This window comes from Eublepharis macularius, chromosome 2, assembly GCF_028583425.1.
Source record: "Eublepharis macularius isolate TG4126 chromosome 2, MPM_Emac_v1.0, whole genome shotgun sequence".
NCBI classification, from domain to species: domain Eukaryota; kingdom Metazoa; phylum Chordata; class Lepidosauria; order Squamata; family Eublepharidae; genus Eublepharis; species Eublepharis macularius.
In genome coordinates, this window is record NC_072791.1 from 4903492 (window position 1) to 5045395 (window position 141904).

General features: G+C 45.5%; 5 protein-coding genes across 7 annotated transcripts in view; 2 read left to right on the forward strand and 3 right to left on the reverse strand.

The window, feature by feature from the left end:
* Nucleotides 1–626: 626 nt before the first annotated feature.
* On the reverse strand, nucleotides 627–16602 carry DNAAF2 (dynein axonemal assembly factor 2). Its single transcript, XM_054971669.1, has 3 exons — nucleotides 13983–16602; nucleotides 4703–4849; nucleotides 627–1514 (listed from the first exon to the last, which is right to left on the reverse strand). The coding sequence occupies exons 1-3, from the start codon at nucleotides 16173–16175 to the stop codon at nucleotides 996–998; spliced, it is 2859 nt and encodes a 952-aa protein (XP_054827644.1). The 5' UTR covers nucleotides 16176–16602; the 3' UTR covers nucleotides 627–995.
* Nucleotides 16603–19706: 3104 nt separating this feature from the next.
* On the reverse strand, nucleotides 19707–50056 carry POLE2 (DNA polymerase epsilon 2, accessory subunit). 2 transcript variants are annotated; one of them, XM_054971734.1, is made up of 19 exons: nucleotides 49957–50056; nucleotides 46918–47018; nucleotides 43285–43360; nucleotides 41382–41459; nucleotides 40422–40515; nucleotides 39550–39624; nucleotides 39237–39320; nucleotides 38995–39051; nucleotides 34719–34767; nucleotides 31735–31807; nucleotides 31284–31456; nucleotides 30040–30129; nucleotides 28967–29021; nucleotides 27906–27965; nucleotides 27733–27810; nucleotides 25850–25958; nucleotides 23667–23843; nucleotides 21308–21375; nucleotides 19707–19845 (listed from the first exon to the last, which is right to left on the reverse strand). In XM_054971734.1, exons 1-19 carry the CDS (start codon nucleotides 50022–50024, stop codon nucleotides 19827–19829), a joined length of 1584 nt encoding a protein of 527 aa, XP_054827709.1. In that variant the 5' UTR covers nucleotides 50025–50056; the 3' UTR covers nucleotides 19707–19826. The 2 variants fall into 2 exon arrangements, with proteins under 2 accessions (XP_054827709.1, XP_054827711.1); XM_054971736.1 differs by lacking the exon at nucleotides 27906–27965.
* A 3301-nt stretch (nucleotides 50057–53357) lies between these two features.
* On the forward strand, nucleotides 53358–84747 carry KLHDC1 (kelch domain containing 1). The gene is made up of 13 exons (XM_054972606.1): nucleotides 53358–53660; nucleotides 57439–57509; nucleotides 61839–61956; nucleotides 63449–63567; nucleotides 64201–64279; nucleotides 64398–64481; nucleotides 64638–64721; nucleotides 65781–65839; nucleotides 71025–71137; nucleotides 72799–72871; nucleotides 76737–76821; nucleotides 80659–80711; nucleotides 82221–84747. The coding sequence occupies exons 1-13, from the start codon at nucleotides 53538–53540 to the stop codon at nucleotides 82393–82395; spliced, it is 1236 nt and encodes a 411-aa protein (XP_054828581.1). The 5' UTR covers nucleotides 53358–53537; the 3' UTR covers nucleotides 82396–84747.
* A 5525-nt stretch (nucleotides 84748–90272) lies between these two features.
* Nucleotides 90273–106143, forward strand: KLHDC2 (kelch domain containing 2). 2 transcript variants are annotated; one of them, XM_054972693.1, is made up of 14 exons: nucleotides 90273–90317; nucleotides 95644–95813; nucleotides 97120–97199; nucleotides 98152–98269; nucleotides 99207–99322; nucleotides 100010–100091; nucleotides 101024–101107; nucleotides 101660–101740; nucleotides 101826–101884; nucleotides 102258–102367; nucleotides 102953–103025; nucleotides 104190–104277; nucleotides 105114–105166; nucleotides 105780–106143. In XM_054972693.1, exons 2-14 carry the CDS (start codon nucleotides 95664–95666, stop codon nucleotides 105901–105903), a joined length of 1218 nt encoding a protein of 405 aa, XP_054828668.1. In that variant the 5' UTR covers nucleotides 90273–90317; nucleotides 95644–95663; the 3' UTR covers nucleotides 105904–106143. The 2 variants fall into 2 exon arrangements, with proteins under 2 accessions (XP_054828668.1, XP_054828669.1); XM_054972694.1 differs by having other exon boundaries at nucleotides 90286–90317; nucleotides 95649–95813.
* A 940-nt stretch (nucleotides 106144–107083) lies between these two features.
* Nucleotides 107084–141904, reverse strand: part of NEMF (nuclear export mediator factor) — a 40210-nt gene continuing 5389 nt past the window's right edge. The window contains exons 4-33 of the mRNA XM_054971908.1: nucleotides 141225–141350; nucleotides 139796–139944; nucleotides 138721–138788; nucleotides 137034–137117; nucleotides 136605–136678; nucleotides 135340–135410; nucleotides 135185–135260; nucleotides 133842–133904; nucleotides 133558–133635; nucleotides 132245–132453; nucleotides 128320–128505; nucleotides 125808–125871; nucleotides 125168–125256; nucleotides 123798–123901; nucleotides 120843–120905; nucleotides 120097–120209; nucleotides 118598–118655; nucleotides 118337–118395; nucleotides 117038–117158; nucleotides 115719–115995; nucleotides 113058–113100; nucleotides 112927–112976; nucleotides 112626–112773; nucleotides 111868–111945; nucleotides 111561–111743; nucleotides 111127–111159; nucleotides 109639–109745; nucleotides 109504–109547; nucleotides 108189–108268; nucleotides 107084–107266 (exon numbers count right to left, since the gene is read on the reverse strand). Of these exons, the coding sequence (XP_054827883.1) occupies nucleotides 107189–107266; nucleotides 108189–108268; nucleotides 109504–109547; nucleotides 109639–109745; nucleotides 111127–111159; nucleotides 111561–111743; nucleotides 111868–111945; nucleotides 112626–112773; nucleotides 112927–112976; nucleotides 113058–113100; nucleotides 115719–115995; nucleotides 117038–117158; nucleotides 118337–118395; nucleotides 118598–118655; nucleotides 120097–120209; nucleotides 120843–120905; nucleotides 123798–123901; nucleotides 125168–125256; nucleotides 125808–125871; nucleotides 128320–128505; nucleotides 132245–132453; nucleotides 133558–133635; nucleotides 133842–133904; nucleotides 135185–135260; nucleotides 135340–135410; nucleotides 136605–136678; nucleotides 137034–137117; nucleotides 138721–138788; nucleotides 139796–139944; nucleotides 141225–141350 (2976 nt within the window). The 3' untranslated portion in view covers nucleotides 107084–107188. The remainder of the gene's footprint in view (nucleotides 107267–108188; nucleotides 108269–109503; nucleotides 109548–109638; nucleotides 109746–111126; nucleotides 111160–111560; nucleotides 111744–111867; nucleotides 111946–112625; nucleotides 112774–112926; nucleotides 112977–113057; nucleotides 113101–115718; nucleotides 115996–117037; nucleotides 117159–118336; nucleotides 118396–118597; nucleotides 118656–120096; nucleotides 120210–120842; nucleotides 120906–123797; nucleotides 123902–125167; nucleotides 125257–125807; nucleotides 125872–128319; nucleotides 128506–132244; nucleotides 132454–133557; nucleotides 133636–133841; nucleotides 133905–135184; nucleotides 135261–135339; nucleotides 135411–136604; nucleotides 136679–137033; nucleotides 137118–138720; nucleotides 138789–139795; nucleotides 139945–141224; nucleotides 141351–141904) is intronic.

Below are 141904 nucleotides of genomic sequence, written 5' to 3' on the forward strand. Positions count from 1 at the left end.
ACCCCTTTTTGCCTCCGCCATGTCTTACAGTGTGCTATTGAGTAGTGGCGTCCTTGAGAAGTAAACGAGTATAGCCGAAACAGACCCATTCATCTGGCCGCTCTGTGCTCTGCTGTTGGGACTGGCTGGGCTGTTGGGGACCACCTGTGTGCCTGAGCCTCAGATTGCCACAGTCAGTCCTGCTGGAGCAGACGGGCCTTGCTTCCAAATAACCCCAATTTACAATGTTGAGTTGGGCACCTCCAATCCTACTTATTTACATGTAACAAGGAAGGTCACGGCCCTAGAGAACAGAACACCCCAAGGAATATCCCACAATTGTCTCAGCTCAGCACAGGCCACGAGAGCTGAGCTGGCTTTGGCTTGCTGTGTTACACAGGTTGGCAGAGGTATGTTTGTCTCCTGCCTATCCGTTGGAGAGTGCTAGAGGGGGAAAAGAAAAACATGACGTGGCTTCCCAAGGCCGCAGTGCTAAGTATTACAAAGTATGTTTGCCAGCTGGAAGAGGGGGACTGAAGGGAAGCGAAGGGAGGCACCACATAGGCAACCAGCACAAGCCTCGCGTACAGACGTGGCTTGCACAACAGCACGTTCTTGGGAAAGTCCCCATTTGTTTCTGGAGGGGCTGTCACAAGAAATGCTCCGGCTGGTTCCTGCCTATGGTCCAAAAAGAGCAGTTACTCAATAGTCTCCTGGTTACCCAGCTAAACCAGATTTTGCATTTGGAGGGAAACCAGCTCACTTAACTGCAAAATCTGCCAGACTTTAATGAGCTGAATTTCCCCCCCGCCCCCAACAAACAGACCACCTCTCCATCTCTGAAATCCCTCCAAATCACAGCCAAATGTTTTCATTCCAATCAGTTCTTTGTTACTTAATCATGTCTCTCCGCAGTCTTCCATTTGCTTAAGGAGACAAATAACCAGGAATTGGGCGGGGGGGGGGGGGGCACCTGCAATAGAAATAATCTCAATTAATAGCCCAACAGCACCTAGTTAATCTAGTTCATATAGCAAAGGATTCTGAAAGGTGACGGCGCACTGTGTTGTGTGATGGGTAATAAACTGTGTGCTTCCATCCCTCATGTCAGTTTCCTTTAAGACCGGGGCCGCCAGCCTGCTGCTCTCTGCAGAGTCCGAGCACTCGTCCTCTTCTGTTCTGGCACACTCACCCCCATGCAGCTGCGCTTGCTTTGTGGATGCGGCTCTCGTCGGGTCTGTGGGGAAAGCGAGTTCTGACTCCTGTGACTTCATTATCTGCAACTTCCCCGGAAGAGCCGAGCTGGAGTCTGCAGGGTCAAGCTCCAAACAATGGTGCGTTCCCCGCCCAGCACGTTCCTTTGTTTCCACAGCTGTGAGCGAGTCCGCGGCCTTTTCGGTTTGCCTGGCGTGCTCTCCTCTTGGGCCAGGAATAAGAGGGCGGTTTTCTGCACTGCATGGGTGTTTGCTGTCCTCTCTCCTGGGACTGATCTTCTCTTCTGCTTTGCCAAGTTCAAGGCTGTTAAGCTCCTGTGCCTATTGAGGAGGAGAGGAGAACAAACATGGTGACTGTTGGAGGCTGAAGGTGGAGAACTAAGCCGGAAACAGGCTTATTCCCCAAACAGGAACAACTTGGTCTCCTGTGCGGGTGTGTGGCTACATTTCCTGTATGCAGAGGTGGAGAGTTTCATAAGCCTGATAGGAAGCAGGCCCTGCCTTACCAAATGAGTAAAGCCGATGAAGCATTTCGACATAAACTGAAACCACGCCCTAGTGCTTGGCTTAGGGTTCTGGCTGCCCTATAGGGGGTTTTGTGTGCCCCTGAAAGAGCTGAGGTTCTAGCTTACAAGACAGTTGACGAGGCTATCTGTTCAGGCTATCTACAGTACACTAAATTGGCCCTTTGTTGATATCTGTTTTTAAGTATCTACTGAATATTTGGTAGACTAAGTAGAGCAACAGTCTCAGAGGAGCTTTGTTTTATTTATACCTCCACCTTTCTGCCCAATAGGAATCCAAAATTCACATCAGTCTCCTCCATTTTATCCTCACAACAACTCTGCAAGGTAGGTTAGGCTGAGAAAGTGTGACCGGCCTAGTCGCTTCCACTGAGGCTCACTGAGCTTCCATGGCAGAGGGGGGATTCGAACCTGGGCCTCCCAGATCATAGAGTCTGACACTCTAACCACGGTGCTGCACTTGGAGTCTCGGCACTGCTGCCGAGATGTGGAGAAACACACGGGGATTTGATTTGCAGTCCTGGCGGTCCAGCGTCCTCCATTCCCTGCCAATATCACAGGCCCAAACCCCGTCCTCACCCGTCCTCCAAAGCAGCAACTACACGCAGCCCAGGCAAAGTTCTGGGCGACACGGAAGACTGCCAAGCTGATCTCATTTTCCTAGCCAAACAAGCAGTACCTATAACCCACTCGCTCTTGTAAAGCCCAGAAACTGGCCACCCCTGGCTGCCCACCTCATCGGCTGTCTTGGGCTACTGCAATCCCAAGACACAAGCAGTGACTGCACCATCTGCTGCCTGTCACTGCACACGCTGCAAAAGAGCAGCGTGTGCAGTGTGTGCAAAAGAGCAGTGTGCTGCTTTTCATTCCTACTGCCAACCAACAACCCATACAGCCTTCAGCAGTATCACTTTGCACTGAACGGTCTGCTTTGCGGGTTCCTTGAAGAGGAGCACAATCACTCTGGTAAATATGTAGGAAGATACACAGATAATGGGGAAACGGAGACCTTGTCCAAGCCTTTTTATTGCAAATGGTGCCATTAAAATAAGAAGTGCTGATGAAACTAGTATCCGAGTCAAGAGGCGGGCCACTGTCACCTGCTATTCAGGCTGTCACGCCTCAGCTTGATGGGCTCAAACAGGGTTTGATGTTATTTGTGCCACATAATAGTTAGAAGGGACCCATTTTCCATCTGGCCAGGTATGCTCATATCCATGTTGCAATCCAAGCCACAGTGTGCTACACCAAACAGATGCATTACAGAATGTGTCTGCTGGACAAACAGATCCGGATGACTCAAACAAGCAAGCCAATTTACAATCCTACAGGAAGGGCTAAACCTCCCCAGCCTCACTAGGCAATCTGGGCTGGGAGAAAAATTCTTCCCACCCCCAAATATGCTCATCTGTCAAGCATTCAGCAGTGAGCAAACCCCATCTGCCGAGTCACTGGGGGCAGGGGAGATACCAGCTATTGACAGTCATTCCAACTATCAGGTTTTCAGTAGCAAACAGATGACAGAAACCAGAGCAAGGTCAAATCTGAGAGAAGATACAGCTTCATATGGAATCGAGAACACAACCATGAAACCCTGTTTTAAGACCTAGTTGCAGAATTAAAATGACTTGCAAAGTGGGTGTTTTTTTTTGCCATTCAATTCCTTTCCTTAATGTGGGCAATTGGCGCAAGTACTCCACCCGTCTAACAAGTAGAGAAGTTCAGCAGCTAGCCCTGAACTTCAGTGGCTTGCGAAATGCCTGTTGGGGCTCCGTCACAGGGTTAGGGACAGGGTATGGCTTCAGTAAACATTTACAAATGCAATATTTGGTGCGAGGCTGCCATGCAGATAAACCCAGATCATTTCATTATCGCTCCTCTGGCATTTTAAAAATTTTAAGTTCAATCTGTACACCCTCTGTTTTGGGGTGAGGTGAGGTAGTCATTTAAGAAACAGTTCCTTGGGATCCAAGAATAGGTCCTTAGGAACCTGCCATGGTTGCTGTGTGCCAAGAGTTCAGTCGAGCTGATGGAACTGAACCCTTAGCTGTGTCAGATCATGTTCAAAGCAGCTGCCAAAAGCCCTCTGCGTGGGGTTGGGTCATTCTTCTCTGCAGGCCTCTGAAAATGAGGCAGCAGTCTAGCCGAATCTTATGTGGCTGTATCTGTTGTTGTCCTTTTTACTTCTTGCTGTTGTGTAGAGGGTGACACACAAAGCCCTTAATGAGCATCCAAACCACAGCAGTCAAAGAGGCCCACAGATAGATCAAAGCCCAGCACCAGATGTGTGCTTCCCAAATGTTTCTGGGATTACTTAAAATATTTGTACTTTTTCGCTCCATATAAATATTTGAAACTCCAGTTATGTTCAAGTAGCAAACAGAGGTAAGTACAGTTAGGAACATTCTTTATTTTTCATGCTTCACTGTAGCCTCCCTCCCAAAAGCTTAGGCCCAGGGCTTCCATAAATTGAAATCGAATGTTATTATTATTCTTGTCCTGAACTCAACCGAAGTCACACTTGAGCCCTGGTTATGCTTGTCCCCTGCTGCTGACGGCCCCAGGGGGTAGATTGTTCAAGGTTGACTAGGCTCTGTGTAGTAAAGTAGATACACTAAGACTGGGGAGGCCTGCGTTCAAATCCAAGCTCAACTATGAAGCTTGCTTGCTGAGCTTGGCCAGTCACGCTCAGCCTAGCCTACTTCACAGGGTTGTTGTGGGGATAAAGTGCAGGAGAGAACCATGTATGCTGTTCTGAGTTCCTTGCGGGAAGCGTTGGATGAAATGTACTAAACAGATAATGCACACCTAGTAGCACTCTACAGAGCTGCTAAGAAGACTTTGATCACTGGTGTGTGGGTAGCGGTGGCAGGAAAAGGTTGCAGGAGGCTTCTTCAAACAAGACGTGTTGCAAACATTGTGCCGGGGGGGGGGGGGGGCTGGAGGGCAATCGGCTGCTCCTGTGCGAGGGTACAAATCCCTTACCTTTAATCGGATCTGACTTTGGCCCTCAGAAATGCTGAGCACTTCAATTAATGGCTGATGTTCCACCTCAGGCTGGCTAGGGGAGGAAGTTCTTTGGAGGCTGCCCAGAAACTCAGCAACGTTGTCTTCAGTAACAAACCACATTTCCTAAAGGGGTGAGAGAAGCACAATTATTTAGGGTGTCTGGTCTGTTTTAAACAGCTTTTACTATTGGCTACTAAAGATGGGACTTAAAACGCTTACACTGCGCCCTGCCTTGTACAGTACTGCCTGTACCGTAATGAACAACAGGACATTCAGGGAATTCAGAAAAATTTTAAACAAACATAAGGCCCAGCACAGAAATGAAATCTATCTGAAACAAAGCATATCCAATAGCATAGGGTTTAGTCCCCGTACTTGCCAAGACAGCTCTCTGAGCTATTTCTTATGACATAGTGCTATAATGTGGGCAGAAAGCCCTTCAGAATAATTCAGTCTTTCATACTTTGTGAAAAACCAGGCGAGTGGGAGCTTTCCTGACCACCTCAGCCAGGCCATTCCATAAGGTGGGGGTTACCACAGAGAAACCACGTGTTCAGGTAGGTGACTGCTGATTCTGCCCAACTGCAGGGCGGTATCTGCAGAAGGCCCTGACCAGATGACATCGCTGTCTCCCAGTTAAATGCAGAACTTCAGAACCAGGAATGGGGAGACCACAGTTCATATCCTGCCACTCTGCTCAGGGCAGCCTTCCTCCAATGCAAACATGTTCACATACAGACATGAGAAGATGACAAAGGGCGATCTCCACAACACGAACTGCTTCACCTACTGACTTCTACTAATCACACTGCGACTACACAAGAGGCACTCCAGGCTGCGTTTTTCAAAGTCAGTTGGCAACTCTGGTTGTGATATAACGCCAATTCCATTTTAGGTGATATTGACAGAGAAATCTGTACACCAGTATGCAGAAATACTGGTCTACTCAGAACCATAAGAACTTAGCAAACACTTTTTTTTAAAGTGGAAAACTATGCCCATAAAAGATTTGTCATTTTTTCCTCTGGCATGGCTTCTGTGCATTTTAGATTCATGACAAAGAAAAATTAATCAAGTGAAACGTTTGCATATATAATCCCAGATTTGTTCCCTGGCGAGCTAGGAAAAGCTTTGTGTGTTGAATTTGTGCTGTGTTTAAGGCACAGCAGCCCTTGGATTGTAAGATATGTGACTTGATTAAGGCCATCTTGCATATCCAGCAGAATTGGGTTCTCTTTGTGTACCAACATGCAGGAGGAAAAAGGATGTCCAGGGTGGTTTGAGGTTCATTGCCCCATCACTGGAAATACACAAACACTGCACAAGCCTCTAACTGTAGCCGAGTCTGGTATTCTGAAGCTTTCACAATGAAATTCCTTATCAGATCTATAAAATAAACTGGTAGGAACTGAGGGCTGGTAAAAAATGCTGAAAGGTGTGGAAATGCAGCCTGCCAGATGGAAAGGAAAAGCAAGCCAAGGGCGTGGGTTTGTCTTGAGGGCTGTTAACTTAAAAGTAGATTGTGCTGCAAAAACAAATTGTTACAGCTCTTATTAATGCAACCTGCTGCACACAGTCATAAAAGAGAAAGAAGAAACAACCTGGAGCCATCTATGGTTTAATAAAGGCAGGCAACACTTTATCCTTTGGAATAAACACATCAGATATTACTCCTATTTTGTAAATGGAAGGAGATGCATATTTTCCACTAAGATTTACAGCAACCAGCTCTTTTAGAGATCCCCTTGCCTGGTTTCCACGGAGTTTTGTGTACAGTATAAAGATGATTTTTGCCAGTTGTGTGAGCACAACAAAGGGTTCACAACCACCAGTGCCGGAGCAACAGAAGCTTTATAGCTTATTAATCAGCATGCCAATTATCAGAACTGCAGATTTTCAGTTACTCTGCAGAAAAGTTGCAGATTTTCAGTTACTCAAATGGGCTTTCTTATTCTGGCTCTTGGTTGATCTCTTGCTCTGAATTTTGATGTAGTTTGGCTCCTAATTATAAAAGAGTCCTTACCCCTTTAACCTGTTTTAGCCTGTACCTTAATGTTAGGTAAAAGATTTCTGACTTAGGGACTTGCTTGAATGAAAAATACTTTACTATCCATGCAATATTTTAAGGATCTTTAGTTTCTTTTCATCAAACAACAAGAAGAAATTATTTACTGATTGTACAATCAATAAGAATGTAATGTCCGATTCTGGTCTATCTGCAGACGCCAGCCAGACCACACGGTCTCTTATCCTAGTATTTCTGAATTCAATTAATAATAATTTAATAATGTATTCGATTTCTAGCCCTCCCTCCCTACGAGCAGGCTCAGGGCAGGTTACAACCGTGTCATAAAACAGATGAATCATTTAAATACATTAAAATTAAAGTCAGCAATAAGTACATATAAATTCCCAAGATGGCGGCTCTCTCTGCATCATCCCAGCCAATATAAGGAAGGGAGGAGGGAGTACGAGCAGGTGTCATACTGTGACTTCGTATATAGGGGGGGGGGGCAGATGTTATGTAGCCCCTCCTTATAGGAGACTGGTTGGGAGGCATTTCTAACACAACTAAGACTGGCTTCAACCAGTCACACCCAGTATCGGAGCCCACCAAATACCATTAACTGGCCGCAGCAACACTGTTTTGCTGGAAATCTGCTAGTTTATAATTAATTTGCTAGTTTATAATTTGTTAGTTTGTAATGAATTTTGATCATATTGAATAGCTGGGAGTATAACGATTTTTAAAAAGGGAGTCATATGGTACTTTAAAGACTACCATGTTTTTATTCTAACCATCTTTGGTGGTTCATGAAATGGGACATGAAAATTTAAGGCTAGAATAAGAACTTGGGAGTCTTTAAAGTGCTACCTGGCGCCTGTTTATTTTTGCTGAAACAGACTAACACCACTTGACCTCCGGAATAAAATCATACTAATTCTTGCCGTCTCAATGCGTCACCCTATGTTTTCTGAATTATAGATTCAGGTGGACAGTGAAACAAAATTCAAGTTCAGTAGCAACTTAAAGACCATTATAATTTTCCAGGCATAAGCTTTTGTAGCCAAAGCTCACTTCCTCAGGTACAAATGAGAATGAAGATCCATCAAATCCTTCTTTGTGACACCTCTCCCACTTATTGACCTGGATATAAGGGCTGATGGATCTTCATTCTTATTTGTATCTGACAAAGAGAGCTTTGACTTGCAAAAGCTCATACCCTGGAAAACAGGTTTCTGAACTATAGGTTACATGCTGAAGCCAGCTGGGTGACCTTGGGCCAGTCACGGCTCTCTGGAGCTCTCTCAGCCCCACCCACCTCACAGGGTGATTGTTGTGGGGATAATCATAATATACTTTGTAAACCACTCTGAGTGGGCGTTAAGTCATCCTGAAGGGCAGTATATAAATCAAATATTATTATGATTATGCATTCTTTGGTGTAGGTCTGGAGAGCCACAAGGCTTCTGAGCCCACACACACCCCTTTCAGGCTACAGTCCCTGTCCGTTCCAAACGACACTGGAAATTCAGGGGGCCTTTGGGGTCAGCCCCCGGTGCCAGGCAGAGAGCAGCAGAGCCAGGGAAGTTCAGTGCACATTCCAAAATGCACCTCAAGGCTTCGGCGGACCCTGCCCTTTAAATAAAAGTCTGTGCTGGCTGAAAAGGCAGATGGCACAAAAGTGATTCTCTTTTTTTAAAATATTTTTTTTATTTTTAATTACTAACATCAAAAACTACAAAAAGGGAAAAAGGGAACAGGGGGAAAGGGAAGAAACAACATATGAAAAACACACACTACATCTATAAGTATTGCATTCCCTTCATAATACAATTATTTAAAGTTAAACTTTCTAATATGCTATTAGATTGGTAGATCTTATAAAATATGAACTACAGTCAGGATCAGATCTTCTTCCCCCACCCTGCGTCTCGGTCGCAGCTCTCTCTGAACAGCTACAGTGGCTGCGCTCACTCCCTCCTCCCCACTCCCTCCTTCAGATTCTAAATCCTCTCCTTGCTGGAACTCTTGATGATTAAACACAAAGTCCCTCAGCTGTACTTCCGATGTTATCTTGTAGGGTTGGTCTTTACAACTGGACCAAATACCTTCTGGAAATAACCATTTGTATTTTATTTCACGCTTCCTCAGAAGAGCTGCAAACCTTTTATATTTGAATCTTCTTTTCCGAGCTAAAAATGGAACGTCCTTCAATATCTTAACCTTGTTACCCAGAAAGTCCAAGTCCACATTGTACAAATTATATAAGATGGTGTCCCGAGTCTTTTTAGATGAAAAATCGATAATAATCTCGCGAGGCAGCTGACACTTCATTGCATATTTTGAAGATGTCTGGCGGACTTCCAGAATATCGCTTTTTAACTCTTCTTTAGTTGCCTTTGCGGATGACGCCAAAAGTTCCGACACCAAATCCTTTAAATTTTCACTTTCCTCCTCCTTCACATTCTGAAGACGCAATACCGTCTGAGCACAATCCACTTGTAACCCTATCAATTGATTCTCCAAAAGCTTTACTTCTTTGTTTGTTGCATTCATGAGTACTGCGTTTTCCCGAGCAGACTGCTCTGCCCCAGACGCTACGTCTTTAATGGTTTTCACTTCGTTCTCAACTGAGCCAACCCTTTGACCGATTTCATTTAGCTTATCAGCAAAGGGCTTCATAGCTTCAACGACCGACCGTTTAACCACTTCTTCAAGAGACTCTCCTTTCCCCTGAAAAGCAGCCGAAACAGATTTGCCCACAGCAGATTTGCCCACAGGTTGAGGCCTCTGTGTTGCCACTGGTAAAGTCTGCATGCGTACGCACTCACTCTCTCACCTGTTATTTTGAACATTTCCATTATAATGAATACATTGTCTTCTATCTGATATATAGGAAACTAGGGAAAATGTATTTTGTTGTTATTTTTTCAGCTCCGAACCATACATCACAATTTTTTCATATGGCTCACAGAGCTCTTTGAGCATCACTCCCCATTTTAAATCATACAGAGTTTTTGTGACCGAAAAACGAGCAAGACCAATCTAGTGCTTTTACCACTAACGATCAGTGTCAATTAGGACTGAAAGCATCTCTCAAGGAGACTGCAGGCATTTTAAAATAGGTCATCTGCTAGAGCTACATTATGTAAAGGCCCCTCTACTGTGCAATTCAGACAGCAAGTTCAAAAGAAACTTAGATCTGCAGGTCTCAGAGCCTCTCGGGCTTTTATCATTCATACCCAGCGCAGAGGAGATCAGCTAGTCTGAATCTCAACAGCAGCACAAGATGAAAGCCTCGGTGTTGGGGTGGAGTGCAGGACAGCATTCTATGAGGTATTTGCAATGGCAGGCATTAAAACAGCTCCAAAAAGGCTTCCAGCAGCTTGATCGGCAGGTTAATAACTTTTCTGACTTAAACTTCCTTTACAAGAAAGATGGAACATTCTACTATTAATGGCTGCTCAAAAATGAGGTTGTTTTTCACCCGTAGTTAAATCAGCCTCAATTTTCACAGACAGAGAGATTCTCAAAAGTGACAAATGAAGAACACATTTTAGATTCTCTGCCCTGCCACCATGATCAAATACCTTGAAGCTTTGACGACAGGATCCAAATTATTCATTAAGCAAACCTAGCATTCCTATTCTAACAGCATCATAACTTAATCCCACTTTAGTCCCATGCTTAGAAAAACATACTAGGCTGCCAACCCTCCTCTGCAACAGCAACAGCTGACAAAAGGAGTTAACAGTTTCAGCAAACCACGGTGTTAATGACCTTTCTGCGGCGTGTGATAAAAATGCCACAGTCGTTTTCTGCCTCTCAGACGTCAATGATCCATAGTGAATGAGATAATAAAATTTCAAAAAATTAAACTCAAACCGACATTTGATCTACCAAATCTTCAATTAGCAGGCTGGTGACCTTTAAGCAGACCTTGAATGGAAGGTCAGATTGCCTCTTTAAATGACACAACCCTCTTAGGAACAAGAGCAAGGAGACTCCACAGTTCCCTTTCACAGTTGACCAAACAAGAGACCTCTATCATCATCACAGCGTGGGAAGAGACTAGTATGGGCCTGGTATGGGCTTTCGGGGACCACAGTTCTCTTTGTCAGATGCATCTGGCAGGGAGAGCTGTGGTTATCGAAGGCTTATACTACATAGGAATTGGATGCTTATACTGCTGCAAACTAACACGGCAAACTGACTCCACACCAAAAGGAGATGTTTTCATTTACTAGCAAAGGAATGTTTTGGTTGCCTTCCCGCTAATTGCATCTTGTCCCCTTCTGATATATGTCCCCTTCTCTCCCCTCTCCCTCCTCCTCTTCTGTATTTGACCAGTTTGTATCATGCATCTGACGAAGAGAACTTGATTCTCGAAAGCTTATGCTACAATAAAATTGGTTAGTCTTAAAGGTGCTACTGGACTCTTTTGGAAGAGACTAGAAGACCACTCAATCCAGCACTCCACCACAAGACAGGATTTCTCCACACATCAAACATCCAGATGATGGTGAACAAAATTCCAAAATATGAATGAAGTGTGTGTGGGGGGGGGAGGGGATTAGACAGCAAAATTCAAAGAAACTAAGATGTCTGCAATTAGTAGGAAAAGTATATGACAAGACACAGCCTCAGCATCAAGATGGGATACGGCTCTGTCAAAGCAGAGCCATAAAGCGGTCTTGTGGGTGAACTGTGTGCTTCTGAACTCTTCTCTCCTGTCTCTTCTGCCGGCATGCTGTAAGATTTACAACAGCAGCTTGCTGCCATCAGTTCTCTTTCATCTCAACCAAAACAAGTGTTACCGTACAGTTTGGGTTGCTTGAAGAAATTTTAAAAATACATGTACAAATTAAAAGTGTGAATATAGCAAAACATGACGAACTCACTGATGGCAATACGCTCATTTTTGCAATTAGGGAACAAATAACAACAACAGGGGTGGTAGCAAGGAGGAGGAATCTCTTCCCCTGGAATTTTAACAAAAGCCTAAAGTCAGGCCCCATGGGGATAATACTGAACAAACCTGAGATGAATAGATTAAGCTGCTTTGACAAGGACAGTAGAGTGGTTAGAGAGCCACGGTACGGCTGGGGAGAGCTGGGTTTAAATCCCAACTTGGCCATGAAGTTCACTGAATGATCTTGGGCTACTCGCTCTCTCTCAACCCATTTGGGACAAAACACAGGGAAAACAGAAGCAGTGCTCAGATTCACAGACACTAAGTTAGACCTGTGGCCCATCCAGCTCTTCAGAGACTCAGCCAGAAGACCAGCTTCCCTGATTATGTAGTTATGTTTTTGTGTTACATGTCTGAGTTTATTATGAAAACAACTTTTAAACAATGCCAGCCAGGAGCACCTGCCAAGTGCTGCCAGTAAAGATGCTGACGAAAATACTGCCTTTGAGGAGCAGAAGTTGAAACCGAACTCACTTGAAAGTCAAAACAAGCAAGTAGCACCTCCTATTTTGCCCCAAACACAGCAACGACATCCTAAACCATCACACCTGTTTGTTCACCGGGTGGGTGGCCTTGGCACCTGTCCAGGGCCTGCAGTTTAATCAGATTTTCCCTCAAGAAGCCCCAAAATGATGCCGCAACCAGGACCAAGTAAAGCCACAGCAATAAGTGCAGCTTCTAAGTCAGACTTCTTATGACCATGGTGAAAGGCGTTCTCTGGTGACAAACTCATGAGAATAAAGCACACCCAGGGCCAAGCTGCTCCGGAACATGGAGCGATGTGCTCCGGTACAGCTCTAAGAATCACTTCCGTGTGGATAACAAAAACTACTGTTCCGACTGAAATACTTCCAAAAGCCTCTCCCATTATAGCTATCCATTAATTGCCACCTCTTCTCCAGTCCCCCAGCTTTCTCTAAGGAGTTGCTCAACTGTAAATCAGACAAGTCCATCTAGCTCACTACACTCAGTATCTTCAATCATGAATAATAACAATGTCCTTATATACTGCCATTCCGGACAAATTAGCGCACTTTCAGAGCGATTAACAAAGTCAGTGTTATTATTATCCCCACAATACAGCTGGGGAGCTGCAGCTGAGAGAAGTGGCTGACCCTTCAGAGCTCAGTAGCGGGAGTTGAACCAACAGAGTGCTGATTCACAGCCCAACCACTTAATCGCTGTGCTACAGCAGGTTGCCGAACTCTGGGATGCAGACTGGGGTGAGGTGGTAGGCGTTCTTTGGGAAGTGGAGATAGTTGGGTGGGGCTGTATTCCTCCCTGGCCCTATGAGCTGGAAGCTCAAAACAATCAATGGGTGATAATCAGTAGAAAGAACCAGGTATCCCCCTCCCAAAAAAGATGGGGCTCTTGAACAATGCTGCACATCCAACGTCACCTTGCTCTCTGGTTTTTCTCCTGAACTGCTTTCTACATACTCTAGTTATATATATATATAAAACACCCACAAATCATATTTGTTGTTTGTTCTGTATGTAAACAAATTTAAAAAAATAAAGACGTTTTCGAGCTCCTCTAGAGAGATCAGAGACAAAAGTTCAGTCTTCACTTAGAGAAGGAAGACAAAGGAAGACAACGGTAAGAGAGTCGGATGAAGACCAGGGACACCCAGGTTCAACTCTCTGTTCATTCCTGCAGTTCATGGGGGTGCCTCTGGGCTAATCATCGCCCTCAGACTAATGTATCCCAAGGGATTATTATGGGGGTGCACCACTCTGAGTAACTTGGAAGAAGGGCAAAATATTAAATGAGTGATACTCGTTCAGTGGTTTGGGAGCTGCACGTGGCTCTTGTGGCACTTCTGAACACTGTTCCCCAATGTAGCATCTGCTCTTTTTTAGCAAAATCAAAAAGAGTCCAGTAGCACCTTTAAGACTAACCAATTTTATTTTAGCATAAGCTTTCGAGAATCAAGTTCTCTTCGTCAGAGGTGCTACTGGACTCTTTTTGATTTTGCTACCACAGACTAACACGGCTAACTTCTCTGCTTCTCTGCTCTTTTTTAGGAAAGCAGGCAAGGTCATTGCCCAACGGGGATGGTGACTGGCAGGTGCAATAGTTCCTGGCAGAGGAAACAAGCCTCATGTAGGCCTCATACCAGGGATGGAAATGAATGTGGCTCTTTTGGCTGATTGCAACTGCAAATGTGGCACCCCATGAGCCACAGAGTACCCCTGCAAGAATTAACAGCCCCTGTTATATCCAAATTACTAAGATCCTGCAGTAACCCATGACCAAGTCACTTTAAAGGTAATTACCTGCAAGGTATCTTCATTTAGGCCAAAGTACAGCTTTGTCCAAAGTCCTGTGGTCTCAGCAGCCTTCCTCAGGTGAATGACAGCATTATTGAATGACACATTGATGCTAGCTTCTGGAGAAGTCAATTTATTTTCAGGGGAAAGCCGTAAGAGGAGAATGTAGGGAACTGAGTGTTCCTTGGCAAAGCTCACCCTGTAGTGATTTGTGCCCACCTCTCCTTTAAGGCTCTGGGGAACAATGCCTGGCACCTGTAAGAGCAGCACCAAGGCCTCTTCATCCTGAGTACACTGAAAAGGGGGACACAGAGGGGGAGCTGGGCTGCTGGGAGAGGTCAGGGCAGCCTCTGGGTCAACACCAAGGTCTGTCCTGGAGAGCAGAGGGGAGTCTGGAGGTGTGTTTGTAGCACTGAGGGCAGTCACAGAAAGATCCGCAGAAGGAGTGGTATGGAGGCCGGCTGCCGCCTCGGGACTGCTTCTAGGGGTCCAGGAGACACCCGTACTGGTACAGATTTCCATATTCTGACCTAGATCGGAGAGGTGGTGGTATTCAGAGGTCACAGGGGACTCAGAGGTGATACCGCAGAGGTCTGCAGAAGGGATCGTGGCATCACCAAGGTCTGACGAGGGCATGGCATTGGTGACCTCGGGGCATTTCTCCGTATCAGTCCCAAGCTCCACTTGAGTTACAGGTGAAGAGGGGCCGGTTATGCTGCCGCCCGCAGGAAGCTCCAGAGCATTGCCAACACACCCCTCGGGGCCAGAGCCAGGCTCGAGGCCTTGGCAGTCGCTGGCACGCGTGGAATCGGGGCTGCTGTCGGAGGCGGGGGCAGTCAGGTCGCCGATCTCGGGGCAGCCGGGGGGCTCCGCGATGCAGCCCACGTGGACATCGGCAGGGGCCGGGCAAGCAGCAGCAGCGCCCCGACCGTGGCTCGTTCCCGCAGAAGTCCCAACTGCGGCCGGAGCGCTTTCTTCGGCGCACACCGGAAGCTCCACGTGGTTTGCCCCCACGTGGCTAACTGGACCGGCCTGCGAGCTGACGCTGCCATCCTGGGGGAGGTCGCCGCCGTCTTCGTCAGCCGGGGCGGCGCACGACACCTTCGGTGACTCCTGCTCCTCCTCCGGCGGGTCTTCCTTGCCTTGCCCAAGGAAGCCGGGCTTGGGGCGGACGGGCAGGGTGACCACCAGCCGCCTCCTGCTTTTGTCGAAGGTGGCCCGCCCGCGGTCCTCGTCCACCGGGTAGGGCAGGCGCAGACGCAGGCGGTAGGCGGCGGGGCGCTGCGAGTCGAGCTGCAGCTCCTGCCCGCGGATCTCCAGCTGGGCCTGGGCGGCGGCGGTGAGCAGGGGCAGCTCGACCGTCACCTCCAGCTCGCGGGGCACCGGGCTGGGCGCCGAGTCCCGGCTGCAGCGGTAGTCCTGCCAATCCACGTAGGAGCGCTGCCGCAGGGTCCAGCGCGGGGTGGCGGCGGCCGGGGCCGGCTCGGGCGGAGGGCTGCGCGGCGCTCGGGGCTGGGGCGGCGGGTAGGCGTAGGGGCTGGGCGGCAGCGGCGGGTCTCCCGCGCCGCCCTCCTCCGCCTCTGCTGGCGGCGGGGCGCCCCCGGGGAGAGGCGTGCGGAGCAGGCTGGCCTGCGGGACTCCCTTGTACTTGGTGCCGCGCAGGGGGACGGCGTTGGCGCGGTCCAGGCCCGGCTCGAAGTGCCTCTCCACCGCCTCCAGGGCGGTCTCGTCGACCAGGCGGCGGAAGCGGGCCGAGCGGGCGGCCAGGCGGAGGGTGTCCGGGTGGAAGAGCACGTCGTAGAGCAGGCGGCGCGGCGCGCCGGGGCGGCGGCCCAGCTCCTCGCGGCCGGGCGAGAGGCAGTGCGGCAGGGCCCAGCGGCTGCCCCCCGGCTCCCGCCGCGCCTCGGGCCGCCCCACCAGCGCGTTGCTGCAGACGTTGAGGTAGCAGCGGCGGGTGCCGGCCTGGCTGGTCCGCAGCACCCAGGCCGGGGTGGGGTGCAGGAAGCGGGCCTCGACGCCGCGCTGGCGCTCCAGGGCCACCACCTCCGCCTCGTAGGTGGCCCGCTGGGCCGGGTCCGCCAGCTCCGCCGCGTACTCGGCCAGGAGGCTGCGGAAGCGCTCGTCGCGGAAGGCCTGGCGCAGCCGCTCCACCTCCTCGCCCGTCAGCTCCAAGTCCTCCAGCTTGGAGCGGCCCGCCATGGCCTCGCCGCTCCGAGGGAAGCGGGAAGGTCCGTTGGGAAGGCCGACGGGGCCGGTCGCCGTGGAGACCGAGCCAAACAAAATGGCGGCCGGCGGGGGTCGTTATGGAAACGAGGCCCGCTTCAGAGTGGGTTACTATGGAGACCAGCGAGCAGAGCCAAGGCCTTAGTTTGGGGTTGTTAGTGGGAGAATTTGCATTGCTCTCCAGTCATAACATGAAATTACTTACAGTCACCCCCCAACCCCAGTTCATTACAATAGTGGTTGATAATAGGGTTTCCAGCCTGAATGACAGCTCCTCAGGATGCAGTGAAGCCTCCCTCCATTATCATTCCACACCCTGGGAAGCTCTTACAGGATGACTCAGCCCAAACCCACCTTCCTGAGTAGATATAAATGACCTGCCAACATCTTCTCCACACTGTGACACTGAGAGATCTCTGTCTTTTGGTGCTACACCTCTGAAGATGCCATCCACAGCTGCTGGCGAAACGTCAGGAACTACAATGCCAAGACCATGGCATAGCCGGAAAAATCCGCAACAACCATCGTGAATGACAGCTGATCTCCAGCTGACCGAAATCAATTCCCTTGGAGAAAATAGCTCCTTCGGAGGATGGACTCTAGGGCATTATACACTGCTGAGGCTCCTCAGCTCCCAAATTGCACCTACTCCAAGCTCCACCCCCAAAATCTCCAGGAATTTCCTAACCTGGAGCTGGCAACCCAACCAGGATAAGTGTGCTTGCCAACCTCCAGGCTGTGGCTGGAGAACAACTGGTCTCCAGGCTGTAGAGTGTTTTCCTGGAGAAAATGGCATCTTTTGAAAGGAGGGACTCTCTGGCATTGTAACCTGCTGAGACCCCCAAACCCCACCCTCCCTAGGCTCTACCTTCCAGGAATTCTCAGCCTGGAATTGGCAACCCAAGTGGATAGCCTTGCATGAAAGTCATAGAGCCAAATTCTGTTATACTGACGCAGCAGGCACTAACGCTGTTTCTCCCTAATATTTAAAACATTTCTGACTCCCAAAGCCATCTTGATCCAAATTGCATCCAGAGGTGGTAGCCACAAAGGAACCCGGGGGCAAAAGAATAGTCGACATATGCCCTAAAACTCCCCTCCCCAGCTTTTACCTCCACTTGTGCTCCTCACAAATAGGTTTAAATACCAGTGGGAAAGGTTAGACACGTCCCAGCATCACCACCAGCAGTTTTGTGGCTGCCGAGCCCCTCTGTTCATGCGCAGTGTACAAGAGAAGGTGCTGTTGGGCTGCAAATGGGAATGCATTAACACGTTTGGGTACATATTGTGAAATACTTGGGGGAAAGGACTAGTCAGTTTCTATTATGTATCTGAGAAGGCCATGGCTGAAAGTGATTGTGTAGATTTTTGACTAGTCAGATGGAGTTACCAAACCATAATAGTTCCACCTATGAGAGAAGCTCAGCTCTAAGAAGGGAATTCTGTGAGGCCTGTGGAAAGAGTCTTATGTGGATTGAAAAGAGCACTTTGATATGGGCCCTTCTTATGTGGCTCTTAAGTAAACTTGTATACACTAGTGAAATCTGGGCAGTCTGTAGGTTCATTTTCACACTTTGCCTGAAATCTTGTATGCCATTATTTTGAACAAAGTTGTAATTCTCAATAAATATACTTAAGCAGTCAGCATCTTAAGTTTTTCATTGATTAGTGACAACCTTTATTTTCTAAAGGCTCGCTTTCCTTACTATCTGGATTCAAATAATGCCAGCATTCCAGCACGGTGTGTTTTGCGTGCTGTGTATGGCAGCTCATAGCCTGGATGATGGCCAGTTACACCGAACAGAAGACTGGAGTAGAAGCTTCAGTCCCATTTGTCTGTCCATAAGTGCCCAGCAAGGCACACTTACTGGAGCTGTAGTCTGTCTAGGTATCATTATAAACTATTGTCATCATTAGGCATTATATCAGAGGCAGCGTGGGATTGTTGTAACCTGGAAGTTGCACTGAATACAAAAAGCCGGGAATCCACCAGTTAACCAAATATTAAATATAAGTGCAAAGTGCAGGTGCAAACAGTGTAAACAGTGTACATTGTGAGAATACAGTGGAGGACATTTATGCCACCTTGAGCTTTTGGGGGGAAATGTGGAGTAAAACATAGTACTGTAAAAGTGTTAATATATTAGCAAGAAACATTCACGTGTTGTTTTCCTAACCTTTGGTCGTCAGCATTTTAAGAACATTCACATTCCTACTTCCCTGCTTCCTAAAAGTTAGCCTGATACCCCCAAAGCTTTCAGTAGTTCAGAACTAGTGAAGAATGTGAGGTAGTTTGAAAGCACACTCTTTTTGCCAGTGGGTAGTTTCATTCAGCAACAGCAGGAGCTAAGCCAAGTCATAAGGAATTTGCTACCTGTTACAAGGTTCTCAATTCACAAGAGAAGCGGCTTCTCTCTCCTCATTTCATCAGCAGACAGACTTTGCCCTGATTAACACAACTGATTATGCTGGAAAATAGCTGCAGCTTACTTCTAGGTATTACAATGTACGCATACTTCAGCTGCAGTCTATTATTTGGAAGAGACAGATTTTCAGTCAACATAATCAGCCCGAGTCTTTATATAGAAAAAGTCATTATAAGAAAAAGTCTTTGTAAGAAATAGTTTTTATAAGTAAGACAATTAATACACTCTGGACCAATTAATGTTTCAAATGGTGACTTTTTCATGATGCTGGTGAGGGGAGGGCGGAATAAAAATTGAAACAAACAAAATGTTGAACTCAGATTTTTTTAGTTACACCCAGTGAAATGTATTGTTCAACTCTCCCATCTGCTGAAGTTGTGCAAAATGTCAGTAACACTCCCTACGAGCCTGCTTCCTTCTGCTACAGAACTCTTTTTCAGTTGCCATCCTAAGCAGGTCTGTTCAGTGGGTTTTACTCACTGAACGCAGTGAGTAAAGTATTTTTAGAATTGCAACCTAAGCTGGAAAGCCACTGTTGACTGTCCTGTTTGCCTTTTCATTCATTACTGCCTTGTTTTGGTGAGGCAGCTTTGTAACCCGATCCCCCTAAGGCCATATGCAATCCGATCAGTGGTCCCTGTTTAAACTTGTAGCTTCTTTCTTTTAACAGGCATGACGAGGAATGTACTAAGTTTTGCTTTGCCTTGGAACACCTTACGTTTGACCTTGCAAATATGGTAGCTGTTAAAAGACATGGGTTGGGAGGAAAAAAGGCAAATAAGTCTTTCAGAATGTGCACTGTTTTGAAGGTGTAAACCACTGTGACAACATTAAGACTGTCAGTTGTATAAACAAACATTTTGGGGATTATTGGGTGTGTGTGTATACATGTCACACCTAGGAGGAGTATGTAGCAGGGGTTGTATATTTAGCTGGAGAAAGCAATTCTCTCTTTGCCAGGTGGGAACTTAACATCTTCATTGACTCCACATTCTGTCCATCACCCAACTATCTGTTTCAGGCATCACCTTTAAGACTTAATGCTAGATGTGTAACACACTTTCTCACGTGAAGATTTATTTACAAAAAAATTTATTTACAAAAAGTCTATATTCATCTTAAATATGAAATAAAAATCCATGAATCTGGAGATCCACAGGGCTACGGCCAGACTGTCTGATCTGCTCTTCTTGACTGAACTTCAAAGACTTTGGAGTTTGCTAAAAACAAGAAAAGCACTTTTAACTTACATAAATGCATCTGTGTTTCCTGAAATGAACTTGCTGTGATCTTTCCTTAATGCTCCATGACTGAATAGTTTACTCTTTAAAAACAGCTATAAAAGACTTCAATGAATTTACCACATTGAGATACACGTTCCTATGGTTACACAGAATTAAGCCAACATTTGATTATGTGAATATTTTAGATCTGGGTGCTTGATAAAGACCCCAAAGGCCTGTATCACACAAATCTGTGATGCTTTGTCCCATGTACTGAGGGATTAAGTTCTGTTCAATGCAACATAAAAGGAATTATTTGTACTTTGCACAAGTCCACTGAGATTGCCTCGTACCACTAAATGCCTGCAGATTTAATTCCCTTAAAATTGTGCTTGGTTGTTTTCCAGATGGCTGGGGTCGCCTCGAGTTTATTAACTTGAGATTTAAAAGCAAGAGGAAAGCTTTTAGGAAATCCTGGATCTGAAACTCACAAATATGCCCAAGTAAAAAATTACAGTCGTTTGAAACTGCAGCTACACAGCAAGGCTGTAAGACTGGGTTATAAACTCAATTGGGGGACGATAATGGAGACAGAAGGGTTAGTCCATCGGATACAGCAGACTCTCTAGGGGTTGCTTTTCTTTCAGAATTGTTCTTGTGCAAATAAAACAGCCTATCGCTATGGCAAACTGCAGGATTCCCATCACTCTTTTTTCCTAGGTGCTTCTGCACAGTGCCAAAAAAAAAAATGCCACTGAAAAAAATTTCAAGAAAACTTCACCACCATTTGTATCACTGCCTATCTTCAGAAAATATCTTAAGTACGAAGCATTGTCACGCTGTTCCCAAAGGGCAAGAGATTCAAAACTGATATGGTGATCCATTTATTGGGTTAATTTCAGTCAGTATAAGAATATGCAAGTTTCAGGTTTACAGAGGTCTGCTTAATCAGCACACTAGTGGTTTGAATCCCGCTACTGCCATGAGCTCAGCAGGTGGCCTCGGGTCAGCCACTCCTCTCAGCCCCCCAGTTGTATTGTGGGGATAATAATACTAACTTGTTCACGGCACTGGGTGAGGCACTAATCTGTCTAGAAGTGTGGTATATAAGCGCCGTTATCATCATAATTAACCCTCCTCTTGAAAATATTTTAAGACCTCTCCATTCCAGTGGCTATCCATCTCTGTAAGTCTCCTAAATATGTGGCACTGTGTATCAGGAATTTATATATATATATGATTATGATTTCCCCCCGATTATATCCTATGCTGATAATTTGCATGTGATTGAGACAAAAACTGAAAACACACTCTTCTGTTTGCTTGACAAAGAGTTGTGTCAGGAGTGTGCTTAGCCCTTATCAACAGGCAGCCACCCAATAAATGGCATCACCATCCTCATTTTATGTTCTGGAGCATGGCCACACTTCCTGCAAGATAATGAAATATGAGTTCTTACCTGTCCTCAACTGTTTTGTTAGAAGGATAGAACACTTTGAATGCAAAGCCACTTCTTGGAAAAGATCCCTAGGATGAAGAGGGGAAAAAATACTCGAGTAAGGGCCACTTTTACACCATTTTTCTGAGCAGATACCCAGCACCCGCCCCCCTCCCCATAATTATTTGGTATATCACCCTACCTGGAAGCTCTAATTTCAACAGTAGAATTGGCTGTACTTTAATTACCAAATGGGTACAGTTATCAGCATTGCTAAAAAAACATTAACCAACTCAACAAAGTTATCTAATTCTGAAACTAGGGAAATGGTAGAGGTGTACGCTTAATTATTTTGTTTCCACTGTACTGGAGTAGAACATACAGAAAATAAATGAGACGGAGCATATACTTTTTACTGGGTGGGATCCTAGTTCTCTGCTTGGCTAAGGGCGAAGCCTTCCTTGGGGGAAAATGCTCTTCTTTCAGAGGCAGGCTCTGTACTCAAAAACACGCAGAGGGATTCAGAAGCAAAATGTGCGGGACAGAGTTGATTATAAAGGGAATAAGATGGCACTAAAAAAAAAGGAAATGTTCAGAAAACAGAAGTGTTCAAGAGGCCTCTTTTCATAAAAGGAATGGGAATGTAGCTTCAGTGTCTAAAACAGACCCAGAGGAATTAGCCATTTTAGTCTGTCGTCGCAAAATAGTAAAGAGTCCAGTAGCACCTTTAAGACTAAGAGGAAGTTGGTTAGTCTTAAAAATAAACAGATACATTCAGCAAGGTCCAAACTATAGGGAATACCAAAGCATCAGATGATACTGTGGATTGTATCCATGGTTCAAAAGGAGCGAAGCGTACACGGATCTGGTAAGCACTGCTGTAGCAGGAATGAGTGTGCTGCTTCTGCCACATCCAGTGTGAAGAGTTCCTGCCCTCTGGCTGGGTTCCAAAGAGCTTCTCCATGTCTGCCCAACATCATGTCCAGATGTCAGATCCCTTCTCAGTGGCACATCCCCCTGACAAATACCCCATATTAACCAATACTTTGCAAGATTTTCTCCGTTTCTGAGGAGGTGTGCTATGCACTATCTGAGCGGGGGTGGGGGGAAAGATCTTGGGCATGCTGAACTAGCTGGATCACTCTCTGGATCTCAGAAATTGGACTAGATTGCTTACTGCTTTAACCTAGAGAATCACTCTGCTGAGCTTCACGTGTACCAACCCACTTTCTTTAAGTTCTGTGGAAGAGCAACTGCTCGGCGTGCAGAAGGTCCCAAGTTCAACCCAGGCATCTCCAGTGAAAACGATCAAGGCAGTAGGTGATGTGAAAGACCTCCATGTGAGACCCTAGAAAGCCGCTGCCAGTCTGAGGAGACTATACTGACTTTGATAGACAAAGGGCCTGATACAGTATATGGCAGTTTCATGCCTGTTCATGTGTATACATGGTAAAATCCTATTTGCATTTAGAAGCAAACACAAATCCCCACATTCCACAAAGAAAACGACGATGGCTTGGATCCTTTAGATCCATTCCATTAATGATGCCGCCTTCTCCTGATGCACAAGATTTTCGTGCCAGCAAAAAATAAAGCCTCCGTTGGGCAAGGCTCCTGTTAGCAGAACAAAAACATGGGATTTACTGTCCCATGTCTTGATTCTCCTCCAGGGGTTCGAAACACACAAGTTCTCATGCAGTTTTCCAGCACTAGTCAACTGGGTAAAGCTACGCTAGATTCAAGAGCAAATTATTCAGAAGATTATAGCACAGTAGGGTTTGAGGTACAGAGGACAAAAAGACTGTCAAAATAAACTATGCATTCCAATTTTGCCATGGAAGTAAAATATATATATCTGCAAAGTGAAAACAGTGGTATAACTAATTCAGAATTGCTCCAATTTAACAGCTCATTTCTGGGAAAGATTAAACTTGTCACCACCTTTTGAAAACATCTTGAGATTTCATATGAAAATGAAACTATATAGATACGTGCAAGAATGAATTTTCAAAGGCAGGTTATGAACAGCTGTACAAGTGTATACTGAAATCAAAAAGAGTCCAGTAGCACCTTTAAGACTAACCAATTTTATTGTAGCATAAGCTTTCGAGAATCAAGTTCTCTTCGTCAGATGCATGATACAGAGACTGACGAAGAGAACTTGATTCTCGAAAGCTTATGCTACAATAAAATTGGTTAGTCTTAAAGGTGCTACTGGACTCTTTTTGATTTTGCTACCAGAGACTAACACGGCTGACTCCTCTGCAAGTGTATACTGAAACACTCGAAACAGGATCAGTTACATTTCATACGCACAGTGCATTTATTTTGCTCATTTGGAAAAGGGATTTCATTACGCGTTTTAAAAAAACAGTCTTACAGGATTTATGCAGATGCAATCGGTGTTGGTTACGGTGAACGGGTCGTATTTGTCAGCAAATACAATCATGTCTGGCAGAGGGTACGTTCTCAGGGTGTAGTCATACGCCCAGTACACAGGGCTGACGTAAAGGGGGAGTGGAGACAGGTGACCTTGTGATAAGATAGTCTTTACAAACTGCAAGATGGAAAATAAAGAAATACAATTACAGTCATTTCCCAGAATACAAAGCACCAGGCCTTACACGTGCATATGTTACAGGTGAGTAGCTGTGTTGTTCTGCAGTCAAATAACAACAATGCATTTATATACCACTCTTCTAGACAGATTAGTGCCCCTCTCAGAGCGGTGAACAAAGTGTCATCATAATCCCCACAATACAGCTGGGGAGCTGAGGCTGAGCGGAGCAGCTTACCTGCGGAGCTCATGGAAGTGGCGGGATTCAAACCAACAGAGTGCTGACTCACAGCCCAACCACTTAACCACTATGCTACAGCAAGATCCAGGTCCAATAGCACCTTAAAAGACTCGCAAGATTTCCAAAGTATGAGTTTTCAAGAACCAAAGCTCCCAGGGATGCTCAAAAGCTCGTATCTTGCGAATCTATTTGGTTTTTAAGGTGCTATTGGACCTGGAACAAGCGCAGATGGAAATCAATGAATGATTTTGTTCCAGGTTGTTGCACGGGTTAACAAAAAGCACCCAATATGGATATACTACCGAAGTTCTAAACCCAATGGGTAAAGAGTAGTCTAAATAGATGCTTGGGAACTCTGCTCTCAGTCTTGTAACGTGGATGAGATCCTTAAGGAGATACAGCAGGGGTCCCCAACCTTATTGAGCCTGGGGCACCTTTAGAATTCTGAAACAGGGTGGTGGGCACAACTACAAAATGGCTACTGCCGGCGGCTGAGCCAACGACAACATAGCTGCCACAAAAGGTCAAGTCAACCAACCACAAAATGTCAGGGAGTGAGCTTATGCATAACTCTGATATTAACTCAACACTTCAGGCAGAAGCTGAACAGGAGGCCTTTTAAAAATGAATATATTGCTGAAAAATATTTTCTTGCTCACACACAGCTTATGTCAAGTCACACAGTGAAGATCTCTGTGCTGTGATGGCAGCTGCTGTTGAAAGCAATGGGTTTTTTTAAATCTGTGCGGCTGATCAGAAACCCTGCTGGGCCAAAACCTCACTTGGCCCTACTCACTTTCCGCAAACACTCGGTGGGCCCCAGGAAAGCTTTGAGCAGGCACTACGGCATTCACAGGCACCACATTGGGGACCCCTCATCTATTGCATCCTTGGTGAATTATGATCACATTTTTGGAAAGCAGGACGTCTGCAAGTCCTCTTACGCATAGAATCCCTTTGGGCAGACTTTTCCCCATAGGGATTCCAATGCAGTTACTGCTGTTATTAACTTTATTTATAGTCCACCTTTCTCACTGAGACTCAAGGTGGATTACACATTGTAAGGCAAATATGATTCAAAGAACAATGTAACAGAATATTGTCGAAGGCTTTCATGGCCAGAGAACGATGGCTGTTGTGGATTTTCTGAGCTGTATCGCCGTGGTCTTGGCATTGTAGTTCCTGACGTTTCGCCAGCAGCTGTGGCTGGCATCTTCAGAGGTGAAAGACAGCACTGAAAGACAGAGATCTCTGAGTGTCACATCTTCTCCACAGTTTGACACTGAGAGATCTCTGTCTTTCAGTGCTACACCTCTGAAGATGCCAGTCACAGCTGCTGGCGAAACGTCCGGAACTACAATGCCAAGACCACGGCGATACAGCCTGGAAAATCCACAACAACCAATGTAATAAAAATCTGACAACAGGCAGAAGGTACCCTATTAACCTAAATCCATACATGTATTTCATTATAAAAGAAAAAATTCAGGCCCAAAGAAAAAAAGATGGCTGTTTCAACCTTTATACACACACACTCGCACACTTTGAAACTACCACTATCTAATCAACAGTTCTTGTGGAGTTGATATATGCTCCAAAACTGAGGGGGACGGACTGAGAAGATAAAGATTAAAGAAATCACTGTAAGTACTGAACATCTTTACAGTATAGCCCCAGATTACAAAAATAAAGTATGGTAGAATAGTAGCATGTCACAAAAGCACCTTAAACATTCACCCCAAACACGGTGTGCTTTCTGCCTTACGTGGTTAGGAATGTCCAAATTGCTGCTAGGAAAACGGACACAATTCCGGCACATCTTGTTTACTAAGTCTTCCCGGAAAATCATGATTTCCTGTGTGCAGTATTGAACCCTGGAAAGAACAAGCACAATTTTCTCTCTTCACCATTTCAGGAAATTTGCATGGCCCAAGTATTTGCTCACTGCTTTAACCTCAACTCTACCTTTTCCTTCCCTGAAGCAACCGCCCTGTATTTTGAGAATATAAACGAACACTAATGACACTGAAAAGATGAGTAGAATGATAGCAGGTAGAGATAGGCATGAACCAAAATACGAACCAAAATTAAGCACGAACCAGGCCGGTTTGTGGTTCGTGAACCACAGTTCGTCAGATCCCATTTTTGACGAACCGCCATGAACTTTAGGCTGGTTTGTTTTGGTTCATCACTGCAGACAGCCTGGTGCCAATCAATCAGTTTCCTAGGCAACAGGGGATGGACTTGCTGCAGACCTTCTGCTGACCCAGAAGTGATGATTTTCTGACCTGGATGTGACGTTTTCGTGAACCAAACGAATTGGTTCATGAACCAGGGGCAGGTTCGTGAAAGTTCATGGTTAGTGAAATTTGATGAACCACGAACCACATGGTTCGGGTTTTTTCCAGTTCGTGCCCTAATAGCAGGTTTTCCTAAGGAATATTTGTTTTGCACCAACAGTGTGCTAGGTGCTGTGCTTAATGGGAAAGTGATCCTGTGCTGGGGACTGATAAGCTACAACAGATGGCAACAGGACAGGAGGGGTGAAAGACCAGACATTAGATTGAGCAGCTGGGATGGGAGAATGACAGGGGAGGGGAACAGCAGGCAAGGACTTTTCACAGACTACACCTGAAGGAGGAGGCTAGAAGATAAAAAGGAAGTTGTGTGTGTTCCTGGGATAGGAAGGCGCAGGAACCTGCACAGATTTTGGGTTCTACTGCTCTGCTTCACTAAGACTGGTGCCCTCCCCCCATCTAAGAAGCCCTCCCCAGCACAAGAGACTCTTCCACTTGCAGAAGGCGCCTCAGGTCAGAGGGAGGTGCCGCCATTAGCAGCATGGTGTAACACTGTTAATGATAGGATGTTTTGCATGTCTTTAATTCACTGGGCAACCTGAGGACACGTAACATGCACACAAACACACACAACACTGCAATACAGAGAGTTCCAGGAGAGGAAGGGGCCTTGCCAACAGGGGATCAATCGTCTTGCTCTAATCTCCAAAGTGCCCCACATAAAAAGGATGCAGAAAAGAGAGGAAGGGGAGGAGGAAGTTCTAAATGCCCAAGAACTCCAGTGCTCACAGGGACACCATCCAAAAAAGCCTTTGACACTCCACAGGCAGGTGAACAGGCTGAGTCCCTCCATCAGGCCGAGAGCTCCAATCAGATCATATCCCACATTCCCAGGCAGAAATGCCAGCCAGTGGGGTCAAGGCTGTTCACCAAGAAGAAAGGGGCCTGCTCAAGGACCTCTGTCCATAAAGACAAGGATATGTAAGAACTGAAGGTGAATGCAAGGTTTCTGCCACTGAGACAGGAGAAGGCGTATTTTCCATAGAGAAATGGGAGTGAGGGAGGCTTAGGTGGATTCAGAGCTTCGAGGTGGAAAGACGTCAAGCAAAATGCAGGAAGCCGCCCTCAAGAGGAAAACTGCCTGCCTTTACCTTCCGCTAAAACAAAGCCATGGCTCTGCGGAGAAACCATTGTGAAACTGGCACAAGGTAGCTGAGGGAAGTTCTTGTTAGAGAGACAGAAGTTTTTTTGAGAGTACCACTCTCACCCCAATCTCTTGCTGCGTGTTTAAGGCATCAAGCCCCCCCCCCCCACGCTCACTTTTCCTTCCCTATTAAGCCAGTACATTTACCTGCAAGGATTCGTAGTGAAAACAGAAAACGGCACCTGCTCCCGGAATTCCTCCGTGATGTTTTCAGTAAGTGGTGGTCTAAAATAAAGCAGCGGGGGTAAGTTCGCATATCCTCTTAAGCAGCAATTCCCAGTGCAAGAGTCTGAATTCTAATGGTTATGCTGCAAACGTACCTTGGCAAAATGGAGCCGGGGCCAGGGTCTTCAGGTCCAGGGACAAACACAAAACGACTGCTATAAACAGTTCAAGACATACGTTGCATTTTAGTGTAATTTCTGGGTCACTCCCTTCTTCAGAAAAATGAATGGCAACAAAAGTCAAGTGCAACCGTGGATTTGGAAACGGGAGGTTGGCTTGGGCAGACAGCCTTCCTGTCTTTTCATTGAAGTGTGTGTGTGCGCGTGTGCATGCACACACATGCACGTGTGTGTGTGGGGAAGCTTTTCCAAGAAAAACCCACAGAGGCTGAAGGCGGAGCCAAAGTTCCTTGAAATAGTATAGTTTTCTAGGCATTTCTGTAAAGAGTCCAGTAGCACCTTTAAGACGAACCAACTTTATTGTAGCATAAGCTTTCGAGAACCACAGCTCTCTTCATCAGATGCATCTGACAAAGAGAGCTGTGGTTCTCGAAAGCTTATGCTACAATAAAGTTGGTTCGTCTTAAAGGTGCTACAGAACTCTTTACTATTTTGCTACTACAGACTAACACGGCCAACTCCTCTGGATCTAGGCATTTCTGGGCACTGAACAGAGAACACAAAAAACAATTAGTTCTTTAGGAACAACTGATAAAACGCTTTCTGTGAATCCAGTTATGAGAGTGCTTATTCTTCAGATCAACTGCACTGAACAAAATCTTTTGATAGACGCACAAGGCAGCCTAATACAGTCAGATCTTTAGTCCATTGGGCCCGCCCAGTTCTGCCTTTTCTGCTCGGCAGTGGTTTTAGTGTTGTGCTGTGGTTGCTTATTTTTATGAGTTTGGGACTGGATCTGGGATTCTAACTGTTGCATTTATCATCCATGTTGTGAGTTACCTCAAGCACGAATGAAAACAAGTATATAAATATTTTAAAATAAATACATAGTTCTCAAGGACAATGGAAGGCACATCAAGTTTCTTCTAACTGAGACTAACGTTTTTGCAAGGGAGAAAATTTTCTAACTAATAAATGTAAAGCACACCTCTTCCATTCAGATTTTTCAACAAACAAACAATGCATGCAACACGTACCTCTTATGGATACTGGGATATTCACATATTATGTCTGCTAAGGCTTTCAAGGAACCTAGGGGCACAATAATCAAAAGTTTGCTATGAAGCCTACTTTTCTTGCCTTAACAACAAAGACACCAGCTATTCACATTGCATTCGGTTACGAAACATGGAAGACGATAGTAAAAGGAGAAAGACCCAAAACAAGATGGCTTGACTCAATAAAGCAAGCCACGGTCTCCAGGTTGCAAGATCTGAGCAAAGCTATTAATGATATGATGTTCTGGAGGCTGTTAATTCATAGGGTTACTGTACGTCAGAAGCAACTTGCTGGCACATACCCACATTAAGCTGTACACAAATATTACAAAGAGTATGAACTGCTGTTACTTTCTTTTTCCTTACGAGAGCAAAATCAAAAAGAGATGGTCCCCTCTCCATTTTGAATCTCTCAGGGTTCAGAAGACAAATACAAAGAGCTGTGCCAGGCAGGCTTTATGATCTGTAAACCCATTAGCTTAGAAGACTCATCTGGCGTGAGAGGTCACTCTTTGCAACATATGGAATTATCAACCTTTCTTTCATAGTATATACATTGTCTGAAAATACATAAGCCAGACAGTATTTTCATAACAATACCCGAAGGCATATGAACTCAGATATCCACAGTTTTTATGGAGAAATTATGACTCCACCCTAGCCACTTCTGGCCTTTCACTGGAAACAACTACCTTGTACATATCTCTATAGAAGGTGCAGGGTATATATAATTTCAATACATGCCGCAACCGCCATCTTGAGTCCTCCAGATTTACACAAATTATGTCAAGTATGTACCCATTAATTATGTAAGTCAGCCACAGCCCTTCTGGTCACAGCCTGTTTCCATTCTGGATCTCTAGCCAGAACAAGAGTTCCTATCTCTTACAATTCTTGAGTTGCTCCACTCATCTAACAGCACAAAGGGCCGTCCTTGGATGCATGAGGCTTCAAACCGAGTGGAGAGACAGGATACAGCCCTGTTGGTATAAAGCTACAAAAATTCCATAGCAGAATGCTGTAAATCCAATGCAGTATCTGATGCTAAGTACCTTTCAGTGACTGAATTTGGTTTTTTCCATAGGGGGCAGAAGAAAAGTTCCCACAGAAGAAAAAACAAGTTGGAGGCATCGAGGAATAACCTGGATGGAGAAACAAAGACCATTATTTCCATCAGGCTTGCAAACAGGTGCACTCTTCCTCCCCAGCGCTATGAAGCACATCTCTTCTTTAACCACATATAGATACAAAGCCCCTACCTCACCCTGTATAAAGATCTCTCCTGCCTCTATTATATTCACTCCCTTGGCCTAGAATATAGAGTCCTACAAACACGGAGCAAATGCACAACAGAAAAGAATCTGAAAACTAAAGCTGACCCAATAAGCAAGGCAGCCAAGCCAGAAAAAAAAATCTTGACCCATTCATTCTTCCACCTGTTTTTATACAAGAGGGATTATTCAAGCTGCCCAGCTACGTTAAACCTTTCAAAATGCTCTTAAGAGCCCTGCAGAATCAAACTAATGGGCCATATAGTCCAACATCCAACGGTGATCAGATAGCTCCGTCGGGCCCATAAGCGGGATAAAAAAGCCCCCCGCTTTCCTGCCCCTTTGTCCCCACCACTTCACAAGTGTAATTCCTCTTACTTATTAAAATATCTCTATCCCACCTTTCCTCGTGGCTTAAGACTGCTTAAAAGTCACAATTAAAACTTTACAATTTAAAAACAAAAGAAATATCCAAATACCCCTCTCCATACAAAAGATGCTTGATGTTTATATACCGTTAAAAACCCTTCCAAATAAAACGGCCTCATGAAAATTTTAAGGATCTCTTAACAAGACCGCTCCAACATGAGTTTAATCCCTTTTTAAAAACCCTTTAAGTGCACACGGCCACTGCTTTTTTTAAGACAGAGGTCAAAAAGAGTTCTTCGTGTCATTTATAATTTTATGAATGTCAATCTTGTTCCTCGCCTCTGTTTCTGAAGAGTTCCAAAAGCCTTTTCTCATAGGTTCTGGCAGGGCTTTTTTTCTGGGAAAAGAGGTTGTAGAACCCATTGGAGAAAATGGTCACATGGCTGGTGGCCCCGCCCCCTGATCTCCAGACAGAGGGGAGTTTAGATTGCCCTCTGTGCACGCTCCAGCAGCATGGAGGGCAATCTCAACTCCCCTCTGTCTGGAGATCAGGGGGCGGGGCCACCAGCCATGTGACTATTTTCACGAGGTTCCGGAACTCCGTTCTCCCACGTTCCTGCTGAAAAAAAGCCCTGGGTTCTGGCAAACAGAGCTACCTGCAAACATGATGCGAAGTTTCTCCAATACTTCCGCTTGGTCCAACCAAACATCTGAAAGGAACACAAACATGGCGTCCTCATTCTCTTCCTCCAGCTGTTTCAATTTTGCAGAAGCTTTTACAGAGGTTGAAGAAGGCCCTCCAAAAAAGTTCGTGTTTCCATAATATGCCCTACAGAATGAAAAGCAAATACTAGCAGATGCTATAACCTTTCACTCCACCGACTACTTAAGACTTTGACTAGAGATGCTAGAACGGCACCTGGTTCCTTCTGCATGCAAAGTGCATGCACTGCCAATGAGTCACAGCCTCTCCCCAAAGGTACACCCTGCCTCTGTCCCTCTGGTAGGGAAGGCCCACTGGGGACTCCATGACAGCTGCACAAATGGCAGGCAGATGGGCTCTAAATATTTGGCTGTCTCCACTAAGCAAGGGCTTCTCATTTTTACCTAGTCGTAGCAGAAGACTCTGTAGGTGGGAATCCAAAAGCGTTGACGTGAAATATTTCATCTTCATACCAGCCTAGGCAATAAAATCACCAACATTTCTAAATCAAAAAAACTGCAATATATTTTATAGTTAAATATTTAAATAGTTACATCAAAACGTGCCCATTGTTTTATAGAGAAGCAGCAGCTATGACACCATGTACTCACAATATCATTCTCATTTCTATTTCTGCTAATATAACTAATTTCTATTTAATGTAACCAGGGCTTTTTTTCTGGGAAAAGAGGTGGTGGAACTCAGTGCCCTCAGAGAAAATGGTCACATGGCTGGTGGCCCTGCGCCCTGATCTCCAGACAGAGTTTAGATTGTCCTCCATGGAGGGCAATCTGAACTCCCCTCTGTCTGGAGATCAGGGGGCGTGGCCACCAGCCATGTGACCATTTTCAAGAGGTTCCGGAACTCCGTTCCCCCGCGTTCCAGCTGGAAAAAAGCCCTGAATATAACTAATTTCTATTTCTGCTAATATATAATATTTCTGCTAATAACTTCTATTTATGCTAATATTTCTACTGAATATTAAGGTAGCTAGCTTTTTAGAAAACTGTGGTCAAGTCCAACTGGTCCATCAGTTGCTTATACATTTTTCTTTGTATGTACATTCTTCACTAAAGTTATCTAACCTTATCTAACCTTAGTACAAAAACCATCTATATTCTGAACTGAATCTATATTCTGAACACGTGAAACCCTCTGACACAAGGTTTCTTTCCATCCAACTGCAAAGTCATAAAATACTTCAGCATTCAATATTTAAAAGTTTCAGGAATTGCCAAAAAGAGCATAAAAATTTTACTGCATCAGGAATTTGTCCAAATGAAAGGCTGCTTCAAAATCTTGCAAGCGACACTGCAACAAAATGTCACAATATTGTGGGAAATGTATGTGGTTAGCTGTTCCAAGCAGCAGCCGCCAAGGGCAGAAAGCTAACCTGGACCAGCACAACTGGTGAATTTTCATCAATACAAGTATTATTTTAGTAGGAATTGAAGGCAAGTAATTTTAAAGGCCTACCAGTTTCCTTTTAGGGATGATTCGAAGTTTTGACAGAAAGACTCAAAAGGTCTGGGACCAAGGTGTCCGATGACCTCCCTCTCTTTTGTGCATCCGCGCTCTGAAGTCTTCTACTAATGCCTAGCTCCAACTGCCCCAATTAGACAGGTTAAATGGATGGATAAGCTACATTAAGGGCTTGCATCATATCATCCATTTTCCAATGACAGAAAGGCACTTTAATCAATGAAGGAAGAATTCTATCAATGTATCCCCTCCCACTGCAGACCCCTTTTTAGACCACTGTGCTTTTCCTTAATGGTCTCGATACCCAGGAACAGAAGAGGGGGGGCTCAGAGGTTTGCAGTATGAAGAGTTGGGAAGGTCACACCCAGTGAACTCTGCTTGCAGATTGTGTAGGACACAAGCCATGCTCCTTCCTGCTATGGCACTCCAACTATGAAATGTCCTCCTGTCCCCAAACATTCCAACAACTTTACTGATCATGCCTTTTTCCCGGTTGGAACGCTCTGGAAAGGCGTTCCGGCAGCTCTGCAAAGTAGTCATGTGTTCAGGTGGCCCTGACCAGCTTGTGAGGGAAAGGAGCTCTTTACCCCCCCCCACTCTTTGGGGGAAGCCCCAAACGGATTTTAAACTTCAGCTGAGAGGAGGGGGAATCCCCCCTCCCAGCTGAAGCCTTCCTTCCTCCTTCCCTCCCTCCCTTTCACTTTCCTTCTTTCCACGTCTTTCCTTCCCTCCATCCTTTCTTTCCATGTCTGTCCTTCTTTCTTTTCCCTCCCTCCCTTTCTTTCCTTCTTTCCATATCTTTCCTTCTTTCCCTTCCTTCCTTCCTTCCTCTTTCTTTCTTTCCATGTCTTGTCTTCTTTCCCTTCCTTCTTTCCTCCCTCCCTCTTTCCTTTCCCTTCCTTACTTCCTTTCCCTCCCTCCCTCTTTCCTTCTTTCCATATCTTTCCTTCCTTCCTTCCTCTTTTTCTTTCTTTCCATGTCTTGTCTTCTTTCCCTTCCTTCTTTCCTCCCTCCCTCTTTCCTTTCCCTTCCTTACTTCCTTCCCCTTCCTCCCTCCCTTTCTCTTTCCTTCTTTCCATGTCTTTCCTTCTTTCTTTCCCTTCCTTTCTCTTTCTTTCTCCAGGGGGCGGGGGGCGGCTACACTGTGCGGTCCTGAGAACACAAGCGTGCAAACCGCACGTGCGCGTGTAGTGACAGGGGCGCCACCTCCTGCTGGGAGTTCCCCCGGGTGAGAGTAACTGAACTCTAGGGACAGAGTTGGGGGGGGGGGGTAGGGGTTACTGGGAGTAGAGAGAGGCAGGAAAACCCAGCTCCCTGAATCCCACTCACAGATTGTTGGACACAGTCAATTGATTTGTTTTATTTCACCTGGTTTTAATTTCAGATGTAAGAAGAAACCATGTACAGAAACACAGAACACAAATTTCTGAAATAAGAAGCTTGTCACCAGTTCTTGTGGTTTATGGCTTCCTTGAACCTTCATATCGTTTCTGCCACCACCGTTCTAGGTATATAAAATTGTCCTTTTCTTCTCAAACAAAACGTACCATGTTAAAGATGCATACTTTTCTGAGCCAAGCTGTTATAGCACTGGAATATATACAGTTTCCAATTATGCAGAACTCAGTGGGCAGAAAGGCAAATATTCTCAGCCCTCCCATCGCATTGGTGGCAAATTAATTACCATCGTAAATCTCTTTAGTCTTCTGAGGCATGAGCAGCCAAATTGTTAAAACAACGAGCGCTACTTCAAATATATTTGATCGCCAGGTACCATCAATCCCAGAGTTTAAAGTTTGTCACTTCAGATGACAGCGTTAAACCGGCTTTCCAGAACAGATGGCCAAAAGAAAGCCCAACAACAGCAGAACAAGTCAAATCTTCGGAGGACAAGTGTCAGCCTTACCTTCTGTTAAGACGAAGCAGGACTCTGTATATAAGCCACTGTGGAACTGGTACAAATAGTTAAGGAATATTCACTTGCTAATTAGCAGCACTATTTTAAAAAAATGTTCATAATATATATGCAGTTTATCAGTAACCCATACAAATAAATATTAGCTCACATTCAAAGCAGACTGGAAGCAGTGGTACGGAACAAATTCTTTGGGCAGGGCTATAGGTATCACAAGATTTCTACATGCTGTAGGATCATTCTAAAATGCTTTAACATTTCAGTTAAAAGAATAGCAAAAGAGCACAAACACCTAGGTCTTATTCAGGGCAAAGGGGGGGGGAAAGCTTGCCAAACCCAATGGCAAAATCTTCCTGGTTCTGCCTTGATACTCTACCAATGTCCTGCCATCTATTCCTCTAGCCCTTAAGAAACCTTGAATTCTTAGAAAATCTGAATATCAGATGCAGAATGGATCCTGCAATGCTCATCTCAATATATAAAATTACATAATTTATTCTTAAAGCCTGGTTTTCCTGTCTGGTTTGGAGCTTAGATGCTGCAACAAGTTTTTCTTAGTCCACAGGGGGGAAATCAGAGGTGATTGGATAGTTGGGTGAGGGGTGCTGAAACAAAGAAGGCAGCCACCCTGCATGAACTCTTTTGACACGCACAAAGCTGCCCTATGCTAAGTCAGATCACCCATATTCAATCTTGTCTCCTCTGACTGGCAGCGGCGTTCCAGACTCTCAAGTAGAGAGATTTATTTTATTTTATTTAGCTTATTTGTAGTCCGTCTTCCTCACCAAGACTCAAGTCAGATTACAGAGTATATGTCACCTGCTACCTGATCTTTTAACGGGTGGTGCCAAGATTGAATCTGAGACCTTCTGCATAATAACAATATAACAACAACAACATTGGATTGATACATCGCCCTTCATGACAACTTAATGCCCACTCAGAGCAGTTTACACAGTATGTTATTATTATCCCCAGGGCTTTTTTTCAGCTGAAACGCAGTGGAATGGAGTTCTGGAACCTCTTGAAAATGGTCACATGGCTGGTGGCCCCACCCCCTGATCTCCAGACAGAGGGGAGTTTAGATTGCCCTCTGCACCGCAGTGGAGGGCAATCTAAACTCCCCTCTATCTTGAGATCAGGGGGCGGGGCCACCAGCCATGTGACCATTTTCTCTGAGGGCAACCCACTGAGTTCCACCACTTTCCCAGAAAAAAAGCCCTGATTATCCCCACAACAAACACCCTGTGAGGTGAGTGGGGCTGAGAGCTCCAGAGAGCTGTGACTAGCCCAAGATCACCCAGGTGGCTTCAAGCGGAGGAGTGGGGAGTCAAACCCAGCTCTCAGGATTAGAGTCCCACGCTCTTATCCACTACACCAAACTGGCTCATATATTGCAGCTCCTAAGATGCTACTATATGACAGCAGAATGGTCCTTATGTAAGTAGCAAATATAGGAACAAGAAACCTCCATTTCTAGTAGATCTCCAAGAGGCTGCATGCTACAACCACAATCCTGTGTTTTCACTGGGAACAATACAAGTTGATACTTACATGGACAAAAGCAGCCATGAATAAACACAGGTTTTTATTTAAACCCCATGTCCAAGTTTTTAATTACACAGGGTTTTTTATTTCATATATTTCTGTAACACACTGAACATTTGCCCACGGTGGCTTCCAATAAAAAGAGAGAATACGCTAAACCCCGGTAGAACAATAAACATAGTGCCAAAAGCATATAAAAGGAGAACAACAAGACCAGGGAACCATTTTGTTAATCAATTTTTGAAGTGCAAAAGTGCCAACGTGAATAAATACAAATAGATAGTTACAATATAAATACAAAATACAAAATTACAGAGTCCATCCATATATATCACATAAAATCCTAAATGGATATTCAAAGTCCGTAGAGCTCTTTCAACACATTTAAAGTGCAAGATGCCAGCAGTAATAGAAAAGCCAGTAGGTAGGGAGTAGTGCAAGATGTTATTTCTTTCACAGTCCAACAACTTGAATTAATACATCAAAAACGCCGACGGGAGTATGCAGGCAATTTTTCATTAACCCGTTTCCAGATTCTACCGACTTGTCCCTTTCACCGGAATAACTTTTCCAATTGCAAGTCCGTGAATGTTGTCTATATCATTCAATGCAAATGCCCCTTGTTATATATAGGCAGCACTACCCGCCCCCTAAGGATAAAAATCCAAGAACATATATCTAGGATTAGGAACGGAGTGCTTGAGGCGCCTTTAGTGAGCCATTTCCGTGAGTGCAAACACCCATACAACGACTTTAAGGTTTCTGTGCTTGAACATTTGGACCGCCCACATGCTTCAGACATAGGTAAAATTCTTATGCAATTGGAATCCAAGTGGATTTTCAAACTTCAGTCCTTAACACCGCATGGACTAAATTTGGAAATTATGTTCTCTTGTTTCTTATGATCCTCAGCGACTTCACTGTAAGTTGTGAGGTCCGTCCAGATTTCCCTCCAGCTGTAATTGATTTACATAGAACATTAAGTAATTCGGCCCCATTACGATATATATACAGTAGCCATTTTCATTTATCACTAGTCCGTTAATACCATCCTTTCACGAGCCGTAGGAGAGTGTGTCTTGAGCATGTAACGCACCGTGAGTATGAATTTGAGTAATGTTTAAATATGGAATGGTGTATGAGTATTTGTTTGTTACAATATATTTTTATGCTTGCAGTGTGTCCGGTCTGAACTGTTTTATGCCCAGGATGAAGTGAGTTTTTACTCACGAAACAGGTTAATGAAAAATTGCCTGCATACCCCCGTCGGTGTTTTTTGATGTATTAATTCAAGTTGTTAGACTGTGAAAGAAATAACATCTTGCACTACTCCCTACCTACTGGCTTTTCTATTACTGCTGGCATCTTGCACTTTAAATGTGTTGAAAGAGCTCTACGGACTTTGAATATCCATTTAGGATTTTATGTGATATATATGGATGGACTCTGTAATTTTGTATTTTGTATTTATATTGTAACTATCTATTTGTATTTATTCACGTTGGCACTTTTGCACTTCAAAAATTGATTAACAAAATTTATACATAGTTGTGGTTCCCTGGTCTTGTTGTTCTCCTCTGGTTTCATATCAGGGCTGCCCGTTGTTCTCCTCCAAAAGCATATAAAAGGCAAAAAGCAGTATAAAGAAAATAAACTGACATAAAACCAGATCAAATCGACACAAACTAAGCAGGGAAGAGTAAAAAGATCAAATAAGCAGGTGGCCAAGAAGCCTGAATAATTAACTATTTACAAATTCATGGAAGAATGGCACAGACTTGATCTGGTGCAGAAAAGTTAACAGGTTTCACTGATAAGTCCTTACTACTTAAAACACTCTGGCAAACCTATGAGAAAATGTATACACGTGGTATGCCCCATATATGTATACCACAACTGAAATAACAATGTATCCTGGGGTAAAAAACAATGACCTCCCCCATTTATTTATTTATCACAGTGGCTAAAGTCATTCTGTTTCGCAATATCCAAACACTCAGGAAGGGGCCGTAGCTCAGTGGGACAGCAATCTGCTCGGCATGCAGAAGGTCCCAAGTTCAATCCTTGGCATATCCAGTCTAAAAGATCGGGTAGTGGGTGATACGAGAGATGTCTACTTGACAACCCGTTGAGCAGCTGCCAGTATAAGTAGACGATACTGACCTCGATGGACCAAAGGTCTGATTCAGCCTAAAGCAGGTTGACAAGTGTCTGATAATGGTCCAATTCAGTTTAAGACAGTTTCATGTATCTTGCCCTTTATCGTATAACACCCAGAACCTGAAAACACTTTTGCACGAGGCAGAAAATAACTGCATGGTTTTGTTTGTATCAGAGGTAATATTTCCTCCAAGACCTTCTTCTTTTGCAGCGAGGCAAGTGTTTTCCAGGTTATCAAGCAGGGCTGCATCGCTGCAGAGTCCCTGTTCCCCTGAAACAGTGTTTGCTGGGAAAATATTCATGCAGCATTTTTAAACCCCAAATATGATTTATGGGCTGGAGCAAAAAAGCACTCCAAAAGCAAAATCAGTAGATTTTTAGGGTTGTTTTGTAACTAGGGGCCTTTTTGTTTACAGAGAGAAAAATGTAGGTGGTAAAAGCTGCTACACTAAGAGGAAACATAGGTAGAGCTACTTTTCTGACCCCCAAAAGTGCAGCTGGGGTGGGAAATTCACACATGCACATCTGGGTTGTCTGTGAGATAACACATAAAGGATATTGCTTTACTAAGGTCCAGCTGGACAACTCCTGTGGGATCTTCCAAGAAAAACTTCCCCTTAAAACAAACAACAAAAGTAATTGAAACCGAGCAATCTAGCATTCCGCATTCTCCACAAACTGGTATCCCCATACTCCTATCTATCGAACCATGGAATATCTCGGACAAATTCCTTCCCTCTTTGAGTTACGATTTAACACAAACCCATTTGCTAACGCTGAAAAGCACAATGTAGAGCGTACCTCCTTCAACTGAGTAATCATTCCGAGCACAATCACGTCCCCGACTCTCGCCGAGTTGCCCAACAGTGTTTCGATAGTTTTAAGCTGGAATCACAGACGACCAATTATTTCATCAAGAGCACGGTGACCAAAAATACATGACAGCAACATATGTCAGACATATCACTGGGAGCATTGGCCACTCCTTTCAGCATCAAAAGGCCCACTGTTACACTGAGGAGGGCCCGTCAACCATAGTATGTTTGACGTATGGAATTACATGAGATCACCCTCCTACGGCAACTCCTCTGCAGCATCAGCATGTTTGTTTTACCTGAAATTTACTTCGACTTTCATCTGGATGGGTGCCAATGGCTGATGGAGTGAACAATTCGTGTCTATGAGTTCTCTACAGAGCAGAAAACAAGAACATCACCACACAACTATGAGTAAGATTTTTTCCCTTGTATGAAACGTAGTATCACCTTACATTTCTTATTTATTGTTAATAATTATGTTCCAGGCTATGTACTGTGATTATTTGCCTTTACATATGTGTGCAGGTGCCATCAAGTCCCAATTAACTTACAGCGACCCCAGCAAAGGGCTTTCAAGGCAAGTCGTTTGCCTTTGCCTTCCTCTGCAGAATTCTCCCCCGTAGTCGCTCATCTAAGTACTGATTCTGTTTAGCTTTCGAGACTGGATTGTATTGGGCTATACTATGCCACATTCCCTCCCCACTGATGTGTGTGTGTGTGTGTGTGTGTCTGTGTGCGCACATGTGTGTGTTATGGGCCATGAAGCTGAAGGCCAGTGGTTGAAGGGGGGGGGGGCGAGATAAATTGTTGCTTCATGACCCGCTTAAGGGCTTCCTAGAAGCATTGGGTGGAGTTAGAACATGATATTCTGCATAGACCTTTGCTTGTTCCAGGAGGGCTCTTCTCACGTTCTTATACAGAATGATTAAATCTAGAAATCCAAGAAGCAGCAATTATTGTAATCGTTCTGGATAGGCTCAAACGTTTTGTTCTCTTTCTCTTTAAATAAACTAAATGTTCATTCTGACATAAAATATTTCATCCCATGGCTACAATCGTTTAAAGAACGAAGCTCTCCCTCTCCGCAAGCTTCCCTAGGAGAGTGAAATAGCTTAATCTCTCAGACCACAAAACTCCTTTTACTCTAAACAGTTACCACTTTTCTCACCTGCTGCAAGATGATGTAACGTTCACGAAATAATTCTGCTTTATCCTTGGCAGAGCCAAATAAATTTGGTGCGGGGTGGCCGGTCATTGAGAGACTGAAAGAAAATTGTACAGAGGTTTGCATAAAGGTGAACTTTAAGATGGCAAAGTTGTTCATCAATGAAAACAGTGGCTTGGATCCCATGCATGTTAGATGGAAGCTCGCTCCCCAGCAGACATCTTCCTCTAGCATTTCCATTAGAGCATGGGTCCATTGAAAAGCACTGATTTTGTGAAATGGATCCCTGTACAAACAGAAGAGCTAGAGGAAGAGGAAGCATGGTCAATGGCAAAGGCTGCCTAGCTTTTTTTCTGCCCTGCCCTTGGCCTGGTGGAACGCTCTCTCGCTGGAGATCCGGGCCCTGTGGGACCTGTTACAGTTCCGCAGGGCCTGTAAAATGGAGATGTTCCACCGACCCTTTGGCTGAGTGCCAGTGGGTGTCCTCCTTCTTCCATCTAAGACCACCACTTCTTCTGGGGCTGCCCTCGGCCATCTGCTATGCCCGTATACAGACTCACAATATTTGTTTAAATAGCCTGCTCCTGGACTATTTTAATGACTTTTTAAAAATTATTACTGATTTTATGTTTTTGTGACTTTTAATGTATTTTTTGAATGTTGTTAGCCACCCTGAGCCCATCTGTGGGGAGGGCGGGGTATAAATAAAATAAAATAAATAAAAAAACAAACTTGCATGGAATTCATTCATAGGATCCAAGCCAAAGTTTGCTAAAACAGGGGTCTAGAAAACCTTGGGCAGCTGTGGAGCTCAGTGAGCTTGGGCCACTCATACTTTCTCCGCATAACCCTATTTAGCAGGGTTGTTGTAAGGATAAACTGGGGAGGAGACAACCATGTATGCCACTTTGAGTACCTTAAAGGAACGGTGGGATAAAACTGAGATAAATAGCAAGAACTTACGGGAGAAATTTCTTTCTTTCAGAATTGTAAATGTAGTGTGGGATGTCAAAAGCCCCGATGATGTTGAAAATATGGTCTCTGGAAGGGGGAAGAAAACACCTTTGAAAATATTCTTTGAAACAAGTCACCTGAGAAACTTTGCTTCATTGTTCCAGAAAAAGTGTAACAATCCATCCTTTGCATTGCTGGAGTACTGTATCACCATCTAACTCACAACATATAACCAATTACCAGCTTAGTCTCTCCGTGTGGATCAAAAAATCTACAGGACTGGGCCAACCAAAGAGATTTATAAAAACAGAAAAATCTGGAAAAAATGGGGGGGGGACTTTTGGCCATTTGGGGCCATTTTCTGCTGGGATCGGGGCCGAAATGCCCAGGACTGGGTTGGTGCACCAGCCCCACCCAGTCCCAGGCTGGGACTGGTGCCCATGGACCCAGTCCCAGCCATTTTCGCCCCAATCTGGGCCCAAATGGGGCCAAAATGGCTATTTTCAGACATTTTGGGCCCATTTCTGCTGGGATCGGAGCTGGGATGGCCAGGATCGGGTCGGTGCTGGGTGGAGGGATCCTCCCCTGCCTAGCACTGACCTGGTCTGGACTATTTTGGCCCTGATCCGGGCCCAAACGGGCCCCAAATGGCCATTTGGGGCCCGTTTCGGCCAGGATTGGGGCCAAAACCCCCAGGATTGAGTCAGTGCCTGGCGGGGGACCCCTCCCCTGCCCAGCACCGACCCAAGCTGGGCCATGTTGGGCCCGATCCAGGCCAAAACGGGCCCAAAATGGCCAATTTGAGCCATTTGGAGTCAATTTTGGCCTGGATTGGGGCCAAAACGGCCCTGATTGGGCCATTGCCAGGTGGGGGGACACTCCCCCATCTGGCAGCAGCCGAATCCCAGCCTGATCAAGGGGCGTGGCATTTGCTAATTATTTATGCTAATGAGTTCTTGCAGCTCTCTTTTTCTATGAAATGGCCCCTGGGTAAAGGGCAACTGGGCAGATGAGAAAGGGCAGAATCAGCCTCACAGCAAGAGGCGAGGGAGACAGGTACAGCAGAGGAATGGATTTCTCTTTCCCTACAACAAGTCCCCCTCTTCTATATTTAAATTTAGAAGGAACTTTTTTTGCATTTTCTCAAGCCGGGACGGACACATCAGGAAGGGGGCCCACAAAGCCCTTTTGTTCATGCTGAAACGCTCATCTCTAGGACTAAAAATCACACACAGTGGACACAATAAAAGGAGCAGGGGAAGGGGAACAAAATTCAGAACCAAAAAGTACCAGGGCACATTAACCCTTTCACTGCTGGTCGCTGCTCTGCTCCAAATCCCCACCACCTTTCCCCAGGCAGGATTTCCAAGCCCAGCCCTTCCTGGACCTCAGAAATCTGTGTCTTTGTAAAGCACCAGGGTGATATACAATACATTCTGATTTAAACTGTAGATTAGGACACTTGTTTATTAATTTGCTTTAATCGGTAAGACCTACAGACCCTATTCTGTCAAGATAAAAGGAAAAACATACCTAGCTGAAGTTGCTGTCCCCCGATTTAAAGGTAACTTGTAAGAATAAAATTGAGTTACTGCAAATGATATCAAGGAAAAGGCAGCTAGCTTTTAGTCCCACAGTATTTCTCATAAAAACAGGCTTTAGAAGTTCCTTTTAAACAGCATTAGCTCCCTAGGCTAAGTCACACAGCTTCCTAGACATGCCTTTTTAATGCGAGAACCAAATTACAACCCCTGCAAGAGTTCTATTCGCTGAAGAAAGGAAAAATGTTAATTGAGTTTTAAATCTGAAACATCAACAGCGAGGGACAGAAACAGGGCAATTAACAGAATCAGATTGCAAAAAAGTTCCCGGCGCTTTGTTCATTTATTTAAATGAACATATGCCAACGTACATGGTTTCATCGAGGGACTGGCTGCACTCCAGGACCGCCGCTTCCACTGTAGACCTTTCAATCATGTTACATGACACTGAAAGGAACATTTCACAGAATTAAAACAGCAGCCATCTCTAATGAGAAACAGCAAAATAAGTTGATGGAGCACATCCAATCTCCAGGCTTCAAAAAAAGATCACTATGGGATTACAATATTTTTTAGCAAGGGGACAATCCTCAACACAAGAATTGGACTGATACGTTTGAGAGCACGTCCAAGTGTGTTACTTGCACAGTCTCCTGATGTGCTGACAGATCGGGGATCCCTTGATATGTACCGTCCCCACACACAAGACTTTCTTTCTACCCCCTCTCAAAATTTATATTTGGAGATCTGGGTGGACTCAGCACTGTATCAGAGCTAATTACAGTGTAAGAGGCTGAGACAGAGAGTGAACAGGAAGCCACAACTTTACGCAGGTCACCAGCACAGGATTCCATTCCTTCAATATAATTTGCAAGATTCCTGCCCAAAGATTCCGGCCAAAAGGCCTCTGCTGACCAACTGAACAAGAAGCTTAATGAGATTTTATGGTCGCCAAGCAAATGCCATGAATATCTGTCCCACCTCATTAGGATGGGACACAGCTTCCCAAAAGTAGTCAAGTGGGGAAAAAAAAGTCTCTTAGCTTGACTGCCAGCATTACCGAACGTTCTTATCCAGTCCTCCTCCTCTACTCCAGCCATAAGCAGAAGAGAAGACAGCTTGTGAGCCAGCTGCGGCCACTCCTAGGCAGGAAAGATTTCGCCACTATGTTACATACCTGGTAATCTAGATTAGGTTACTGCAACTCACTCTATGTGGGGCTACCCTTGACGACTGTCTGAGAGTAGGTAGAGAATGATGCAGCCAGAACGCTGATTGGAGTGGGTCATAGGGAACACATCACTCCCTCTGGCTCCCAATTTGCTTCTGGGCCCAATTTCAGGTGCTGGCATTGACCTTTAAAGACCTATACAGCTTGGTGACAGCCTATGGACCACTCTGATCATTTTCAGAGGCCCTGTTTCGGGAGAGGGGAGACCATCTGAGACTAGACGGGTAGCAACCTGAGAAAGGGCCTTCTCAATCGTGGCACCAGAACTTTCAAACTCCCTCCCCAGCTTCCCTCTACCATTGTCTTCCACCAGCGGGTGAAGACTCTTCTTTGGAATTCCTTCACTATCTCCCTGTTGGTGTGTTTTTACACATATAAACACCCACATGCCCACACATGCTTTTTAATGTTTTAGTGTGTGTGTATACTCCCATATACATACAGACACACAAACATAAACACATGCTTTTTAATGTTTGAAATGTTTAATGTTTTTAATATTTGAAATGCCTCCTGGGGGCATTTCATGCTGTCTTTCTAGCAAGGGGACAACCCTCAAAACAAGAATTAAACTGATATGTGAGAGAGCACATCTGGCAAGTGTGTTACTTGCACAGCCTCCTGATGTGCTGACAGCATCTGGGGTCCCCTGATGTGTACCCCCTCCAAACACAAATCTTGGGGCAAGACAGAATGAAAACGTTTTATAATAATAATAACATTCGATTTATATACCGCCCTTCAGGATAACTTAATGCTCACTCAGAGCGGTTTACAAAGTGTTATTATTACCCTACAACAATCACCCTGTGAGGTAGGTGGGGCTGAGAGAGTTCCAGAGAACTGTGACTTGCCCAAGGTCACCCAGCTGGCTTCGTGGAGGAGTGGGGAATCAAACCTGGCTCTCCAGATTAGAGTCCCATGCTCTTAACCACTACACCAAACTGGCTTTTAAATAATTGTTTTACAAAATTTATACTCTCTCTTTCTGCCCTAATAAGGGTCACAAAAGCAGCTAACCAATTAAAAACATACATCATAAAATTACATCTTAAAAGCTTAGTAAGTTAGAATATTAACTTAGTTATCATTAAGTTTGAATTATGGTTAAGTATAAGATATGAGAAGTATGCTGTTAATTATGGGAAGAAGTATTAGTAAAATTAATTTGATAAGTATGTTATTAATTTTGCAAAGAAATATCAGTAAAACTAATATAGTATGTATATATTATAGAGTAATTAGGGCTTAGAGTAAGGATTGTTATGTAGGGGTGCTTGATTGTTTAATATAGGATATGTTAAGTAATAAAGGGGGTAGAGGGTTGGAAAGCTGTTGGAAGTCAAGAAGGAGGGGGGGAAGGGTGGGGGTTAGATTAGATTTAATCAGATAGGGTTTAATTGAAATATTGTTTGAAATTATGCTCACCAATAAATTTTTTTTTAAAAAAATTACATCTTAAAAGCCATTAAAAACCAACAAAAACACATCATTACAACATTTAAACCCAGAGCTAAAATACACAGAAAAACATAAAACCAAATGATTAAAACGTTGGGCAGGAAGGAGGGAGCACTGAGATCATTACTTAAATTATCATTACCAAATAAATATAAATTAATATAATGGTTAAAGTATCAGACAAGCTTCTTGGAGACCCAGGCTCACATCGCCACTGTACCATGGAAGCTCGCTGGGTGTCCTGGGGCCAGTCACACACACCCAGCCTCACAGGGTAGCTGTTGTGAGAATAAAATGGAAGCAGCGTTAATGATGTTATAAGCCACTTTGAGGGGGAGAAAAGCAAAGTGTAAATATCTTTATTTATTTATTTGGCTTTGAAAAGCTCCATGCTCACTGTTATATGTAGGGCAGAGCGTTCCCAAGCTAGCCATGTCTCTTTTCCAGTTAAGGCCAGGGAGCAGAGGAGGAGTGAATATCAGGTGCTGGCAACAGCTGCCACAAAGCTAAGAGACAATAAAGGTGAAGGGTTTACATTTGTTGAAAATACTAGGCACCGTGGCAACTGGGAACCTGGGACGTGTTGAGTTTTGATATAGGCTGCCCTGAGCTCCTAGGAAGAAGGGCAGGATAAAAATGCACAGAGACAAGCATGTCAAAAACTGATCACTTAGGATGTCAAGGAAACTTCAAAAATTAGTCAGATTGGCCTGTGGTATAGATTCAGGTGGGTGAAACCTATGCACATGTATAATGCAGAAGGCACTTTAAAATGGGCGCTGGTCACATTTTTAAGAGATGGGAACAAACTTTTACTAGTGTACTAGTTGTAAACAGCACAGAAAGAGATTCAACGTAATAGCTACTTTTAAACAAAATTATCCAATCCATAGAGTAAAAAGTCCAGTAGCACCAGTAGATGAATCTGATGAAGAGAGTTGTGGTTCTCAAAAGCTTATGCTACAATAAAATTGGTTAGTTTTAAAGGTGCTACTGGGCTCTTTACTATTTTGCTACTACAGACTAACATGGCTAACTTCTCTGGACCAATCCATAGAGGTTATAATTCAATTTTCAAATGGCATGGCCGGATGGCCCCTGTCCCCAGAGTTACATTCAGAAGGAAAAGAGGAAAAATCCCTCCATATGCAAGTTTTTTACTCTGCCATTTTTCCCCAATTTTTTCAGTTAATAAAGGCATTTAGAAGAACTCTATCATCAATAAACAGCAATACACAAAAGGCACCAAAATATGTGTTTTTCTTTTTGAATTACTCCTCAGAGCACTTAAGAAAATGAAGAATCTACTTACAAGGCTGTTTTTCAACAGCGTCAATTATATTTTCTATCATATCTTCAAGCTCGACTTCACTAACAGCTTGAAGGGCTTCTGTGAGATATTTAGTCGCCTCACTGATTAAAGAGAGAGAGAAAAAGTTAGCCAAGATATCACCTTAAATTTAAAGTTTGTTCTATGCCGATACGGTGCTAACACATGGACGTCAGCCTATAGCTGGATCAGACCAGAGGTCCCTCCAGTCCAATACACAGTCAGCGACCAGAATATGCAAGTCTCAGAAGATCATAAGCTGTCTCTGAAGGCAAGAGCCTTTCCCAGCGTCTGGTAGTCAGAGGTAAACTACAGATATTTCATTTTGTCACAGTATCTAATATGCAATGATAGCCCTAGCCTCTAGGAATATGTTTAATCACAGTTTAAAGCCGTCTAAAGTAGCAGCCACCACATGTTGGGGCGGTGATACCCACAAATTAATCACACATTGTGAGACAAAGTACTTCTGATCCAGAACTGAGGGCCCGTCAATTTCATTTGAGTTACCCCAAGTTCTTGTGGTAGAAAATGCAGTCAAGCGATAGCTGATTTATAGCGACCCCTGACAGGGTTTTCAAGGCAAGAGACTAACAGAGGCGGTTTGCCTGCCTCTGCAACCCCAGCCTTCTCCGGAGGTCTCCCGACAACTACAAACCTGCTTAGCTTCTCAGATCTGACTATCAGGTAAAGGCATCCTAATTTCTAGTCTCATGAAAAAGGGCAAATATTGATATTGGCTTTCTCCACACCAATAATTGCTTTATACACGTTTGTCTATTTAGTTATTTACGTTACTTACAGTCCGCCTTTCTCACTGAGACTCAAGGAGGATTCCACACTGATAGTCAATAGAATCAACAATAAACCATGCAATAGAGTATGCAAATGCAAATTTACAGAAACTTGAAAACAATCTGATATAGGGCTGAAACAAATGAAACAAACAGAGCATAAGCAATTAAGCCTGACATATTAAACAACACAGAAACTACCCAGTAGGATCATACTTACAGAACAGACAATATACAGTAGTCTAGTCTACAGTCCCTATCTTTCCACCAACCAATGCATCTCTTTGGAATATTTCCACCTTAACTCTCTTTTTTACTAAACATCAAAAGTTTCAGACTTTCCTTTTTGAAAAGAGGAGACAAATATTCTAAAGGGCTGTGCCTTTTTGTCCAAACATCAGAGAGATGCTTAGACAAAAGGACAAGAACTGTAGACTATACTACTGCGTGCTTTCTGTTGCTATATAACTATGTTCCTACTGAGAAGCATCCACATTGTTTACTATGTCATCAAAATGCTTATGTTGTGTTTCAGCACTGTATCAGCCCTGTATCAGATTTCTCCTTGTTTTGAAAATTCTGCAATCTATATCCTATTGTATTGTCTATTGAATATCCCAGCCATTGATAGTGTTGATTTACACTGTGTAATCAGCCTTGAGTCTCAGTAAGAATGGCAGACTACAAATAACACAAATAATGTAAATAAAAGGTTGTTGCATGAGGTTCATAAGTTGTATATATTGCAGAATCACAACAGATGTGAAGACACAACATTCAGGTCAGTCTAAGAAACTATCAGTTGAAGACAAAGGAAGTATTTCCTGTGGAGTTAAATGGCTTCTGCATACCTTGTCTACCTTGATGAGAAATGCCTGGGAAGGCGACAGACACACAAACTTGTTTCACCCACCCCAGTTTGGAAGAGCTGTCTGCCTGCTTTCAAACTGAAGCCCGATTTAAATACAACGCAGAAAAGCAAGGACTTCCCTGCGCAATTTTGCATACCCTCAATGTGTTGCTGAAAATGATTCCTTAGCCACATCAGCACACCAGAGCTTCATTGCCTAGGTCAGTGTTGCACTGCAACGCTACATAGCAACTAGTTACAGCATTAGTTAAATGTGCTGCTAGTGGTCCAGGAGCCCTTCCCTGCATAATCTTGCTTGAGCCCAACATCTGTTCAAACTGTGCAGCTCTGCATGCAGCCTCAGCTGGCCCACACAATGGAAACCCAGGCCACAGCCAGGTACACAACAGTTGTATGCCAAACAGCTGAAAGCGCAGTTGAAACAAGATGCCGGGCACTCACAACATTGTGCAAGTTCTTCTTGGACAGGGCTTCATCTGCCAGGGCAGTTCAAGCTGTGGCAGAGAGAAAAGATGTGGCAAGCAGAGAAATGTTGTCACCCATTTGTGGAGTGTGCAAGTTAGAGTGTCTTCTCACAGAGGGCCTCGTCCAGTCTAGTGCAGGGCAGCTAGACAGCTGGCCTGGGATCTGAGATCCCCAGGTTCAAATCCCTACTGTGCCACAGGGCAGTCCCTCTCTCTCTTGGCCTCCCCTACCTCACAGGGTTGGTGTGAGGACAAAACGCAGAGGGAGAGCCAAGTATACCATTCGGTCCAAAGAAGGGAGTACTGACTCTCGAAAGCTTGCACCCTGAAAATCTTATTGGTCACTGGAGTCAAACCCTGAATTCCTTGGAGGAAGGGGCAGGATTAATATGAACCAGGCAGGCAGATTTTTCCAGTATACCCAATCAGGTCTTAGTCTGTGCCCACCTTGCTTCAGCACCAGCCCAATGAAGACCTTTCCTGAAAGTCCCAGGTTCAATTCCCAGCACTGCTGCCAGTCTGAGTAGACAATTATGGCCTTGGGGGCTAAGAATCTGATAAAGGGCAAGGCAGCTTTGTGTGTTTAAGAGCACTGTGTGACTCAAAAGCTTGCTCACTGAGATCCTAAATGGAGGCATAACACCCCCTGGGCTGGGGTCTCCCAATGGCCGGCAATGGCAATAGCTTTGGCTTGAGTTGCCAACTCCAGGTTGGGACATTCTCGGGTCTCAGTCGTCTGGAGACGAGATCTAAACAGGGAGATATCCAAGTGCCACCGGGAGGCTGGCAACCAGGGCTGCAGCTTTTGTAATCACTCTGTGATTTTCCTCCATTTCCCACAGCAGCCCTTCTCCGCCTGGCCCGGGCGAGCGTGCGGCCGCCCCCTACTCACGCGCGGAGCAGCAGGCCGTGCATCTTGAAGGCGCCGCTGACTTTGCCCCGCAGCTTCTCCGCAGCCATCTTGAGCGGTTCGCGCCAAAACGGAGCCTCGCCCGACGCGCCGCCCTGGCTCGCTAGGCCGCGCCTCCGGGCCGAGGGGGGGAACCGCCTCAGCGGCCGCCTCCTTCAGGCCCTGCCCGCTGGGCCGCGAGCCGGCCGAGGGCGTGTGTTTTTTCTAAAGCGCCTTTCGACGCACGTCTGAATAGACCCCGGTTGGCTCCGCATCCATAAGCGCAAAAGCGACTCCCCCCCCCCGCCCCCATGACGGCTCTGAGTGTTCACGCGAACGCGGGTCGGACCCTTCCTGTCAGCTGAGAGGCCGACATCGCCTTCAGCTGGAAATGGAAAGAAATGCACAATCCGCCCACTGTTGGGGATCCACTTTCGGACCAGATGATGATGATAGATTAAGATGGGTAGCCTTGTCCGTAACAGGGGAAAACAGCAAATGTCATGTCTGAACCCCATCCATGCCAATTTTGATTCTGTTCTGCTGAACACAGTGTATCTTGCTATAGCTCAATATCACTTTGCTAGTGTCATAACTATTCTCAGGCTTTCACAGGTGTTTATCTGTTGGGCTGTAACAGCTTCCAGTGTTTATGACCTTGTGCTCATTCCCAGACTGTGTCTTGCTTCCTAATAACTCAACTTGATACCACAAACGTGTGGAACGTTCTCACACAAAAAGAGCACCAAAGTATTGTTTACGGTTGGGAGGGGGAAGAAAGGAGCAAACTAGAATGTTAAAAGAGAAGTTTCTCTCACATGATGCCATTCCTGTCAACCTCTACTCATGCTGCTTAGATGTCTGCCTTGCTTCTAAGTAGTCCTATGGACCGGTATATGGAAATGATCTGATTTCTGAATAAAAGCCATTTGACTAAGTACTTGTGTCTTACTGCAAATAGTCCAGAGATCTGTCTGCTGTATCCTGTCATCCATAGCCTGACAGCAAGAGTCCAGTAGCACCTATAAGACTAACAAAATTAGTGGTAGTGAGTCACAACTCACTTCTTCAGATACTGTGACTCACGAAAGCTCCTACCCTACCACTAATGTTGCTGGTCTTATAGGTGCTACTGGACTCTTGATCTTTCCCAGTAATAATAATAATAATTTTACATACCGTCCTTCAGGACAATTTAACGCCCACTCAGCATGCTTTACAAAGTGTGTCATTGTTATCCTGAACTTCCAGCACCCCTCAGGCAGCCTGCAATTCCACTTGCGGGGAAGGCAGAATAAAAGTCTAATATTAAATGAAATAAATAAATAAAAAGACTACTAGAAGGGAAACAACGAAAAGATGGTAACTTCAGATGATCAACTATACTCCCCTGCAATCCTGGTCAGAATACAGCCGTCTAAATCCAAAGAAGGTTCTGTTCCAGCAAAAATAATCAGGAGACTTGTGATACTTTAAGGACTAACAGCATTTTATTCCAGCATAAATTTTCAGGGACCACCACCAACTTCTTCTGATGCAGCAGGTAAAGGGTCAGATTTTTGTGTCATTTCTGTCAGTCCTAATAAAACTACTATGCGGAATTATTCTTTTTCATCAGGCTGCAAATTAACACACACATCTCTTTTGCTGTGGTCAACATCCAGCCAAATGAAGCGTTCTGGAGAAAGACAAGGCTGCGTTCTGTCATCTGAGTTGGCCATTATTATTATTATATGATGGAGAGCCAGTTTAGTGATCTGGTTAAGAGCAGCAGGACTCTAATCTGGAGAGCCGGGTTTGATTCCCCACTCCTCCGCTTGAAGCCAGCTGAGTGACCTTGAGTCAGTCACAGTTCTCTCAGAGCTCTCTCAGCCCCACCCACCTCACAGGGTGACTGTTGTGGGGATAATAATGACATACTTTGTAAACCGCTCTGAGTAGGCATTAAGTTGTCCTGAAGGGCTACACCTGCCAGCCTCCAGGTGGTGGCTGGAGATCTCCCAATTACAACTGATCTCCAGGCAACAGAGATTAGTTCCCCTGGAGAAAATGGCTACTTTAACTCTATGGAATTATACCCCCCTGAGGCCCCTTCCCTCACCCCAACCTCTTCAGGCTCTGCCCCCAAAATCTCCAGGAATTTCCCAACCGGGAAACCCCAGGCCAGTGTATAAATGAATATTATTAATGGCTGTTCTTGTGTTTGCCTTCTAGCTGCACTCTCTGCCATGGGTCAAGCAGGGAAGCACCCTGTCCTTTTTTATGTGCCTGCTATGAGGTGAGAGTGCAGCTTTACTCCTGGTAAGGTGTCTGTGGCTGTAAGAGGCCTTCCAGGAGGATAGTTTTAGGTGGGCAGCTGTGTTGAGTCCGCGGTAGAGCAGTAGGATTTGAGTCCAGTGGCACCATATAGACCCAAAAGATTTTCAGGGTAGAATCTTTCAAGACTCAGAGCTCCCTTCTTCAGATAGATCCAGAAGAGTTAGCCGTGTTAGTCTGTAGTTGCAAGACAGTAAAGACTCTAGTAGCACCTTTAAGACTAAGCAACCTTTAGTCTTAAAGGTGCTACTGAAGTCTTTTACTATTTTGCTGCTTCAGATAGTTTCAGGTACATAGCCTGCAGTAGAATAGCAGGGTTAGAGCCCGGGGCACCTTAGAGACCAACTCGATTTTCAGGGTAGAATCTTTCGAGAGTCAACGCCCCCTTCTTCAGATAGATCCAGAAGAGTTAGCCCTGTTAGTCTGTAGTTGCAAAATAGTAAAGACTCTCCAGTCTCACCTTTAAGACCAAGCAATCTTTAGTCTTAAAGGTGCTACTGAACTCTACCATTTTGCTCCTTCAGATAGTTTCAGGTACACAGCCGTGTCTTGCTTTGCAGAATAGCAGGATTAGAATCCGGGGCACCTTAGAGACCAACTCGATTTTCAGGGTAGAATCTTTCGAGAGTCAGAGCTCTCGACTTCAAATAGTTCTGACCCTCGAAAGCTCAGATCCCGGAAACTTCGTCGGCCTCGAAGGCGGCGGGACTCCAATCCTGCTGAGAGGGGGAAACGTCGCACCACTGGATTGCACCACTACGGGCTGCAGGGGGTGGATTCCGCCCCCCCCCTTGAATGTTCCTCTGCGCTCCTGCGAACAGAAACTCGGGGGGAGTCCCCACCACGCCACTGCACGCGCTTTGACTGCAACGCTGCTTTTCTCCTTGCAGGGACTTCGGACCCAGGAGCGCTTCCCCCGCAAGGCGGCGCTCCCCCGGCGCCCGAAGTGGTGCGGCCCGTTCCGTCTCCTCATTCGCCGAGCTGGACGGCGGCGTGGATTTCTCGTCGCCGGGCTTCGTCGCAGGCCGCCCTCCGCTTCTCCCCCCCCCCTCGTCGCCTCCCCAAAGGCCCGAGACCCGCCCCGGCCACCCGCGCCGAGCGGTCGCTTCTCTCCCCGCTTCCCCTCAGCCGCCGCCTGCGCGCCCTCGAAGGGGCAGCAGGGGGAGCTCGCGAAGAGCCTTCCCGGCCGCGGCCGGGCTTCGACGCGACGGAACGCGGTTGCTGAGGCGACGACGGCCGGCGCTGCCCTCCCAGTCGCCCGCGCTAAGATGGCGGCGAGCCCCCGTACTGCTCCCGCCCCTCTCCCTCGAGAGCTCTGCGTGGCCGAGGAGCGCAGCGGCCACTGCGCCGTGGTGGACGGGAACTGCCTTTATGTGTGGGGGGGATACGTGGTAAGGAAGGCGGCGGGGCCGGGGGGGGGGTGAGGCAGGGGAGCGCCGCCCGTTCGCCTCGCCCGCTTCCCCGCCGTCGCGAGGGCGAGGGAAAGAGGCGCCTCGCGCGGGCCGAAGGCTCGGCTCTTCTCCCCTCAGGAGAGAATGGGCGGGAGAGGAGGGGGGCGGAGGCCTCACGAATCCGTCCGGTGATTGGCTGCGGCGCCGGGGCGGGGCGGGGCGGGGTCGAGCCCCAACGGTCAAGCTGCCCCTCCCCCCCCCGCCGCCGCCGCACTATGGCTTAATAATGAAGTTCGAACTAAGGGGGAGAAGACAGTGTGGTGTAGTGGTCAGGGACAGTGCTTTATTTGGTTGTTGATAATACAATCACAATAACTGCTTATATGTGGCCCTTCTGGGCAGATTAGTGGCCACTCAGAGTGGTGTACAAAGTCTGCTATTATATAGGGTTGCCAGGTCCCTATACCTTCCATGCACACACACTCCCAGCGCTGACACGGTGATGTCAGCCCTGGGAAGTGACATCATTACACTGGCAGTGGGCGTGCTCCTGCATTTGCGTAGGGCCAGTTCAGCCCATTTGGGGGCAAAATTGGCGCCGGTGAGGCAGGGGAGCACTCCCATGGCCGGCGTGATGACATCATTTGATCCAGAGGCCATGTTAGTCTGTAGTGGCAAAATAGAAAAGAGTCCAGTAGCACCTTTAAGACTAACCAACTTTACTGTAGCATAAGCTTTTGAGAACCACAGTTCTCTGACGAAGAGCACTCTCTTTTCTGACGAAGAGAACTGTGGTTCTCAAAAGCTTATGCTACAGTAAAGTTGGTTAGTCTTAAAGGTGCTACTGGACTCTTTTCTATTCGACGTCATTTGAGGAAGTGACAGCATTGCGCCCTGCCAGCAGTGCACCCCTTGCACACTCCTCTCAGCCCCGCTTCCCAACTGTATTGTGGGGGTAAAATAGAGTTCCCAGTTGCCCACCAGTGGCAGGCGATCGCTAGGTGGTTTGCTACTTCCTGTCAGTAGCGATTGGCAGGCAATGGGGCAAACCCCCAGGGAGATTGCCCACCACCAACGGGCAACTGGAACCGCTAATACAGTTGGAGAGCTGGGGCTGAGAGGAGTGGCTTATTCAAGGCAACCTGCTGAGCTCATGGCAAGAGTGGGAGTCGAAACAGCAGAGTGCTGATTTGCAGTCCAGTCACTTAACCACTATGCTGCAGCAGCTGGCACTCATATATAAGGTTGCACCAATTTCTACCCTCAGGATTTGAGAGCCCGCCTCTCCTAAGCATGCAGGTATTGTATACTAGTGAGTACCATCACAAAAGAAAGTCCTGGTTATCAGTGGGTAAGGTCTGTGTTCAACTCCCCACTCAACCAGGGAACACGTGAGCAGCTATACTATATCAAATGCACACAGGGTGGCCAACCTCTAGATGGGGCCTGGCGATCTTCCAGAATTATAACTCATCTCCAGACAGCAGAGATTAGTTCCCCTGGAGAAAATGGCAACTTTGGTCTATGGCATTGCTTCCCTGCTAAGGCCCCTCCCCAGGCTGCACTAATGAATCTCCAGGAATTTGCCAGTATGGAGTTGGCAACATGCAGCCACTTTGTATCACACTGGCTTACCAGTAGCCAAAAAATGGCATAGATGGCAAAGCTTCCCCTGATGTTGTCTTCTAGCACTGGGATCCAAAGGTTTTCTGCTTCCAGATACAAGAATTCTCTAAGCACCACAGCTATGAGCCCAGTGATGGACCTCTTCTCCGTGAATCTGTCAGCTGTATGTATGGCCATTTACTATATCCATTGGCAATGGATGCCACAATTTATCAATTAATTACTCAGTAAAGAAGTATTACTTTTTACCTGCCCTGCTTCAGCTGCCCAACCATTTTGCAGAGTGCCTCCCCCTCAAGTTCTGGGCCTTTCAGCTATTCACAGACTAAAAAAACCTTACAATGTTGTCATGAAGATAAAGTTTGGAAACATTCACAACTACTGTGTACACTGTCCTAATAGCCTTAGAGGAGTTGCGGGATAACAATGTTGTAATGCAGTAAGAGCCTCTCCATAACTTTATCTTCACTGGTAAAGTAGGAATCAAGGGGAATACTATAGGCACCTACATTTTCTCATCTACCCATCTATTTTATATGTATAGGAGCCCATCAAGAGAGAGAGAGACGTCAGTCTTTGTGTCTCACTTGTAAGGTAGCCAACTCTGGGTTGGGAAATACCTGGAGATTTGGGGGTGGAGCCTGGGGAAGGTGCAGTTTCAGGAGGGGAGGGAACTCGGTGGGGTATGCTGTGGAGGCCCCCTTCAAAGTAGCCGCTTTCTGCAGGGGAACTGATCAATGTAGTCAGGAGATCAGTTGGAATTCCAGGAGATCTTTAAGCCCCACCTGGTGGTTGGCAAAACTGCTCAGCTGTCGTATCTTTCTTTGCAAGACTGAAGTTGACGTGTTGGATCCAGGCAGCTTTTCTACTAGTGAAAGGGATGTGTCCCTTTTGGACCACGCAAAAAGGCTATGCTAGGGATCGTGAAACCTGTATGGATAAGAAAAATGTGCAGGGTGGATTATGGTAAGAAAGGGAATAGGTGAGATTAAGCAAAAAAAAAGCCAACTTTATTTTACTCATAGTCTAAAATAATTAAAAATAACCCTTGACTGCAATCTCATTAAGGCCTATGACAAAAAGCCAGTGGCTATTAGCATTCGAAGATTCCATTGTGAGTTTTGAGAATGGAAATAATTCCAAGAGGTGTAAGGTCATTGGCCCGATTTTACATATGAAGCCCTTGTCAGTACCATATACAGCCTGATTCTGTGCCTGCTTACTAAGAAGTAAGTCCCACTGAACTTAATCGGAGCATTCCCAGAAGTAACGTATAAAAGATCCCAGCTTTACCATGCATCCTGTGTTGGCTAGCTCAGTTACAATGACACGTTTTCCAGCTTAATTGTTTAACATCCATCAGGATTCTTTGTACTGATAATTTTCTTTGTACAATGCTTTTACTTTAAGATAAATAGTATGTATATATTGTTCCATACTATCAGGGCTCATTTCAAGGGTGAACGCACAGGAACACAGTTCCGGCAGTTCCCCAAAGAGGTCACATGTCAAGTGGCCCCACCCACCTGACTCTCAGCCATTTTGGGCCCGTTTCAGCCTGGATTGGGGCCGAAATGGCCTGGATCGGGCCTCTGATGGGTGGTGGATCAGTCTCCCACTCAGCCATGGCCCAGTCCTGACCATTTTAGGTGCCTTTTCAACCCCTTTTTGCCATTTTAGGCCCTGAACAGCCAGGATTGGGTCCAAAAGAGCCAGGATAGGTGATGTCAGGGGGTGTGGCATATGCAAATCAGCCATGCCAGTAACTTCCGGTGATGGCAAGAGGTGTGGCATATGCTAATGAGTTATGCTAATGAGTTCCTGCAGCTCTTTTTCTGTGAAATGACCCCTGCATACTCTTAATAGTATTTCTAATTGTTTTGTTTCTGTGAAGCTACTTCCTGTACCTACATCTGATCTGTGGCTAAGCCACATTTTATTCCCCTTCCCAGATACCCTGGCAGGTCTTTGGTAGCCTACAAAACTTCCTGGTGTTGGGAATTACAGCACTCTGTATGTACATATTTTGGCAGTACTTTGACAATCCAGATCACCAGTTGAATATGAAATAAAAAATAAATGAAAATTTCTGTAGAAAATGGGTTTGTGAATATAACTAATTAAATATTTGTATGCCTTTTGGGGGGGGCAGTCAATTGAAGAAAATGAAGTTTACCTTCCCAACGATGAGCTCTGGATCTATGGAATGGACAGTGGATTATGGTAAGCCTCATTAGATACAACTCATTTTTACAAGGCCTTTGTATGAAAAGCTTTAGTAGCTGCGGCATTTGCTTTTAAGAAGAGCCCTGCTGAAGCAGACCAGTGGTGGTCCATCTAGTCTTAACACCCTCACACAGCAGCAAAAACATGGTTGTTGGGGGTTTTCCGGGCTGTATTGCCGTGGTCTTGGCATTGTAGTTCCTGACGTTTCGCCAGCAGCTGTGGCTGGCATCTTCAGAGGTGTAGCACCAAAAGACAGAGATCTCTCAGTGTCTGAGAGATCTCTGTCTTTTGGTGCTACACCTCTGAAGATGCCAGCCACAGCTGCTGGCGAAACGTCAGGAACTACAATGCCAAGACCACGGCAATACAGCCCGGAAAACCCCCAACAACCATCGTTCTCCGGCCGTGAAAGCCTTCGACAATACAGCAGCAAAAACAGTTGCCCTGGAGGGCCGACAGACAGAGCTCAGAGGCCAAATCTTTCTGTAATTCCTTGGATCCCCTCTAGGACCATTTTTTGAAAAATCAGGATGACATTTTCTGTTGTCCAGGTTGAAGACTAATTTTAGCAACAGTTTGCATATGCGGCTGACCAGATCAACAGTTTCACGTGAGAGAACCCTCCAGTGTATACCATGTGGACCTAGACACCTGTCAGTTTTTAGTTTGCTTAGTACTCTTAGAGCTTAATCTCTCGCCCACCTCAATTTGATTCAGTTCTTCAGATGTCATGTCTGAAAACAGTGACTCTGCTGTGGGTATGTGTCCCATGCTTTCCACAGCGACAGCCAATGTGAATAATTCGTTTAGTTTCTTTGCCACTTGTCCATCTTCCTGAAGCAATCATTTCATCCCTTTCTCATCCAACAGTTGGTTTCCTGCTCCTAATGTAGTTAAAGAAATGTTTATTGTTTGCCTGAATGTTTTTCGCAGTCTGCTCTTCAAATTCTATTTTTACCCACCTTCTTGTCCACTTACATTTGCTTCGTCAGAACCTGTGCTCCTTCCCGTTTACCTCATTTGGGAGGGGAAAAAAACACCTTCCACTTTTTAAAGGAAGGCTTTTTCTATTTTTTATGACTTCCTCGACTTGGGTTGTTAACCACGCAGGCATCCTTTTAGAATTGGTGGAATGATTCTTTCCGTGAGTATACGTTCTATCCAGGCCTCAGCAGGATTTGAGTCCAGTGGCACCTTAGAGGTCAACAAAATTTTCAGGGTGTAAGCGTTCCAGAAACTCTTGAATGCTTACACCCTGGAAATCTTGTTGGTCTCTCTCTAAGGTGTCACTGGACTCAAATCTTGCTATTCTACTACAGGCCAACACGGCTACCACCCTAAAACGATCGACCTCAATTAATAGTTTTGCATTTGGGGAGGATTTGACTCTTAATTCTCCAGTTTAACTTCCTTCTGACTAGTCCCTTTCTTTTTGTGAAATCTTCTCTTTTGAAATCAAATGTGATCGTTTTGGACTGTGGTGGGCAACTTCTCATTGACACGAATACTGAACTTAATAGTATCGTGGTCACTGTTCCCATTAAGCACAATAACATCTACATCTTGCACTAGGTCCCACTCAGAACGAATCCCAAAGTCACTATATCTGCAGTCGAGTTTGTGACCAACTGCTCCAATGCACAGTCATTTATGATGTCTAGCAACCTCCTTTCTGTTCTGACGAGGATTGACTCTCGAAAGCTCATACCCTGGAAATAAGGGGCTACTGGGCCTGAATTTTGCTCTTCTACCACAGACCAACATGGTTACCCACCTGAATCTATCTCCTTTCTATGGCATAACTCAATCACACGTTTGTCTAGTCAATAAGAGGATACTTGAAGTCACCCAGTATTACAACACATTCCGCTTTAGTCCCCTCTCCTTCTCAAGATCTGCCTCATGATTTTCATTGAAAGGCAATAGTGTACTTCCACTTTTAAGTAACCCTTAGTGCCCAGTATGTCTACCCATGGTGTGGGGAGTTTATTCCCCTGATACTCCGGGGTGGCACCAGGGTTTCTGGCACCTGCCCCTACATGCACGCGCACATAGTGAGCGCATGTGTGCCCGGATTGCGTGATGACGCTGCTGCGTGATGACATCACGCAGCAAGCCGGCCCCATTGGCTGGCGGGTGGCTGGGATGGTGTGCAGAGGCTGCCCATGCTCCCAGTCGGGCTCAGCGGGTGGCTGGGGAGGTTCTGCATGCCGCCCCGGACACCTGCCGTGCCTGGCCCACAGCTGTTGCACCTGGCCGGGGGCCTGTGTTGGTGGTGGTGCGGGGCTGGCTGGCTGCAGCAGCTGCGGGCCAGGCACACCAGCTTTGTGGCGCATGCCTCCACCCCCAGCACCCCCTTCGGTGCCCACAGCACCTGCCTCACTGCCTCAGTGGTGGTGCCGGCCCTGCTGATACTTTCTACCATATTTGTCTCTGTACCCTCTTTGATATAGAAAATAACTCATCCCTCTGTTAGTTTGTAGTTTATATCCAGGAAAAAATGTGACCTGTTGATTTTCCCTGTTCCCTATTCCACCACATTTCTGAAAGGCCTGCTATATCTAAATTGTTATTTAGCACCAAGTGCCCCAGCTCCCATATCTTGGTTCAGGGATTTCTAGCATTGCCATATAGGTATCTGTACCTCATTTTCCTCTCTAAGGGTCTCCACCTCCCATGATCTTTAAGTGTCCTTACACACCCCTCCTTTACTGTCCTCCTCTCATTCGCAGGTTCTAGCCCAGTCCCACTGATATTCTCCAGAGAGTTTACCGCACCATCCCTTTGGGAAGAGTCAGTCCAAACGAGAGACTCCTCAGTTCCTGTCAACTTTCCTTCAGGACTATCACTCCATCCACTGGCAATATATTCCACAATTTAATCACTTATTGAGTAAAGGAATATTTCCTTTTGTCCATTCTGTTTTTATTTGTTTTGGCTCTCTTATGACTCTCGTCTCGACAGCTTAAATCGTTTGCATTCACTTATGAAATCAAGAACTGTGAGCCTAAGAAACCTAGTCCTAAATGCCTTATCTAATATAAAAACTAAAAAAAAATAGTTTTCAACGAATGTGCTTGGAAACACTCATCAATATTCTCTTCTTCCTCTTTACTGGAGTGCCTTTACTTGTGGGCTCTATGTTCTTCTTTAGGGATGAGGCAGTTAGAACTTTCAGTTCGTGAGAGAGAGACGTTTGTGAGGTGCCAGGCAATGGTGAAATAGACCACCAACCACCCCCTAGTGTTAGAGTGAAGGTCTGGTTGAAGCAGGCTATGGTGATCCTAGGAGCAATCCAAAGACAGCTTGAAAGACCAGAGGTCATATTCAGACAAAGGGTTTTCTTAAGTCCAGTACCACACTGGGTGCCTGAACAGCTTCCTAATGGAATGACAGCCAACTTTGTTCTGACTGTTGCTTCTAGGTATTTCAAAATGGAGTTCAGTGAGCCTTTTACAGTAGTTACATTTAATTGCTGCTCTTTATATTGAGGTCAGTGGTAAAAATTGTTTGTTTGTTTAAAATATTCTTACCCACTTCTCCCCTGAAAAAAGGTGGGAGCTTACACTGCAAAAATTGCTAATTAGATGTAATGGCTTTGGGGAGAATCTTTCTTTCATATTTTGGACTTACCCTGAAATCCAGGATCAAGATGACATTCATTGTATCAGACTATTCTTATGAAGTGAGAATTAATTTGTTCCTAGCTTCCATATGGCCTTGGATGCAAAATCCATCACCACATCCAGAAGACATTTTAGAAATCCTTTTTAAAGGCCATCATTTTAATTACTATATGTGTGAGTTATTTCTTTAACATTTTCAGTTAATCAAATTTCAGTGCTATGCATACTTAGCAGTAATATTTTATGTACAGGTATTTTAAATGCGCCACATGCTTAGTTCTGTTGGGTTTTATAGATTTAAATCTGTATAAATGGGTACAGGATTACAGCCTCTGTTTATATCTGGGTGAAATATTATAATGTTGTGCTCAACACTATTTTGATATAGACAATATACCATAGGAGCAGCACGAATTTAGGCAGATACAGTATTTACCCTTTTTCAACTATTGTGATAAACAAATTTTTCATTTACTGAAAGTTTCAGGTGGATAGCCATGTTGGTTTAGTAGAAGAACAAACTAAGAGTCCAGTAGCACTTTAAAGACCCACAGAAATTTCCAAGGTATAAGCTGTCATGAGTCAAAGCTTGCATAGTCAAAACTTATACCCCGGAAAATGATATTGATCTGTATGGATTTGGTGACGCAATTGCTTTCTGAGCAAAATTATGAGATTTCATGTCTTTGCCCAATTTCAGGTCAATGCATCTAATGGAAGGGGAGTTACCTCCTTCCATGTCTGGAAGCTGTGGAGCTTGCATTGATGGGAAGCTATACCTCTTTGGTGGATTTGACGACAAAGGATACAGCAATCGGGTACTGGGTTCCTTTAGTTTTTTGGACATATCGTAACAACCTGCTGAGGATGAAATAACTCAATAATGACTCTTTAATTTGACAGAGAAGTTCTAATAGTAAGGTATTGGTTTTATTTATCAGATAGTTCAAACTATGGTGGCCAGGACCTGAAGAGCTACTTCTGTCTATCCCAACCTTCCTCCAGTGAGCTCAAGGTGGGGTATATGTTCTCGCATCCTCATTTGATCCTCACACCCACCCTGTGAGGTAGGTTAGGCTGTGAGTGACTGACCCTAAGTCATCCTGTGAGCTTTTTGCCAGAATGGAGATGTGGACCTGGGTCTCCCAGGTCATAATCCACCACTCTAAGTACTATAGCACTTTCCGCACATCTTACATGTGCTCTAACAAAAAACCCTTCCCTGTTTTATATCATTATTCCTTTTAAAAGATCTCCAAGTGTCCGAAATAGTTTGCCTTTGGGGGGAAGGGATAATGATGCTAGGAAAATACGAACCCACAACCACTCTGTGGTTGTATGCATGTCTTTAAATCCCATCCTATGACTGCAACCAAAGGGCAACACTTCTGCACTGGCACCAGCTGCATTCATGCCCACGTGAATTTTTTGGCCAACGTGTTCTCCTGCTACTGAAAATTAACTGGATTGTTTATGGTGGATCTGTTGATGTGAGCGTTCAGGAACAGAGTGAAAAAATGCTTTAACTGATCCTGCAACCCTTCATGATAGCAGGTAGCAGCCATTAATTCCTGTCAATGTTGTGGCCAAATGGAAAGTGAAGTGTTAAAACTGTTTGCTTCTTCATTTTGACTGCTAGGAATTATGGCTACCATTGTGAAATACTGTCGCTAGCAACCAGTTACCAGCCACAGTTCATACCAGAATACTCAGGTTTAGTCAAAGGTATTTTCATCACTGATAAAACTCACCTTGCCTTAAATCAAAGTCAGCATGGATGTTCTTATACAGGAGGTGGCGGCAGCTTCAAGCACAGACAGCTTCAAGAGGGGATGGGATAAACAAACGGAGCAGAGGTCCATCAGTTATTAGCCACAAAGTATAGATGGAACTCTCTGTCTAGGGCAGTGATGCTCTGTATTCTTGGTGTTTGGGGGGGGCAATCGGTGGGAGGGCTTATAGTGTCCCTTCCCCACTGGCAGACCTCCTGAGGACACCTAGTATTTTTGGCCACTGTGTAACACAGAGTGTTGGACTGGATGGGCCATTGGCCTGATCCAGCATGGCTTCTCTTATGTTCTTATGGATCACACTCTAAGCACAGTGTGAAAACCCTCCATAATGAAAGCAGAATTCCTGCAAGTTACTGGCATTTACAGGTTGGAGATCAGAGCATTTAAGGGTTTTTTTTTTTCAAATTAAGGAATGAGTATCATTGCTTGTTCTCTCCTGTTGCCACTATTGCCAATTAGTACTTAATTCTTCCAAAATATTGCTCTTATGTTGAAAGTGTTCTAATTTCCTTTTAAGCTCTATTATGTTAATTTGCGAACAAGAAATGGAACCTATTTGTGGAAAAAAATCACAGACTTTAATGGTCAGCCTCCTACACCACGTGACAAACTTGCCTGCTGGGTGTATAAAGACAGGTAATTGTCACAAACGGGTGATTTCACCAACGGGGAGGTGGCATTAGCTGGTAGACAAACCAAGAGATTAAGCCCCTCGAGCTCATAAATCTGTGTGTCTTCCTGCCTTGGTCAGTTCCCTTAATTTACCTGTGCTTCTCACTCATAAAACTGAACTCTTGCTGTCCTTAATTTGTGCACAGGGCATGGGTATGGTAACAGTGGATAGTTTTATAGCTCTTGGTAATGCGAAAGCATCGTCAAATGTAATGTTCCTTGTCTCATAGACGATTCAAGTAGGAATTTTATGTTTCCCCCTACTGATTTTCCAAGAGCGTTTGGGGTCATAAACAGTATCCAGGAAGGTTGTTGGGGGTTTTCCGGGCTGTATTGCCGTGGTCTTGGCATTGTAGTTCCTGACGTTTCGCCAGCAGCTGTGGCTGGCATCTTCAGAGGTGTAGCACCAAAAGACAGAGATCTCTCAGTATCCAGGAAGCCTGCTAGGATGGAGGCAGTCCTAAGAGACCAACCGTGCAATCCTAAACACCTTGCTGATTTCAGTGATCTTAGAAGGGTATAACTCTGCTTAGGATTGCACTTCAGTAGACTTGATGGCAAAGGGTTAATTTGTGGTTTTAATTCCGATCTTTTCAGGCTCATATATTTTGGAGGTTATGGCTGTAGGAAACAAAACGAGCTGAGTGACTGTTTTGACGTCCATGATGCATTTTGGGTAAGGGACTCTGTATTTTCAAGTAGGACCTTTATATCTGATGGAATGTTAACCAGTGTTTTTATTCTTAACTTTCGTTCTTCTTTTTATGGTTCATGATCTTTTGGAAAAAAATTAGGAAGGACAGATCTTCTGGGGATGGCACAATGATGTCCATGTCTTTGACACAAGTATACAAACTTGGTATCAGCCAACAATTAAAGTAAGTGTCATTTTGAAATCTTGATTAATTTCTTGGCACATTTAACTGCCCATATTAGTTGTGATGTTTTAGTTACCATACCTAACCTTGCATGTTTTTCTTTAACCTCTTGACCGTGTATACGTGTTTTGACTTATTTTATATTTTCGTTTGCAGCACGGAGCTCCTCCTCAGCCTCGAGCAGCTCATTCATGTGCTGTCCTAGGAAATAAGGGCTACGTCTTTGGAGGACGGGTTTTGGTTAGTCTTTTTAAAATTCAAAGCATGGTCGTTCCCACTGTGAATGCAGCCACTGGGCATGAAGGAATCTTTCCCCTTCTTCCCTTCCGCTGCAACCAACCGACACTATCCTACCGAGGGCTTCAGGCAGGGACTTTATAGTTCTCTCCAGGGCTTTTTTTCAGGGGGAACGCGGGGGAACGGAGTTCCGGAACCTCTTGAAAACAGTCACATGGCTGGTGGCCCCGCCCCCTGATCTCCAGACAGAGGGGAGTTGAGATTGCCCTCCGCGCCACTCAGCAGCGTGGAGGGCAATCTCAACTCCCCTCTGTCTGGAGATCAGGGGGCGGGGCCACCAGCCATGTGACCATTTTCTCCGAGGGCAACCCACTGAGTTCCACCACCTCTTTCCCCAGAAAAAAGCCCTGGTTCTCTCAATTTAAAGCCCAGCCCTGAGTTGGAGAAGCAGGAATTGACGTGAACAGGAAGTGTGCCAACCTCTCTTTCTGAGTCATGGTGGTATAATTGTATCGGAGAAGGCAAAGAAGAGAGGAGGGTGCTTCATTGGGCTCTGCAGTGACTCCTCTTTGTGTTCGCCACTATCCTTATAAGGGCGAGGGACCATATATATGTATATATATGTATATATATGTGTGTGTGTATGTGTGTGTGTGTATGTATGTATGTATATATATGTGTGTGTGTGTATGTGTATGTATGTATGTATATATGTATATGTATGTGTATGTGTATGTGTATGTGTATGTATGTATGTGTGTATGTGTATGTATGTATGTGTATATGTGTATGTATGTATGTATGTATGTGTATATATGTATATATATGCCATATATACGGCATTTATATATAAATAAATTTGAATAGTAGCTCTCCAGGTAACACAGCTGATAGTAACTAAAATAAGCAATGTGAGGACAGGCATATTCGTAAAAGTTTACTCATTTTAAGCACAGGAGTTCTCCCATCTGGACAGTTCTCAGGGCTTTTGTGCTGAAATAATTTCTCCTGCTTCCTTTAAAAATTATTCTCATAGGATCTGTTCTTATTTTTTTTTAATAGCAAACAAGGATGAATGATTTACATTCTCTGAACTTGGATACCTGGTCTTGGTCAGGAAAGTAAGTTTTCTTTTATGTCACTTTTTACTCCGGTTTAAGTGCTTCTGATTCAATCTTGAATATGTGATTCTTAAATTTCTATTGAGTTGGTTTGTGGTTATGAAATTTTTGTTAGGGTAGTAACCAGTGAGATAGCCTACCAGGAGACGTCCTTATGTTGTACTGAAATCTTAGTTTGACATCTCTTGGAATTTCAGTATCTATTGCTGTCTAGATAAGTACTCTCATAGTGAGAAAAAGTGGTGTTACCTTTTTTTATCAAGCCAAGAATATTTTAAAGGAAGAAATTCTATAATAGAAAACATATTAGTTGCCTTCTCTTATTTGACTGTTCTAGGCTTTACATCCTACTAAATGTATTTATTTATTTATTTTATTTTATTTATGTCATTTATAGTTCGCCTTTCTCATCAAAAGGTGGGTTACACAGTGTGAGATTAGTACCGTCAAGTATCAGGGCCACAGGGTAAATAAGCACAGGTTTGCAAAGACGTAACATTAGCAAGAATCCAATACAGAGTTGAAGAAATGCTGAAACAAAACATAAGCAATTCTAGGACTGACATTAGACAACATGAAGCACAGGTAGCTCATATTTTTAACGTAAATGTGTAGTACTTAAGGCAACGTAGTGGTGAAGTCTGCGGTTCCTAACTCGTTAAGTGAAGCATCTGAGACCCCCTCCCTACAATACATCCCTCCTATCTGAGTAAAAAGCCTTTTTGAATAATTCGGTTTTGCATCCTTTGCAGAAAGCCAGGAGAGTGGGGGCTCTCCTGACCTCCTCAGGCAGGCTGTTCCTCAGGGTAGGGGCCACTACAGAGAAAGCCCATGTACAGGCTGCTGTTCCTAGGCCCTTAACCAAGTCTGCAAGTGACAGACGAACTCCACTGAAAGTGAGGGAGTACAATGTCCTTCAAGATCTCTGCCTTCCCAACAAGCATCATTTCTGTCTTGTCTGGGTTCAATTTCAATTTGTTCATTTTCAGCCATTTCACCACAGCTGCCAGGCAGGGATCCAAACTTTCTACTGCATCCTGTGGGGACCTGGATAGCAAGATATAGAGTTGGGTGCCATCTTCATATTGGTGACATCCAACTCCATATTTGCTTTATTTCTAGTCTGCCTTTCAGGCTGAGATTCATGGTGGATTACACAATCAATGGCTGGAACATTCATAGATGCAGAGGAGTTAGCCGTGTTAGTCTGTGGTAGCAAAATCAAAAAGAGTCCAGTAGCACCTTTAAGACTAACCAATTTTATTGTAGCATAAGCTTTTGAGAATCAAGTTCTCTTCGTCAGATGCCTGATACAGAGACTGGTCAAATACAGAAGAGCAGGAGAGAGAAGAGGCAATTAGGGGGAGGAAGGGGGAGGAAGCAATCAAAACATTCCTTTGCTAGTATATATAAACATCTCCTTTTAGTGTGTGGATCAGTTGGCTTCAAAGGAGTTTGCCCTGTTAGTTTGTAGCAGCCAAACAGCTAGACCATCCAATTCCAATACAGTATGGGCCTTCGATAACCACAGCTCTCCCTGCTAGATGCATCTGACAAAGAGATCTGTGGTTCCCGAAAGCCCATGCCAGGTGCCACTGAGCTCCCCCAGACCCCACCTCTGAAAGGAAATCTGTTACCTGTGGTAATGTGATAACCATTCATAGTCCCTATTCAGTCCCAGCTTGACAGAGTCAAATTTGCATATGAATTCCAGTTCAGCAGCTTCCCGTTGGATTTTGTTTTTGAAAGGTTTCTGTTGAACTACAGCGACCTTTAAGTCTTTGATGGAATGTCCTGGTAGATTGAAGTGTTCTCCCACTGGTTTCTGGACGTTGCCATTTCTAATGTCAGATTTGTGTCCATTTATTCTTTTGCGTAGAGGTTGGCTGGTTTGTCCAATGTACAGAGCAGAAGGACATTGTTGGCACATGAGGGCATATATCAGATTGGAGGATGAGCAGCTGTAAGAGCCAGAGACAGTGTAATTGATGCCATTGGGTCCTGTAATTGTATTCCCTGGGTAGGTATAGGGGCAGAGCTGGCATCTGGGTCTGTTGCAGGGCCTGGTACCTGTGCTGGTGACTCTGCTGGCCGATTCATGGTTGTGAGTGAGAAGTCGTTTAAGGCTGGGGGGCTGTCTGTAGCCAAGGAAAGGTCTTCCACCCAGGGCTTCTGAGAGACAGGTATCATTTTCCAGGATGGGTTGTAGCTCACTGATGATACGTTGGATGGGTTTGAGCTGGGAGCTATAGGTGACAACCAGTGGTGTTCTATTGTTAGTTCCTTTAGGTTTGTCCTGGAGTAGACTGTTTCTGGGTACTAGTCTGGCCCTGTTGATTTGTTTCTTCACTTCATTTGGTGGGTACTGTAGTCCCAAAAATGCTTGTTGTAAATCTCTTAAGTGTGAGTCTCAGTCGAGAGCATTGGAGCAGATACGGTTGTAACGTAAGGCTTGGCTGTAGACAATAGACCGAGTGGTATGTTTAGGGTGGTAGCTGGAGGCATGTAGATATGAGTATCGGTCTGTTGGTTTCCGGTATAAGGTGGTATTTATTCGTCCATTATGTAGTTGTACAGTGGTGTCCAGGAAGTGTACCTGTTCTGTAGAGTGGTCCAGGTTTAGGTTGATAGTAGGGTGAAAGTTATTGAAGTCCTGATGAAATCTCTCAAGAGCTTCCTTCCCATGGGTCCAAATGATGAAGATGTCATCCAGGAATCTTAAGTATAGTAGTGGTTCCAGTGGATGGGAGCTGAGGAAGCGTTGTTCCAAGTCCGCCATGAATATGTTAGCATATTGTGGTGCCATGCGTGTGCCCATGGCTGTGCCATTAATCTGTAGATATAAGTTGTCACCAAATTCGAAGTAATTGTGAGTGAGTACGAAGTGACAAAGTTCAGTGGCGAGGTGTGCTGTGGTTTTGTCCGGGATAGTATTCCCTATGGCTAGTAGTCCATCTGCATGTGGGATATTGGTGCCAGGCCACGGGGGTGCAAGCACAGCCTCTCTGCAACAGTCTGCTGGCTCCTGAAGGCTCCCTGCCTGGTTGAAGTGGCAAAGGGACTGGAATGTTTCTTGACCTTGTGGAGCTTGGGGAAGGGACCCCAGAGGCTGCCACTGGTTCTGGAGTGGGAGGTTCAGAGTCCAGATCTGAGGAGGAAGGCGTGGCTGCTGCCCAGGGTGAAGAGGCCGATCCTGTCTGCTGAGGCTCCTCTTGGACACTAAAGAGGGGTCACAGAGGTGTCTTGGATGTTCCATTCTGGAGTGCCTCCAGGACTTAGTCTGAGCCATTGGCTTCTTCACCCAGTGAGGTGTCGGTCAATTACACGGACAGACCCGTGGGTGGAGCCACATCTGCAATGACCATCTACTAAAAAAGCCATATGACTACAGCGAACCCTGTGCACCAGCTCACCAAACTTATACACACACACACACACACACACACAAATATATGAGATATAGCTATTAATATTCAATTCAAAGTATTGGTTGTTACATACAAAGCTCTTCACGTCCTTGGCCCAGCATATTTACAGGACCGCCTCCCTCCCTATGTCTTTCCATGGCAGCTTCGCTCATCTGAACAGGGTCTCTTGCAGGTGCCAGCCTGCACATGGGCGAAATCAACAGCAGCCCGCACATGGGCTTTCTCTGTGGTGGCCCCTATCTTGTGAAACGGCCTGCCTGAGGAGGTTAGGAGAGCCCCCACTCTCCTGGCTTTCCGCAAAGGATGCAAAATCATATTCAAAAAGGTTTTTTACTCAGGAGAGAAGTATTGTAGGGCAGGGGTCTCAGATGCTTTGCTAATAAGTTAGGGAACATAGACTTCTATGTTGCCTTGCATATTATATGTCCTCCTATATGCTACCTATGCTTCCTGTTACCTAATGTCAGTCCTAGAATTGATTCTGTTCTGTTTCAGCAGTTCTTCAACTCTGCATTGCATCCTTGCTAATGCTGTGCCTTTGTAAAATCCTATGACAATGTTTATGGAAATGTCCTTGACATTGTTTGGAAATGTCCTTGATACTGATTGTACTAATCTCACACTATGTAATCCGCCTTGACTCTCAGTGAGAAAGGCGGACTATAAATGACATACATGCATGCATACATACATACATACATAATATAAAGTATTAATTATAACCCAGCTTTTTAAAATGCTCAGAGTGCCCTTGAGCATGTAGGTTTGTCTCTCCCCACCACTGCTGAACCTTAGCTTTGTCTATCTGGGCTGTATCTGTACTGAGAGAAAAGGCCTTCCCACTCTTTTTCAGCATGAGGCACAGGTTGAGTGGGAGAGTGAAGAATTCAAAGGAAAGCAAACTGGCTGTCTGCAGCTGAAGAGCCCGTGGACAAGTCTCCCTCTCAACAATCTCATGTTGGACTCTCCCCTTGAAATTTCTCTGAGGACTTTATACTTCAAGGGGAGATTGCAACATGAGATTGCTGAAATGGAGTTCATTCACAAATTCAGAACAGTGGACCCCCCGACCCCCCCCCCGGATCAAACAGAGACTTAGGGTTCTTATCTCATTACAGATACTAATTTCTGCTCTAATCAAGTTGCATTGTACCTTTATGTCCTGATGCCCTTCCTTGTAACACTCCACCACGCTCCCTTTGGCTGGGATATAAAGGCGCAGGGATCTCCATTCCTACTCGTGTCTGAAGAAGGGAGCTCTGACTCTTGAAAGCTGACACCCTGAAAATCTTGTTGGTCTCTGGGGTGCCCATGGACTCAAATCCGGCTTGCACAATCAGTCATCTTAATTACTCCGTGTGCTTTGCTCAAGCGGAAGTCGTCCCAACCCTTTGATTATTTGGTTGCCCTTTCTACACCTTTTCTAGTTCCACAACATCATTTTTGAGACGGGGCAATAGAACGGAATAGTATTCTAGATGTCGCTGCATGGTAGATTTATATAAATTCATTTCCATACCGGCTGTCTTATTTTCAGTCCCTTAGCCAAGAAGAAGCTTCCAGAAAGTTCCACTGAGAAGTACAAAGCTTGTAAAGAATAAGTAATTGCTCTGTAAGCAAATTATCCAATTCATGCTCTGTTCAGAAAACAGTCACCTGAGCCTCACATAAAAATGAAAAACTCCCAGCCTGATAATTCTTGTGTTTATCTCTTTTATTATGTATGCCTTTGTTATTTTTGTTCCTTTTCTACCCAGAATTTGTACAAATGGAGAAAAACCAGCAGAGAGATCATGGCACACTTTGACGCCTGTAGCAGATGACAAACTGTTCCTGTTCGGTGGGCTGAGTTCAGACAATGCACCTCTAAGTAAGTAGAGGGTGGTTGTTTTTTTTCAAAATCTCTTGAGTTTGTTGTGCAAATAGTGGTCCAAGTTAAAATTACTTAATTGATGTGATTAGTGAACTAAAATAATAATTGTGAATTAAGATTTGCCTCCGATGAATGTATGGAATGGCAGTAGCTACAGCCCATCCTGGCCCCCTCATCCCTATACCAAAGTTGATGAAAACAAAACTTAAAAAACAACTTTTCCCTTCACTGCTGATCCAAATTTAACCGACCCTTCACACTGTAATGTGAAACTGCTGAGTTTTCTTTTGCTGCAAAAAAATCCATAGGCAGCTAAAGCTAAAATCAATTCAGAAATGGTTGTTGGGGGTTTTCCGGGCTGTCTTGCCGTGGTCTTGGCATTGTAGTTCCTGACGTTTCGCCAGCAGCTGTGGCTGGCATCTTCAGAGGTATGGCACCAAAAGACAGAGATCTCTCAGTGTCACAGTGTGGAAAAGATGTTGGCAGGTCATTTGTATCTACTCAGGAGGGGTGGGGTTGAGCTGAGTCATTCTGTAAGAGTTTCCCAGGGTGTGGAATGCTAATGGCGGGAGGCTTCACTGTATCCCGAGGAGGTTCTTTTGCATATGGATTGGGGCTTGATGTGCTAATCTTCTCTGCAGGGCTATTGTCGGGTGTGGAGTGTTTTGTTGGCCTGGTGTTTTTCAGAACTGGAGCCCATGCTCTGTTCATTCTTAAGGTTTCTTCTTTCCTGTTGAAGTTTTGCTTATGCTTGTGAATTTCAATGGCTTCCCTGTGCAGTCTGACAAAGTAGTTGGAAGTGTTGTCCAGTATTTTGGTGTCCTGGAATAAGATACTGTGCCCTGTTTGAGTTAGGCTATGTTCAGCCACTGCTGATTTTTCAGGCTGTCCAAGTCTGCAGTGTCAGGAACTACAATGCCAAGACCACGGCAATACAGCCCGGAAAACCCCCAACAACCATCGTTCTCCAGCCGTGAAAGCCTTCGACAATACATCAATTCAGAAATATTTAGTATAAAAACAAGCCTGACCATTTTTTTTAGGATTACATCCTGTACCTACAGCAACTCTAGAAAATGCATACTGAGCTCTTGCAGAAGAGGGTTTTATACTTTTCTCGAGGCCCCTGCCGCCTTCCTTCAAATTGGTTGCAGTTTCCCTTCCAAAATGAGCCAATCTTGAGTCCTGAATCGAGTCTTGAGTCCCAGCAGCTCTAGACAGGAAGAGGTGGGCTTTTCCCTCTTCTCCACGGTGAGAGATTCTCCATTAAGCACAGGGTCCCTCTGAAGGGTTCCAGATGTGAAAGAAGTTGCCTAGGAAGGCCACAGGGGCCAGAAACTCTGGCAAAACAGGGGAAATCGTAGTGAATCCATTGCTTCTAAGTCCCACAGTTCATTACACCTAGTGAACTACTTTTGGTGCCAGAGAGCATTTCAGATGCAGGTTGTGATAACATGGCATGGAAGCCAAAAAGGTCAAACATTCTGTGCCGCCTCTGGAATGCGCTGGCGTAGCTCTTTCAGTCGTTACCAGGGTTTCTCTGTTTTTTTTCTTATTAAGTATTTATTTGCTGGCTTCATGTTCAACACAAAATTGACGTCATTTATTATCAATGGAAATTTACTGGGTAGCATTAATCTGTGCATCTTTATTTTCAGGTGATGGCTGGATTTATAGTGTGGCACCAAATGAATGGCAACCGCTTGCCTATTTACCAAAGAACAGACCTAGGTATCTTCAGCTAGCCCACACTTGTTGTGACTGAGATAAGTAGGAATAGATTATGTCAACATCATTGTGTTCTCTTTTTTTAAAAAGAAACTTGCTTGCATGTTAATGCTTGTATTTTAAATAACTTTCAGTGCCCTTCCTACCAGATGATACCAAAAAGGTATCAGTCACGTTATTGTGGGGAATGTAAGGTTTAAATAATGTCTGACTCAGTCTGAGCCTGTCAAGAACAGGCAGTTAATCGATGCGTAGAACGTTCAGTTGACTACTTGCTGCCCTACCCTGTGCAGAGTCTTCTGCTTTGGCATTTCTGTCCCAAACATATTTATTTGGAAGAACACACCTTGGTTTCAGAGGAAGTTGCTTCCCAGATCACACAGTCAAAATTAACAACTTGAAAGACTTGGCTTGAGCAAACTTGTGTCTTGCAGGAAGCATTGGGTGCTACGGGTGAGAGATTGCATCCACACATATGATGTAATGCTTGGAAGGAGAGCCTACATATCTGACATCCAGTGCAGATGAGGCCATATTTCATGGTTATTAACCTACATAAACCGGCGAAATAACAGCACTGTACTGACCAATTTTAAATGTTTTCAGCCAGTTGATAGACGAAGCTGCCATTGTTCTGTCTAGCTCTGGCAGCCACTTTTCAGGGAGTTGGGCAGAGGAACGTCTTTCCTGACATCTTCTGCCCAAGATCCTTTGACTGAAAATGTTGGGGATCAATACTGGGACCACCTGCATACCTAGCAGGTGCTCTACCCCTTAGTTATAGGTTGTTCTCCAGCAAATGTCACATCAGTATATGGCCAGGTGGATGCAATCTTGCTCTTGCAACACCCTTAGCATCTACACATACCAGCTAGGCCAAAGAAACTACTATATCAGGTTGCCCTTCTACTTTTTAATTCAAAGTCTGAAGCAGATATACAATGCATTAGGCAGATCACACACAGTCACTACTGTTTATTCCATTTTGTAGTTCTTACTCTTTTAGTGTAATTTGGCACACAGTCGGTTGGAAGTCATGAACTTTTCCATTGATCCTCAGCCACCTTTGCTTTGGGGTAGTATATATATAAAACCTCATTTATACCCCACCTTTCTGCCCAGTGGCGACCCAAGGAGGCTTACATAATTCTGCTCTGCTCCATTTTTATCCTCACAACAACCCTGTGAGGTAGGTTAGGCTGAGAATATATGGCCGGCCCCAGGTCACCCAGCACAGAGTTAGGGGGTCTCCCTCCAAGGTCAGGTCTGTGGAGGTGGGCAGAGTACACTTGAGCCAGAGTAAAGAAGAAAATATGCAGAGGTCCTTGTAGGCAGTTATTGCACCCTTGTCCTTTCTTCACCCTGGATGTAGAGCAAGGTCCTGCAGCTGAAGAGCCCAGGGACAAGTCTGACCCACTGAGAAATAGTTTTTCCTGTAGTTGCCAAAATGAATGGGGGGAGGCAGGGATGGGATTGGCAGGGGCCCATTCCCTTAGGTAAAAGTAGTGGCCGGTCAGAGGCCTGAGAGGGACTGGCTGGTGGGACGACCCTCTTCTCTGAAAAAAAACATGACCCCGTTTAAGTAAAACTGCACCCCTATTTTTATATGCAGGCTTTGTGGAATGGGTTGACTCCAGAGAAAGTTAACCTTAAGTAGTTTCTTTGAAGTCATGTTTGAAAGTACAGCTGCTTAAGGCTAGGACTCTAAGCACACTTAATTCTGCAAGAAGTTCCATTGAAATCAGCATGACATAGGGCTGATTCACACAGGCATGCCTATTACTCAGTATTTGCAATTCACGCCTCCTTTACAACCCAGTGTAGGCTTCTCAAGAGACTCACATCTCAAAGATAAATGCCCTGTTTCATCCCTTCCCTTTTCAAGCAAACCATGGTTAGCTTGAACGTTGAAGCCTTGGCTAGCTACTAAAAAGGGAATGGGTGTGCGTCAGATTTGTATGTGAGGTGGGGTTTACTTACTTTATTTATACTCCCAATTTTTCCCCAATGGGGACCCAAGGTGGGTTACGTAATTCTCTTCTTTATTTTATCCTCACAGCAACCCTGTGAGGTAGGTTAGGCTGAGTGTATAATGGAGGGTCTGTTTTTTTTTAAAGATAAAGTTAATTTAGCTGATTTGTGATGTAAATAACATGCTTTATTAGAATGTCTAGGTGCTAAGTTAGAGCAGCTGTGAGAGGACATAAGCTCTATCAGTCTGTAGAAAAAAAGCCTCAGGTTTGAAGCTAGGAGGTCCACAGAGTCAAGGCAGTGTTCTTCGATGATCCAGTCCAGGCCAGAGTTTTCCTAATGCACATAAGACAGAGGCAGACCTATCAACAGGTATGAGGAAGAGCACAGGTGGGATACAGTTTAGTGTAAGGAGATCCGTGAATAATTGCTGAAATTAATGAAGTAAGAAGTTCTTTTTAGTGCTGAGTGGTCTTGTGCATATTTTTGCAGTAGTTAAATAAACAAAAGGGACCAATCTGTTAACCTTTGTGAGTTATACTCTGTCAATTAATTCTAAAAACATTCCGTGCAATGACGCTCACCTAACAATTATTGGTACAAATTGGTTATATCGACAATCTATTGTATTGATGCATACCCATTTGTTTATTTTGCACTAGCATGTGCAAAAAGATCTTGTACCTTGAGCATGGTTTTGGGAAAATGTTTAATATTCAGGGGGAAAAGAAACTTAACTCTTTGAGGATGCTTAAGAGTGGTGGGGGAAAGGGGGGGGGGGTTGACTCCAACCCCGGAAGAGTGGGGCAAGGGGAAACACATGGCTCTGACCTTGTGGAAAGCTGGGATGGAAGCAAAGCCAGCAGGCTTTCTTGGAGACCTTTCTCCCCAGAGAGTATTTTATTATTTCTGTGTCCTTGTCTGATTCCTTTAATCTCAGCCCAAAGCAATGTATCTGACCCCTGTGGTATGTTTGGGCTCGGGGCCTCAGTGCTGCTGTCTCCTCACATGACTATCGGAGTAGGGCAGACTGTGGAGGCTGCATGACTTGCTTCCCCAAGGGAAGAGGAGTGGAAATAAGGAAAGGCACTATCCTTTTACGGAGATATTTTACATGCTTTCAGTTATGCACTGTAGAGGAGAGCCAGATGCTCAAAGAACTCCCTGGCTTTTGCCATAAGTGCTTTTTGAATGAAAGCCAAGATCTGTAAGAAACAAAGAAACCCTTTCAGATGGCCCAGTTTTAAAGGGCTCTCGTGCCTGCTTCAGGGAGCTGAACTCCGTTGGTATTTGATGCCCACAACTCAAGTACAATATTGAGTGACTGCTAGTCCATTAGCATGGATCAGTTAATACATAAATGTGAAGGACTTTGAGATAATCAGGGTATCTAGCCTGCTCTTATCACGGCTGACATTTTAAATAGTGCTCTCTCAAGATTAATTTTAACCAGGCAGAACAACCTGGTTGTTTCGTTCCTATTTAAACCTGTCACCCTGCTTCAAAGTCATAATTGCAGGCATCATTTTAAGAATTGGAACATTTGCAAAGTTTAATATTTATAGCTTCAGTGTGATAAAAAAAACTATTATTTTGATAAAAATGCAAGTTGATTTTTGGTAAGTAGTAGGAGGCTAGTGAGATTTCAGATTCTTAATTCACAGCTAGTGTGTAATTTAAAATACTTGTTTATCCCATTGGGGTGGTCTTTCATTCTCTGGCTGAGACAACTGCATTCAACTAAATTTAATGGCAATTAAAGGGGAAGCCCTAGAAAATTGATGTGGATATTCTCGTATGCTACATCTTATTGCTACCGTTCAAAGTGAGAAATTGTAGTGATATTAGTATAAAATCTGCAGTTATTTAGGAACTTAATATCTGTAATATTTTTTAGGTTATGGCATACAGCCTGTCTTGGTAAAGAGGGTGATGTGATGGTCTTTGGAGGAAGTAAAGATGACCTGCATTTCCTGGACACGGTTAGTGATAAACCTTTTAACTCTAATTTTAAATGTTCTTTATTTTACGGCAGAAGTCTTACATAGACAAAATGATTTCTTTTTGTCCATTTTGATACTAATACCACGTCAAAATCTTGAGACACAGAAAGAGAATTCTTTCACTTATTTGTTCATCTTGTGTTAATTTTTATTTCAAAATGGCCTACAGACTAATTTTTGTGCATGTGGTACTACGTGCACAATGACTTATGCCAAGTTTATGTACTTATGTACTACATGTACAGAAAATACTAAGTTTCCGGGTCATTAGGGTTGATCCCTGCAGTTTTTCCTTCACAAAAAGCATCAAACCTACATTTAGTAGGCTCAAAACATGCATGCTTATGATTGCTCATGCACACATTAGGAAACACAACCAAATGTGATTTTTCAGGAAATGCAACAAAAATCTGTGCATGAATGTAACATCATGCTTTTTCCTACACGGGAATGACTTCTTTGTAGAAAAGCATAATGTGTAGTGTGCTGCTGAGGGAGGATCTTTGCTTTTCTTAATCTTTTGAGCAGATTTGGAGGAAACTTAAGTGGTTTACAGTGCAGTCCTAAACAGAGATGTACCCTTCTGAGTCTACTGAATTCAATGTGCTTAGAAGGATATGACTAGAGATGGGCACGAACCGGGAAAAAACCCGAATCATGTGGTTCGTGGTTCGTCAAATTTCACGAACCACGAACTTTCAAAAACCTGCCCCCGGTTTGTGAACCGGTTCATTTGGTTTGTGAAAACGTCACATCCAGGTCAGAAAATCATCACTTCCGGGTTAGCAGAAGGTCACTTCCTGGCCAGCAGAAGGTCTGCAGAGTCCATCCCCTGTTGCCTAGGAAACTGACTGATTGGCACCAGGCTGTCTGCAGTGACGAACCAAAAAACAAACCAGCCTAAAGTTCGTGGCGGTTCGTCAGAAATGGGATCTGACGAACCGCTGGTTCGCAAACCACAAACCTGCCTGGTTCGTTATGAATTTTGGTTTGTATTTTGCATTGTTACCTACAGATGAAAAAAATACTTCTTTAATCCATGATTCAATTGTGAAATTCACTGCCAGAGGATGCAGTGATGGCCACAAGCATAGATCTTCTGTTGGGGCCCCACCTTATGGAACGGCCTGCTTGAGGAGGGAAGGAAGGCGCCCACTCTCCTGGCTTGCTGCAGGCTATGTAAATCTGAACTATTCAGGAAGGCTTCTTTTACACAGGTAGTTGGGCTGTACTATAATGAAATGTTTCAGAAAGATGCTTTGGCAAAGGGATAGGAACTGTAGACTATACTACTGTGTACTATGTGTTGCTGTTAGTATGCTCCTGCTATGTAATTTCTGCATCGTTTTAACATGTCATGTTTAAATCCTTAAGCACTGCTTCAGCTCTGCATCAGATTTCCATTCTGCTTTCCAGACTCTATTGCATTGTTTATTGGATGTCTGGGCCTGTCAATCACGCTCAGCGACACTGTGTAATCCGCCCTGAGTCTCAGTGAGAAAGGTGGATTATAAATAATGTAAATTTTTTAAAAAAATTAAAAGAGGATTAGACAAACTCAGGGAGGAGATGTCCATCAGTGGTTACTAGCCATGGTAACAAAAGGGAACCTCCATATACTGAGACAGCGCACCTCTGAATACCAGTGCTGGGAGGGGGCAGCCGCAGGGTAGCACCTCAGCCTCTGTGCTCCATTTAGTGGCCTTCCAGGGCAATTGGTTAGCCACAGTGTGTAACAGGATGCTGGACTGATCCAAATTCTTCTGATTTTCTTACATCAGTTTCTCAGCAAAGTCCTTGTTCAGAAAATATTCCTAAAGAACCTTGACAATGGAACCTAATCCAGCTAAGCCAATCATGCCTGCCTTTGTCATTCACCGGCTATTGTCATTCTGTTTCTGAAATCCCTCCACTCTCCAGGATATAAGGACAGATGGACTCAGTTGAGCTGTGAGCTGTGACTCACAAAAGTTCATACCCTACCACAAAATTTGTTAGCCTTATAGGTCCTACTCGACTCTTGCTCTTTTCTACTGTCACAGACAGACTAACACGGCTACGCATCTTGATCTAGCACAATTGAATATGTTTGACTTATTTAAATAGTCATCAAAATTGGACTAATTATTTTAAAACACTAAAAGTAATTGTTTTATTTTCCCTTTTGTACTCGGATAACCTTGAAATGCTTTTTCATGAATGTGCAGGCTATGTTTGCTTTTGTAAAATTAGTTGCTCCTACACCAGATGTATGCGTGCACGCACGCACACATACTTCCTACAGTAGTGATCAGTGCTGTCGGAGCTGATACAACTTACCGCCTGTTGAGCAGCAATCTGTAAATGTGCAGCCAGTGTAGTGTGCGCATGGTAGGAGGCTGTGGTTGTTCAGCTTGTGTTTATTAGTCAGTTGCATTTCCAGCTTGACTTTTCAACAAGCAGGAAGTTCTCTGATTGGAAGGCAATGCTGCTCATGGGCAGGAATTTTCACCAGTTCCCTCCTCCCATTCCAGACACTCCCCCACACACACACATTGCCCATGCTCGTGGCAAAGGATCCATCAATCCTCTTTTGGGACAGCACAGCAGGGAAAGGGGGAAGCAGGAAAGATTAATTCTGCAAGTGGTGCTGCACTTGCTATTCTTAGGATGCAGTCCCCTGTCCGGGGATGAGCGGTACGCACCCCCCGGACATGCCACAGCCACAACACCGGGAGGCTGTGGGAAGCGTGGCTGCCAACGATGAGCCCCAGACACCTCCCCTGGTGCCAGGCGCTGAAGGGCAGAGCCTGCAGACAGGAGATACCCCTGTCCCTGCACACGCCCAGGCTGGGGCTGGCCAGCCGGCTGTCAAGGCCACAGAAAGGCTGCCTGGCCCGGGGGCCTGCCTAGCTGCAAGGAGGCTCAGGGAGAAATGACTACCAGGCTGTCTTACCTGGAAAGGCCCTGCCAGCTCCATCCTCCAAGTAGGAAGCAAGTGAGAAGGGAAAGGCTGGAGCTGGGGAGAAAGACCTGGAAGCCTCCCCAGCTGGCCCAGGTCAGGAGCAGTCAACCCAAGGGAAGAGGGGTGGTGGTCAGAACAGGGAGAGACACCTGGAAGCCTCCCCAGCAGGACCAGATCAGGAGCAATCAGCTTACCAGGGGAGGGTGGAGAACAGGGCAGGAAGCCCTATATAAGGAAGCTCAGTTGGGAGCCAGGGGCTAGGGGGTTTGTGCAGGAGTGGTGGTGGAGAGGAGTAGGGTGGTGGAGACATTCGGAGAGCGTGAGCGGCTTGAGAGTGGAGAGGGAGGCGACGGAGGGACGGAGAGTGAGAGGCGAGGAGTGGCAGCTGCGTTGAGTCGGCAGATTGAGCAGGCCCACGGGTGGTTTGAGAGGGTGATGTATACCCCCCCCCCTTCTTGCACCGAGCAGGCACCTGCGGAGTCCCTGCCTGCGCCCAGGAGCCAAAAGTTCAGGCACACGGGCCACTGGCGTAGCAGCACCCACGCCAAAGGCTGACATCCCCCATAGGCATGAAGGGATGAGCCAGTGCTAGGCTCTCGGGGCCCTTTCTTATATGCCCAGGGTAATGCCAGTCACCACTTTCGGGTCAGGAAGGAGTTACTCTCCAGGCCAGACTGGACAGGGATCCTGGAGGTTTTTTGCTTTCCTCTGGTCATAGAGCTGGGGGTCACTGGGGGAGATGAGGGCAGGGGATAGCTGTGAATTTCCTCTGTTTGCGCACGGGACTGGGACTAGATGTCCCTTGGGGTCCTTTCCAGCTCTATTGTTTCTATGTAGCTTTGTTGATTTACACCTGTTTTGTTTTTGCTTAGGGACACTGCAGTGATTTATTGATTTTCCAGACACAACCCTATTCACTTCTCCGGTGAGTTGAGAAAGAATCACAAACACAGTGTAATGTGACCAATGGTTTTAGGGCAAGTAAATGTGAGAGCGATTGCTGAAGCCTAGCAGCTCCTGGGTGCATGCAGGATGCGCTGTTCTCCGTATTTCAGGGACTCTTCCATACCCACTCTGAGGATTTTCTGCTGCATGCAGAGCATTCCCCAACACCGAAAGGAAAGAGAGCAGCCCTGGCACATTAGAGCCTCAGAGAGTTTTGGCTTATGCTCCACAGATGTCAGAGGGACTCGAGAGCGTGAGAGTGTTTGTTGAAATGCACCTTTTGGCTGCAAGCCTGGATCCACTTGCAAGGCAATATGCAAGGTGGTAACAAGTGCATTAATATGTTTTGAAAGTGCTCGAAAGAGTTGACACATTTCATTAGTAATCATTTATAGAGGCCCCAGAGGCAGACCATGGGCCTCTCTATTGAGATATCCCTTCTTCCCACTTCTTCAGCACAGACAGACCAACAACAGGTAATTGCAGAGGTGTCAGTTGAATTGCTCTTGCACATCAAGCAGCCCGCTCATACCAGGACACCAGTTCTCCACTTATCCCTTCCAGCTGCTTCCACCCAGGTCCTGGGTCAGCTTCAGGCAGGTTCTTTCGGCCACAGCTTCAGGTTGTTGTAACCTTCCTGTAGGGTTAAGCCTTGAAATGGCTAGCCTATCATTGAGTGATTCCGCACACGTTGGATAATGCACTTCCAGTCCTCTTTATAGGTCATTTGGAATGGGGGTTTTTGTGTGCGGAACAAAAAATCCACCTCAAATGATTGATAAAGTGCGTTGAAAGTGCATTATCCAACGTGTGTGGAATCAGCCATTGTCTCAGGAGAGGCTACCTGCTGTATTCCTGGGCATGGGTACTGCCTCCCAGGTCTCAGGGAGGTTGTCGTTTCTTCAGAACGTAGAGACTCTCAGCTTGCTGCTTGCACTAGACAGCTGCTGCTTCTCCCACTTCCTCTTGTTGGGGCCTTTTGTGCCCCCCCATCATCCCCCAGTTCCTTTGTCATTCAGCTTAATCCTGAGGAGATCCTTTCTCCAAAGGAGGTCTTTACTCCACTGGGAATTAGTGCTGGTGGTCATTCCCTTGTGCCCCTGTGGCTCCCCCTTGGTCTTCCCTGCAGCTCAGCTTCTGCCTCTCTTAGGACTATACCCCTGTTGTCCCAGCTTCTTCCCTAGAGTCAGTGCTGTCTAGGGTGTGACGTCCTTAATACAGCCCTACAGTGTCGGTTAGTATTGTTATCCCCCTGTCTGAGATACGGGCCTGAGACAGATGAAACGTACTTAAACAATGCAATCCTAAGCATGTATACTCAGAAGTAAATCCCGTTGACACTTGCTTCTACTAAGAATTGCAGCCAAAGCCACCCAATGAATTAGTAGTTGACAGGCCGTGGGCATGATTATTATTATTGTTATAATAATTTATTCCTAAATACATTTGGTTTTAGCCCATGAAACTAATTCTGGCAAATTATTTCCAGGCTTACCCTTGACTGCATTGCTAAAAATGCAGTCCTCTTGGAGAATCAAATATCCTGGTTACCATCCAAACTCCTTGAGCAAGCTATGGATAAAATCACTTACTGGGCAGCAGTTAGCCATCGCCAGGAAAGAAAAGCTGAAACAGAAGACCAGGAGCAGATTAATTTCACCTAGCAACTTTCTGCGGATATCTGTGACATATGCAGAGATCATTGTTGGAGACCATTTAGAAATGTTACAAGTCAACTGATTAATGGGCTGGATTTCCCAAGGTTAGCTCTGGTCTGAATGCTTAGAAATGTTCTCGTATTTCTTGATGCCTGAGCAACAATTACAGTTATGCTGCCCATCTGGTAATAGCTTGTGCATTCTGAAGTTAATAATGACCTCCTTGGGTGTACTGAGCCAGTTTGTAAAGACTACAATTCTAGTTCCAGTTAAAACTAAAGAGGTGTGAGAAGCGTTCAGAGGATCAGATTTTATTTGGTCATATTTCTGGACGTTACCTCCTGTTTGCTGTTGTCAGAAACAGGAAATTCATTTATACAGCAGTCTACAAATAGTATTCTTTGGTTGGAGAACACTCTAAAAATGCTTGGCTATATAGAACACCATTCTGGAAAAATAGCAAAGATAAATGACTATAAAAAAGTCAGTTATCTTTAAAGTTTTGCACTAAATTAAGTATTTTTCATCTGCTTGCACCAAACTTTTTTTTGAGGTAATTAATCACAGTTTTGATAATGTTTTACATACTGCACTTTGGATGTATAAAGTTTGTATTTAACTTTGTTGAAAATATTTTGCTTATTTATTGTAAAAAAATTGTTTATAGAAACAATATTTTCTTACCTCTTTCAGGTATTATGTTAATAGTCATTAAAATCTGATGTGCATTTGAACATAAAATGGTTTTACTCAGTAGTGTGAGAAAAAAACCCTTTTTTTGACTTAACTGCTATTTTGAGTATCCTCAAAGATGGTTACAATAATGGACCATCTGCATTCTTTGTGGCACTGCAGTTTTCCTAGGACATTTGAAGGTCTTTTGTACCTCAGCATAACAGCAGACTGCATCACATCAGATAAGGGGCTGCAGCACATGCATTTGATTATGAATTAAATGTGAATTATTTAACATGCTCATCTTGCCGGACACAGGTACTGCAAGCACAAAAGCAAGTCCAGAGGTGTTAGTGTTTATTAACAGGGGATTCCCCCCCCCCCATCAAGAATTCCCCCGTCTCTAGATTCCTTCGAACTCTACTTCCTACCAGGTAATCTAGTATACTTGGAAATGACATATTGAAGCTGCAGCACTCCTGGAGTGAAGCAGCTGCCCTCTTGTTCTTTTTTCCCTCCTGTGCTTTTAATAGCTGCATTTCAACCAAAAACTTGGCAGTGGATGAAGCAGTGAGAAGGCTCCCCCTGCTGACTTTCTGCTTGTTGGGCAGCTGTTAAAAGTCCTTCCAGATCATGCCAGTCTCTGCCCTTCGTTCCTTTACTGGAGCTGATCGGAGCAGGTCAAAAACTTTGCCTCTATCTTCAGGTCCCTTTTTAATATTTGTTCTAAAGCCCGATTCTCTCATTCTTGTTTTCTGCTGCCCGCTAAGTGCAGGGCTACTTCATCTGTTAAAAATGAGTCATCGGTGTGTTTCGGCAGTCTTTCCAGACAATACACAGAGTTCTGTGCCAGGAAGCCTCCCTGCTCCTGTTTTTCTTTTTAAAGATGTTATGCGAGGGTGGGGGAGATGGACAAGTCAGACTGGGATCACAGTGTGGGGGGAGGGGGGGTTAGGAATCCCTCTTGCATCGGTGTCCCCATCTGATAGGGCCCCCAGGGAGCCACCTTTGACTCACTGGGACAAACGGTAATTCCCTTGGGCCATTTTAAATCGGGGGAAACCGCTGGAGAGAAGCCCCCGCCCTGCATTCTGGATCCAAGTCAGGCTCCCACCTGCCTTGGAAGTGGCTTTCTAAAATGCTGAGAGCTCCAAGCCTGCTCATTGGTTAGACCACAGAGGCGCCATCGCCCCCAGCAGACGGCTTGCGCAAGGCCTCCTGACATGAATGGGGGGGACTGTGCAGACACCCGGAAGCATTCCTGCACAAGCCCCCTGCAAGGGGGCTTGCCCAAGAGAAGTTCTTTCCGTGTGGTTGTGCCAAGTATTTAGAAGTAATAGAGACAATATGATTAGGGCTGGCGGTATAATTCTAGTGGTATCCAGTGAGACACAAGGATGGAGTTACTGATAATGTCGACCTATGGTAAAATACTCAGCGCTCATTGGGACAATTTGAGCAGGAGAATCTGTGACTGTTTCTTATTTGAGCTAGAAAACATCTGATAAGGGAAGTACTTCTTAAGTTTCTCATTTTGAAAATGTCTTCGGAGCCAGTTGATGATAATATCAGACATGCTTTTTCCAACTTATGTTTTCATTAATATTTTATAATACCTATGAAAGGAAAGCCAGGTGAATGCTTTTTTCTTTTGCCATACAGAAATAAAAACATGGAGCTCTGGCAGTTTGTCTTGTGTGTGTGATACGATTATATTTTGAAAAATATTTGATCCTTGTAGACTTTCACATTTTTTAAACAGCAGGATCTTGAGGGGTACTTCAGAAAGCCAAAGGGGGCAGCCTTGCCCAGGCACCGCTGAGGCAGGCAGCTCGATCGGGGGCTGTGGGGAAAGAAACAAGGGCGAAGCCATACCCAGAAGTGCATCAGTAGCAGCCCCAATTCCTTGCAGGTCTGGTACATGCCTCAGAAGAGGGACAAGGCTCAAACAGCTGGCTGCACCTGGAGCCAGGTGGGAGGAGGCGGCCAGCAGCAGCTAAGACCTCTTGGGGCCTGGGCAAGAAGGCAGATCAGCCTCTTAAAACTTCAGAGGAGGGCTGGGCAGGAGGACCCAGCCAGTGAGGCCGCTGGCCCAGATTCTCTTCACACAGCCAGGCCCCTGCCCCTGAAGATGGGGGAGTCCAAGGTCAGCCCCCCACCCACCCCCGACAATCCTTTATTGGGCCAAGGGGGAAGGGCCAGACCACTCCCAAGGAATTCTGGAAGAGGCAGCTAGCTAGAAGGGGAAGGTTGCTTTGATAAGTCCCCTCAAGAGTCTGAGGCTCATCCACAGCTGAACTAAGGAAAGAGCATGTGGAGGATACCACAGCCCAGGCAGGATCCAAAGAGGAAACCTGCAGGTCTAATTTTTAAGTTTACAAGTGGGGAAAGTTTAAAAGCATCACTGAAAAACTGCAGACATACTACTTACTTAGTGTCATGACAGCAGAATCACATAAGCAAATGGGGGAGGGAATCTGAGACCTGGGCCGTTTCCACACGTCTTACCTGCCTGCGGAACATCGCGCAAAAGACCCGGAAGACAGCATCATCTTGCGCAAAATCGCACCAGGAAGATGCTGTTATCTGGGGGTTTCGCTCGATTTCTGATGTATCCGTGACCTGGATTTCGCAATGGGAGATTACAATCGAGAGAAGAGAAGCCGAGGCAAATGACGGATGACATTTCAGGGAACTCTCTTATTACATGGGTGGGAGAGGAAAAGCCTGTTCCTGACAAGAGCACAGGATCGGCCCATGAAATGTGGGAACTTGTATGCAAATACAAGGCCCTGATTAATGTTTGCATTGCTTTGTTGTATTTTTCCAACTGAAACAGCAATATGGCAATTTTAGGTTTCCTTCTCTGCCCCCCATATCTGCCCAAGAACGGGCAGAAGCCCACAGCCGGCCCCCGCTAACCTCCAACAACTCATAATAATGTACTTCCCAACACTGACATGGGCTCTGGGACCAGAGCCTGCAATAAACCAAGATGCCAACTCTGTTCCCATGTTTACAGCGCAATCTCTGGACTTAAAAACACCAGTTAAACCATCTCGGGATCATTCACTTGTTCAGATTCCAATGCTATATATGCTATCAAGTGCCAGCAGTGCTTGTACTAGACAGCTGACCATTCTCTGCATTGGCCAAACAGAAGGATAAATGGACATAAATCTGACACTCCACAACACTCAGAATCCAGTGGGAGAACATTTTAATCTTCCAGGACATTCCATTGCTTACCTAAAAGTGGCTGTCCTCAAACAGAGAAACTTCAAGGGGAGATTACACCGTGAAAATGCTGAAATTCAGAACAATGGATCCCCGCTCCACAGCTGAACGGAGACTTGGGGATCTTATCTCGCTACACTTGCTAATTTCTCCTCTAATGAAGTTGCATTGTACCATTGTACTTTTACATCCAGATGTCTTCCTTTGCTACAATGCTCCCATATTTTGGCTTTTAAAATGGTGGCAAGCAGATTGCTAGTAGTTATGGTGGGCCTTTTACAGACAAAGAAGGAGAGCAAAATCGCAGCTCTACTCATAGGCTCTAGAGAGATCCTCCACTGCCTTTAAAACAGTTCGTGAAAATCAAATGGATGGACGTGTTAGCTGGGAAACGAGTATCTTGTAAATATTTGCATATGATGTAATTAAAATTTGTAATTCAAGATTACAGAAAGATATGAGTCAACTTTGTATGGCTTCCTGGCTAAGGAAATGGTGTGATTGAAGAATGATAGGAAATGGGGGAATTCAGAACAATTGTGCATGATTGTGCAGGTTGTCTTTTCCCTGTTAAAGACAAGCAACTCCTTCACCCCATCTATAGATATCAAAAGAGCTGTCAAAGAAATTACTGTGTTGCCATAATTGGGGGTACCCAGGGCTTTTTTTCAGGGGGAACGCAGGGGAACGGAGTTCCAGAACCTCTTGAAAATGGTCACATGGCTGGTGGCCCCGCCCCCTGATCTCCAGACAGAGGGGAGTTCAGATTGCCCTCCGCGGTGCGGAGGGCAATCTCAACTCCCCTCTGTCTGGAGATCAGGGGGCGGGGCCACCAGCCATGTGACTATTTTCTCCGAGGGCAACCCACTTAGTTCCACCACCTCTTTTCCCAGAAACAAAGCCCTGGGGGTACCTAGTCTCACAGTTTTTAATAATTATTAAAAAGGCAAGATTAGATCACAAATTCCAAAGAGTTGTTGTAGCCCCATGTGATCCTAAACAGCCATTTCTGTTACCCAACTGGATATGATGGACAAATTATCTATGCAATGCATTCTGGAAAACAGCTTGCAGCCCAAGCCTTGGAAACAAGCTCCACTCCACTCAACAGAAGCCATCTCCAGGTTATTGAAAGTGTCTGGTAAACCAGTGCAGAGGACAGAGTTTCTGACCAGAAGCTGTGTTCAAATTACGCTTGCAGGTGCCCACTTGTGGTGGGCGATCTCCCAGCAATTCCTGCCTCTTTTGCCCAATCTCCAGCTGATCAGCAGGAGAAGGCAGGCCAGTGTTAGCCCAAATAGGGCCCCACCCACTCCTGGCCCATTTAAGGAGAAGGCAGGTGGAGTAGAAGGAGTACAGAAAGTCTTTATTGCAATAAAGGGAGGAACAGGTTCTTAACACAAAGAAAGTTACCTCAGGTTCCTCACAGAAAAACAAAGCTGCTTCCCCCTTTATACTGAAGGCAGCCTATTCCATATATGGTAATCCAAGCTAATTGGCTTATGTCAATGCTGCAGTATGAGGTTCAAGGCACAAGTGTGTCTAAAGAGTTAAACAAGTTAAGTTGATCACATGTCCTCTGGCTCTGCCTGTGATCAATCAGTATACTCCTTTAGGAGCACTATGCCAGACTAGGCCCAACGTCAGGTATGTACCATCACCAGCAAAATAGGGGTGTACCCAGCCAATGCCATCACTTCTGGCACAGCCAAGTGCTAAAGAACCAGCCCCAGTGCAGCACCATTGCTTATGGGTCATGCCAGTAGAGACGTGATCAGCTGGGAACAGTGGTGCATGCGTCCCCAAGTTACATCCTCACAACCTTCCAGCCCCCACCTGTTGCCAGGGGGACGTTGCAACCCTAGTGCAAATCCCTGTAACCATGAAGCGCACCAGAAATGTAATCCTAATAGGAGTTAAGAGTTTTGTGTAAGGATGGTGCTGGGGGTGATGACAACCAGGGCTTTTTTTCAGGGGGAACGCGGGGGAACGGAGTTCTGGAACCTCTTGAAAATGGTCACATGGCTGGTGGCCCCGCCCCCTGATCTCCAGACAGAGGGGAGTTTAGATTGACCTCCGCGCTGTTTAGAGGGCAATCTACACTCCCCTCTGTCTGGAGATCAGGGGGCGGGGCCACCAGCCATGTGACCATTTTCTTTGAGGGCAACCCATTGAGTTCCACCTCCTCTTTTCCCAGAAAAAAAGCCCTGACGACAACCATTATCTGTCAACATAATCCATTTCATGGGACATTATGGAAGTAAAATACAGGAAGGCAGGAACATATTTGCCACACTAAGTTCTTTGGCGGAAGAACAAGATGAAAACATACTGCCATGGGGCGCTTACATGGAACAGTTTATTTATGAGCAAACGTTTTTTTGAAGCAAATAATTAAAGCTTTTTTAGTCAAAGACATTTTTGAAACTGAAGGCAGGAATTGTGATTGACATAATAAAGCTAGCATTACCAACCTCAAGGTGGTACCTGGCATGCTAGAATTACAATTGATCTTCAGACTATAGCTATCTTTTCCCCTGGAGCAAATGGCAGCTTTGGGAGACTGACTGTACCCATACCATCTTTGTGGTGTAGTGTAGAGTCCAAGAGAGATAGAATTCCTAAGTGGCTACTGGGAATGGATGCTCTACGTCCTCATCTTCTATGGTATACCATTGAGACTAGGAAAATGTGATTGATAGTGCTCGTAAAGATATTAAATGCCGAAGGCTGGTTAGGGGTTGAGAAGGATGGGGCTGCTGTTGGCTGGTGTCCTTCTATGGGTCTTCAAAGCGGATTGCTCTCTAACAGCACAAAAAACCAGAACAGCATTTTAAAAGCAAGAGTCCAGTAGCACCTATAATACTAACAAAATTTGTGGCAGGGTGTGAGGTTTCATGACTCACAGCTCACTTCAGATTCCATCACAAATTCCAGAGAGTCATTGTAGCCTCTTGTGATCCTCAGCAGCTATTTCAGTTGCTCAACTGGATATGATGGGGAAATTACCTATCGTAAGCATTTTAAGAGGTTTGTTTGTGGACTGAATGGAATATAACTGGGTAGTAGACAATTATACCACCACAAATATTTAGGATCAAAGGGTTAATATGATATACAAAACTTCAACTTTGTATTGGATTCTTGCTAATGCTGTCTTTGTAAACTTGTATTTATTTCTATGGCATTGTTTATGGAAACGTCCTTGATTTGTCCAAGCCAGAGTTGTCCACAGTACAAATTATGGGGCTGGGGAGAACCCGTTTATCTTCACAGCCTCTCTGTGTTACAAGCACTAAAATTGTTTCACTGTTGACGTTAAAACAAAATGCTAGGTCTTTGTAAACTTGTATTTATTCACCCTATGGCACTGTTTACGGAAACGTCCTTGACAATGTATGGAAATGTTCTTGATTGTGATTGTACTAATTTCACACTGTGTAATCCGCCTTGAGTCTCAGTGAGAAAAGGGGACTGTAAATAAATAAATAAATAAATAAATAAATAAATAAATAAATAAATAAACTCACTCCATGGAGCAAGCCTTGACTCAGGAAGGCTTACGCAGGAGTGTTGCTCATTACCCTATACGTCATTGCTTATGAAAATGGTCCTGATATTGACTGTACTAATTCAGTCCCAGTGAGAGAGTCTATAAATGACATAAATAAATACATCTTTAAGGGGCTCCGGCTTTACTATACAAAGTCAGTACACGGAGAGAGATAATTAAATCATGTATTTTGATCACCCTCAGGCCATTTCTATACATTTTGCGCTCTATATGGCCTTTCAAAGGGCGCTGCGATCTTCGCCCGCCTCAAAAGAGAGACAAATTCCTCCCTCGGCCCCTCAACGCGCCAACCAAACTACTCCACGCCAACGTCCTAACGCAGTCACTGGCGGACAGCCTAGCTTGTGCGTTGCCGTGGGGGCGGGACTTCCGCCCTGACAGGAAGGGCGAGCCAGATTTCCGGTCGGCGGCGGATGTTGACAGTCTGAGAGGCTTGGCTGAGGTGAGTGGATGGAAGGAGGGGGGAGCTACTCTGGTCCCTGTCCCGTTATGGGGGGGGGGGGCTGCTCGGGGCCCCCACATTGTTTCTGCCCCCGGGCAGCGAGGAGGGGGTCTCCCTTCAGCTTTCTTGCCGCGGTACCTCGTCCTCTCACCTCTGCTTCCAATTTATATACGTATTTAGAAAAGTGGGGGTGGGAGTGGGGGTGACGTTTTAAAATGTTTGATCGGTATCTTAGCCTGCAAGGCAAAAGAGCTTGGAAAAGGAGAAAGGCTGCTAGATTTCTGCTTGCCGGGAAACAGCCTTCCCGGGGTGAGGGTTGCCAGCTCCAGGATGGGAAATTCCTGGAGATTTTTTTTGGTGGGGGGGAGCCTAGGGAGAGATCTCATCAGAGTATAATGCCGTAGAGCCCACCCTCCACTACAGCCGTTTTCTCCAGGGTGACTGATCTCTGTGGCCTGGACAGCAGTTGTAATTCTGGGAGATCTCTGAGGCCTGGAGAAAAGATGGAAGATACTGTAATTTGCTACCCAGCACCTTTGGGAATTATCTACCCATTTACTATAGAAAACAGACCAGAACTATTGGTTTATGTAAAACAGACCAGAACTATATTGAATTGAGTATATTGGTTTATGTGTTAGATTACAGATTGGAATTCTACATCATTGTTTTTGTATATATCGAAATGCTGTACTATTGTTCACTGTTTACATTATATTGAGCTAATGTTGGCGAGAATTGCTTACTTGGAGAGCTCGTGTTTTACTTTCCCCATCTGGAGATTGGCAACCCGACTTTTTAATAATATTCCGTTTCTATACCCCTCTTCAGGACAACTTAACGCCCACTCTGTGTGGTTTACAAAGTATATTATAAAGCTCTTCTGCCCTTTACTTCTGCTGTTGTTTGGGAGGAGAGGGACCTGGGGAACCCCTGGGCAGAAAGATAGGCGATGCAACTGCTGTGCCTTTAACAGCCAGCACAGCTAGTCATCTGCACCAGCTTTTCAAGTTCATGTGGGAGGGTAATAGGGGGGAAAGCCCCTCCCACTTGCTTAGATTTCCAGAAGGATGTTGACATTCTCGCTGCTCAAGATGATGAAGTGGATGAGCAGTTTTGTGTGTGTGTTTTACATACAAATGTTTGGAACCATTTCCACCGCTTTTGTGGCCTTCTGTGCTTGCCCAAAATTGAGAGAGACATCAGAAAACAATCTGAAGAAGGGAGCTTTGGCTCTCAAAAGCTTATATGCTAAAAATCTTGTTGGTCTCTAAAGTGTCACTGAACTCGAATCAGAAATCAAAGAGTTTTCTTTAAAAAAAATAGATTAACTTTAAACACGGAGGTAGGGGGTGGAGAGATTGGGAAAGAAAAACTATGGAAGATGCATGAGAACAACAAGGGATGAAGCTTTTAGACTTATGATTGAGGGAAAGCCACCAGAGTCCACTCGATGGAATCCATGGGAGGCTCAAGTATTCCTCTGGATTCGAATAAATAGACAAGAGGCAGTTTGGTGTAGTGATAAAAAGCAGTAGGACTCTAATCTGGAGAGCCAGATTTGACTCCCCACTCCTCTGCTTGAAGCCAGCTGGGTGACCTTGGGTCAGTCACAGCTCTCTGGAGCTCTCTCAGCCCCACCCACCTCACAGGGTGTTTGTTGTTGTGGGGATAATAATAGCATACTTTGTAAATCACTCTGAGTGGGCATTAAGTTGTCCTGGTATATAAATTGAATGTTATTATTATCATCATTATTCCATGCTCTCCTGGCACAAGGCTTCAGGGTTGGCTTTTTAAAAACAGCAGTTAGGATGTTAATTAGGTGTTGGGTGTGGGTGAGACAACTGTGGAAGGTGACTTGTTTTTCCAGCTCTAGCCTGGATTAGGAACTTTATTCACATTTTCCGTTTAAAGATTATTCACACAATGTGGTTTTCTGCCTTCTACAGTTCTGGCTGTGTGTCCCGTCCTTAGTCATTTTTCTTTGAAAATGACTTCCTTCTCCCATCTGGACCTTATTTCCACTTACAAACTTATATACATTTTCCACCAATGGACAACGTAATCCATGCTCTCATCCCAAACAAGTTAGACTACTATAACACTCTTAATGTGGAACTGCATTTGGAGACTGTACGGGAATTTTAGTTGGTTCAAAATGCAGCTGAGAGATTGCTGGATGACTGGGACTGTATATGAAAGATCTGTGTTGGCTGCTAGTTTGTTTCCAGACACAATTCTGAATGCTGCTTCTTACCTTTAAAACACTAAGCTGCTTGGGGCAGGATAGTAAAGGATTGCCTGTTCACATAAAATATGTCCTTCAGTTATGATCTTCTAAAAAGGGTCCTATTCTGTGAGCCCTCCCCAATGGAAAGAGAGTGGCACACAGATGGGACGTTCTAAGTACGAGGGGATATAGCACTAAGAACATAAGATCTGCCTGTTGGATTAGACCAAAGGTCCATTTTGTCCTACATTCTGTTTCCCACATTGGTCTATCAGATACCTTTAAACACGAAGCAGAGGCCCACGCCTCCCCCGTTTCTGACGCCTCCCCCGTTTCTGGCACCTGGTGCTCAGAGGTGCACAGCCTCTGAATGTGGAGGTTTCATTTAGCAACCATCACTCGTAGCTGTTGATAGACCTGGTGTCCATGAATTCATTCCCTGTAGAAAATTTCTCCTTGTGGCCGAGATTGTTGAGCTTTTGGTACCAGGTAAAAAAATGTTTTCTGAAGGACTTGATGTTTTTTTTTATTTTAAACAGAAGGACTTTGTTGATATGGTTTTGTTCTGGTTCAGTCACCTTTCTCATGAATGGTACGTTTGAAACTAGCTAGTAATTGTTTAAATCTCCTAGATCTGGAGTAGCTTTCTTTAGGTGTAGATGCACAGTGCCTGCGTCAAGGCTTAGGGGGGTGCACCCTCTCTTTCAATGAGCCATTTACGTTATCCCAGACACAGTTCACCAGCCCCTTCCTGGCAGATTTAAGCAGCCAAGGAGGAACACAGGTCTTACAAGCTGTGGTAAGTCTCAGACTTCCAAGAATCCTGCCCGCATCCTCAGACTGGGCAAGCTGAAAGGGCATCCCTCGCAGCTGGAGAAACTGGCTCCTTGGAATCATCCAGTCTTGTCAACGCTAATACAGAGTCAAGTTGGAGGAAACGCACAAGATTTTATGCACAAAGTGTTTAACAAAATGGTTGTAACCACCCCGCCCCGCTCCCTGCCTGCAGACATTACTGAGATAATAACACTACAAGCTCTTCTCTCCCCACCTAGGCCTGTTCAGGGGCAACAGACTGAGACGTTGCTGAATTTAAAAGGTTGCTGCAAGTCACACAGCTCGCCTCCCTTCTGTAATCTGATGATAACAACACAGGACTACATTGCTGGAGTGAAGTAAAACCCTCAGAGCCTCGCTACAAGTGACATCTTATACGCGAACGGCACTTGATCATTTTCGCAAGTCTTTCTGGGAATTGAAGTCCCTCTCCCCCACCCCTTTTCTTTCTGTTCCTTCCCCTCTCTGTTAGAATGCCTGCCTGAAGAGACGGAGAAAGCCTAAGATAGCAGCTTTTGCAAATCGTCTTGCTGGGGGGTGGGGGATGCTCTGGAGAAAGCTGACATGTCGGTGAAGTCCTAGTGTCCTTTCAGTGATCTTTGGGGGTGGGCATCTGCAACTTTGCTAATTGTCTTGCTGGGGGGGAGATGCTCTGGAGAAAGCTGAGAAAGTCGCAGCTGCCCACCCCCAAAGATCATTGAGAGCAGGCTTGTGACTGGAGGAGCGATTTGCAAAAGCAGGCTTTCTCCGTCTCTTCAGGCAGCCATCCTAACAGAGAGGGGAAGGAACAGAAAGAAAAGGGGTGGGGGAGAGGGACTTCAATTCCCAGAAAGACTTTCGAAAATGATCAAGTGCCGTTCGCGTGTAAGATGTCACTTGTAGCGAGGCTCTCCGTTCCCCACCGCTTGCAAGATGGGGAATCGTAATTCTGAACTAGATACACTTGCAGTGAAATAGTTTATTTTAAAACTTCAAAACACACACAGATCCATCATATCTACACCCAGTCATATCAGAGTTTGAAAAAGATGCTGCTGTCTTTGCGGGGGGGTGGGGGGGAGTTGATGACGCATAGCAACAGCAACATTCAGGATTGTCACTCTAGGACTTCTTTATGTCAAGGTGTGGTCAAACGAGTGTCCTTAAGTGGAGAGGGAGTGAAAACCTGGAGCAAGCTGTGTTCATAACCTTATTCCAGGCAAAGGATACTTTGAGGAGCTGAATCTGTGACTTATTTATTTATTCAATTTGATTTATACTCTGCCCTCCCCGCAAATGGGCTTAGGGCGGCTAACAACATTCATAAAACACAGTGAATTAATCACAAAACCATAACATCAATAATCTTTAAAAAGTCATTAAAATAGTCCAGGCACAGGCTTTTTAAATATTTAGGAGTCCGTGTATAGGCATAGTAGATGGCCGAGGGTAGCCTCAGAAGAAGTGGTGGTCTTAGATGGAAGAAGGGGGACACTAGCTGGCACTCAGCCAAAGGCCCGGCAGAACGTCTCCATTTTACAGGCCCTGTGGAACGTAACAGGTCCCGCGGGGCCTGGATCTCCAGCGGGAGAGCGTTCTGCCGGGCCAGGGCAAAAAAATCCCTGGCCCTGGTTGAGGCCAGATGGATGTCCTTTAGGCCAGGGACCACCAGGAGTTGCTTTTGTACAGAATGCAACACCCTACAGGGAATGTAATGGAAGAGGTGGTCCCGCATGTATGCAGGTCCCAGTCCGTGAAGGGCTTTAAACACCAAGGTTAACACCTTGAACTGGATCCGGCACAGCACAGGACGAATGTGACTTTCCAAGGTTGTTCCAAGAGATTGTTATGTTTTCTGGCCAAATTCTGTTAAGTTGGAACAGAAAAAAACTTGTAAATGAGTCACTTAAAATGACAAAACATACATTTCTAACTGCCTTTCCACTATAGCTGCTGAGGAGTCCAGAAGTGTCAGGTCTGTACAAAAATCCACTTGGGAGCTGTTATGAGAGCCCTTGAAACTGTTGTAGAACATAGGCGGTGGTTGATGATCTGGAGGACTGTAATTTTATGGAGTGCAAGAAGCTAATTTTAAAAATGGGCCTCTGCCAGGTCTCAGCATTTAGAGAGCGCTTCCTGAAACGAGTGAATGGGTTTTTCAGTCCACGTTCATTTCGGGTGCCTTGGTGAGAGGATGAAGGGACCTCTCCATGCTGACTGGTTTGGCCGGAATGAATGGCAGCATTGTTGTCATTTCACCCTCGTTTTTCTCTGCAGTACAGTTCTACGGCGTTGGCATGGCAGATGACAACGAAGACTTGCAAGCGGACGAGGATCTCCCAGAGGAGGAAACGCTTGAGCAGCTGGAGAACGGCAGCCCTGCTGAGCGTAGCGGTCACGTGGCAGTCACCGATGGCCAGTGCATGTTCGTGTGGGGTGGATATAAGGTGAGAGGCCCTTCCGAACTTCTGTTGGAGCGCAAGCAGAAGAAGCTGCTTGCTCGTTCCCTGGGCCCACAGAGAAGAGCCTTGGGAAAGATGTGAAAGGATTCACTGGTGGGGGATATATGGAGGAAGAGGAGAGGAGACAACTAGCCAGCAATTCTGGAGCTAGCAGGACATCCTGACTTGGGACGGGCATGTGCTCAGTCCATTCCAGAAGACCTTGTTTTACACATCCCTCGCTGATTCTGAACTGAGCCCAGTACCAAAACTGAAGCATCTCTGTTTCTGTATTTATAAATGAGAAGAACTCTATGATAATGAAATACGGAATTTAGAAGAGGGGGAAGCCCAAGACTGCCTTTTATTAATATTTTGTTCAGAGTCATTCTGTTTATCTTTCTCTAAATCTGTTTTGTGTTCTTGGGAGGGTTGCGTAATCCCATGGGGAGCTCCTTGCATGCGAGACCCTTGTCAGAGGCCCCCCTTTGTCTGAAATAGACGGGCCCTTTATTGCAGTGAGGTGTGCCTGCTTTGTGGACTGGGGTTCAGGGTGGGAAGACTAATGTCTTATGAAATGAGCCAAGGAAGTTCTCGTTCGAACAGGATTTGGGAGGTGGCGTTTGTACTGGTTTTTACTGGTTGAATTGTACTAGGTTTTATTCTGGTGAGCTTTGGATACGTTCCTTTGTTATTGATCTGGCTAGTAGGCGAACACATGAAGCTGCCTTATACAGAATCAGACCCCCGGTTCATTGAAGTCAGTATTGTCTACTCAAACTGGCAGCATCTCTCCAGGTTTTCAGGGAAAAGTCTTTCACTTCACATACTATTTCTTGATCCTTTTTCCTGAAAATGCCTGGGGATTGAACCTGGGGCTGTCTGCATGCCAGACAGAAATTCCACCACAAAGCCACAGCCAGTCCCCTAGTATTAATCTACGTTGTTCTGCGTTTTACGATCAGATCCTAAGCAGACTTGACTTCAGTTGATTTCAGTGGACTTAGAAGGGTGTAATTCCACTTAGGATTGTTTTGTTAATATTTAAGACGCTTGGTGAGTGGTAGACTTCAAAGTGAGATCAATTATTTTTGAAATAAAAACTGGCTGGAAAAGATGAAAAATACAGGAGTGGAATTTTTCACTGAAGTATCCCAAGTTTTTCAAGTGGAGTTGGCATTCTTTTAAAAATACAATTTTGGGGTATAATTTGGGAACCTTTGGGCTGTTGGCATAAAGAAAAAAGGATATTTTAAAACGGCTACACAGTTGGTGATATGACACACACACACCCCTTTTTGCTCTGTTGCAGAATGCCCAGGTGAGGGGCTATTATGACTTCTACCTGCCTAGAGATGAGATCTGGATCTACAACATGGAAACGGGAAGATGGTATGATACTGGAGAGAACTTTTCGAATCCAGAAGGTCCCAACTGCATCCTGGCTTTTAATGGCCACTGCCTTTGTGTCTGGAAAGTTGTGTCTTAAATTCTTGAGTTTCACATTGATGGATTGTGGGCGAGGGAAGAGATTTCCACAGTGCCTGCAGTGGCCGTTGTATACAGGTGTTGCCCACGTAAGGAGTTAGCTGCCCTGAGCTGAAAGGAAAAGTGGAATATAAATATTTTAATAAATAAATAAATAAATAAATAAATAGTAGAGATTATTTCCAGACTTGGGAAAAGCATTTGGGGAAGGGCGGGCATAACCATAGAGAAGGCAGATTTTTAAAAAATGATACCCCGCATTAAAACAAACTGGAAATCGCTGCCATGCAGGAACATTAAACCTTTTTCTTCTATAGCTGTTGTTTAGTTATTTTAATTTGTACCCCACATTCTCCAGCCGGTTCAAGGCCGGTAATATAAAATTAACCCATTAAAATCCCTCCCTGTTGATGTGAGGCTTGATTTAAACAAGTTGCTGGTCAGGCAAAAAAACTTAGTTGTGGGAATTCTTGCCTTTCAAGTGGGCTGCCATCTGTTGCAAGCACCAGTGCACTGCGCCTACATGCTCTTTCTCATGGGAAGCAGCCCACTTTACACGAGAAGCTGTGCAGGCTGGAAGGTGAGTGGTTTTGTCTTGCCAGCATCACACTGAGACGGGGCCTGAATGTTCTGGTTATCAGAAAAAGCCCCTTGCAGGCAAACATTGGGGGGCAGCTGTCATGGATCCCACTGATTACTGGAAACAGCGGAGAAAGTGTTGTCGTCTCCCATCTCCATCCATCTCGTTGCCATGTGGAAGCATCCGTCTTTGTATGGTATGGAAGACGACAAAGTTTTGTTGTCTCAGGGAGAGTTTTGTTGTCTAACTATGGCCTTTCTGTTACCACTTTGCCAGGACAAAGCACAGGACGGGAGGAGACGTGCCCCCCTCCATGTCAGGCAGCTGTGCCGTCTGTGTAGACAGAGTCTTGTACCTGTTTGGGGGGCATCATGCGCACGGGAATACAAACAAGGTCAGTCCATTGATGGGGGGGGGCGCACAAAATACACAGCATGACCAGTCTTGTCCCTTCGTGTGAGTGTTGAGTTAAAATGAGTCCGGTGGTTTTGGATGATGGGTTTTGGTGGCTATTTAGAGATCCAGTTGGGTGGACCTGAGTCCCTTCAGAGGTCATTCTCCCTCTGAACCCAGATACCCAATTCATGCCAACTAGCCAGCAATAGACCTGTCCTCCATAATTCTGTCCACCCCCTTTTTAAGATTCAGTTGAGCCAGTGGCGTAACGTAGTGGTTAAGCGATTAAGCTGTGATGTGGCACTTCGCTGCTTCGAATCTCACTACCGCCATGAACTCACCAGGTGGTCTTGGGTAAGCTGCTTCTCTCCGCCCAGTTCCCCAGCTGCATTGTGGGGATAACAACACTGATGTTGTTCACTACTCCGGGTGGGCACTACTCTGTCCAGAAGATCAGTATACAAATGAACTGTTACTATGACTATCCTGTAGCAGTGAGTTCCACAAGACAACTACCCATTGACAAAAGGAAGTTCTATTTTTCACGCATTCTTAAATCTGCTTGAATCTGACCCCAGCTCTGGTATTATGAGACGGAGGAGGAAGAGCTCCTGTCTCTATTCTTTTTTGCTAGAGTGCATAATATTGCAGGCCTCGGTCATGTCACCTCTCAGTCACCTTTTTCTAAACTAAAAAGCCGCGGGATGATCCAGGGCAGGGCAGGAGCTCTAACCCCATGCTTGTCTTGATTGCATATTTCTGTAACCGAGAGTCGCAGAGAGAACGATGTAAGCCACTTTGGGTCCCTGTTGGAGAGCAACGTGGCTTATCAATGAAGTAAATACATCTCCAGGTCTTCTGTACTTGGTGTGAGATGCCTTTCTACAGGTGAGTTGTGTGTTTCAGAACGGCCCCTCCCCTTCTCTCCCTTGCAGTTCTACATGCTGAATTCCAGGACAAACGATAACGTTCTGCAGTGGGTCCGGGTGGAGTGCGAGGGTGTCCCTCCCTCCTCGAAAGACAAGCTTGGAGTTTGGGTTTATAAAAACAAGTAAGTTGGTATGAACACAGTTCGACTGTTTCAGGCAGAGTTTGCTTTTCCTAGAAGTGACTGTGAGAAAGCCTGTCTCATTTCAGTGAAAAGCTGCAGGTGGAATCAGCTCATTCCCTGCCGCTGATCCGTCCCCTCCAGCCCTCTGTCCTTGATTGTCATTGTCTTGTCTTGTCCTTTGCAACTCCGCTCAACGAATGGCAGCGCCGTCGTCCATCACAAGGGACCTTCCTTCCTTTGGCATAACGTGCTTTTTGTTCTTATTTTAATGTCATTTGCACTGGGGTGACTTTTTTGGTACATTGCATACAGTTCATATAAAATATGCTGGATGTAGGTTTTAAAAAGTTTTCACTTGGAACAGCCACCAGCCATCGTGGTCTTGGGGCACAGCCACCACTGTGAAGGCCCTGCTGCCATCCTGTGGCATGTCTTGCGGCCCTTGTTAATGGCGCCTTCCCTCTGAGATCATAGTGGTGGTGTAGAGGATGTGTCCATGTTCATTGTGTTTGAAGAAATAGTGAGTGGAAGGTATCCCCAAAGATTCCAGATTATATTTTTTAAGGGGTTGGCAAGAACATGACTTAAGCCCCCCCTTTGCAGGGCAAGGCCTTGCTTAGTGCAAGTTTTTCCAGTTGGATGACGGCTTTCCTTTTTGCTAACTTTGCTGTGCTTTCTGCTGACCAGGCTAATATTTTTTGGCGGCTACGGGTACTACCCTGAAGGGAAGCAAATCGGAACGTTCGAGTTCGATGAAACGTCCTTTTGGGTAAGCCCTGGTTTTTTTCCTCCCGGAATCTTCTCAGCCAGGGTTTGCTCGTTCCGAAGGCCATACTCCTGATGAGAGGGGTGATGTCTTTGCTTACAACTCACAATAATTGTTTTGCAAAAGATGAAAATACTGAGATAGATCCTGCGGGACAAAGTCATGGAGGGAGTTAGCAGAGCAGTGCTTCCCCCACCTTCCCTTCCGCCCTGTCTTCTGCCAATGATGCACCAAGCTCTCAGACATGGTCAGAAGAATGAGAAGGTGATTTTGCCCAATTCCTTCCTCTTCACTGAAGGATCTCCCCTGGTGCTATGATAGCCCCCCCCCTCCTAACAGAAGCTTTTCTGGATGCTGTCCGAAGGGGAACAAGAGGAGGAGATCCACTCCTTCTGCAGGGCTTTCCATCAGATCCAGACTATTCAAACTAAATGCATATTGTCATTTGTTGATAGATCTTTGGAGAAAGTGTGTTCTATCTTGGAGCCCACCAGCTTCCTGAGAGGCTTTGTTCTGGTGGGCTGGCAGTTAAATGGATTAGCTGTAGTGTGTGTGGCCGTAGGTTGGGTGACAGAACATGGTTTGCATAGAGGAGGACACTCCAGCTACATGGATGTCTGCTGGAACAGACCTTTCTGGGAGGTGCTGAAGAATTCTGCACTTAAGAGACCAAAGACTTGATGGCATAGAAAGCAGTTTAGCCTGTCCCCCGTCGGCACTCCAAGCCAAGCATTTCGTCTTAGTCAAATTCATGCCCCTCCTGCTTTTAGCTTCAAACCCATATAGGCATCTTGCAGTTTAAAAGAACACAGTCAAATGTACCACATAATGGGGCGAGGAGACAAAGGTTAAGTGTAGTTGTTCGGGGTATAAAATATTGAAAATCCTGCACAGAAAAGAGTCACTTATTCCACCCTTTCTGTTCTTGTCTAAAGAATTCAGGTCTTCCTCGAGGATGGAACGATCATGTCCATATGCTGGACACAGAGACTTTTACGTGGAGCCAGCCCGTGACAACGGTAATGGCGTTTCCCTTTGACAGCAAGAGCAGTGCCTTGCACGGTGTTTTGTGTGTCCCACCACCGCCAGTCTCCCAGCCAGCACCGCTTGTAACCTTTCTGTCAATGTACATTTTTGATAATCGGCATAGTAAATTGAGAATGAGCTCAGATTCTCACCCCTGCCTTGGCTGCAGACAAAGTCCACCACCTCAGCCTTGGGCCCTCCCACCAATCTGCAATATGGGCACTGTAATTCTGGCCTTCTTCACAAGGCTATTTGGAGGATTTCTGAGCGAATGCATGAAGAGCGCTCTGAGCACTTCGGAAATGCCCATACCACGCTATGCGTGTGGCTCGGGAGTGTCTGTATCTTATCCAGGAAATACTCGGATGACACAGATGGAGGAAGGGGACATGGGTAGGATTTTATTCTCTCAGACACGGGCGAACAGTCCGTCGGGGGCAAGGAATTCTGCTGAAAGTCATTTTCTTTTGCCCACAACACTCCTAATAAGTTATCGAGTCCTGCTACGCCTTCTGAATAATGCTTTTCTGATATTCTCCCCTTAGGGTAAATCACCCTCACCCAGGGCTGCCCATGCCTGTGCCACTGTTGGGAACCGAGGCTACGTCTTTGGAGGCAGATATCGAGTAAGCAGCAGACCAAAGCGGGAAGTGCTGTTGTGTGTGTGGGGCGGACTGTGCTAAGATTGTCTGTCTGTCTCTCTTATATCAGGATTCTCGAATGAACGATCTCTACTGTCTCAACCTGGATAAGTGGGAATGGCATGAAATGTAAGTAGCCATTGGCCTCCCCTGATTGTACGGCTGTATCTGGCCACTGATGGTTCCTGCCTTCCCTTTTCAGGATTTAAACCTGTGGGGAGGCAGTCTCCAGTGTCCTCCATCCCATTCTAAAAACAGCTTTGTGATTCCTCCTCCGGCAATAACCGAGTGGCAGCTCGGTCTCCCTCCCTCCCTCCTCTTACCTTGTGACAGACCAGCCTTTCTGGCTGGAATCTTCTTCATGGGCCAGATGAGCTCGAGAACCCATTTTTGAATTAGAATGCATCCTGCCTTCCCCCCACCCCACCCCTGCCATGAGCATGACCTGCTACAATTTCAAACTGTGTTGACTGGGTGGGTGGGCGTTTCTTTCCATTTATAGAACCACGCAAGGGATATGCCCTGTCGGCCGCTCTTGGCACTCTCTCACTCCGGTTTCATCTGACCATCTCTTCCTCTTTGGTGGGTTCACCACCGACAAGCAGCCACTGAGTAAGTACTTCCCACAAGGCCCAAATACAGTCAACAGATTGTACAGAAGGGCCCTTCCACAGAATCTGTCATATGCACCCAATTTATCTTTCGTCTTTGTGCGATTGGCAGCTGCACAGCAACTTGTCCACTTGCCACAGGTGTGTGAGAAGTGGCTTTGTTGCTGTTCACATGCATGCGTACACGCGCGCGCGCACACCTCTCTTTTAAGAAGCTGGTAGATGTCTAGGAACAGCATGGAGGTGAAGTAGGGGTGTTCTATCTTCTCCCCCCACCTCTATCCCACAGAAGGGTCTTCTTTCAACAGGAAACTTCAGATGAACACAAAGCTGGCTTACCCTCCCTTCTCTTCCAGACTTTGTCCCCCCAAAAAAGGAAGTAATTTAAAAATTGGATCTTAGAAGTGGACTATGTTGTATGTCCACATGTTTTGTACTCTGGGTTTTCTGTCTGCTTCTTGAGTCGTAGAAGCTGAATAACTCAAGGATGATGCCCGTGAGTCTGAAGGCTCTGTCGTCATATCTGAACACAGCTTCTCAATGAGAAAGCACTTCCAACCCCAAATATCTCCTCTGTTTTTTGCAGGTGACGCTTGGATTTATTGCATTAGTAAAAACGAGTGGATACAATTTGAGCACAATTACTCAGAAAAACCCCGGTAAGGAGCACAGCACAAATTGGTTCTTTGCATTCGAATATCCAGAACGCAATTGTGGTCTTTTGACAGAGATGGCCTGGTCAACGGCTACTTTGCATTTATCAACCGAAAATATGTGGCTCTATCACAGCCAGTGATCAGGTATCAGGACGGTCATCAGTATCGGTATTCCCCTGTATTCGGGCTCTCCCATACTGGTTTGGTATTCCCGAATATTTCCAGGAATAGTCAGAATTGGAATATTGGCATATCTGAGAATCTCAGTTATTGATCTAGTTTCTTGAATATACCCAGAAACAAATATTTGTGGGAACGATCAGGATTGGAATACTGGTATATCTGAGAATCTTGGCTATTGATTTGGATTCCTGAATATACTCAGGAAATACCAATAAGGGGTTTTGGCGGCGGGGGGGAGGAATATATTATCAAACTGGAAATACCAAAGCGTACATCCCTAAGTGCAAGTCCACCCAAAATAGGTTGACTCCCAGATACGTGACTAGCAGTTCTGTCGACCAGGACCGCCTCAGTTCTGTCTGGATCAAGTTTCAGTTTCTTTGGCGTGACCCAGACCACGAGCTCCCAACTCCCACAGCCTCATCTGGCTTGGTTGAAAAGCGGGGCTGGATGGCGTCAGCATATTGCAGGTGCTGGACTTCAGCTCTCCAGAGGACCTCACCCAGAAGAGTTTTGTCGACACGAGTGAAACGGCACGGGAGGGAAGATGGAGCCTTGTACTTGTGGGATATACATCCAATAAAATAAATAAATAAATAAATAAATAAATAAATAAATAAATAAATAAATAAATAAATAAATAAAAAGTGTATCAGGGCAACAGAGAAATACCCACATTTCAGATATTTGGTTGCATTTATTTTTAATACATTGGGTAGATTTGAATGACAAATGAGGATTTACTAATTTTGTGGAAAAAATTTATTCTCTTGGTATCCTGTGAGTACAGAACTACCTTGAGAACTATGTAGCACAGCAGCCCACCCTTCCACCGCAGACGGGGGCCTGCCGGAGTTGAGAGTGTCACTCAGCTGCTGTTGGAACAGGGCGTGTCCCTGGAATCTCAAGTCAATCATTTCTCTGTGTATCTCTGCTGTCCACGGACTTCTTGTTAATAACTGGTACGTGGCTAATCTGTTACAGGCTTTGGCACACAGCCTGTGCCAGCGAAGAGGGAGAGGTGATTGTCTTTGGCGGCTGTGCTAACAATTTACTTGCCCATCACAAAGCAGTAAGTCTTTTGTTTTTAAGTGGATCTGGGGTATAATTCCCTGGTGTAAGTGTGCCTTTTATAAAACCCTGTAGCCTCTGGTCAGTTCATGCAATAATGTGGTGCAAAGCCTTTTACATATCTTACATATTTTCCATTGATACGCCATTGGAGCAATTACACACAAGCTTGGGAGGCGGGGCAGGCTCTTGTAGTGTATACCTTTGAACGCTACAGTATGTTTGACAACTGTGGGAGAGCCACTGCTGGGTGTGTGAGTTAGCTACACCTTTGCATATTCCCTTAAATGATTTTGTTTCCAGCCATGGCATTTACAGTATGGTCTTTCACCTGGACACCTGGGGCATCAAGATGACACTGGCTTATTGAGTTGGTTGACCTTCACCGTTACCAAGATGACGTGCTTTTGGGGGGCTTGGTTCTGGTGTGTTTGCTGATGTCCCACCAATGCAAGAACATGCACAATACCTGGCTTTTGGGGCTGCTCTTAACGTGCTGAGCCAGGTCTCATTGGTGTACTGTGTAAATACAGAACCACAAAGGAAGAAGTTTTTAATGTAGATTCTGACTGGAGTGGGAGAACCATCTGAGTAGCAGCAGCCACACTAGTTAGTAGGGCAGGATGTCAGAATACTTGGACATTTCCAGCTGTATTCCTAAAACCTTAAGTTAATGGTAAACATCATCATCGTATTTCTGCTAAGTTAGGCAAACAGTGTGTGACTAGCCCAAGGTCTGCCCCTCACTTCATGCAGTTTTTTGGAATAAGGGTTGCAACGCAAATGCAGGTTTAGAGAGAAGGGTTCCCTACTCACAGTATGCACTGTCTTTTTCAGGCACACAGTAATGAAATCCTGGTGTTTTCTCTGCAACCAAAATCTCTTGTAAGGTATTGAAAAAAACATTCTTCTGAACTCTTGCACTTGTGTATACATGATGCCAGTGGGGAGGTAAATAAGGCTGCCTTCTCCATGATCCCATCTAGGGTGGTGTACCCACATAGCAGGAGAAGTTATCTCTTAACAAACTTAATAGAAGTTGGATGATATGCAGCAGGTTCTGGGGTGAAAGAAAGTTCACTCATTGAACTTCTGCCTGCTTCCTCCCTCTCAGTGCAACAAGAGGGCTATTGCGGCCTGTCCTCTTTGTACGTCAGTGGGACTGTGACCGGCTGGCAGCCGTAATTGGCTTGGCTGAGGGAGGAGCTCTTTGCAGAGGCAACTCCTCCCCTGGGCTGCAGCTTTTCCCGTGGGGCACTGATGCCCAGACGCTCATCAAGGCAGGCTGGGACTGAGTTGGCAAAAACAGATTAATATAGGAGCCAAGATGGCCACTTTCACCTTGAGATGAGGGCTGGGAACTACAGGCCGGAACCTGTAAAAATCTCGGCCCAGCGGCTATGGTGCTCAGGTCCTGTCTTGTTTCCTCCTCCGACAACGAATACTGGGCCTTTTCTGTTTCCCCTGCTCTGCCTGAACTCTCCTGCGTCCCTCTTCCTGTAGACTCTGCCAAGAGGCTATCTTGTGCTTCAAAGAGATCCTGGCCAGCTCCTGGCATTGCCTGCCCAAGCACCTGCTCCACAGCCTCAACCAGCGCTTCAGCAGCAATAACACCTCTGGCTCCTAGGAAGCTGCAGCGGGTGCCTGAGCTGCCCTCCTTGTGCATGGATGAGCCCTCCTGTAAAGAGACGTGATACTTTGACCACCCCTGTGCGGAAAGTGTGATGTTTGTATAGGTTCCTATTTTTGCATTGTGGTAGGTAAGCCAGATGCTTCTTGACTTTTTTTTTGTTGCATGTGAATGGCTTAGAGAGAGAGAACTTATTTTTGTGTAAAAAGATGTTTGCAATAAATGTATTTAATGCAAGTGTAGATGGTAATGGATGCTTCACTTGTATGCCTCACATACACACAAGCTCAATACACACAATCTCCCAGCATTCTCTGGGCTGGCTCTCACTTGGCATCCTAGAGCAGCTTCACAGCTTAGAACCCCCATTTTGGGAGCCCCAATAATAGGGTTAGCAACGTCCAAATGCCAGAGCTGCTGCCCTACAGAGAAGGCTTGCTAGTGGTTTTCCACAGCATTAACCTTTCTCCAGGTCATGCTTTACAACTGTGAAAGTTATCCCAGCCCAGGGGCTCTTTGGACTCCACTGCGGTTTGGCTCGCTCCAGCTCCTTTCCCAAAGTGGACGCACTATCAGGAACACCCCACAAGAAATTCTAATTCTGCACACAGCAGACTTCAAGGAGGTAACACGTTCCCCATAAACATACAAAGGCAGATCTCAGTCCAAAGGCAGAAGTGGGGGCTACCTTCAGTGATGGGCTCTGCTTCCACCGTCACCATATCAGCAATGGCTATAGTCAAGTCTCAAGCAAGGATGAAAAGGCCATCTTGAATTCACTATTCTGGGAGTGGCTGAAAGGAAGGGCTGACTCCCAGGTAGCTTCAACGCGCTGTCTCTTTAAACCCAGATTTTAAAGGAATCCTTACTTACAGTTGGAGCCAGTAAACAAGACATGGTTCAACTAGAAGCAAGGTACATCTTTATTGCTCTAGATTTATTCGAAGACTAGCGGTGAATTCCTGATGGCTTTTTCATCCTTGCTTGAGGGAGTAAGTTGCCGAACAAAGAGGGGAAGAGGACAATAAAACTAACACTCTAACAGGAAGATCTACAATAAACTTATCAAATGTCCCACTGTCCTAATACTGGAGGGGGAACTACAATTCCCATGAGTACCAATTGTTAAAGGGACAGCACATATTTCTGACTACACAGATACAGAGGCTTTCTAAGCTGTGGTTACAGTACAGCGGATTTTATTAGCAAAACTGGAAGAGGGCTCCTGAGCCGGAACATCGAACTTGCAGCAGCAGGTTTGTGAGGATGTGTACAGTTGTCCTTATTTCTTTTTTATGTTCAGGAGATTAGGAGCAGACACCTTCACTTTGCCTGGCATATTTCTGGATAGATCTGTGTCCTAAGCAGAAAGAATCACACATTTCCATGCTGATTAGCTAGATGGATAGAGCTACACATGAGTTTTACAGCAGCTACAATTTTTTTCTTCCAGCAGTGCTAAATAAAGAGTTGGGGGGGGGACCACGCTAAAGAGCCCAGCCTCCCTCTCCACCGTCCGCTTTAAATTGTAACAACATTCTGCTAAAAAAACCCACAACAGTGTCTGGGGTATAGGAACCTACCAATTTTTTCTTGAAGATCTAAGTACTGAGTTCCTCTATAACAAATACACTCACAATGAGATGGGTTAGGCTCTAAATGTTTGATGAGCCCATAGTCACCCAAAGCTTCTGGGCAGAGTGGGGATTTGAAACTGCGTCTCCCCCAGCTCCTAGTCTGAAACTACTGCACACCACTTCCTCTAGCCTCAAGTAAGCGCCCCCCCCCCCCGGGCTGTCCCAAGCAGAGAGCAATCAGGGAGTCCAGTTAGCCCACAGGATAGGAGGACTGATGCAGAGACACCAGGCATTGCCAACACATTTTTTGACCTTATCTTTCAGTCCTAAAAGCTAGAAACTCAATTCTGAAAGAAGCTAAGCAGAGGTTCTCACAAGAATTTTGCACCCACTATCTGTGCCTGCAAGGACACGTGGAAAACACACAGTCGGGGCTGCTGTGCTGCTGTCCCCCGTGGCGGCATATCTGCTCCTGCGGGTAAGCGTTCCCAGCTGTGACTGGCCCAAGGTCGCCCAGCTGGCTTCAAGTGGAGGAGTGGCGAATCAAACCCGGCTCTCCAGATTAGAGTCCTGCCACTCTTAACCGTTATCCCACATAGTCCCGTTTCAAGAGGAGGTAAGACATTCTCAGTTGCCTGCTTCACTTGGAAAATGTCTCGGCCACCTGCTGTTACTCAGGACTGGCCAAAGGAAGGGGCTTCTTACCTTCACACTGCGAAAGAGATCCTTCTCTCGTAGGGTCGACTCCTTGGACTGCATGAAACTATACAAGGCAGTCTTTGCAGCTGTTAAACACACAAGGCAAAGCTATAAGGAAGGTGAAGATTGGAGATTCTATACTGAAGAAATAGGAAATTATTCACTTGCAGCAGCGTTGCAGATGAAACTGCCTCAGGCTAGGAGTTCGAACCCAGGACCTTCTTATGCAAAACACGTGTTCTGCCACTGAGCTACTGTCCTTCTCTGGCCATGCAAAGCTACTAATCCCAAATTAATCTAGTGGGGCCATCCAGTTCAGTACTGTCTACTCTAACTGGCAGCAGCTCTCCAGAATCCCAGGCCTAGAACAGTTTTTCCCATCCCCTGTGACCTGTCATTCTTTCAACCAAAGATGTCAGAGACTGAACCGAAGCAGGTGCTGTAGCACTGAGCCACGGCCCCCATGCAAGCAAGAGTCGAACCAGACCCAAAGATGGGACAGAGCTGCTCTTCAAATCACAGCTGTGGTTGCTCCACCTCGGCACCTCCTGCACCATCCCCCTGGGATGTTACTTGCCCTGCAGTGGAAAAACAGACAGCTGTGTAGGTGGTACTTGTGTGCTTTCCCCATAGAATGCGTGCAGGGGTGGGGCTGAGACTGTGAAAACGACATGGAGGGGGGGGGGATCCAGCTCAAAAGCATCCACTGGTGTTCCTGTCATATGGGCTTCCATGACAGTTCTTTGAACTTCCTTGCCTACAAGCAGCCTCGGGATTTATGGAGAGGAATGCTGAAACAAACCAACACAGTAATGTGGCTCTCCATTTTCACAGTCGTTCAGCTCGGGTGCCGTTAACCATTTGATCAAAAACTCACTTATCAACTTCCCATTCTAGCTCTCTGCATGGGGAGATCGCTGATTTTGGACTAAACGCTAGAAATTTTGGATATATGGTTCAGTTTGCAAAGCGTCTTCCAAATAGTTTCTTTTACAAGAAAAAAAATACTCCACATTGTTTCTCAGCAGCCTGCATGCTGTGGACAACTCTCTCTTACACACACACACACACATGCATCCCTGATCTCCCATCCCCAAGGGGGGAAAACCTGAGCAGGCCCCCCAACTTCTCCAAAAGGGCATTCAGGCTCGCAGGACTCTGCCCAGACCAGGCATGATGGTAATATCCCAGAGGGCACCAAGGATCTGGGGCAGCCAGGGGTAGGGAGGGCGGATAATTCAGCAGGCAGCCCCACCCCACAATAACCCGAGGGTGCTGCCCAAGGGAACAGAAGGGCTGGGAGGAAGCGCATGTCCCCTACCTTTCCCCTTCCGCTGGGTGCCTGGTGTCAGCTTGACTTTGTATCTGGAAAAACCAACAAGAACAGCACAGAGGTGAAGGAGGATGCCCAGGTCCTCGGGCAATGCCACCCAAAGGCAACGTTGCTGCCGCTTACTTGAAGTTGGTCATGGTGCTGTAAGGGGCACAGAAAGGGACGGCAAAGAGGATGATGTCTTCAGCGTGGGGCTGCCCAGTCAGGGAGTCCAAGAGAGCCTCTGCTTCCTAGAAGAGCAAAGGAGAAACGGGTAGAGGCTGGGAAGAGAACAGACATCCAGCTCTGTGCTTCTTACCCCCGCCCCAGCCACGGCTGCATTACTGGCTTGCTCTCATGGTGCTGACTTCCTGTTGTGTATGACTGCTGGGTTGTTGTGCACCTTCACTGTTTTAGTGCAATCCTATGGAAAGTTACTCCAATCTAAGCTCATTGATTTCAATGGCCTTAGACTGGAGTAACTCTGCTTAGGATTGCACTGTTAATGGATTCTAAGGCTGCTTCTTCAGCCCACTGGGCAAGAATCAAAGGGTTGGAAGGGACCTCTAGGGTCATCTAGTCCAACCCCTTGCACAATGCAGGAAATTCACAAATACCCCCCCCCCCCATACACACACACCCAGTGACCCTTGCTCCATGCACAGTAGATGGCAAAACACTGTCAGGATTCCTAGCCAGGCTGGCCTGGGGAAAATTGCTTCCTGGCCCCAAGGTGGCAATCGGCATTTCCCTGGGCATGTAAGAAGGGGCCACGAGAACTAAGCACTGATGTAACCCTTCCTGCCCTCCCTCTCATGCTCTGCCCAGGTTCACAGAATCAGCACTGCTTATGGGGAGGTAATTTTAAAAAAGCATAATAAACAGAAATTAAGAGGAAATCTCAAGAGTGATGCTGCAAGCAAAGCTGGAAGGTGGCCTCTCCACCATCCCACAATCTGGGAATGTGCCCCCCCCCCTCACTTCACAAATCCACACTCTGGCAATAAAAATGCGTCTGAGATTTGCCCTTTGCTCTGAAAAGCCTTGTGGTTACTGAGGCCACCTTGCCATGGTGCTGATGAAAGCCACTAGGAACAACTGGCACGCCTCCAGTTGGGGTGGATGGGTGGGTGTATCCAGCCCTGATTATTCCAGAGGTGCACAGCTCATGCCTGCTGACCTCTCGGATTGGCTGATGGGGGTTCAATCAGTACCATGCCGAGCCCTCGACCTTCCCCATGACCAGCACAAAGCAGAATAAATTATGCCAGGAATAATGCACGTGAGCTTACTTGCCTAATTTAAACATAACAGAATTTCAGTGGGGTTTTTTAGCAGCAAGTTCCCATAGGAACATATGAAGCTGCCTTAACTGGTCCATCAAAGACTGGCAGTGGCTCTCCAGGGCCTGAGGAGGAGGTCTTTCACATCGCCTCCCCCCCCAGATCCTTTTAGCTGGATACTGAACCTGAGACCTTCTGTGTGCCAAGCGGATGCTCCATCACCGAGCCACGGCCCTGCCTGCCATTAACTGGGGAGGATGGAAAGCCAGCCCCAGGCGCCCCAGCTAGGATGCCCTTACATTTAAGGGGGAGGCCTCGGGCCAAGTCCTTGCAAATGCTGCTCGTTTACCTCCTTGGCGTTCGGATCCTGGTCGTGCTCCTCCTGCGTAGAAATCACACAAACCACTGAGAAAAAGAGGAGGGGGCAGAGAAGCTTGGCTGGTGGGCCGTTCCTCTCTGCCCCAGGACAGCCTCCTGGGAATCCAGGCCAAGCACCAGCCGGAAACTCAACGATCCCATGACCCCCCACAGCTGGAGCGGGGTCTGCACTCACTGTGCTCTCCACTCCCAGCAGAGGGCCTGGCCAGCCCACAGAGCCCCTGGCGAGCCCCCAAGAGCACCTGGGACAGGCTCGGACGACCCTTTCTGCCTCCCCACGTGGAGAACAAAAGGCACAAAGTGGAAGCCGTCGCCTGTGTTTGGAGACACACCTTCCCTCCACCTCTGATCAAAATTCTGCTTCCTCACCCCCCCTCTCCTGACAAGCGTGCATGCAGCAGTTACCTTCTCATCCAGGTGCTCCTCCGGAGGAGGATCTTGCAACTCAGGGCCTCCTTCCTCGATCCTGACCATCACTGCAGCCCTCTGGCCTGCCCTCGGCTTCTGGGGCGGCTTCTTTGGGGCGTCTTCTTTTGTTTTCCCTTTCTTGCCTTTCTTTGGTTTCTCTTCTTTCGCTGACCCAGCAGACTGGATGTGGCAGACCCAAGAGATCAGAATCCCGGACCTGACACAGAACCAGCAACCTCATTCATTCATTCACTCACACACACACTCACACACGTGCAGAGCGCAAGGAATCTGGCCTCCTTACCCCGAGCAGTTTCATGATGAGCTCGCGGTCTTCCTCGTCTTGGTCTTTGTACTTCTCCTTCATTTTTTTCAGTTTGCTCTGGAGATGACAAGACAGGGGGAGAGCTTAGCGAGAGCTGAAAAGGGTCTGATTTGTGCTGCCTGGAAATGTGTGGCAGGGACACAGCCAGGTCCCCAGATGCACATTAACTGCCGATGTTGCCCCAAAGCTACACCAAAGACACAGCCAGCCCCGCCGAGGTCTGTCGTGGCAACACAGGAAGCGGTCTTGAGGATGCAGCCTACAGGCCCGTCCTTTGCACACCTGGCACAGGCAGAACCATCAGATTAACCAAGGGACTAGAGAGGACGGCGCAAAACTGGGCAAAGGCTGAAACTGGAACTCGGAACCGAAGTCCTGGGGAAGGTGTCTGACTCGCATCCAGACCCTGTGACGGGAGGAAGACTCGGCCCTTGCCTGAACTGAGCGTTGTCTTATTTTTTTATCTTAGAATTTTATTGAAATTTTTAAATTAAGAGAAACATACAGAAGAAAAAAAGACACTGTTCTAAAAATTAAGGGAAAAAGAAAAATAACAAAAAGAAAAAAATATCATTGTTTTATTTCCTCCATCCTTTCAATCTGGAAATGCCAGACTGAATTCCATCCACCTAAGTATTGCATGGCACAGAAAACACCTCCTGCCCCTTTGCAAGCGGGCTGAGGAACTGCAGGGGGGCAGACAGTTCTTAACTTGACAGTCAGTCAGTCCAGCCCACCTTCTGCCCCCTCTTGACAGGCTGTTGGGGGGCTGCATTCTTGTTGACGCTGGGAGGGGGTGGAAGCCGAGCCCCGTCGTCCTCTGCCTTCCCCCTTGGGGGCCCTGAATCATCAGGGTCACTTTGCGGCTGCTTCTTCTTCATTGCTCTGAGGGAAAACAGAAATTACACGCTTCTCAGGGACTCCAAGTCCAAACCAGACCTCTCTGACAGTTTCAAAACTGGACCCCAAACAGAAAAACATGTAAAGATCACGACGCATATGTTCTCTTTCACAAAGGCTGCCCCAGCTTCCACTCACCTCCTCTCCTTGGCTGTGAGATGTCTCCGGCTCTGGGACTTTCCATCGCTCTACAAAGGGAAAGAAAGTTAGAGGGGCTTTTCTTCCAGGACGGCTAGCAAGCATTACGATCATCTGGGCAAAGAACTTACCAAGTTTGAGGTATCCTCTCTGGGAACAGATTTCAGCTGGGATCTGCAACAGAATAGAAAGGTGCAATTTATTGCAAGAGCCGGCCAGACTGAAGTGAGAAAGGGAGCCGGCACGTATCTGTGTAAGGAGTTTGTCAGAGTCAGTACCAAGTGAAAGCTGACATAGCCAGGAGCTGGCAGGCAACGTCTTCAAAGAAAGCATTCGAGAATCTGCATCCAAGCTCTCTCTCTTAAGAGAGATTTACTCTTGGTTATTTACCGGCAGCGCATCCAATCGTCCATGCACAGAAGGCACCCAGAGTTTGCCCCACACTCCTCTCCCTTCCTGCAGCCCCTTCCAACCCCCCTGGGATCATAGGATATGCACAGTGGACCAGCTGTGTGGGTTTGCAGAGGGACTGGAACTGAGCTTGTGGAAGAGGAAAGAGGAGAGATTTTACTCATCCATCCACACATCCTTCTTTACTCCCGCCCCTGCGATCCACTCCCCCACTTCTCCACACAAGCTGCACAACCCTGGGAATGACGTTTCTGGAGGTGGGAAGGGGCTGCAGGAACAGAAAAGAATGCAGGAAAACTCTGCATTCCATGCATGGAGTGGTCGGATGCAGGTCAAAGACCACAGTTTCTGCTTCAGCATTCAAGGTCGTTTATCAAATTCAAAACAATGACCTAACAAACATGAAACAAAAGGGGGGGAAATGAGCAGAGAGGAAGGAAACAAGCAAACTCAGCTACTGACTCTGAGATTGTTTCCATAATGGTGAGGTAGTGAAGGCCCACAGCAAAAGACCCTCCCTGAGCGGACAGATGCCAAAGGCACTTGGTGCATATGCGCGCACACATGCGCGCGTGCACACCCACAGAAGCCTTTCAAATGCTTAAAGAGAGCAATCACGTCCCCCCTCAACCTCCTCTTCTCCAAACTAAACATTCCCAAGGCCCTCAGCCTTTCCTCGTAGGGCTCAGTCTCCAGACCCCGGATCAACCTCGTCGCTCTCCTCTGCACCCTCTCGATTTTGTCCACATCCTTTTTGAAGTGAGGCTTCCAGAACTGCACACAATACTCCAGGTGCGGCCTGATCAAAGCAGTATAGAGAGGGGCTATGACCTCCTGCGATTTCGACGCTATGGCCCCCTTGATACAACCCAAGATTGAATTAGCCTTTTTTGCCACCGCATCACACTGACTGCTCATATTTAGTTTACAGTCCACTCTTACCCCAAGATCCCTTTCACATATACTACTGCCCAGAAGTGCATCCCCCATCCAGTATTTGTGCTTCCCATTTCTGTGGCCCAGATGTCATACTGTGCACTTGTCTTTGTTGAATTGCATCCTATTCACAGCTGCCCACTTCTCCAGAGTATTCAGGTCTTGTTGAATTTTAATTCTATCTTCTTGGGTGTTTGCTACTCCTCCCAATTTGGTATCATCAGCAAATTTAATGAGCAGCTTCCACTCCTTCATCCAGATCATTGATAAAAATATTGAAAAGTAAAATTGATAAAAATATTGAAGAGACAGGGTGGGGGGGAATCTTTTCCAGGAAAAAAACCCTTAGAAATATTTTTTGGGAAATTGAAATATACTCAATTCTTACTTTCCAATCAAAACTAAACTTCTTTTACTGATGTAGCATCATAAAATATATCATTTATAACTTTTAACGTATAACATTGTACTATTTGACATATCTATGGAATTTAAGCAGTATAAATATTTTCATTTTCTATAAGAAAAATTGCCAAGTATACCCAATACTCTGTAAAAAATGAATTTTGTACTAAGCAAAGGGAAGTGTATAATTTGGACAGAAACACTCTCAGCGAGTCACAGTAGATTGGACTGCCAGCATGTTTAGATATTAAGCCAAACTTTATAACACTGAAGTCACTGAACTCTTAAATAATGTATCCTCATTAAGCAAATTAGAGCATGGTTGTTGTGGGTTTTCCGGGCTGTATTGCCGTGGACTTGGCATTGTAGTTCCTGACATTTCGCCAGCAGCTGTGGCTGGCATCTTCAGAGGTGTAGCACCAAAAGACAGAGATCTTACAGGATGACTCAGCCCAAACCCACCTTCCTGAGTAGATATAAATTACCTGCCAACAAGACAGAGACTGTGACACTGAGAGATCCCTGTCTTTTGGTGCTACACCTCTGAAGATGCCAGCCACAGCTGCTGGCGAAACATCAGGAACCACAATGCCAAGACCACGGCAATACAGCCCGGAAAAGCCACAACAACCATCGTTCTCCGGCCGTGAAAGCCTTCGGCAATACAAATTAGAGAATATTGATTGTTGCCAAAATTACATACATTTAAATAAAACACATTATTGTGTCTGCCTACAGCCTAAGATGTACTTTTCCAGAGCTCCCCACAATGTCCATTTTTTTCCAAAGTCCTCAGACGTTTTTTCATGCTGCCGATTAAAGAGAAAATATTTCATGGGACGGTTTTTTCAGTGCTCCTTCAAATTTTCCATTAGAAAAATGGAAAAAATGCTCTGAAAATTGAGGACCCCCCGCCCTCCATTCTTCCAGTTTCCCCTGCAGGCCTTCACCTCCCTGGCCACCGCACTTCCAAACGCTGCCCCTCTTTTCCTTTCGTAGGCCCTTCAGAGCCGCATCTGTTCCTGGCCTCTCTCTGTTACCTTTGGGACTGCAGGTGTGAGAGATCGATGGTTGTGTCTGGAAAACTGATCTCCTCCTCCTGGGCCTTCTTCACTGGTTCCTGAGCCTCTTCATCCTCTTCCTCTGAGTCGGGGTTTTCCTCACTGGAGGATCCCTCTGAAGCCAGGGCATCGCCAGTCCCCTCCCCGCCTGCCTCCAGATGATGCTCTTCATCTGAGTCCTCCGCTTTCCCAGGGTTCTCTTTGGGCTCACCTCTCTCGCCGTCATCGCTGCTGCTGTCGTCTCCATCCGGTGCGTCTGGGAACACAGTTTGCAAAGAAAAGCTTTTGTGAACGGTCGAGAAAGCAGGAGGAGAAAAGCCCGTCACTGCTTCTGACTGAACTGCTCACAGCTTAAACAAAAACATTTGGAATTCAAAACAAGCGAAGTGCCTGCCAAGAGCCAGAGAAAGAAGCAGCATTCAACCTCTGAAGGGCCTTGCCCACCATCTACAGGTGCAATTTGCAGGTGTGGTTTTCTCCTACAGAAATTTCAGCTGGGATACTAAGCCACATTTTGGAAGTAACTTTCACTGAAAATCATAGAGTTGGAAGGGATCTCCAGGGTCATCTAGTCCAACCCCCCTGCACAATGCAGGAAATTCACAACTACCTCCTCCCACCCACCCCCAGTGACCCCCCTCTGCTCCATGCCCAGAGGATGGCAAAAAACCTCCACGATCCCTGGACAAACTGGCCTGGGGAAAATTGCTAACTGATCCAAAGGTGCCAATCAGCCTTACCCTGGACAAGTAAGAAGGGGCCACGAGAACTAAGCCCTGATGTAACCCTTCCTGCCCTCCCTCTCATGATCTGCCCAGGTTCACAGAATCAGCATTGCTATCAGATGGACATCTAGCCTCTGCTTAAAAACCTCCAAAGAAGGAGAGCCCACCACCTCCCGAGGAAGCCTGTTCCACTGGGGGACTGCTCTAAATTGGTGCCTTCCATGTCAAAAGAGCAGCAATGGTTTAGTCAACATTCCAGAACATCATGGAATAAATGCTGCTGTCTCTCAGATTTCAGGAAGTGTATTTTTAAAAATCTGCTCCTTAGCAAAAGGACAAACGGATTCCCTTTTGGAGTCTGAAAGGACAATGCCCAGCCTCCCTCGTTTCTCCCTCTGCCTAGAACTGTTCTCCTGATGGAGCTACCTCCCTTCCCTCAAAACTAACCATGAAAATGCAGGCAAATGCACGGTTTCTTGGGCGGAAACCCTGTTTATAGCACATGCTGTGTCTGGCAGTGTGTTGGCACATGTTCCCAACCAAGCCCTGAGGCCAAGCCTTTTGCAAGCATACCCAGGGGGGCTGTTTCTTCTGCTGCCAGCTCACTGGTGCTAGAGGTCACAGTCTCCATGTCTTCGTCTTGCACTTTGACCCTCCGCTCACCTTTATGTCTCCAAACACAGGAGTCGTCCACCTGGAGGAGGAAAGAGAAAACTTTGTTTTCATTGGACAGAGGCAAAACTCCGATGAACCTGACAGCTGCCAATCACAGGAAGAACCTGAAAGGATGCCTGGAGCAGGGGCTTGACGGACAGAGCTGGGCCATACTGAAAATGCATGCCTTTGCACACACAACGTTTACTGGCCGTTTGCACTGGAATTTCCACTGTATTTAGTATTTTTGTATTGTGTGGGAAATGCAGAAATACAAGGAAGATCTCCATAATGATTATGAAGATAGGCCACAGTTTAGGGGGAGTTTTACTGGGTTTTTAGACATTTTTCAAGTCTCTTTGCTGAGTTTGGTAAGCAAACCCCCTCTTGCAATGAACTGGCAGGACAGTACACATCTGTCATTTAGCAGCTTTATACACACACACACACACACACACACACTTAATGTTGTTACATGTTGGCATCCTTCCCCACTGCTGTTTTGGAGCAGCAAAGGGGTATAGAAAAATCTGTTTTCAAGAAATCAGGCTAAGAGCACACAGCTGTAGAGGCAGGTGCTAACACAATCCTCTAGTACAAATTTTCCTAATGCCTCCAAACAAAATACCAGTCATAAACTGAAGGTAAATACCTTATATAAATAGTAAAAAATCTAGTAGCACCTTTAAGACTAACCAACATTATGATGATGCATCTGACGAAGAGATCTGTGGTTCTCGAAAGCTTATGCTACAGATGCATCTGTGGTTCTTTAAAATTTATGCCACAGATGCATCTGACGAAGAGAGCTGTGATTCTTTGAAGCTTATGTTACAGATGCATCTGACGAAGAGAGCTGTGGCTCTTGAAAGCTTATGCTACAGATGCATCTGTGGTTCTTTAAAATTTATGCCACAGATGCATCTGACGAAGACAGCTGTGGTTCTCGAAAGCTTATGTTACAGATGCATCTGACGAAGAGAGCTGTGGCTCTTGAAAGCTTATGCTACAGATGCATCTGTGGTTCTTTAAAATTTATGCCACAGATGCATCTGACGAAGAGAGCTGTGGTTCTCGAAAGCTTATGTTACAGATGCATCTGACGAAGAGAGCTGTGGTTCTCAAAAGCTTATGCTACAATAATGTTGGTTAGTCTTAAAGGTGCTACTGGACTCTTTACTATTTTGCAACTACAGACTAACACCTCTGGATCTGTACCTTAAATAAGAAACTGAAGCCCATCATCAAATAGGAAGGAGGGAGAAAATTCTTTTTCCCTGGAAAAGAAGAGCACAGGATCAAAGATGTGCGCATTCCATAATTCTGCCCAGCCAGTGCAGAGTTTGAATCTGGCAGTCTGAGAATCTCTGCCTGACATCGCACAGACCAGAATGGCTCAGAATTTGTATCTTTCTGTCTCAGCACACTTCACCAGGCAGGGCCCAAGGAAGAGGTCCCTCCACCCCCAGGAGTTCTCACCTCTGATCATGAAGCTTCCTGTCGTCAGGTACTCTCCAGTGGGGGCTGTTTTGGACACCTGCATAGAATTTAGCCAGAGGCGTTGATCAAACACTGGTTTTTACCATGGTGGTTAGAGAGAGAGTGAAAAAAAGACCCACAAGGGCTACAACCAATTCGGAGGCTAGCAAAAGGCCCATCTTGCAACCAGGTGTGCACAGGATGGCAGCTCATTTCTCACAGGCCTCCTGCTTCCAGGAGCTCTTCCCAAATGATGGGGGGACATGTGTCAATGACCAGAAGTGTGTACTTTTCCCCTCTCCCCATGTTCTGTGCAGCCATAACGGCAGGGTCATGAAACTTTCAAAGCACATATGCACAGCTCATGTGTGTCAGGTGAAAACACACTACATAGAGAGGGCAGTTTGGCATGATATTTTTCCTATTTTTCAATCCTTTGTGAATTGAAGGATTGAAGGTACGTTGAGTCCATGGAACAAACTCGCCAAGGACTACAGAGGTGTTAAAAGCTCTGGGGGAGCACAGAATGTTAAGTTTGATTGTTGTAATGTCGTATCGCTGGTAGTGTGATAGTGTATGGTTGTACTGTAGAGAGTGTCATTTTGTGTAATTCCCTCAGCACCAGGGCACCATGAGTGAAGGCTCATGGACCCCCAAGATTCCACCCCTCCAGGTGCCCACAGTATTCCTCATGAGTTAAGGACTGAACTCACATGACCCACAGATTGCTCCCCTTCCTACCCAGAAGTGTCCTTCCTTAACCCCCACCAACTCCCTGTTTTCAAACCGCCCGCCCCTACAGCAAGCTAGTTCCCAACTCTGATGGTGGCACCCAAATTTACAGGAGGAGTTTTTGGCAACACATTTTCTCATGAGCTTGGAAAGTTAAGTTTATGTAGAGGCTCCGGTTCCCTTGTGTTTGTGTTTTGTTATAGTTCGGTGAGGGGTTGTTTGTTTTCTTTGGTGGCTGCTGATTTGCCCATAGGTCAAAGCCAGGAACCAGCAGCAAAGGAGGCAGCCCGAAAAGATGGGGACCGAGGAACGTGACACCTCTTCCCTTACTCCAGCAGAGGAAGCAGTGGGGTGGCAGTGCGATTATCCTCTCACAAAGAGGTGACATCACAAGCTGGGGGGGGAGTTTCTACAGGAGATAGCCCTTCTGCAGTTTGGCACTAAAAATTGTGGCTTCCTGAATACAAGGATAGTTTCATGTGGGTAATCCAGTAGTACTTTAAAAATTAACAAAATTTTCAAGGGTGTGAGCTTTTGTGAGTCAAAGCTCCCTTTGTCAGGTACAAGATCCACCAGCCTTTCTTTGTAACACTCTTTCCACTTTATGACCTTGATATAATGGTTGAAGGATCTTAATTCTTATTTGTATCTGATGAAGTGAGCTTTCTTAAGAGTCGTTTGCAAAATGGGTCACAGGAAGTTGCATTTTTCAGCCAAGCCCCAGGTCCAGGCCCAGCAAGTGCCCCCCCCCCCAAAGACTTCATTACCTGGTGATGATGCACCCACCAGGCGCTAGTGATGACTCGAGCATCCCAGGCCGCACTGTAACACAGAGCCATTGTGCCCGCCTCAGTGAGCGTCCGCGGTGGGATGGGGTCTCCTGGAACAGCAGCAACGGAAGAAGGTTAGTATTAGGACAGACAGACCCCAAACTGCTAGGAGGAGGTTTTGAAATGGCCTCCTCCTCAAACAAGGACACAGAATCTGTTCAACAAAATACTCAGTTCAGGATGGTTTCTCTAACCCAGCTCCGCTTTCTTTAAACCTGCCAAAATCCCTAGGCAATTTAATAGTAATAACATTTGATTTATATACCGCCCTTCAGGATAACTTGACACCCACTCAGAGCAGTTTCCAAAGTATGTTATTATTATCCCTACAACAACAATCGCCCCGTGAGGTGGGTGGCCCTGAGAGAGCTCTAGAAGAGCTGCGACTGGCCCAAGGTCACCCAGCTGGCTTCAAGTGGAGGAGTGGGGAATCAAACCTGCTTCTCCACATTACAGTCCTGCCACTCTTAACCACTACACCAAACCGGCTCACCAATTTAGCCCACTGTTTTGACTCACGGAGTGACTTACGAACTCCACCAGACAGTGCCTCGTGTCAATGTTAGCTGACTTCCAATAAGAAGTAAGACAGCGTCAGGAAAGGTAAGGTAGAGGGCATCAGGAAAGAGTCCCCAGTTAATCAAGTGCTCATTTCTTCTGACCCGCTTCCCTAGAAGAATCACCTGTTGGATTCTTGATGACGCAGCTAGTTGCTCCGTGGAGATCGGCGTGGACGTAGGCATCGCCTTGCATAAGGAGCAAGCAGAAAGAGACGTCAGTGGCGATTCTGCACATCTAGCAGGTTTAAAAACTGCCCCTCCTCAAGGCGACAAGTATAGTTCTCCCCTCCCCATTCAAAAAATCCTGTGAGATTGTTAGCCTGAGCTGGCATGCCCGACCCAAGATTACCCAGCAAGCGTCATGGCAGAGTGAGGATTGGAACCCAGGTTTCCAACTTCCAGGCAAGCACTCCGATCACTATCCTACATTGGCTCCATACTTAAATGCACTCTTCCAGGTGTATGTATAAGGGACAGAGACTAAGATCTAAAGGCACGTGATGCAGCAAGCTCGCTGAAGGTGAGACAGTCTAGGTTGGCTCCATGCTTTGGGAATCCCTTTACGTATACCACCTTGAGTTCCACTTGAGGAAAGAAAGGCGGCATATAAAAGCAACTAAAAATACAATGATCACCTAAAACACTATAGTAAAGATGGCTAACTCCTCTGGATCTAAAACACTGCGTTAATATTGTTCAATGAAACTGGGGCAAAGGCATATCTACTTAGCATTCCTCATACCAACAGTCCCAATCCTACAGATTTCCTTCCAACACAGCACACATCTAATAACAACATAATAATAACAACAACAACAACATTCAACTTAATGCCCACTCAGTGATTTACAAAGTATGTCATTATTATCCCCACAACAAAACACCCTGTGAGGTGGGTGGGGCTGAGAGAGCTCTGAGAGAGCTGTGACTGATCCAAGGTCACCCAGCTGGCTTCAAGCGGAGGAGCGGGGAATCAAACCTGGTTCTCCGGATTAGAGTCCCACGCTCTTAACCACTACACCAAACTGGCTCATCGACATAGCCGTGAGGCTGCCTTCTGAGAAACCTGGGCCTATGACACTCCGGAACTCTTTACCTCCAAGTTACAAGCCATAGTGATGGTGTAGTGGTTACTGTAGGATCTGGGGAACCCAGGTTCAAATCCCAGCTCTGCCATGGAACCTCTCCGGGTGACCCTGGGCCAGTCACGCAGCCTCAGCCTAACCTGAGGGTTGTTGTGAGGATAAAATGGAGGAGAGAAGGAGGCCCCCACTGGGGGAGAAAAGGTGAGGTACAAAATAAATACGAACGACTCCTTGGCAGCTCGTTCCGAAACAGCTGTTAGAAAAAACCAGCAGTGTGGGGGGAAAGTCCAGCCATCTCCACTAACCATTCATTTCCTATGCTGACATCCCTTGGCAACTCTTTGGCCTGGATCCCAGGGATCCATTCCACTGAGGGCAGCACTTCCCTCCAGTGTGCAGGGTAAGCTGACCACACTGAAAGGAAGTGCAGCTGTTGGCAGGACAGAAGTGTGGATGCAGCCGTTTAGTTGTTTTCTTTTAAAATGGGTTGAATAGCTGGAGATGCAACACAGACCTTGCACAAGGTAACAAGGTAAAGTAGTAAAGAGTCCAGCAGCACCTGTAAGACTCACCGAGTTTATTGTAGCATAAGCTTTTGAGAACCACAGCTCTCTTCGTCAGATGCATCTGTAGCATAAGCTTTCGAGAACCACAGCTCTCTTCGTCAGATGCATCTATAGCATAAGCCTTCGAGAACCACAGGTCTCTTCATCAGACACATCTGTAGCATAAGCTTTCGAGAACCACAGCTCTCTTCGTCAGATGCATCTGATGAAGAGAGCTGCGATTCTCGAATGCTACAATAAAGTTGGTGACTCTCAAAGGTGCTACTGGACTCTTTACTATTTTGCAACTACAGACTAACACGGCTAACTCCTCTGAAGGTAAAGAAGAAACCTGATAACAGGTCCTCCACACAGAGGGAGCATTTGCCAGAGTCTGATGACGACCCCCAACCCGGCGTCAAAACCCATCTCGTCTACTCAGACTGGTTAAAAGGAACAACGAACCCTTTGCCTTCGCCACACTTGACCCATCCTGCCACTACGATCAGGGTGCTTAACAGGTGAATTCCCCACCCCACCCCTGCCCCGTTTCAGGGCTCCTCTTGGGGGGGACTGGAAGGGTCTAAAGGCAAGCCTCTGCCAAATTAATTCATCAGGAGCAGGGGGTCTTTTCCTAGAAAAAGAACTGCAGGAACTCATTAGCATCTCTCATTAGCATATGCCACACCCCCTGACATCACCGGAAGTGTGTCAGAAGGCACCATCCACCCCTCAGGCCCCTTTCCCCAAAAATCTCCAGGTTATTTCCTTAAAGCAGAATGAACTCAAAGCAGCTGACCCTCCTCTGGACAGCCAGCCCTGCTTGCACACACGCACGCACTCTCTCTCACAAGCCACAAATGGAAATAAAGCAGCAGAATGAATTCAAAGCAGCTTACGTTCCTTTGGAGCCCAGCCCCACTCGGCTTGCACTCACTCACTCACTCACTCACTCACTCACTCACTCACTCACTCACTCACTCACTCACTCACTCATGAGTCACAAATGAAAATGAAGCAGCAGAATGAATTCAAAGCAGCTTACGTTCCTTTGGAGCCCAGCCCCACTCGGCTTGCACTCACTCACTCACTCACTCACTCACTCACTCACTCACTCACTCACTCACTCACTCACTCACTCATGAGTCACAAATGAAAATGAAGCAGCAGAATGAATTCAAAGCAGCTTACGTTCCTTTGGAGCCCAGCCCCATTCGGCTTGCACTCACTCACTCACTCACTCACTCACTCATGAGTCACAAATGAAAATGAAGCAGCAGAGCCTGCTGCTAAAGACGACGACAGCCAGGAGGAAAAGGAATCACGTGGGCAGGGACCAAACCCACGTGACTTCTTTTCAGAGCTACCGGAACGCCGTTCCGGCACGTTCCGCCTTCAAATGAACCCTGATCAGGAGTACATACATCTTGTGTTACATGGCAGCTCACCTGGGGTCAGATACCTCTTGACAATCATTTCGTTTTGCTGTTGGTCTCTTCCAGCTATAACAAGGTAATTTTCAGAGCTAATGAACCACAGGAATTTCTCAAACCTGTCAGATTACATCAAGCCATCAAGACAGTGCAAAACAATGGTACAGTAGGAAAGATTACTGAGTTCTTGTTAGAAGTATCCCTGGATTTTAGAAACATTTACCCATCATTTGCTAACCCATTCAAAACCACAGGTAATTCCTGGACTGCTCTTTTAATACTGCCTTACCTATTGCATTAGCTCCACAAGAAAAAGGGCAGACATTGCCCAGCTAAAATGCAGACACTTACAGACACAAAGCACTGAACATCAATCATCTCTTGGTCTTGGTTTCAACCCCCTGCCCCACCTCCAGAAAAAGGGGGGATTGGCAATTCTGACACCACATACAGACATCATACATCTGACGAAGAGAGCTGTGTGTCAGTTCTATGGATGACAAGCTATGGCAGATAGGCCCCTGTACGATGTATTGTCAAAGGCTTTCACGGCCGGAGAACGATGGTTGTTGTGGGTTTTCCGGGCTGTATTGCCATGGTCTTGGCATTGTAGTTCCTGACGTTTCGCCAGCAGCTGTGGCTGGTATCTTCAGAGGTGTGACACTGAGAGATCTCTGTCTTTTGGTGCTACACCTCTGAAGATGCCAGCCACAGCTGCTGGCGAAACGTCAGGAACTACAATGCCAAGACCACGGCAATACAGCCCGGAAAACCCACAACAACCATAGACCCCTGTACCCTCACAGCAAGCACTCCATGGTTTTGGTTGAAAAGGCTTTATTCAGGAATCAAATCATGTTCATAGATATGTCCACAGGTTGATCAAAAGTTGACAGGAATAACAAGATCTGTAAAACTATGGTTCATATAGGTCCCATCCCCCCTCCCAACAGGAAAGCATAACTTTTGGAGCGAAGCAGTCCTGAGAACTCCCTAAATAGTTTGCATGCTTTGTCTGGACACAAGAAAGGCAATATATTAAAAATGAGACACGGTATTCTTCTTCCCCCTGAGAACTAGCAGGTTTGCAAGGTCAGAGACACTGAGCTTCAAAGCACAAGAGATAAGACACTTTGGATACAGCAGGCCTGTGAATGCAAGGCAATTTATAACATTAGCAATATGACATCAAGGCACAGCATAGAACAATGGTTCATAGGAACACATCAAAGCCCAGCATCAAGGTACAACACATCAGCTGCAAATAATGGCATGGATGGGTGACAGACATGACACTGCGGTTCTCAAAAGCTTATGCCTCAATAACGTCGGTTAGCCTTAAAGGTGCTACTGGACTTTTTACTATTTCACATACCGACACTCACCAATAAACCTTCCTGGCTTTCTGAATGGTGGTCACAGTTTGAACTTCTTTCAGTGTCTGCTTGGTCTTCTTTTCTGCTGATTTGAAGGCCTGTTTAAGACAAACGAAATCATCCTCAACTCTGCTCCCACAGAGGTCACACAAGCGACCCCACCCCATACCACGCAGGAGATTTCACGTGTTAACTCGTGACAAGAGCGGGCGCTTTACACGTGTGAATGTTTCTCAGACAGCGCTTTCTGGCTATGCAAATTTAAGGATTTGTGCATTTGTCCCCCACCCCCCCTGCTGCAAGTTCGATACTCTGATCTCAGACAGAAATTAAAGCCCCAAAGCGCTTCACTGCCACCAAATCAGAAACGCAAGCTCTGGAGACACAGCACAAGCGCTACCCACTGCCAGGGCTCATATTTTGTGGGTGTTATTTCCTTGCATTTGACTCAGGTGCCACCCATCCTTTAGGTTACTGGTGGGATATATTTGTTCGTTTGTTTTTTAATCCTGCGTAGAACTGCACAAAATCCCAGGCCTACCAGGTGCCTAGCCCCACTGGAGTTACATCAAAGAGAAATAATGAATTTTAAAGCCACTGTTTTAAACCAATTCGTAAAGGGGGAAAAGGACAAAGAATCCACCGATACCTTCTCTGCTGCTTCCACAGTCTTCTGGGTTTTTCTGGCCGCATGCCTCTTGTGATCATAATATCTGGGGGAAGCACAGCACTGTGTCATATATGTCTGTCTACATACCTGCCATGAGTATTTTCTGTGTTCTGTGCTGGGTAATGATCCTCTGAGCGTACACAAAGTTGCCTACCGATAGCCTGTTTGGCTGGGAGTTGCTTATCTCTCAGGTGCCTATGGTGGCATCTACTTTCGTTTTCACAGCCGCCTGAGAGAGCGTCCTTGAAGGCCAGCTGAGCCTGGGAACTGAAAATGACTTCATTTTTGCTTCTCTCCTCCCTCCCTCTCCCCTCCTGCCTTGAAAGCCCTTCCTCCCCCTCCTGACCCCTTCGTGCCAGAGTCTCAACCGTCCTTATCCCAAAGGCGGGAACTTTCCCTATAACTGACCCCTCCAGACTCCCATACATCACTTCTGCCAATGACCCTGCCTGAGGATGCTGAGGCTGATAGATCTCTAATAAAGTTCCTTTAACTCATACCCTGGAGTGTGTGCAGTGGAGTACCATGGGGGGTCTAACTGCCAGAACCTGACGCACTGTTACATCTGCCTTTCACCCACAGGAAACACATCAAGCTGCTTTGTGCTGAGCCAGGCCTTTTGTCCACCTGACTCAGACTTATCTACTAAGGTCTCAGACACCAAAAGACTCTTCCCAGACCCCCGGCATTCTTTAGCTGGAGATGCCAGGGACTGAACCGGGGACTTTGTGCATCATTATTAACTTCATTTACAGACTGCCTTTCTCACCGAGACTCAGGGCAGATTACAAAGCATGAGCAGCAATTCAATCACAGTGCAAGTGTTAAATTTGGCCTCTGTAATCTTGGTGCCCAAGATCTGAGCAAGGCTGTCAATGACACAACATTCTGGAGTTCAGGGTCACCATAAATCAGAAGTCACATAACACACACAATCTTGTGGCCAAAATTAATGAGCAAAAGGAGATGCGTATCTGAAGGAGCTGGCTTTTTATCTGGTAAACATTTTGAGGACCAATAATTTTATCTACAGCATAACCGTATGTTAGACTTATAAAGATTTATTTTCATTTTGACAGTCACATATCTACAAGAAGCAGGGCTTTTTTTCAGCGGGAATGTGGTGGAACGGAGTTCCGGCATGTCTTAAAAATGGTCACATGGCTGGTGGCCGCACCCCCTGATCTCCAGACAGAGGGGAGGTTAGATTGCCCTCCACACTGCTTGTGGCGCAGAGGGCAATCGAAACTCTCCTCTATCTGGAGATCAGGGGGGCGGGGCCACCGGTCATGTGACCATTTTCGCCAAGGGCAATTTAAACTTTAAAAAACTCCCCCCTTGTTCCAGCTGACCCAAAGTGTTGTCATTGTGCGGTCTTGAGTTCAACCACTGAGTTCTACCACCTCTTTTCCCAGAAAAAAAGCCCTGATAAGAAGCATCATGTACAAGCCTAATCAGGATTTCTGCGGTTGTCTCTCTAAAAGACTGAGGTGAGATATTTCAAAAGACTTTCAAAGCATTCTGAAAACAATCCGCTGAAAACCTGATTAGCTTTAAACTTAATGTATTTAGCTACGTTTGAGAGATGTTAGGCGATCTAACTTTTATTGCACGGGTTTTTTTTCAACAATCACAGGATTAATTACCTTAGGTGTGTATTTCCTAAATTCCCAATTAAAAGAGTTGTGCTTTATCGCAATAAAACTCCTTAACTCTGAAGTCTCTACTTTGGTTGCTGGGCAAAGAACTGATCATTCAAAAGTCACTCGTTTAATTATACTGTAGAAGATAAAGTCCTTCGAGCAGACCTTATCTATATATGGTGCCAATAAGTTCTTTGGTGCCAGTTAGCTAAGAGAATAACTCTCACAAGGTTCATTTGGTGCAGGCCCTTAACGGGATGCAAATTGGACAGTTTCATTACACTGATACTCAAGCCACCGAGACGCAGGAAAGATGCCGCAACACCACATGGTAACACGAGGAGCCCATTTTAGCAGCTCCTTTCCCATCTTGGGTAACCCATCTCAGCCAAAGGCCCTGGAGAGCCCCTGCCAGTCAGAGCAGGAAGTGATGTTTAGCAGACGGACAAATGGACTGTCTTGTTGTCAGCAGGGCTTTTTTTCTGGGAAAAGAGGCGGTGGAACTCAGTGGGTTGCCCTCGGAGAAATTGGTCACATGGCTGGTGGCCCCGCCCCCTGATCTCCAGACAGAGGGGAGTTGAGATTGCCCTCCGCGCCGCTCAGCACCTCTCCAGGGCAATCTCAACTCCCCTCTGTCTGGAGATCAGGGGGCGGGGCCACCAGCCATGTGACCATTTTCAAGAGGTTCCAGAACTCCGTTCCGTTGCGTTCCTGCTGAAAAAAAGCCCTGGTTATTAGGTAGCTCCCTACATCTCGCTTCGGATATAACAACCCCGGCCATTCCCACTGCACTCTGCCCTACCCCTGCCCCCCCTCCATGCCCCCCCCACCCCAAGAAAAACACTGACTTTTTTGCATTGGCATAGGCGGACAAACTGAGGTCCACATCCACGAACAAGGGCTTGTTCCTCCCAGGTTTCCTCAGCGGCTTGGCTTTGTTCTTCTTTTTCTTCCCCTTGGATTCCTCTGCTGCCTCCTCTTCTGCAGCCGCTTCCTCCTCCTCCTCCTCCTCCTCGGAGAGCACGTACGGGTTTCTAGCCAAACAGAAAAAGGCGCTTCGAAAGGTCTGGACCAGAAATGTTCTTTTTCGATGGGAGTACACTGAATTGTCTCTTCTACAAACAGGCAAGATGAGGCTTCAGGTGGCAGTTTTGGGGGGAGACAGCCTCTGGCCCCACCTCCCTGCCCACCACCGCCTCCTGCTCTGCCACGCCTGAACACCGAACAGTCCCTTCTCTCCTTGACCCCGCAGGCGTCATTAAACACAGCACCCCAAATATGCTCAGTGGGGCTTCCTAAACTCAGACAACTTCCCTGTTGCATGAAAAGATTCATGGGGGAGAAGAGAGGGAAGGCCCAGTCGCTGCTCTGCAAGGGAAGAGGATGCGAGAGGCAGCGGCAGCCTCAGAGGGTCTCTCCTTTTGAGCTGTCAGTGGCACGCTGCTGTCCAAACAATTCCATTGAGAGAGCTATATATATATATATATATATATAAAAAGGGCTTTTTTTACTCAAGATAGGAGGGCTGTAATGTAGGGATATCATCCCAAAGAGATGCTTTGCTAAAGAGAATGAGAGCCAGTTTGGTGTAGTGGTTAAGAGCGGCAGGACTCTAATCTGGAGAACTGAGTTTGATTCCCCCCTGCTCCACTTGAAGCCAGCTGGGTGACCTTGGGTCAGTCACAGCTCTCTCAGAGCTCTCTCAGCCCCACCCACCTCACAGGGTGTTTTGTTGTGGTGATAATTATGACATACTTTGTAAACTGCTCTGAATATTCAATTTATATGAATATCATCATCATCATCATCATCATCATCATCATCATCATTATTATTATTATTCAGGACCATAGACTTCACCACTTACATTGCCATACATCCTATTTGTTGCTTCAAGTATGTGCTACCTGTTACTTTAAGGTATGACCCTACTGGGTAGTTCTATGTTCTGGAATGTCAGTCCTAGAATTGCTTATGCTCTGTTACGGCATAAATTCAACTTTGTATTTTTTTTTGCCAATGTGATGTCTTTGTAAACTTACATTTATTTACCCTACGGTATTGTTTACGGAAATGTCCTTGATACTGACTCTGCTAATATCACACTATGTAATCCTCCTTGAGTTTCAGTGAGAAAGACGGACTACAAATGACACAAATAAATAACATTGCTTTTGTTTGTACCACACATGCTAGACATGCCCCATGCTCTAAATCCAAAGGGCTGGTTTTGACCTTTAAATCTCCAGTCAGAGACCACAGCCCCTCAAGAACCCCCATGTGAACCAATTGGACATTTAGCTCCTTAGAAGACGCCCTGCTCCACCTTCCTCCACTGTGAGAGGTGCAGGGCCTCGTTAGTGGTAGCACCAAGAGTATGGAATTCTTGGCCTCATCCCTTCAAGAGTTTAGAAAAAACAGCCTCCTTTCGGATTGCATTTGCGGCAAACTAATTTTGCATTCCAATGAATGTTAACTGATGGGTATATTGGCTTCTGGGCTCTGCCAGTTTTTAACTCTCTTCAGCCAGTGGCTGTTTGATTATGTTACTCATTTAAATAGATTTTAATGTTGTTATTGTTAGGTGCCTGGAAGATCAAAAGATAGGCTAGAAAAGCCTCAAAATATAAAAGTCTGTGCCGAAAGCTAAACTTAGCAACATCAAGAAAATTCACAAACTATTGCTTATTTTTCATAAGGTAGCTCACTTCTGTTACCCACAAAGAGGAATAACAACAACAACAACATTCAATTTATATACCACCCTTCGGGCTAACTTAACACCCTCTCAGAACAGTGTACAAAGTGTGTTATTATTATCTTCATGACAATCAACCTGTGAGGTGGGTGGGGCTGAGAGAGCTCTGAGAGAGCTGTGACTGACCCAAGGTCACCCAGCTGGCTTCAAGCGGAGGAGTGGGGAATCCAACCTGGCTCTCCAGATTACAGTCCTGCTGCTCTTAACCACTGCACCAAACTGTAAAGACCTACACAACACAGCATTTTTAAAGCATATCTTTGGAACAGAAATACTGGAAGGATCCCATGATATTGAATTCTGCAAGAAATGTCCTTTTTTGACATTTCTTGCAGAACCGTCAGTGAAGTGGCACTAAATCAAAGGGGATATACTCTGACATAACTGAAATCAGCCACATGCCTGAGTAAACAAAAAGTTTTCAGTTACCATCTAAAACTCAACTAGCTGTGCACCTGAGAAATGCCATGGTGTGGGGCAGGGGGGGGGGGAGGAGCTCAGGGTACCACTACAGAAAAGACTCTGTCACACTGAACATCATGGGTACCACCAGGGGTCATTTCGTAGAAAAAGAGCTGGAGGAACTCATTAGCATAACTCATCAGCATAACTCATCAGCATATGCCACGCCCCTTGCCATCACCAGAAGTGTGTCATTAGCATAACTGATTTGCATATGCCACACCCCTTGGCATCACCTATCCTGGCTGTTTTGGGCCCAATCCTGGCCATAAAGTGCTGAAATTGGGCCCAAAATGGCAAAAAGGGGCTGAAAATGTCCGAAAAGGGGCCCAAAATGGTCAGGATCGGGCCACTGCTGAGTGGGAGAGTGATCCACCACCCATCAGAGGCCCGATCCCGGCCGTTTCGGCCCCAATCCAGGCTGAAACGGGCCCAATATGGCCGAGAGTCAGGTGGGCGGGGCCACCTTACATGTGACCTCTTTGGGGAACTGCTAGAACTGCGCTCCTGTGCATTCCCCCTCGGAATGAGCCCTGGGTACCACACAATAAAATCCACAGTATAATGATAAACCACATGCTATGCTTGAAGGTCCAGCCTCCGGCATCCCCAGTGAAGGCATCTCAGACAGCAGCTGGAATCCTGGACAGCCTTTACCCAGCAAAGCTGGCAGCTCTGGGCTAGAGGGGCCAAGCCCCCCCCCCAAGACCAAGCAGCTCAATACATATTTAAATATCCATACAGACTTGCTCAGGTGACAAAACGCCTTTTGGGGGCGGGTATCGAAATTTTATTTAAAAAGGAAAGATATTAACAGTAGAAAGTGCATAAAAACTTATACAAGCACATTTGAAATTAAACTAATAGAAAGATACAATCAGAATATATAACACTACAGCTTAATTATGTAATAACTCTCCTTCCCTCTCCTTGGTTACTTATACCCAAACTTTGATATCAACTACTTTAGTTAATCATTTCCCTATGTTTTATCTTCCTATCTTTGTACAGAGTTACCTTCATTAATCTTAATTTTCGCCTAAGTAGTCAAAGAAATCCTTCCATTTCCCCCAAAATTCAGCTCTTGGTCTATTATGCACAGAAGTAGTTAATTTGGCCATAGATGCATATTCACAGATCTTATATATCCACTCTGACACATCAGGGCACATATCTGTTTTCCATTTCGCTGCATACAGCACTCTTGCTGCTGTCACCATGTAGCAAAAAAGGTCTCCCTGTTCTTTTGTAACATTATCTGGTAGAATGTTTAATAATAGCATGTTTTTTGGATTTAGCTCAAACCTGAGCTTGAAAATCTTCTGCATGTATCTTTCTCCAGTATTTTCGTGCTTTCTTACGTGTCCACTGCATATGATCAAATGTTGCTCAGGTGCCAAAACACCTTGACTGAGCCCTGAACGCAGCCTTTCCCAGTCCCACGGTCCTGCCACCTTCTGAGCCCACAGCTGATGAATTCCAAAACACCTCGCCTTGCTCAGCAGGGGGCACGACCCCTTTCACCCTCTTTCTCTAGTCTGCAAAGCGCTTACTTGAGGAGCATCGTGATGTGGTTTGTCTGCAGCTTCAGCTCTTTGATGGCGCTGGCCACCGGGTCCCCCTGAGCTTGTGCCTCTTTGACGATGGCACCAATCTCCGTCCAGTCAATTTGGTTGGCTAAAGCACTCCGGACCACCTGGATGGCCCGGTCAACGATCTCGAGGTTCATTTCCACAAGCTCGCCTTTCATCTTGTCAACTTCCTTCGGGATAGTAAAAAGACAAAGAGCACCAATTTATTTTTACTGCGATCGAGCAGATTAAGCCAGACTGAGAAGGACTGGCTTGCCCACAGCCTCTCACGGAGCTTCAGGACCGAACAGGGATTCGAAACACAGGAGCCAATTGCCCCACACTGAACAATAACAACAACCACCTTGTGCTTATATACCACTCCTCTGGATAACTTAACACCCACTCAGAGCGGTTTACAAAGTATGTTCTTATTATCCCCACAACAAAACACCCTGTGAGGTGGGTGGGGCTGAGAGAGCTCTGAGAAGCTGTGACTGACCCAAGGTCACCCAGCTGGTTTCAAGTGGAGGAGTGGGGAATCAAACCCAGTTGTTGTTGTTGTTGTTGTTGTTGTTGTTGTTGTTGTTGTTGTTGTTGTTGTTGTTAATAATAACAACATAATTAACAACAACAACAACAACAACAATTTATTTATATACTGCCCTTCAGGACAACTTAATGCCTGCTCAAAGAGGTTTACAAAGTGTGTTATTATTATCTTCACAAGAGATAATAATAAGAGAGCTATGACTGACCCAAGGTCACCCACCTGGCTTCAAGCGGAGGAGCGGGGAATCAAACCCGGCTCTCCAGATTACAGTCCTGCTGCTCTTAACCACTACACCAAACTTTCAAGAGTCAAAAAGCAAAAGTGGGAGCCACTTTCCAATACTCGCAAAAAGAGGCCAAAGTGAGAGGCAAAATGGCATATTTTTGTTAGGAGATCAACAATTTCACATTTGAGTTCTTTAACAACCCTTGGATACATGCTTTGCCCGAGCCAGAGACTTGATAATTTTTCATTTTTCCATTAGCCCTAGAACTTCATCTTGTCACTCCTATTTGACTTAGTTCTTTGAGCACCTTTCCTGAAAGGGCTGGGATGACACATCTAAGTTTACCTTTACCATACACAGGAGCTTCAAATGGGCATGTTAACAAGAAAACTACGAATGTTGGGAACCAAACTGATCATAAGTTTCAGCCCACACATACAGATGTGGCTTTGCAGCACATGTCTGTCTCTGCTTTACTTTACAGCCTGACTTTCTCAGAATACTCAAAGAACCTACCTGAGCTTGATGCAGCGATTCAAGCCTGTGTTCGTGGTCCTTCCGAACATTTTCCAGCTTCTTCAATGCTTGTTTCTCCTTTTAGGGACATAATGCAGAAGGAGAAATAAAAGATAAAGACCCGCTCCCACTGATTCACCGTGAGAACAGAAGTAGCCCGGGTCAGCCAGCAAGCGAATGACCGGATGCGGCCTCACTCTCCACCGTCCGCCGCATGCAAGGAGACGTTGAGCAGAGCGAGCGTGCATTATGCCGGAAGTGGAACCTTTTCAAGAGATCTATACCTGTTGCAACGCCTTCAGGTCTATCTTCTGGCTTTCCAGCTTGGAGTAGAATTCATCCACTGCCTTCCCAAAAAAAAGGGGGGAACATGTAAATCAAGATCTCAGTGAACACAACAAAAATATGAGCCGGAACAAAGCAGATCCAGCCCACCAGCTGAGATCTGCCTCACAAGCCTTGGTCTCTGTGCCCCCCTCCGACTTTAGAGGGGGGGGCAGGTGGCAAGCACAGTCAGAGCTTTTTCAGTAGTGGCACCCTACTTGTGGAACACCCTTCCCTTTGAGGCCTGCCTTAGCCACCTATATTGCTTTCTGAACATTTCTCTTCTGCTGGGCTTTTAATTAGGGGGTTGGTTTTTAACACTATTAAGTCTATTTTAAGCGATCTGATTTTATGGTATATGTTTTTGCAATGATATTTGTTTTTTAATGATGGATTTCAATTAATAACTTTTATTGTTTTGTTTTAATCATTTGTAATAAGCAGCATCATGCAGATTCCTGGAGAGGTGGTATAAAAGTTTAATGAAATGATACCAACTTACACCTCCTCTTCTCCCCTATCTATGGTTGGTAGGGAAGAATTGAAAGGGGCTCCATCCTGGGATTTGAAACCTATGTTTATTTGATATTTCTGATTTTAATGTGTCAAAATGTTTTTATCTTTTGTTATCTTTATGTATTACTGTAACCTGCTCTGAACTCACTCGTGAGGAGGGTGGACTAGAAATTTAAATAACAACAACATTCAATTTATATACCGCCCTTCAGGACAACTTAAGTGTGTTATTGCTATCCTCACGACAATCACCCTGTGAGGTGGGTCAGAATGAGAGAGCTCTGAGAGAGCCGTGACTGACCCAAGGTCACCCAGCTGGCTTCAAGTGCAGGAGTGGGGAATCGAACCTGGCTCTCCAGATTAGAGTCCTGCCACTCTTAACCACTACACCAAACTGACTCCTGACAAATAAATAAATAAATAAATATTGGCAGAAAATAAAAACTGTAAAATTCCAACACTCATATGTCAGAATTTATTTCTGAAAATAACCTTGTGATGATAATAATAGATTTTTGCCTCTGAAGTCTGTCACAAAACCCCCTTACCTTAAATACAGAGAGCAACACACAGAAAATCTTCAAATATTTGGAACCTGAAAGTTTTAAACCCTGTTCTCAAGTTTTCAAATCTACATTCCAAATAATTGACAATTCATCTCACTGGGAATGCACACAACAACAACAACAAAAACTCTTTTCATTAGCTGCAACATCCTCTCAGCCCTAACAATCAATAGAAATGACACACAAGTGCTTAGAATTTAATAGCAAAAAGAGCACTGTACCTTGTTGAAAGATTCAAACTCCACATATGGACATTTTGAGTGTTGTGAAAACAAGAAAGGATGGAACTCCTCGTATCTGCAAGACAGATTTTATATCATGGCCAGCTGATCGACCGGAAAGAAGTCAGCTGCAAAGGGTGCTTCAAAGTACATACGTGAGGATTTCTTCAGCAGGTTTGTTCGGTTCCAAACTTGGCTTTTTCTCCCTCTTCTGAATGATAAAGCCCTGTAAGGTAGTGAAAATGGTGAAAATAGTGAAAAATAATAGTGAAAAAAGTGGGAAATGGTGAAAAAAAATATTTTCTTGAAATTGCAAACCCCTATCTGTTCTTAACTGGCCACTAACGATGGCACACAGTTATGTTCAGTAATTAAATTCAGACATTTCTGACACAAGACTAGATCCACGTCTCTCTCTTAAGCCACCACCTCCTCCCACATCTCCCAAATGGAGAAAAGAAGCACCAGGCAAAGACCAGCCCAGGCTACGCATTCCTCAGCAAGACAAGCCTCGCCATCACTGGAGGTCAGGGAAAGCCCCTTGCAGAAACACATGTGCCTGCTGCTTTTACACTCCATGCTCTGCACACAGGAATGCACACTGTAAGAGCCGCTGTAGATGGTGCTCCGTTATGCCTCTCGCACACATCTTTTTAAACTGCACGCCATTTAGGCTCCTTTGTTACTCCAACGCATGACATACCCGACAGTGCTTTCTGCTGGATTTAAAAAACTGGAAACCACATAAATAGAAACCATGACAAGTAACACGCTGTAGCATTTAGTATATGCTCGGACTAACCTACCTCACAGAGTAATTGTGAGGATAAAGGGAGGCGAGGGAGAACAATATTCTAAGCAGCTTTGGGTACCCATCGAGGAGGAAAGGATGGTATAAATATCTAAATACAGTAGTCAAAGCAGGGTGACTTTATCTTAGGGATTACCAAAGCTCTTTTCATGTAAGAGATGCCACCTGCCACCTGTTGCTTCTAGGTCGAGGCCTGTTTGCCCCAACAAAACCTACCTACAGCAGCCTGAGCGGAAATGGTGGAAATACCTTTGGGAGTCTCAACGTTTAGTTTCCAAGAGAGATGGATAAGCACACCAAGGGAGGACTTAAACTATGGGGTGGGCCCACTGAAAAACCCAAGTTGCGCACGTGCGCACACACCCTTCCAACACGATATCTGGAATCATGAGAGACAAACCATGTACTTTCTCCCACGAGTCTCTCCCAGCTCCCCTCTTCCTTTTAGATCAGCCCTTCTGCCTCCTGCACAGCAATCCTACACTTGCCTCCATTTCTGGAAGGGGAAAGGCCTTCCAGGTATGACCCAGATTGAAAGCTGCCAGTCCGGATCACACTAGGCACCACACATATGAACATCAAAGAAGTTATCATCAACTTAGGAGCTACCTTTCCATCAAAGTCGTCCAAAGTTTCCATATATTCTTCTGCTTTCTGTAAAGCAACGAGTACCCTTTCAAAGTCTAAAAACAGAGATGAAAAGAAGATTTAAAAAACAAACAAACCCAAGAATGTTGAGAGATTTCGGAGTCCTGCTGGGCCACAATATATTCTCTGCATACTGAATATGTTGGGGGGGGGGTTAAGTGCACCCAGGATGCAAAATGATACTCAGGTGTACATTATCACACTGCAGAGCTAATGGCAGCGCACACTGCTCCTGCACCAAAAAATTTTTCCCAAGGTAAGAGGCTCTTCCACTGGTAAGCTCCTTGCAGCAGAGGACCGTACCACAATTCATGGAGTTCAGTAACAGAGATAACCCCCCAGCACGTAACAGAAGACAGGACACGACGCCTTTAAAAGCTGGTCACCGACCTTTGCTTTCCATCCGGTCTGTTTTGACGCTACCTGCAAATCCTGCTCCGATAAGGCAGTGCTCAATGAGTGAGGCTCCATAAGCTATTACAAAAAAGGAAAAAGACCTCTTTACTAAACAGCTAAATCAGCCAGAAGGAGGCCTGGATTTCAAAGATGAATTCTGTTTCCCAAAACACATATTTTCAGCTCTCACAAGAGAAAATCCAGACAGTCTCCGAAAGATGAAGAAACCTGCCTTTTAGTCATGAATTTGCTTAGCAAACTATAATGCCATTCTCCAAACAATGTACGTCATCCTCTGAATCAGAGATAAGAATATTGAAAATCCTGAAAATACCGTATTTGGAGATCCAATGCCATACAACTGTCCATTATTGGTACAGTAGAAAAGAGCAAGAGTCCAGTAGCACCTATAAGACTAACAAAATGCGTGGCAGAGGATGAGCTTCCGTGAGCCACAGCTCACTTCTTCAGATACAGCTAAAATGTGAATCCGTCTGTCCTTATATCTTGGAGAGTGCAGTCATTACAGAAGCCAAATGATAATGGACCTAATGGACATAAGTCTGACATCAGAAACCACAACATTAAAAAAAAAACAATGGGGGGACATTTTGACCTTCCAGGACATTCAGTTGCTGACCTAAAAGTAGCAGTTCTCCTGCAGAGGAATTTCAAAAGGAGATTAGAAAGAGAGACTGCTGAATTGCAACTGTTAACGAGGCTCAAGACAATGCATCCACCTGGACTGAATCAAGACCTGGGCTTCCTGTCTCATTACCAATGCTGATTTCTCCACACCTACCAACCCTCTGAATAATCCACCCTATCCAATCACACCTGCTATTGTCATTCACCAGCATCTGTAATCACTCCACTGTCCAAGGACAGATGGACTTACATTCTAGCTGTCTCTGAAGAAGTGAGCTGTGACTCAATAAAGCTCATTCCCTGCCACAAATTTTGTTAGTCTTAGGGGTGCTACTGGATTCTTGCCATGGCTACCTATCTTGATCTATCTGGTACAGAGCTCTCCTTTGCTCCATTCAAAAAGAGGATCGACTTTCTTCTGTGCACCAGATTCTTCACAAAGTTTCCTCCTGCAGAGAGGTTTGGTCTGGGGAAGGCTGCTCCAGCAGTGTTTCAATGATTGCTCTGGAGCTCTAAAACATCTTCTACCAGCCAGATGGATCTTTATCCGCATTTCAGAGAGTGCATAAGGTAGTTTTATCTCAGAGGGCTTTCTGGTTATTTTTATTGATGTTTTATGGATTATTGAATATAGCTTTAGGCAGTTATTTACAGGGCTTTTTTTCTGGGAAAAGAGGTGGTGGAACTCAGTGGGTTGCCCTTGGAGGAAATGGTCACATGGCTGATGGCCCCGCCCCCTGATCCCCAGACAGAGGGGAGTTTAGTGCCAGTGGCGCGGAGGGCAATCTAAACTCCCCTCTGTCTGGAGATCAGGGGGCGGGGCCACCAGCCATGTGACCATTTTCAAGAGATTCCAGAACTCCGTTCCACCGCGTTCCAGCTGAAAAAAAGCCCTGGTTATTTATCTGTTGTGACTTGGATGTGTTTCTGGCTTTATTGTTGGTGTATGCTTTACAGTTTTCTTTAAACCACCCTGGGTCCATGCTAAGGGAAAAGGTAGTTTTAAAATATTTTAAATAAATCAAATACTTACGAAGGTGGGGGTTTAGAACTCTCTTTATCTGTTCTCCTTCAGGTGCGGTGGTTATTATTTCTGTCAGCCTATTTAAAAGTGGGAGGAAAAGAATGAACAGCCAACACTCGATAACATTTTACAAGAAAAAGGAAAATAAAGTGGTTTTTTTGTTTGTTTCCTACTTCATGCATGCTAGTGCCTGAGGATTTAAGGCAGACTATTCAAGATGTACCTAAATTTAGGCTACGTATAGAGGACTGTGAAGGTAAAGAGTTCTCAAGGCTAGCCTCCATCTATGTATTTACTCTACTGGTAGTCTACTTTTCTCACTGAGACTCAACTTAGATTACAAAATTTGAAACAATACAGTTAAGAACAATAAAATACTTAAACCAATGTTGCAATAAAACTCGATTACAAAGGCAGAGAACAGCACATCAAAACCAGCATAATACATACAATAAACAGCACAACAGAACTAGATTATGAAGTTAAAAGAAACGGGACGGTTTTCACTTTTTGAAAAAAGTATTTAGACCTTTTATCGTGGAGATGTAAGGGGTAAACCTTTCCTCATATATCAGCAACAAAAAGGAACAGAGGCTTACTTTTTTAAAATGAAAGCTTGGGAATTCAGAGGACCTGGTAAATATACCATTTTAATGCTATGCAGACATGTATAGCTGCCTAGGGAGGTGGTGAGCTCCCTCTCACTGGCGGTTTTCAAGAAGAGGCTGGATGAATATTTGTCAGACATGCTTTAGGCTGATCCTGCACTGGGCAGGGGGTTGGACTAGAAGGTCTGTATGGCCCCTTCCAACTCTGTGATTCTATGATGTGAACCACTAGTTTTTTAAGCCCAAAAATTCCTCTGGCAGCTGGGTGGGATGGTCGCCACAGGGGGCTGACACAAGGAAAATACAGGGACATCTGCTGTGTGAAAGCTCCACTGCCCCTGCAAATATAATAAAAACTATCTGGAGAATCGTTGCCCGAGGAAAACTGCCCAAGACTCTGAAAAGCTTCTGCTTATATTCAGTCACGGGGTTCTGCTTTTGCCACGGTCCAAGCTTTGCACGGACTACAGAAGTACCTTTCCAAACTGGGCAGCGGTGATGCTGCTTTCGCGCTGTCGAGAGGGTAGCGCTCCCTCACGGCAAACTTGACATCATCGGCTTCATCGGTACGAAACCTCAGGATATTTAGGATTAGGTACTCGTGGTCAGTAAGAACAATATTCCCCTGTAACAAAGCCAAGACGTTTTGTCAACGAACTGCAGATACTCTCAGAACACGTATCTCAGGTGTACAATTGCTCCCATACTTAAGACCCTGGCATACCCAAAGAAATGGAGGGTACGGACACCTATAACACAGCAGGGGCTTCCAGTGTATCCCCCCACCAAATGCTCCAACAAATATTAAAAAGTTGGGGGTGGGGCTCAACAAAAGAGAGGGATGATAGCTAAAATATATAACATCCTGCTGAACACATTTAATAAAAAACAAGCTGTCAAACAAGTTGGTACAAAGAGTGTGAAATCGATCAATCACAGGACAATTGGAAAAAAATATGGTCAACTGGAATATTTACATCAAATGTCATTGTAACTAAATTGCAAACGTTCAAAATCATCCACAGATGGTACCTGACACCCCCAAAAATATCATTAATTACAGCCAAAGCATCTCCGAAATGTTGGAAAAAATGTGGTGAGGAGGGAACCTTTGCTCACTGTTGGTGGGACTGTAAAATAATTAGACTATTTTGGAAGGAAGTCATAGGAGCAATAAAAGACATCACTAACTATGATCTTCTCTTTGATCCAAAAATAATCTTTTTAGACCCGTGGGAGAATATACTTATTCCTAAAATTAGAAAGGAGCTTATTGCCTCACTCTTTATAGCAGCCAAAAGCGCCATTGCGACAGTTTGGAAATTAGAAAGACCACCAACACCTGAGACTTGGTTCTCCAAAGTTTGGAATCATTTTATTTTTGAAAAGATAAGTAACGACTTACAAAATGCAGAGCAATTTACAGAAAATGGCGGTTTTATCGAAAAATGGCTTCCGTTTTTGGACTATATTGAAAAGAACAATTTACAACCTACATCGAAAGTTTTACAGTCTATAACAAATAATGGATACTTCGCTCTATATTAATGAAGTAGATCAAAAGTGAACAGTAATAGACTTCCTCCTGATACATGAAGAAGATACTGTGTTAACTTTGTATTGTTTAAAGTGTGGTATGTTATATATGTAATGGTTATGGTTTATTTGTTATCCTTTAATAAAAAAATTTTTTTAAAAAGAAGTTGGGGGTGGGGAGCCAGAAACTCTTTTTCCTCTGGACTTCTTCTTGCATTCTCTAAATGCATCTGGGTCACATCAGTCTCCAAAACTGCAAGGAAATGCAAAGGACACACGTGCTGAGTATCTCGGGAAAGGAGGGATAGGGGGGCACAGCAGATCCTCCCCCATCCCGGTCTTTTACACACCTTCGCTCTGTCCACTTACCCTGTCGTACAGCTCTATTATCAAGTGATAGGCGGCTTCATCACTCCCAAACTGGAAATCTACTATCCTGTCGACACCAAGTTGCTTCACGCTCACAAGCCTTCTGGTCTTCAGATGCTTGCGACACTGCCAGCGGGAAGAGCACATACAGGGCATGAAAGGCGACAACCTGGCAGAGATGTTTCTTTTTTTAAATACACTGATGAGCTGTGAAGGTTTCCCTACACACACACAAACACATGGACATTGTAGCTTGTCTGGGGGCAGTGGAGGGGGGCGTGCGGATTGGAGTATTTCACCAACATCTGACATGAAAGAAGGGGAAAAGAAGCAACCAGAAGAAAAAAAAAGACTATGAACCACACAAACGAGGTGGCAGAAATGCAGGGCAGAGAGTTGGGCCTTCCTTTTTCTACTGCAAAACTTTCCGCTGCCTTTCTGGTTTCTGAACTTTCAGCCGTTTAGAAAGCATCCATATGGGCTAGGAGCTTGTTCTGAATATGGAAGTGTAAAATTAAAGCATTTCGGACTCAGTTCCACACTTTTGCACAACTAGATTAAAAGAAACAGGCGTGGGAGGATCCCATTCTGGCTAACACACTCTTAAATGTATTCACATAGGCTACAAATGCTACAGGAAATAACCCTGGCCTATTTTATAAGGCTCCTGTAATGACTTG

Bases quoted from the DNA above. Each gene is read 5' to 3' on its own strand.
- DNAAF2 (XM_054971669.1), bottom strand. From the start codon at position 16,175: ATGGCGGGCCGCTCCAAGCTGGAGGACTTGGAGCTGACGGGCGAGGAG. The intron at 4,850-13,982 runs GTAATTACCTTT...TCACCCCTTTAG, and splicing joins TAAATGAAGATACCTTGCAG to GAAATGTGGTTTGTTACTGA. The intron at 1,515-4,702 runs GTAAGGGATTTG...CCTCCTCAATAG, and splicing joins AAAGTCAGATCCGATTAAAG to GCACAGGAGCTTAACAGCCT.
- POLE2 (XM_054971734.1), bottom strand. From the start codon at position 50,024: ATGGCTGCGGAGAAGCTGCGGGGCAAAGTCAGCGGCGCCTTCAAGATG. The intron at 47,019-49,956 runs GTGAGTAGGGGG...CTCTTTAATCAG, and splicing joins CACGGCCTGCTGCTCCGCGC to TGAGGCGACTAAATATCTCA. The intron at 40,516-41,381 runs GTAAGTTCTTGC...ATTTTCTTTCAG, and splicing joins GAAAGAAAGAAATTTCTCCC to TCTCTCAATGACCGGCCACC.
- KLHDC1 (XM_054972606.1), top strand. From the start codon at position 53,538: ATGGCGGCGAGCCCCCGTACTGCTCCCGCCCCTCTCCCTCGAGAGCTC. The intron at 63,568-64,200 runs GTAATTGTCACA...CGATCTTTTCAG, and splicing joins TGCTGGGTGTATAAAGACAG to GCTCATATATTTTGGAGGTT. The intron at 71,138-72,798 runs GTAAGTAGAGGG...CTTTATTTTCAG, and splicing joins TTCAGACAATGCACCTCTAA to GTGATGGCTGGATTTATAGT.
- KLHDC2 (XM_054972693.1), top strand. From the start codon at position 95,664: ATGGCAGATGACAACGAAGACTTGCAAGCGGACGAGGATCTCCCAGAG. The intron at 101,885-102,257 runs GTAAGTAGCCAT...TTCCATTTATAG, and splicing joins AAGTGGGAATGGCATGAAAT to AACCACGCAAGGGATATGCC. The intron at 105,167-105,779 runs GTATTGAAAAAA...CTCTTCCTGTAG, and splicing joins CAACCAAAATCTCTTGTAAG to ACTCTGCCAAGAGGCTATCT.